The sequence below is a fragment of the Telopea speciosissima genome, chromosome 2 (genome assembly GCF_018873765.1).
Source record: "Telopea speciosissima isolate NSW1024214 ecotype Mountain lineage chromosome 2, Tspe_v1, whole genome shotgun sequence".
In the NCBI taxonomy this organism is placed as follows: Eukaryota; Viridiplantae; Streptophyta; class Magnoliopsida; order Proteales; family Proteaceae; genus Telopea; species Telopea speciosissima.
The window spans coordinates 9,609,261-9,725,616 of NC_057917.1; the positions used below are offsets into that span (position 1 = coordinate 9,609,261).

The window sequence follows — 116,356 nt, forward strand, 5'->3', positions numbered from 1 at the left end:
TAAAAGGGCTTTCTTTTTTCCCACATACCTACACTAGACATCTTTTCCATGATATTTTACCACTTTTTAAACACGATGATTGAGTAGGTTCTCTACTAAATAGGTTTGGGATCCCTTAATGATCAACATTATCAAATTTTGTGACCTAGCTTGAATTACTGTTGGTTTCACTTCTTAGAATTCTTAAAGTTTTTTGAACCTTTCAATGATGACACATGGGAATGTCATTTCGATTTGAGATTTTGACTATACATAAATGATGATGATGTGGATAACATATCAATCAGATTGAAATTTACCATGTCCACATGTAATTCGACTCCTCTACTTCCGCTTGCCCCTACTATCGTGTGCGCCCCACACACAAGCAAGGCAGAATGTACCGCCTTACCCCTGTCTAAGTGTCTTTTCCGAACGGGGGGTAAGGCAGTACTTTCTACCGCGGTTGTGTGTGGGGGTGCACGATAGTACCAAGCAGGCGAAAGTAAAGGAGTTAGATCCTGTCCACAAGTGGATGCAGGGACGTCGATGGAATGACATGTCATTGCATGGAATGATAATTTATTATAATTTTTTAAATAATAAAGCATATATAATATGAGAACAACTTATTTGAACACCCCACAGCCCTTCCTCACTGTATCACATGGAATGATGATCTAGCTATTTTAACCATTGGTAGATGGTAGATGATATGGATTAGCCACATGCCAATTTTTTTTGGGTCCGAGACTTAGTAGATTCTGAGTGGTACTTCTGTGGATTCTGAAATGGGTCTCAATGGATTCCAAGTCTGAATCGGGTGGATTCCTAGTTGACTATCTTCCTTCTATCCCCTTCTCTTTCTCCATCACAAATCAGATCAGTTACTGGTTCTTTCTAAACTCTGCGCCTTATCTTTCACCACCCCTTCTACTTCTATTTTGCTTCTTTTCTTTTCTTTTTTCTTTTTTTGGGGGGGTGTTGGTCTAAACTTACTTTAGTTTATCAATTTGAGTTTTTGTTGATAGATCTAATTCCAGTTCTGGTTTCAAAACTTAATATTCCTAATCAAATCTGAAATCCCACAACAACTAAAATTCTTCAGATCTGTGATTTTTGAATCTGTTTTTTTTTTTTATCTGATTTCAGGTTGTAGGTACTTGACTGAATAGTTGCTTAACACCTTAATCGAATTCTGTTATGAAAGCCTAGAACTTGCCTATCAATTCTGCAGTCTCAAGCTTTTCTACTTCCACTAGCTTTTCTCCATATCTTGAAATCTGGCCAGTGGAAGTACATCAAACTCTGTAAGGCTATGTTCATCCCTCTAACCAGAGTACTCAGCCAGACTTTCAAGCCTTTCTGAATCCTTTTAGCTGAGTTCTTGAAAATTCTCTAAAATTTGATTCTCCTAGCAAGGAAGGCGTGGTAGTGGACAGGGAATCTTCTACCAAAAAAAATAAATAAATAAAAGGGAAAAATATAGGGACCCCCCTCAACTATGGCTTGTTTTAATGTACACCCCCTCATCTTTAAAACCTTTCAAACACACCCTCTCATCTATTGAAAGTAAGTAAATTAGTCCATCAAATTAAAATACTCACCCAACCATTTTTTTAGGACCAAATTGCCCTGCTTGCTCAGAGAATCTCTTCCTTTATATTATCACCCCTCTTTATAAGGGGTCACATTTTTTTCATGTTGCCTTAATTTCTACCCAAGTGAGCTCACATTTATAAGCTCTTTTTTGTTTCTTTTTCTGATCATCATTGCTTTTGTGGTTTTATGTTTCAATAACGAGAGAATGTAATGAAAAAAATAAGCACTTTTTGTTGTTGACTTGATGAAGGTATCAGTTTCTTTCTCCTTTGTTAAAAGGTGGGAGATGGAAGCGGTACAAGGGAGTGATGGGAGGGGGTGATGAAGAAAATTAATGTACATGGGGTGGGGCGGTACAGAGGAGTGATGGGGTGAGGAAGATAGTAGCAATGGGGGGTGGGACGGTATAGGCGAGATGTGCCCAACCCTATGGCAGACTAGGGAAAAACAAAGGCATGATTTGTATTTAGTATTTACCCCTAAAGGGTATTTTCATCTTCAAACTTTTAATTTGGGTAATTTAATCCTAAAAAAAAAGTTGGGTGAGTATTAACATTTAAAACAAACGGCAATTAGTTTAATGGACTAATTTACTTACCTTCAAGGCTTCAATAGATGAGGGGGTGTTTTTGAAAGGTTTTAAAGATGAGGGGTGTCCCTATATTCCCCCCCCAAAAAAAAAAGGAGAAAAAAGACAGAATCTGATTTGGTGAGAGGGAAGTGAAATCAAACGTTTTTTACCAAAGGAGCTATTACTTGAATTAGTGTTTGAATTTGAAACTTCCGCCGGATTGAAGAGAATACTCCTCGTAAATCATCGGAGATGACAGGTTAATATATGCAAGTCATCAACCAAGAAAAAGGTGAGATAGACGATTTGCTTGAAACGATGGAAGGTTGAAGAGATGAATTTGGGTTTGGAATGTAAGGGTAATAGATAAAACTACATTAATGAAGGTTAATATGACCATTTATGAATTTGGTTATTTGTAAGCCCCACTATTGATTAGGGAGGTTCATGTAATTATTTAAATAATGGAGGATTTCTTGCAATTGGACCAAATTACAGGGAAGATACATGTAAATTATCCAAAAAAAAGTGTTAACAGGAAAAAGTCTTATTTCTTCACTAATACTCCACCACTACTACTTTTAGTTTATCAACCTAAAAGTTTCTATTGATAGATCTAATTCCAGTTTTGATTTCAAAACTTAATATTTCTAATCAAATCTGAAATCCTACAACAACCAAATTTCTCCAGATCTGTGATTTTTGTATTTAATTTTAGGTTCTAGTTGTTTAATACCTTAATCGAATTCTGTTCTGAAAGCCTAGAACTTCTTGCCTATCAATTCTATAGTCTCAAGCTTTTCTACTTCTGCTAAGTTTGTAAGGCTATTTATTCTTTTTTTTTTTTTTTTTTTCTGCTAACGAGGGTATCCAAGCCTTTGGCTTGACCATTCCCCAAGTCCATGCGAGCCCCACAGTTACAGGATGTGATCATTCAAGGATTTAAGTGAAAAGTCAATTAAATCCAAGGTGAGTGGTCCCAAGCAGGTAAGGCTATTCATCCCTCTAACTAGAGTACTCAACCAGACTTTCAAGCCTTTCTGAATCCATTTAGCTGAGTTCTTGAAATCTCTCTAAAATTTGATTCTCCTAGCAAGAAAGGTGTGGTAGAAGGGTTGGACTTGAGAATCTGATTTGGTGGGACGGAGGTGAAATCAAAGGTCTTTGACCGAAGGAGTTATTACTTGAATTAGTGTTTGAATTTGAAACTCCTAGCATTTGGAGTTCAGATGGCGTTTGGATTTTAGAATGACAGTTGGGTGGATCTTTAGGTTATAAGACACGGATTGGAGAGATTAGTGCATCTATAGCATCGTCAGAGTTGGTTGTCGGTTTCGCAACTCGAAGATCACTGGATTGGAGAGATTACTCCTCGCAAATCATCGACAATGACAGGTTAATATATGCAAGTCGACGAAATAGAAAAATGTGAGATAGAAGATTAGGTTGAAACGATGAAAGGTTAAAGAGATGAGTTTGGTGTTTTGTAATGTAACGGTGATAGATAAAATTACACTAATGAAGGTTAATATGACCATTGGTTATTTGTAAGTCCCACTATAGGTTAAGGGAGGTTCATATAATTATTCAAACAATGAAGGATTTCTTATAATTAAGAGGGAGGTATATGTAAATTACCCAAAAAAAGTGTTAACAGGAAAAAGTCGTCTTCTTCACTAATACTCCACCTCTACTACTTTTTAACTCAAACAATTATTAACTAAACATCTCATCGACAAGTGGAGTTGTTGTGGATTATGAAGTAACTGCGCGGATCCCATATAGTACGCCGTCTGATACTCACAAGTGAACAACGCAACTGTGGGGAGCATTTGGTGGGAGTGCCGGAGGTAAAGAGGAAGACCAAGAAAATTTATTTAAAAAAAAAAAAACTTTGCTTCCATTCCATGCCCCGCTTCCATTAAAATTAAGTTTCAGATCAGTAATTGATATCGACTTTACTTCCTTATAGAAATCTAAAATCAATATCCAATTGAAATATGAATACTCCTCCTCCCTCCTCAAGTCCAGATGCAGAACGTCTCTGTTCTCTCACTCTTACTCTTACTTCTCCTCTCATGGATCTCTCCCACGACCCAAGGTACTTCCTTCCTTTCTTCAACCTCACAACCCACATTTGCCAAATTGACGATTCTGTAAGATTTTGATCTTTAATTTAATTTCTAATTAATTAATATATTTCTATTTCCATTTTCAGTAGATCATGAGAAAATGCCGGCACTGAAATCCGGCGATGATGGTGAGTTCTCTCCGCAGGCGACAACATCATCGGCCGTTATGCCGGTGCCGTTTCTTGTATTAGGGGTGAGAAGAGACGAAACTCCATCTGAAGAAATAGAAGAAAGCAAACCAACACCGACGCCGGCGGGAGAAGGAGAAGAAGAGGAGCAAGATGATGAGCAAGAGAAAAAAGAATCAGACGAAGTTCCGCCGGAGGAAACGGGTTCTTCTGGAAGGGTGAAAGACAAAGTTCTGCCGGAGGAAACGAGTTCTTCTGGAAGGGTGAAAGACAAAGTTTCGTCGGAGGAAACGGGTTCTTCTGGTAGGGTGAAAGACAAAGTTTCGTCGGAGGAAACGGGTTCTTCTGGAACGGTGAAAGACAAATTTTCGCCGGAGGTAACGGGTTCTTCTGGAAGGGTGAAAGACAAAGATCCGCCGGAGGAAACGGGTTCTTCGAAAGACACAGCTCCGCCGGATGAAGCGAAAGACAAAGTTCCATCGGAGGAAGCGGGTTCTTCTGGAAGGCTGAAAGACAAAGTTCCGCCGGGGGAAACGGGTTCTTCTGGAACGGTGAAAGACAAAGTTCCGCCGGAGAAAACGAGTTCTTCTGGAACGGTGAAAGACGAAGTTCCGCCGGAGGAAACGGGTTCTTCTGGAACGGTGAGATGGTGTGCAGTAAGGGATGAATTCGATGATTGCAAGAACTATCTCACACTCCTGAATCAGATCGATGGTTACACATGGAAATGGTACGGCTCGAAACGATAATTCTACATTCCTTCTCCGAGTCTCACTCGTGGTTTTGAATTATTGTGGAACTCAGTATTTAATACAAGGAATCGGCATCTGAATCAGGTCCAGCCGATTCCAATCTATCCGATTGAATTCCGAATTGGTTAGAATAGGTTGGATCCCGCCTGAACCCTAGAAATGCAATGTGAAAAATCGGCCACTCTAGGACAGCAGGAATCGGGATCAAGCACGGCCTATTCGCCCAATCCGATTTCGATTTTTAAACATTGGTAGAAATTGAAGTGAGCTTTTCAAGTGACAATGATATAGCCTTAACTTTAATGGTTAGGCCCTTCCATACTTTCAATAGGTGGCTATCAAATGAACAGTCTTGATTGATCAGTTGGTGAGCCATGCATTAACAATCAACATATCTAACTGAGTCATTTTTTAGTGTCAGGAAAAGTGGGAAAAGTACTTTTCCTATAAAAGATACATGTCATCACCTAATCATACGCGAAGCATAGGCAGGACAACATGCATGTAAATTTTAAGAAAATGTTTTAGAACTAACATCAGTATAGTTAAACATAGATTACAATGTCGTAGAAGAGAAGTAAATTGAGTAACAAAGTTAACAACAATACAATGTCAGGAGAATCATATTTTCCCTAGCCTTAAAATTTTCTTGTCCATTAATTTCTTTGCTTGTATACTTCCTCTGATAAACATGATAAAAAAATATGCTGGCTCAAGGGCCTCAGTTAGCAGATAATACAAATGATAACTTATCTGAGAATGATATCATTGACCGGCAGTTAGAGCTTTAAAACATAGGGTTAGGACCATTTTGTAAGATTTCGAGGAAGGCTCCAGACTGGTGAAGTTGGACTTGGCCATCAAACCAATTCACAGTGGAAGTTGGGTTCCTGTTAGCTTTCACAGAGATTCATTTAAAAGTTAGAACTAGTATTTTAGCAATTTCAATTATCTTCATGATGATTGTGAAGGGGCTACCTGATGTGTCACCTTCTTCTCTTCCATTATTGGAATTTTTTTTTTTAAGCTAGCTGCCTCAAAAGAGTTGATCTTTGTATGTCGGGGTAATGCCAATTGATTTTGCTCTTGCATTTCTTGATCTTACTATCCCTTTATCCTTGATGTCTCTGTAGTGTAAAAAGAGAAACAACTCAAGAATGTTTGGATTCAGTAAAGAAAGGGGAAGCAGATTTGATAAACTTGGATGCAGGAATGGCTTACATTGCATTCTTGAAGTATTCTATGAAAGCCATTGCCAACGAGGTTTACTGCAATCATGCTGAAAGTTTTGATGCCGTTGCTGTCATAAACAGAAAGGCCTGTTCTGAAAGAGAGGTGACTAGCATAATGGATTTCAAGGGTGGGAGATCTTGCCATGGAAGTTACTCAACTGCTTCAGGGTGGAACTATCCTGTTAATCATCTCAAGGAACTGGTTGGTTCAAAAGAAAAGGATGTTGATGAGTTAGTCAGCGATTTCTTCTCTAGCGTTTGTGCACCATCAGAATTTCCAGGGACAGGAATCTGTAGCGGGTGTGGAAGTGAGAATGGCTCATGTCACACCAACAGTTTGTACTCAGGTGATTCTGGAGCTTTTCGGTGTCTGGTTGAGGAATTGGGGGATATTGCATTTGTCCGAGGAGATACTGCATTGCTCTACTCTATGGAGGGCCCCCAAAACCAAACATGGTCAACAAAGTCCATTAGAGATTTCATGTCAGTGCATTTCTGAGTATCTTATAATCTCAAGTTCTCCATGAGCTTTTTCTTCATGTATGTCACTTGATTTGCCTAATTTTCTCTTGTCCACTGTAGGTATCTTTGTCCACAAGATGGTTGCCAGGAAATCAATGGTTATCCTGGATCATGCTCGTAAGTTTTGATTCATTGTCACAAATGAAAATCAAACCTTTCCAAATGATTTATTGTTTTCATGGGATCTTGTGGATCTAATTTAAAATATGCTTCTACCATGCGGTTTAAGTTTCTTGAACTGGATTTATTTGACAGAGAACTGGATCTGTAGTGGCATTGTGGAACAGAGATCCTCAACCTAATAATAGTGCTAGAAAACTAGGATGATGACACTGATAGTGATGGTCAACAATAACTATGTAGCACCTCAGCATCAGTCTTAAGTGTTGGTGATAAATATTTATAACTCAAGTTTATCTGTTCACAGTTGAAAGAGTTGGGGGAGAGGGAATTGCGAACAATAAAATATTGATGGAGAGGTCAGAGAACCACTAATGCTGTTGAACCAACCAAACCCTTTTCTTAATTCTGCTTGATTCTTGCAACTTGAAAGACAGAAAGCAACTAAAAATACAAGATCCAAGCCATTGTCCTTGTTCTATTGTTATTGCTCTCATTCTTGCTTTATCTGCGTCTCAAGAAAATTTCTTTTTATTTTATTGTTTTGATGATGACTGACTGGATTTGCTTCTTTCAATCAGATTTGGAACTGTTCCAGCAAATGTCATAATGGCAAGTAACTCCATTTCCAGAAAGAAAAGGTCAGTAGTGTTGAAGACACTGCTTAACGTTACCCGGGGTGACACTCTTTACACTTGGAAGAATGGCGGTGGTCATCTACTTAGTTCCAGGTAACAGGATTATTTGAAGCCAGAAGCACCTCTCCACTAACCAACTCAGGAAGAAAAGAGAAGTAAATCCTTCCAATTTCTAAGTTAGGATGCAAGATAATCAAACGGAACTGCAAATACTTTACTAATCCCATCTATTGGATCTCTCAATAATTTTAATCAGGCACTATGACATTGCTAGCAATCAATTACAATTTTTTGATAGACTGGATGGCAGGATACCTCATATCAATTGATTGTTTTTTTTTTTTGATAGTTCATATCAATTGATTGTCCCTATTGGCAATCTCTTAGTTGGATTACATAAATCTGGATCTCAACTCCCTCAGTCCCTCGACACCCTTATGTCAGGAGACTCGAACTCTGATCTCTTGGGACCCTTCAACAACCTGCAGGTGTACCTACCAACTGCGCTAGCATCTGCCTTCATACTCTTTATCTTTTTTAGTATGCCAAAAAAAAAAAAAGAAAAGAAAAGAAAAAGATTTCACATCCTCCATAGATTTCCCTTGCAACCAGACGGAGCCTTAAGGGCTATGTTTCGAATAAAAAAAAGAAAAGAAAGGAAAATTTTGAAAAAGAAGAGAGAGACACATAAACTCGTCCTTACTTTTGTCTTATTATGTTTTTCTTTTCTTTAATCAATTTCTTACATTCCAAACATAGCCTAAAATTTTGTTTAGCTCCAAATAAGAGATTGGAAATCTGTGGTACAAACAGTCTTCACTTTTGCAATAAAAAAAGAGTAGTAAATGATATCATCTTTTGTATTTCATATAATAAGTGAATGGGAATAGTTCTTTCATATATTACAGAGGTAGTTCATTTTTTTGCCCTGAACTTTTTAATCTTCCTTCCCTGGAATATTATCATTGTAGAGGAATGACTAAAATAATTTTACCTGCAGTGCTCAAGGAATATATATGGTTAATAAGGTCACCAGGTCATATCTTGGGGTGTCAGCTTCCATTTCACAGAGCATACAAGAATTAAACAAAATGGTCCAAAACAGCTCATCAACAATAAATTCAACTTCAGGTATGTAAACATCTGTTCCATCTCAGAAACAAAGATGTTCAATATAAGCTTAAATAGACCTACAAATCCTATAGTTAGAGAATACATGCATATTTGATCAAAGGTTGTAGTTCAATTGCCATCATCTATACAACCACCTTAGGGATAAGCATCTGGTCTAAGTCTGAGATAGGAGGAGGAAGTGTGAGTTTAAAATTAGGTGACTTAACTCCATACTAGTGTGATTCCAGTACATACTTATTTTTAAATAGAAATCAGGTGCAACTGACTGATTACATGTATTGATGTTTTTACAGATGTTTCTTCTTCCTTAACGAGAAATGCTCAACATCTAAGGATTGTTGCTGCCTGCTCAATCATAGTTGGACTCATGTTTCAGGTATTCTCTACATGGTAGAAAGAGGAACATAAACATTTTGAAAGTCAACAACAATGTATCAATGTATTTTTCCACAAAGTTCTTGTATTGAGATGAGAAAAGAAGGTAGAAAATTTAGTACTACAATTACAAAGATCAACAGATGCAATTCTGTTTCATTATAGATGAGTACATGGAGTTTTACAGTGGGTTACAGATGAGATTTCATCATCATGGCAAAAGCCCTCTGGGGATCACGACATCCCCAATGTTCTTGTGCCATGGATCAGCCAAGTGGGTGGCAAGATTCTCTAGGGGCCCTGTTCCAGGGTAAGCTGATTGCTGGACGCAGAATCCGACGAAGGCCAACAGAGCAAGACGACCTGAGGAAACACAATTAAGAGTTTGTTATGAAGGAACAATTATGCAGGAGTACAGTAGTATGCAGAATTGGCAAGATAAAACTTTAAAAAGGGTGCAAGAATCGAACCGTTTTTGATCTCCTTAATCTTGTACTCCTCGAATTTGACAGGGTCCTTGGAGTAGCCCAAGGGATCGAAAGCTCCACCAGGGTACTTCTTCTTCTCAGGGTCTTTCTCCATGCTACGTTGGTGCTCCACGAAGGCAATGGAGAGGAACTCAATAACCAAGATGGTTGGGAGAGTGCCCCATGGGACTGGGTTTCCCAGGTAAGTTGCCTGCCCGCCTGGCACCGCAGCCCACTCTTGTGCCTGCACCCAGTTTCCCAATCCTAATGCCTCTGGCAGCAAGATCCCTGGCTGTAATGCAAGAAAGAACAACGAGAAGTTGGAATTTGGAAATACCCACAACCTAGGACTTGAAGTCTAAATTACAAAAGAACAGAAGAGCCTATAAATATAACTTTACCAAAACTAGGTGATCAAAACACAATTAGAGGCAAGTAAGGCTCGTTTGGGTTTAGAAGATGGAACTGAAACTTTTCCTCTATCGATTGGAAAGCTGGGACAGGTTGCAGTACTAAATTTTCCAGTTAAAATGATGATGTAGGTCAGAAGATGGAAATAAGAGTTGAAACTTACAACTGCAAGCATTGCCCATCTGCAGTGAATGAGTTCAGATTCCTTGAATCTTTCAAGGTTTTCAGGGACTTCACCAAGTCCAAGAGGGTCGAAACCAAAATCCCTGAAACAAAATGGAGTAACGTTAATAAATTTCCTCATAAACAGAAATCTGATGCCAAAACAAAATTGAAGTTTCAAAATAAGAAGTAGGCGTTACCCAGGTGCAGAACCATCGAGGTAAGGAGGGCGAGGTTGGCCGGGCATCCACTCGGCCGACATGGTGAAGCGTGAGGAGGAAGAGGAGGCATTAGAGCAGGAACCAGGGAATGGTATGGATGTGGCGAATTTAGATTTTGAGGAAGAAAGAAGAGATGGGTAGACTGCCGCAACGCCGCAGCTCCTCAACGCGGTCGACGCCATTGTAAAGTTTCCGTGGAGGATTTGGATCAGCCGATCAGCTATGAGCTTCAGAAGAGGAGGAGTGAGTTGTTAGCAGTGGAAGAACAAGTATAGGACAGAGAGGATATAGGCGAATCCAAAATTTTATCTTCATTGGCCAATAGAATTTGGTTTCTCCTTTGTCATTGGGCCAACTGTCACCCCCAATCTAATAAGGATGTCCACGTGGATTTTTCCTTAAGATTTCTCTGATTTGTGTGGTGCAGGTTTGTTCCCGGTTTTGCCTATTCCAATTTAAATCAGCTGATTTTTTTTTTTTGGGGGTAAACATTCAAATCAGCTGATTGAGATTTATGTGATCCCCATTTTTAAAACCATGCAATGTAAGGTTGCAATTTTTTGAACTGAAGAACTGGTTAGCTTTTCTTTGGCATGGGATATTTAGGATTTTAGGTGGTCAAGGGCAGGGTTTCAACTTTTAAGAATCAGGATCGTTCCATTTGGCTCGGTTGAATTGGTCGATTTGGATCAGAATTGGCCAAGGCCAATCACGAATTTTTGGCCGATCTGAGTGGCGCTCTATAAGCCGTAGGATCTAGTAGATTCTAACCATTCCGGATTAGGATCAGGTGGACCCGATCTAGATCCCGATTTTGTATTCTGCATCATTGTGTAATGATCTCAAACCCTAGCCCAAATTGACTATCTTGATGGGACTGGTCAAGGATTTAAGTATCGATATCGGGCATCATATCAAAGGGTTGATTTTAAGAGATGTATCTTATTGTATCGGAGTGACATAAGATAGCCAAAGATACATATGGAAATGGTCAAGTAATAAACGGATGTGCTTATGATATATATAAAATACAGTTTTAAAGAATAAAATACTTTAGGGAAAAACAACGCGTAAGGTTCTTGCACCTAGACATAGGACTATGTGTTTTTTTTATCATTCAGCCCCCAGTGAACTCAAAAATCCTATTACAATTGATCCCCCTACGTGTGCTCTCATTGACTCCCATGGTGGTGCAAACACCACACGCCCAGACAACGACTTCTTGCCCAATACCTTATTATGCAATATGTAAATATATATTAGATTGATGCAAAGATTTGAATCCTTTTCACATAATCTAGTGATGCATAACAACAACAAAAAAGGGAAAAAAAAAAGAAAAAAGAGAACTGCAACTTTAGCAATTTCGTCAAAGTCTATTTTGATTTGTGATTTGAACACTGTTAAGTCCCCAAAACTTGTTGAAATAGTGAAGATTAGAGTTGTTTTTATATTGCATGATTTCCTCCAACTCACGTCGAAGAGAATAACAAGTTTTCAAGCCCTTCAGTTGCCCTCAGCTTCATATCTATATTGACTGACTACCTCCATTATGTTGTTGCTAGCAAATATTGGACCTTCCAAATCATTCCTGCGGGAGATTCGGGCCGATTTTTTTCTAGATCCTTCAATAAAAAGATTCATTCTCTTCATACTCAAATACCCATATATAATAATGATTCAAAGGAGATTATTGATTTGATCATCATTGGTAAAGGTGGAGGAGTTGGAGGTGGTGTTGGAGGTGGGGCTTCACGGTGGTGATGGTGTTAATGATGGGTGGTGGTGGTGGTGGTAGTGGTAGTATTGGGTATCTACATTGTAAAAGAAGATGATGATTTGGGGAAGATGAGGGCATTTTTGTTTTTTCAAATTTTAGCAAATAGGTCAGGAGAAAAGATAGAAGAAAGGGTAGTTTGGTCATTTTTTAGCATTTAACACCTGGTGTGGACTTAAATGGCTTTAGGGGGGGTAAAGTAGGGGTGGTACGTGGAATTTTCAGGGGGTGCGTGTGGACTTGTCAGAACCTTAGGGGCGCATGAGGAATATTGGGTGCATTTTAGGGGAGTATGTATATTTATCCTTTTTTTTTAATTGGCACATTTAGTGTAACACACTTCTTTATTCTATAATGGTAAAAATGGATAATGACAATTATTAAAAATAACATAATGATAAGTCGCTTTCAATTTATTTTGAAAATACTTTTTTACTCTTAACTTAAATAATTTCTAAGAATAAGACATGGGGCATATGTGTCGAGTAACTACTCTCAAATTCGACAAGGCATGATGGTTTGTTCAATGGGGAACCTTGTAATCACCAATTCATATAGCCCACTAAGGGTAGACTTCAATGAGAGACCTCAAACCCAATATAGGAGTGATCTGATAGTGAGTAAATCCAGACTCCACGAATAGCTTCTCCCATTCCTTCTCGGTCCTTTCTCTTCCAGTGCACAAAATCATCTGATGAACCCAAATTCACACCAACTAATCGAAGATCGCCACGTGGCATGACCCAGAAGAGTGGGCAGCACATAGTCAGGGAAGCACCATCCACCGCCATCCTTGGGCGCCAACCCCTGGGGAGCGCGGACCTCCTTGGGCGCCAACCCCTTGGACGAAGACCTCAGACATGGCTCCTTCGAACACGCATCTCCAAGCACAAGCTCCCTCAGATCGCCATCAACAAGACAACAGCGCCAAGGACTCTAGGCCACCGCCTATTTAGTCACGTAGTCTAAACGGACTCATGCACAGGAAATCCCCTCTAACAGGTAGATGAGGTCTATCCACCAAGGACACCAAGTCCAGCAGGACACTACGTCTCTAAGGAAGGCAACTACCTAGTCTATCAATGACACCACACTCCTCAGGAAACAACTCCCAAGTCTATCAGGATACTACGTCTCTTAGCAAGACGACTATCAGGTCTACCGTGACACCACCTCTCACAGAAGACAACCTATCAGGGATAAGCCCTACTACTCCGGGACTTTATCCACTACGGAGATCACTCCACACCTACTAGGACTCTCCACCCCGCCACACACTACTATAAAAGGGAAGGTACTCTACTCCTCTAGCCATCTTGAGTTTTATACACTCATCTATTTGCGCAGTGAGATCTGACTTTGGCATCGGAGAGTCCTAGGCCGGAACCACATCGGTTCTCCTTTGTCACTCTTGGTCCTTTTTGCAAGTGACGGCACTCGTGGGACCACCGAACGATTTACTGACGCAACATCATCATTAATATATCAAAGAAGAGCTGTGTTTCTATTGACTTGTGCTCTAAATTCCTGTGGTACACATGGTACACAACCATGTCTATGATGATCACCTTCCCTGAGCTTCTTCCCTTGTCCCCGCTAGAGATCGCTTCTTTGCATTCCTTCAATATCTTTATGCATTCCTCATCATTCCAGTTATGTAGAATCGACTGTCATGTTAAAGCTTGTATAAAGCTATGATTGATTTATTAAGGCTTTGTCTAGTTGTAAGGAAAATAAGAGATAGAGAGATATGCACACCACCTGTGTGTGGTAAACTAGCAAGCGGCACTAATGTGGGGGTGTAGGATGGGGTATCATACATGAGGGGCAAGGGGGTCATTTCAAAAGGGGGGAAGAGAGAGATAGACTCAATGGATGCTAGCTTGCAGTATGCCAACAGTGTGCCCAACCTTTTCCCTTAAATCAAATCTAAACTGAAAAATTTTCTATTCATTATCTAACATGATTGGAGTAATTAACTTCAAATCATTCCAAATATAAATCTAAAATTTTGTTTTACTTTTCAACCAAATCCCTTAAATTTTTTTAAAAAAAATAAGGGCAAGAGATCGTTGTTTGGTCGTGTACATGCACCAGTGCGCATGGGGCCAATGACAGCTCGTAAGGCATCAACATAGATGTGATTTTTGATTTCATAGGGGAGGGGGGAGGGTGGTATTTTTGCACGCTCCTGTGTTTGAGTGCAAGAGCCACACAACCAGGTAACATTCTTTTTCTTAAAAAATAAATATTACATATGAAAAATATAATTACCAATATAGTGAGTTTACATAGTTACACAATGAATGGTACAAAAGTTTTCAATGCCTAAAGGAAGTTAAATCAATTTTGAAATAAAAAAAAAGTTTTGTAATCTACCTAAATTTCTCTCCATATTTAGTAAATATATTTTTTAATGTAAATTATTTTATTTTCAAATCAAAGGAATTTAAATGCAAAGTAAAATAAAATTTAATAACTAAATTTGGTATATTTTAGAGTTGATTAAGCCATCACATGAGGTAATAATAAGATTACAAAAATTTTCAAACTTTAGTATTGAATTGATTTCACACTCCCCTTCCAATTATTTTCTCTTGCAACCAAACAGAGCTTAAGGGATAGTTTTAAAACAAAAAAAAAAAAAAGGGATTTTAACTTGCCTTGAGCAGAACTGCATCTGTATGAGGAATTGAGTCAAACATGTCACCTGCAATATATGTAAGGTTCTCATTCCCTTTCAATCTAGAAACCACATGTGGGAGATCAAACACCATGCATTTCAAGGATGGGAAGGTTTCAACAATGGTCTTAGCCGCAGTTCCAGTGCCACCCCCTACATCAACCAATGATCCTAACCCTTCAAACACACCCTTGCACTTTGTAATAACCACACTCATCACCAATCGAGCATCGCTTGCCATGGCCTCGTTGAAGATGTTGTAGAGTTCAATATCTTGGCTTGCATAGTCCCAGAAGGTCCTGCCATGTGCAGTCTCAAATGGTGTGAGACCATCTCCCTGGAACCATTCACTAAGGAAATTCCAAGGTGTCATTGAGATTGGATCAAGCACTGCTTGCAACAAGGGTGTCACACTCATGACATTATCTTTAAGAAGGAGCCTTGAAGAAGGTGTGAGCACATATCCTTCTTCTTCTTCTTCTTGTTGAATTTTGCAGACTTTTCGAACTGCGAAGAAGCCAGAGTGTACTAATAAACGCATGAGCCGGAACATAGAAGCCGTCTTCGCCGTTGGGATGGCAAGCTTTGTGACCATCTCAGAGAGGGTAATGGGTTGGTGATGATATCAGGTATGCCCAACTGAACTGCACATCTAAGTGACATGGAGTTTATGAAACAGTGTATATGATTCCATATATGGGCTTGAGCATGGAACAACTCCTCCCTACTCTCTTTCTCATTGAGATCATCCTTTTTTTTTTGTGCTAAAATTTGAGATCATCCATTGATTTGCTCACTATTTCAAGAAATCCCAGCTCTAACTCGGATAAATCTAGGCTCTGGTGAGAGTTGAGCCTGATACGCTCACTATATATATATATGAGTTCGAAGGGATTCGGCTCCTGTCCTGCCGTGGCGGGAGCTGGATCGTCCAGCACCCCCCACAGATCTTGCCACGTGGACAGGAGACAATCGAACGGTTTTTGCTTCTCTTTGCCTTACTTTAACCCATTTGTAATATTCGTCCTCTCTCACCCTGTTTAACCCGACCCGTTTAGTTTTGGAATTTTAGAAACCTAAACGAAGTAAAACCCCTTTCGTCTCCCACTTTTCGTTCTTCCCTCCATATTTTCTCCGTCCAACCTCGCGACGAACCCTAGCCAGCGGCGACACCTCATCTCTCAGCTCTTAGAATATCATCTTTGGTTGTTCTTCTGATGGGTATGGTTCCTTCAGGGCATCTTCCACTCAAGTGCCACAACTGAGTAATGGAGTTTGAACTTTGTTCGGACTTGGTAGTGGTTTTGTTTTTGTCGAAAAGCCCTTCTGGATGAAAACTAGGTCTCATCTGAAAAACCCAAGAAAAAAAAAATAAATAAATATCAAGTATAGCAACCAAGACCAGAAGTTGAGGAGAGCAGAACAGAAAAGAACCTGAATTGTATGGTTTTTGAGAGAAGGATGGTCGAATGTAGGTTGATTAGAAGCATGGACGCAATCAATGATATCTCCATCTGGGCTCTGTCACCACCGAATTGAAACACAGAATTGAAATGCACAAGAAAAATCTAATAATCCTCAGCACTCATAAGCCGAAAAGATTGGATTTTCCACTCATTAATGAACATAAAATGAAAAAGCGCGAGAGAACCTTAATGCTTTCAAGTGGTTCTGAATTTCGAGCTTTTGACGGGAATTGGGCATCCCAGCAGCAGAACATGAGAAGGGGATCAGAGCCGTCAAGTAAAAGGATATGAGGAATAGCAGCACACTAACTCGCTTACTCCTGCTCTCTCCGCCAACCCAAGCTGCCATGGTGAACACCAAGGAATGAAACACTACTACACCAGGGTGAAGGAACTTCCTCCTGTTCTCTCGCTCACTCTATCTCACCCTGCCATTGAAACGAGAGGATTTATAGAACTCAGTTTCCCTTCACCCACGGTGAAGGACTTCCTTGACCGTGGGACTGACGGTGATTGGATGTGAACCCTTCTCCACGGCTGGAGGAAAACTCCCCCCCTCCCCAGCACCACCACCACCACCACCACCACCACCACCACCTCCACCTCCACCTCTCTCTCTCTCGGGACTGAAGGTGATTGGATGAACCCTTCTCCACGTCGCGAGGTCAGTCGTTGCCGTTCGTAGGTCGCCGCCGTTTGTGGCTCGCCGCAGTTCGTCGCAGAGAGATGAGGTGTCGTCGCTGGCTAGGGTTCGTCGCGAGGTTGGACGGAGAAAATAGAGAGGGAAGAACGAAAAGTGGGAGACGAAAGGGATTCTACTTCGTTTAGGTTTCTAAAATTCCAAAACTAAACTGGTCGGGTTAAACAAGGTGAGAGAGGACGCATATTACAAATGGGTTAAAGTAAGGCAAAGAGAAGCAAAAACCGTTCGATTGTCTCCTGTCCACGTGGCAAGATCTGTGGGGAGTGCTGGACGATCCAGCTCCCGCCACGGCAGGACAGGAGCCGAATCCAGTTTAGTGGGTGAGCTTCCTAACCCATGCCAAACCTTGTGTTTGAGACTTGGAGCTTACCTTACCTAACCTATGCGAAACTTGAGTTTGGATCAGGTCCCTTTCTGGGACCTTATTACCAGCACCCCATCTCTTGATTTGGTACTTGTTCCCTTGTATTGTGAAGTGATTTTCATTAATTGAGATCTCTCTAAGGAAGAGTGAATATATATATTACAGTAAGTAAGAATCCTTGAGAATCCTAGTCTATCTTAATAATTAGGACGGAGCTCTCTATTTATATGAGTTTGAATTGGGTGAGCTTTGAGCTTACCTAACCTATGCCAAACTCAACTCATCCCAATTATGGATGTAAACAGATTGAATTTGGCTTGGATACAGATTGGATGTGATCAGATCCGAATATTCCCTAATCCCATCCTGCAAGGGAACCATGAAATCTTATATTTTTCGATTACAACTCGTGTGAGAAAAAGCGATGAGAAAGGGAGGAGGGAACCTTAGTGAGAGAAGCAAAGTCAAACAGTGCATAGGAGCTTACTCCTTGTGGGAGATAATCATTCAAGGAGATAGGGTTAGGCACCTTTGGGACCAAAGAGATTGTAGTAGAGTTCACTTCAGAGAGCAGCTTGTTAGACCTGAAAAAATGTTGAATCGTCTTTGTACCATCATCATCATTCACCAACAACACTCCAAGCCTACTTGTAGAAGTGAGCTGTATACCCATCCATGCCCGGAGCCTTGTTGTCCTTCAAAGAGAACATAGCTTGTCTCACCTCTTCAGGGGTCACCTCTTGGATCAGATCAAGAGCTTGCTGATCATCTAACTTCCTTTCAAAGTAAATAAAATTTGCCACATCTGCACTCAAAGGAGGTAAATCACAGATACCTCTAAACGGATTTGGATAGATTCAGATGCAGATCGAATTCAGATTTTTGACCATCCGTTTACAACTCTGCCTTATGTAACCTGGACCTTCATCTCCGTAGCGGATACAATTCACTCTCAATCCATATCTCTTAGATCATGATTCTTTTTTCCTCATATTCTAGAACCTGTTGAATCTTAAAAAACCCTTAAGATCATTATTTACTTAATTATTTTATTATTAAGTATTTACATTTTTTTTCGAACAGAATTTTATCAGAGTATTCGGATTTTTTTCCGGATATCTCTAAAAGAATACTGATGTCCCTAAATGGATACGAATGTGAATCGAATTCGGATTTTCGATTATCCATGTACATCTCTAATCCCAACCTTGTTTAAGACTTTGAGCTTATCTCACATCCCCCCACCCCCACCAAAAAAATAAAAATTCAGTACACCTTGAGGACAACTAGTGAATCCAAATTTTGAATCTCATTAGACAATAGAATTTGGCATCTCCTTGTCATTGGGCCAACTGTCACCCCAATCTAATAAGGCCATCCACCTGGACTTTTCCTTCAGGTATCTATGATTTGTCATTTCCTAATTTGTGTGGTGGGGTTGATCCCTGTTTGGCCGGATCTTTATTGTCTCCATTTATCTGCCCCTTCGTTCCCTCCATTACATCTCATAGGGGGCGGAAATGACCACCTTACTACCTGCCCAAACACACTGTCCGGGTGAGGTCCACTCCCCCCCTATTAGATGTAATGGAGAGAATGGAGGGGCAGATAAATGGAGACGATAATGTTTCTGTTTGGCCCATTCCAAATCAGATAAGCTGATTGAGACACTTGATTCTGAATTTTAAAGCCACGCAAAAACATGTTTGGTTGTAAATTTTTGAAAGGAAGAACAGCTAACCTTTTCTTTAGCAAGGGATATTAATTAGAAATTTAGGTGGTTAAGGGCAGGGTTTCAAGAATCAGGATTGGATCGTTTTGGCTGAATTAATCAATTCAGATCAGAATCGACCAAGGCCGATCTCAATTCCAGCCAACCCGGAGTGGTCGATCCATAAACTATTTCTAGGGTTAGGGTTGAATCTGTCGATCCAAATCAGAATTGACTAGACCCTGTGTATGTGTGTCAAACCCTAGCCCAAAATTAACTACCTTAAATGGTATTGATCAGTTAAATTAAAATCAACCTACCATTTGATAAGTAGATCAATCTTGGTTTGAGGATTGAAGACTAATTAACTGATTGGTTTGGATTTATCAATACATTAAGAAAACTGGCCGGGAAGCAAGGAAGTGTTAACTATGTTGGATTGTCAAGACTTGATCATAGAAGTGAAGTTATGTGGTTTTTTTTTTTTTGAGGGGGGTTGGGGGGTGGGGGCACTAATATAAGTGCACCATTAGTATTCATTTTCGAAGAACTCTATTCAACTGAGTCTTCATCCATCTTATTTTAATTCTTTGTGTAACATTATTCCTATTTTTTTATCTTTATTTATGATCGAGTCCAAATACCTAAATTAATCAGTATGCGATATCTCTCTCTCTCATCAATTTACATCACCTCATTATCTGTCCTATTGTCATTGAAGTAGCACATCATGTACTCAAATTTTTTTTTTTTGGTTCTATTTATTTTAAAACCTTGTAATTCGAAGAATGATCTACATAATTCCAACTTGACGTACTTCAATGCTTTAGTTTCATCCATCAAAACAATATCATCAATGAAAAGCATACACTAGAGTTTTTGTATGTTCCAAAATACCCTTCCGATACCCTCTCTTGCTCCTCGGTGAATGGGTTCGAATGGAGGAAAACTCAGTCCATAAAATTATAATTTAATTAACAAACAAGGAAAAAAAAAAGGTAGAATTAATTTTATTTTTCCTAAAAAAAAAAAGAAAAAGAAAGAAAAAACACAACAAGAAGAAGAATAGACTGGTTATTGAAATTACTCAAGGAATAGTCCAATACATAGCAACTCTTGCAATGACAATCATTAAAAATGTCATAAGGATAAATCACTTTAAATTTATTTTGAGAAATATTATTTTTATCCTGACAAAAATAACTTTTACAAATAAGACATGGGTCAATCAAGAGAAGGTTAATGGTTTGTCAGATGAACCTTATTATATCATATCACCAATTCATGTAGGCCACTAAGGGTAGACTTCAATGAGAGACCTTAAACCCAAGATAGGAGTGATCTTATAGTGACTAAATCCAGACTCCAAGAAAACCTTCTCCCATTCCTTCGCAGTTCTTTCTTTTCCAGTATACAAAGTCATCATTTGCATATCAAGGAAAAGCTGTGTTTCTGTTGACTTGTGGTCTTCCTTCTTATCACCCACCACCATGTCTATGATGATCACCTTCCCTGAGTTTCTTCCTTCATCCCCACTAGAGATTGCCTCTTTGCATCCCTTCAATATCTTTATGCATTCCTCATCGTTCCAGTTATGCAGAATCCACTGTCATGTCAAAGCCCATAAAAAGAAATTAGGGTTGGTTTATTAATTAAGGCTCAAACAATAAAAAGAGAGCTAGGGAACTAATTCACTTACCTTGAGAAGAACTGCATCAGCATGAGGAATAGATTCAAACATGTCTCCTGCAATATATGTAAGATTCTCATTCCCTTTCAAGGTAGCAACCACATGTGGTAGGTCAAGCACTGCACATTTCAAGCTTGGGAAGGTTTCAGAAATGTTCTTAGCCAAAGTTCCAGTGCCACCTGCTACATCAACCAATGCCCCTAACCCTTCAAACACACCCTTGCACTTTGTAACAACCACACTCATAACCAATCGAGTGTCACTTTCCATGGCCTCATTGAAGAAGTTGTTGAGCTCAATGTCTTGGCTTGCATAGTCCCAGAAGGTCCTCTTATGTGCTGTCTCAAATGCTGTAAGACCATCTCCCTTGAACCATGCACTAAGGAAATGCCAAGGTGTCATTAAGATTGGATCAAGCACTGCTTGCAACAAGGGTGACACAGTCATTACATTATCCTTAAGGAGGAGCCTTGAAGAGGGTGTGAGCACATATCCTTCTTCTTCTTGATCTTCAGAGGCTTTTCGAACTGCGAAGAAGCCGGAGTGTACCAATAAGCGCATGAGGCGGAACATAGAATCCGTCTTCGCGGTTGGGATGGCAAGTTTTGTGATCATCTCAGAGAGGGTAATGGGTTGGTGATGATTGTGGATGATATCTGGTATGCCTAGCTGAACTGCACATCTAAGTGACATGGAGTTTATGAAGCTATATATATGATTCCATATATGAGCTTGAGCATGGAACAACTCTTCCCCACTCTCTTTCTCATTGAGATCTTCCATTGATTTGCTCACTATTTCAAGAATTCTCAGCTTTACTCACATCTAGGCTCTATTGAGAGTTGAGACTGATGCTCTCTATGTATAGAGTTCAAAGTGGGTGAGGATTCTCAAGGGAAACAGGGCACAACCATCATGGGCATATGGTTCACCTAATTGGGTTGGTTCGGCAAGTCTATTAATGCAAATCCAACCCATCCGAACCTTATTCCAATAAGTGTACACATTAAGGACACATGCAAATTGATAGGTTTGGCAAACCAATTAATGTAAACCCAATCCATGACAAACAAGGTTAGGATGAGTTGAGTTTGGCATGGGTTAGGTAAGCCGTGAGCACAATTTGGATCTTCTACTGCCGAGCTGTCTGGCAGGATCGTGCTGCCTAGATGCGGCGAGGCATGCAATGACCGTTTTACCTCTGTCTGAGCACTTTGTCTGAGTGAGGGTAAGGTGGTCATTGCACACTTCATCATATCTGAGCAGCACGATCCTACCAAGCAGCTTAGAGGATCTGAATTCGAGCACTCACGCACTTCAAACTCATATAAATATATATAGAGCATCAGTCTCAACAGAGCAATGAAAATGAAACGTTTTCCAAGAAAAATGAGTGGATAACTCAAAGGAGCAATGAATGCTCTGATACCATGATATGATGTAAATGTCTTTCTCATTAACTCAATTACGTTGTACACGCGCATGTGTGTGTGTGTGTGTATATATATATATAAGAGCCAGATAGCAAGCGAGGGAACAATAAAAACAAGAACCTAACCAACTATACACGTGGTTACATGAACAGTTTCAATATGGTCCCTAAGGTGGTTTATTACTATCACCTAGATCTGAGTGGGGAGGAGTTGTTCCATGCTCAAGTCCATATGATTCCATATATGGCTGAGGTGCTGGCGTGAAAATGAGGATTTCAAAATTAAAAAAATCTTTCTCTTCATTTTATGTGCACCATGCTCAGATGTGTTTCATACGTACTCGCTATTCGAATAGCACCTTGACCATGTGTCGACATCTGCTACCACACCGGACGTGGTGCACTTGTGTTGTAGAGGAGCCGAATCCATCTGCCTAACTGGATAGGTTTAGTAGAACAATAATATAAACCCAACCTATTCCTACCTTTTGTTTTAAGAATTTGAGTTTATATTGTTCTTAATTGTGGGAAATTGTTATTCTCCTCTCAAGAGAAAAAGATTTCGTGGATAGAATCGGCATCTAGATTAGAGTCTAGAATCTATGAATATAACTCCAATGGAGGCATAGGTCTATCTAAAGAATGGGAACGTATCAAGTTGTGGATCAAGCGTTAGGCATTTCGGTCCACTTGATCAAATCAGTTGTTATACCCACACCCAAGTGATTCAAGCCACTGCATTCGAGATCCTCATGATGTTGAAGGATGACATGCGTCGTCCTAATCATACCTCGAATTTATTATTATTTTATCTTTTATTGGGATGGGATGTGACCTCATTAATTCGCGTTTAAAATGTGAATAAAACACCGCACCCTTTTTTTGGCGTTTAAAATGCTAACAACTGATTTGTGCTCAAAGTGACGGGAAAAAACGTGAACAGCTGAAAGAAAAGTTTGAAATACGATTAAAACGCGACATCCGTTTTTTAAACTAAAAAAAAATGATTTTATAATAAATTTTAAACTTTAATTAATGGGACCCAATTGCTTCTCAACGTCAATAGATTAAGCACTAATGAGGCCAAAACCCATAAAACGTTGAAGGATACTTTTCATTGAGTCTCGGACTTTATTTTATAGTTGGGTTCATGTTCTCTGTACCGCAGCGCAGGCTGCACCCAGACACATGGGCCTGCCACTCAAGGGGGCAAGGTGGTCATTGCACCCACCTCCATGTGTCTGGGTGCAGCCTGCACCCCAGGCACAGAGAACATTCCCCCCTTTATAGTTTTAACAATTTTTATTTTTATTTTTTTGGTAGAAAAGAAGGTTATTAATTCATGTGCGTCCAATGTCAAACAAAGAAAAACAAAATACATAAGATAGATAGATAACATGATAAACACAAGGTATGGATATACGGTATCCAAAACCAAGGAGTGAAAATTGACCCAGTCTCATATGCCATTGATTGGATCATCCAGAGTAGAGGATGGATTACAACCATATCCCTAGAGAAAAAACTGTAGACATAGCCAAAGATAAGCGCATGCACATACATGCCAATAGAGGGGGATCATACGTGCCGAACAGATCAAAAACACCAAACTTCCCATGCGTGACAGTTTTCATTCAACAAAGTCTGTATAACAAATGTTCTTTTTTATCATCAACCGCGTGTAGAGACCGATACCATATCCGATACCAATTACTGAATCCATGTTCTAAACACGGCGCTAATGATGATTTTTATATCATCTGCAACTACTGGAAGTGGTAATAAATCCATCCAACACATCATCAGGAAGAACTGAAGGAGTCACTTCAATAAGCAATTGAGGTTTGAGTTTCTAGGCTTTACATACCATACCCCATAGGCCCATATGAAGACTGAAACCTGAGCTGAGAGCCTGAGAATAGTGAAGTAAACGGAGGGGAAGGCAAGCGAAAGTCGTTTGACTCATTGTAATAATACATGAGGAACGATACCAGAGGCTCAGTTGCTGACGGGAAGGGAGAGAAGAAGAACAAGAGCAAGAACAAGAAAAATCAAAATGCCATGAAAAGAGAGGCGGAGATGGTGGTGGTGGTTGTCTCATCTTGTTTGGGTTCTGATGAAGAACCGGAAGAAGAAGAAGAAGAAGAAGCAAAGAGCAGCAACAATTCCAATCAAAACAGCAACCTAGCACCCAGGGAGGAGGAGGAAGAAGAAGCAGAGGTGGAGGAGGAGGACGGAAACAATGTCAAGAGAACTGAAAAATTGTCGAATGGAGTGGCGGTGTCAGGTTGCTTCCCTACCCACCGAATCAAACAGATAATAAGGAGCGAGGGTGACTTCCGCACCAATGCAGAGGCCATTTTCCTTATCAACCAAGCTACGGTATCTGCGCTTTTAGGGCATTCCATCTCTCTCTCTCTCTCTCTCTCTCAATGAATCGATCTTTAATGAACACTGCTCATTAGTCTGATACTCCTTCAGGATGTTCTTCAGCTTTTGTACTAGGGTTTCGTATCTGCTTTCCTCACTGCTGAAATCGCATTCTAATTCAGTAGCGATAATTTTTTTTACTTAACTGCGAGCTTCCATATTCTCATCTAATTTCAACTTTTCCCTCTACTCGTCTCTCTTTACTTTTTCTTTTACATTCTTCATAACTATCAAGAAAAGGTGTTCGATGTTTCATATGTTTGAATATAGTTTTGTGTATTGGTTGCAGGAGAAGTTCGTCGAATCTTTAGCCGAAGATGCATATGCTTGTTCTGGACAGCATCACGAGAAATATATTAACTACAAGCACCTCTGTGAGTCATCTCTCTGCTCATCTTCATATGCTTGTTTATTACCATTCCTCAACCAATATAAATATAACGAAATTATTTGACCTTCATCCAATCCATGATACCTTGCCAAGTCAACCATTGAGACAACTCTTTTAGCTTTGATGAAACTAAATGCTTGAAATGAACTAATGAAGCTTCAAGTTCTTCAATGATTTCTGACCTGTTGAATTAATTAAGCTTCTGAAATTTGAGTGGAAATTCTCCTTTCTTTGTTTGCTACAATATTTGGGCTGTTTTAAGCAATTATATCATGGCCAACCATGTTACATAGTTTTCTTAAGCATAAATATTTAGTAACCTCATGATGCTGCTTTCTGTTGTTCCCTTGTTTTGTTTCTTTAGGGTGCAATGTCTTCCAGTTGAACTTGAAATTTCTTGGAAAGGATATTTCTGTCTAAAAGTTGCCAATTTTAATACCCGGGCAATTAATCCTTGTTATTATGGAAGCAGTGATTTGAGATTGTATTAAGATAAGAGGAAGTGGATCAGAGGTTGCTTTTTTAATTTCTGTCTGACAACTGCTAATCCAGTGCATGAGCAATTTTTGGCACTTCTACTGTATATGCAATTATGTGCAGACAAGAACTAATGGTCCTTACAACAGTCCTGTCTCAGTATTGACAAATTGCTTTGTAATGATTTCATGATTAACCCGTATTCAGTGTACGCCACACCTCGTCTGTTAAACATTCTTAACCTTATGCGGTCTGACAAAGCTATCAACATTCCTGTGCTGTTGGGGAATGTCGCTTGGCAAAGTTCCTGCTGTTATCAATGTTACCGGTATTGGGACCTTTCATTACTGGTAAATATTAGGAGTTGTTTCCAGGGACATTCCAAAACAGCCTTTGTTCTTAAGTTGTTTTGAACTATTTGTGAAGTTGGTAATTTCAAATATTCACGTAATATGCAAAAGGTTGACTTTGTTTTCTTTGAAATAAAAAGAATATCATGGTTCGGCTCAGCTCAATCAGGTTGATATAGAATTGATGTATATGAGGTCTAATTGTTATATTTATTTCACTAAAGCACTGAGAAGTTCTTGTTCTGTTGTTTCAGCATCGGTTGTTAGTAAAAGGAAGAGTTATGTCTTCCTTTCAGGTTACCTCTTTGCACTTTTCCCTGTTTACTTTCTTTATGTCATATACATCTTTTAAAGAGCACATGAGCAATACAAGGCATTTGCATCTAAGAGCACAGCAATGGAAGATTGTCATGATAAAATGGAAAGAGCTTTAGAGAGTACAACTACTATTTCCTTTCTTGTTTGATAACAGTATGACAAAATGAAAAGGGCTTTACAGTGTGGAGAGAAAGCCTCTGTATCCTTTCTTGTCTGAAATGCTGTACCACCATGCATCTTCCATTCTGCCTCTTGCAATAACATAGGCAGGATGAGTATCCAATGAATGAATTCTTAACTGCAGATGCCTTGGCATGCGCCCATGCTTTTCCCAGATAATGTAATTCTTATGTGTTCTGATCATTCCTGTGGCAATCACACATTTTTGGGTCATTCTTTTTATGTTCTAGATGTTGTGCCTAAAAAAATGAGAGCAGAGGATGCTTTGGAGGAGAAGAGATTGGCCGGAACATGACAACGAGAAAGTTCATTCAAGCAGCTATTAACATTTCAGCTTTAGTTGAATTAGGTATATCGTTGTAGTATATAAAAAAAATCATTGAATGCGTCATCCATACATCCTCTTAGGAGCAGAGAGTATGCAATGCCACAGATGCTGAAAAGGAAAGAGAGATGCATCATTTTGTGTCTTTCGATACAACTAGGGTTTATTACAGCACTGAGCCTACTACATGGTGTTTCACCTTTGTATTACATACAGTTTACCCCTTTTGGTATAGGATCTTTTGAGCATGGGTGATGGAAGATTACATTTTAAGCTCCTATATACATATAGATGGACGCAGGTATACTCAATAGGATCATGGTGGCAGTATTGTGATGCTGGTGGCTGTAAGAACTACAGTGATGTGAGTTTATGCTCGGAGTTTTGATTAACCATAACTATTTCATTTGAATAATTCAATTGTGAGTACCAAAAACATGGCCTAACACCTCAGCCAAACACATGTCCAGTGAGTGAAGTGTTGGAAGTGGACATCAGTTACAAACTTTGAATGAACTCTCTTGAGTCTTTGAACCAAGGTATATGTGTTTAATAGAGGGAAAAAATGGAATCTGTTTGAAGACACTTCCAAATTTAGTTTCCAGTGCCACCAAGAGTAGTATTAGTTCTCTTTTGAGTGGATAAAAATTTGCTGCATCATCACTGCCTTTACCAGATTCACACCATTGCTCCAATCTGCAAGAGTCTACATCATCTCTGTTTCTTCAGCTAGAGCTGCAAGAGTCTACATCATCTCACACTCTGAGCATGGTCTCACTTCAGTTTGGACATTTGAAGTAGACAGAAGAGTTCTCTGCTTCAGGAATTCCAAGAACTTTATACCCATGTGCTTAACACTTGCATATCCTATACCAGTTTCATTTCCTTTTAACCTTCATCCAAACACTTGGAACCCCATACATCTTTCTCAGATTCTGTCCAATCTTATTTATGAATGATGCATTCTGATCAAAATCATTCAGAAGCAGAGTTTCTTTCACTTTCCCAACCTGAATCCAAGTCCACTGCCATGCTTACCGCAGGGCTTCCTTTCTGGTCATCTGGTGTGATGAGCAGAATCAGCAGATTGAGTTCTGCATATCTTCTGCTAAAACCTATTTTTCACGATATTCAAAGGAGCAGTCTGGCTCTCCAGACACCATAAAGTACAAACAGACTAGCATCTTGAATAGCTTCCATATGCCATGGACGCCTTCAGTGGCTCCCATCTGCGTGTGCCTCACCTTTGTGTGACGGTCTAAGTTGTGGATTTCCTCACTAAGAATACGGTTAAATTTATCATTTTCACTGGTATGGAAGTATATAAAATTCTCAAAATAAACCTTTTCTGAAACAAGTTTTCTTTCCCATCATATGATAGATATAGGAACAGACAAACATCTCATTGGTACTTTAGTACTTCTGAAACAGGTTATGCAATGACCCTTACAAAACAATTCGGATGGCAAGCCCACATCAATCCTTTTGATTCAGACACGCATTTTCTATAATACGTGGGTCATTCTAAGAAGATTATTTTGCATTCTGTAAAAAGAGAAAATCCCAAACCCAAATCCTCTAAATATTCACTATAATAATTGGTAAAACATTTAGGCAGTCAACAAATCTTGCCAGAAGAAATCGAACAAGATGAACATCCATTATTTCTTTCAGTCGTTAGCAATATATAGTTGGTTGTTTTGTATAACTTGTGCCCTTTTGCTTACAACACCCCTCTCCCCACCCTTTCTTTTTCTCTCAGCCATCACTGGCATTCTATCCCTACTAATATACAATGGAAACGCGGCTGTTAAATCTCATTGTAAGCGCATTGGGTAATGGACCCAATGACCTTATAAGTTTACAAAGTGCTCAATCTGAGAGCACCCATTGGATGGAAATGCACTAAATAGTCATATTAGCAAATGGCGATGCAATCCTGCAAAAAAACCCTCAACTTAGTATGACAATGGTGTATACTGCTTTGTTATTACTTGTAACTGGCACTGACAACTTTGCCTGACAATGGTGACTTCTCTTTTGAACTGGAAGTTGGCAAATTCTCTGAATTGCTTGATTGGTTTTCAGCATAACCAGGTCTCATCCAGATTTTAACATTTCCTTCCCGGCAGACAGTGACAACAGACTCTTGGGTAAATATCAAGCCAGAGAGGGGTTCCACATGCACACGATGAGTCACCACAGGGGAGATCTTGGGCACATTTCGGATGCTTGGAGCAGGTTGGAGAGTACCCACTGGGCAAATGCTGTCCCAATGGGATGACTGGCTTCCAGTACTAAATGTGGGGGAACCACCAGGCGGTACTCGACGCAAAGGCACCACAATCTCATCCATTGCAAGGTCCCACAAAAGCAATTGCGTGTCCTGTTTAAAAATGTGCAGAAAGTGATGAATAATGCTATTACCGAACATAATCCATGCCAACAATCAGAAACAAAATAAGGCAAGTAAGACATACAATTATAGGCTTCACCAAATGAACTTTCAGCTAGACATGATCCAGAGGTGTGAGATCCTCAATATACAATAGTAGGATTATAACATGAGAAAAAGCACAGTAATCAAAATCGAACACTTATTCGCCTTTTAATTTGGAGCAAAGTCCATTGGACAACAGCCAATAACCAGGATAACCTAGTTCAAAACAACCTTGAATTTGGAATACATGCCAATACGGGAAGTAACACAACTGCAAATCATATGCAACAACAAGCAGAAACGCATACCTCTGAGAGAGAGAGAGAGAGAAAAAGAGAACAGATGGGCCTAGTCATACAGAAAACAGTGTTTGAGAAAGCGTCGATATTCCTATAAACTTTTTTTTAACAGACTGACCCAACTCCCCATCAAGCCTATCCAGGCTCGAATAAACAATCCATCATTTATATTTGGACTACAAATTCATGACCATATACAAAACTACAAAAGCAACGAAAGCACATAGTGCAGGAAAATAATGAACTAGAAAAAAAAAAGAAAAAAGAAGAGTCTAAAGCCTTTTTAGGTTCAATCTGTGGATCAGAAATCTACGACCATAGGCAAAGTAACAATAAAACCAAGAAAAGAAGGAAAACAAAAAGAATGTGTCTGAAGCCCGCCCAATTTCAGATAAACTAATCCAACAGAAATCTTCAGACTGGAAATCTATGGTAACAAGCAAAGTAACAGAACCAGAAAACATACTGCTGTCAAAAGAAAGAGAAGAAGAAGACAGAGCTAATGTCAAAAATAACCCGGGCCATACAGCAAAACAGTGCTTGAAAGCCTGAGAGCAAAATTCAAGGCTGTTCAAAACAGATATTGCTCTTAATGGCCCCATTAACCTCCTACTTTTTAAACACTTTTCAACTTCTACTAAGCACCCTTTAAGACTCTGGAGGCTCACCTCCAAGAAACTGGCTCCAGATAGACATTTGAAAACTCAGAAGTCAACAAACAGATGATTGCCTGGTTCTCTATCTGATTCACATGGTTGAAAGCTTAGACTCTTCCATGGTTGTTGATTTTTTTTTTTTTTTTTTTTTTGTGGGGGGGGGTGGGGGGGAGGAGGGGTGATAGTTGGAGTTAAGGTTGGTAATTGGTCAACTCATTCAAAAACTTCAACATTTGGAGAGAGAACAACTTCCTGGGGAAACAAACTGAGGTGGATCCAGGGTTCAAAAACCCAACTCAGATTGCGTATGAGCCCATCCAATCAATTAGAAAACCCAAATACAAGATATAGGGGCAGTGCTGTAATTTTCTATACGGTTGGGACACTTAAGAATGAAGTAAGCAGGTTCAGGGACATAACAGTAATTAAGACTCTAAAGAAGAAGACAAATCTGGTATTAAGACCCAGACTGGGGATAACTTAAAAGAAAAGTTCAAAGAAAGGGGGTTTTCTAATTTGAATCTGGCGGTAGGTACATGTCTAGCTCCAGATGCAGAACTAATACCATCAGTAAAGGATGATTTGGGAAGTGAGAATCTAGGGCTTGGGTGACATATGAAAGGGCAATCTGTGCCCAGAATATCTGGCCAAACCAATCTGTAACAGAGGAGATCAAGTAACTCCTTTGTAGTTTGGTAGAAAGCAGCAACAGAAAAGGAGGAATAAAATAGGAAAGAGAGGAGAGAGACTGTACCTGAAATGAGAAATGAGTTCAGAGGAGGAAGAGAGACCTGTGCATACAGCTCTTGGCAGCAACAAGGTAAACTCTTCTCTATTAAAGTGAATCTCGGAGAATGTTTCAGACATCCCACTGTTAATTCTTATGGGCATATGTCATTCTATCCTTTGAGGTCATTGTGAGGAGTGCTTCATTGCTTAGCCAGTACAGTTACCATACTCTAGAAGCCCTAGTTTTTGTTGATTTCAACTGTAGACCTGCAAAGGTCTACCACATATCTTTCCCTTTAATCCTAGACCAATGTACTTTCAACTAAAAGCTTAGCCAACTAATACTAATTTTCACCAAGAAAGTACTCTATATAAACCCAATACTTTTAACCTAAATTTTGGGACCATTCTATACTTTTCTCAGGGCATAAATTTTGGTAGCATAGATGCCATTCCAAATCAATTTCTCTTAACAGCTCCACTATGCATCAAGTCATTTCCTCAACATGCTTCACACTGTACATGGGTCATTCCTTCTCTCATGGCCATGCACCACCAAACACATCATGCATGCAGCCGGATGTGCAGGGTCTTGAACAAGAAAGGCAATTGTTTTACCTTAGATATGAAGAGTTTCAGTTTTCGGTTGTGCATGAAGTGACATAAACACCTTCTCATCAATACAGAATTTAAGAAGGGAGACATGATAATTGGAAACTAGGCAAATACAATCACTCATGCAGCAGTAAATACAGAAGAAAATAGTACCACTGTCATAGCATATATAGATTTAATGATCAATTAATTTACAATCTTTGCACTTGAAAACAAAAACCAATATTCCACAAATGCTGTGTCTGGTTGCAAGGGAAATGAAGGTAAGGGAAGTTAAATCAAGTCAATAATAAAGTGGAAACTTTTGTTATCATTACCTCAAATGATTGTGTAACTAACATTTCAAATCTAGTAATTAAGTTTTAGTTTATTTTGATCAAATCCCTTTGATTTGAAAGTAAAATGAAGATTACATCTAAAAAGTATAATTACCAAATATGGTAAGAGTTTTAGGTAGGTTACACAATCATGATTACGAAACTTACCCTTTTCTTTTCAAAACTGACTTCACTTCCCTTCCCTACCCTTGCAACCAGATAGTGCCAAAAGGAAAATTGCCATACCTGACCAACAGAACCAAAACGATACACGACATTTTCCCCTGTGCCATCTGAAGTAGGTGATGACCAATATGAGTCAAAAGCGACTCCACTAACCTGCCGGACATCAAGACTAAAATGAGATGGTCATAAATGAAAGAACAAGAAGTACAAGACTGGCAACTTACCCATGAGCTGTGCCCCTCACCCCATGCCACGACTTTCCGGTCTTCCATGCTCCAAACTTGTACTAGATCATCTTCACCTCCAGTCAGAATGTACTTTCCATCCATGCTGAGAAACAGCGTTAATATCAATTATAATGCTCTCTTGGTCGTGAAATAAGAAGGAAAGGATTTTAACTATTACTGGGGAGGGGGGGTGTTAACTAGAAACAGCAGATGTTGAACAGGAAACAAAACTCTCTCTGACATCAGAAAACAATGTAAGTTCAGAACCTCCAAGCACAGCACAGTAGAGAGCCGTAGTAGCTTTTCCCACCACATATTAGCTGTTCTTTTGAATAGTCAAATACCCGTAAGTAACCTGCATGTGGCTCTTGATCTTAGCGTGCTATAAAATAAACCTTTATCTAAATTAAACACACAGTAAAACAACAGGAAATCAATCAGATTTATCTGCTAACCATCCCTTCCAACTGTTGCCAAATATGTTCCATCTCTCGAGAAAGCAATGCTATTGATTGTACCCTGGTAAATATGCCATCTGGCCACTGGGTTGCTCTGCAAGTAAATCATAGAAATGACAAACATTACAGTAAGGTAAGTGGAAGCTCTCTGAAATAAATATGCATTTCCCAAATACGTAAAACCAGGGGGCCCATGGACATACTCAAGGCGTGGATCACCAAAAGAGGAAGGATGCTTTTAGCAAAATGTGAATTGGTCTGTTTTCTACAAAAATTCCTTGCCTAATATTCCACAAAAATCCCTCAAGATAATACTTATCAAAATCAAAACTGCCTTGAATTGGTCTGTTTTTCCATTGGAATTGGTAGTTATAAGTACTCCAACTGGCAACTGATACCCACGTCTGAATAGATATCAACCTGCAAACCATTAGGCGGAAACCTCGATACTTCTTGAAGTACAACGATAGAGGATGCAATTCTCATGATTCCCAAGCAACATATTATCTAACATAAATCGGGTCAGTTCCTGGTTTTTTGGACTCTTGCTATCTAAACTAGCCTAAGTGGAATCTGTTCCTTAGGATCTTTAGCCATCTCTACCCCCAGGGAGCATAATGAGCTAGATTCTTTTTTTTTTCCCCTGATGAATACCAGCTTGGGTCTAATCCCCCAACTACATTGTTATTCAAGTAATAGTTGCAATGTTTCAGCTGTTTATAGTACCATAATAGTACATAATGCATATCCATAGATCTTATGCCCATATGTAGCTTTTGGAACTGTCTTCTTATTTATTGAAGGGAAGATAAAAGGTAGAGAAGAATAGAGTGGCTGAAAATTTGTACATAGCTCAGCAGAAAAAGGAACCATGTATCCTCTTAAGAGAAGTAAATCCTTTGTCCAACTATCATGCCAAAAACATTAGAATTGGCAGTCAAATTTAGTGAGACAAGTTACAGTCAGATCACAGTGAAATACAAGAATCAGCAACCAACATAAAAAGGGGAAAAAATAAATACATTATTCTTGATGCTAAGCTGGGAGCATTTCTTTGCACCATCTAGCATGATGGAGAAACAAGGTTAATCACTTAAACTGAAGACTCATGAATCGAATTCACAAGCCTATTACTTGGATTTTTTCCCCCAAGAAAAAGATCACTTATATGCTAAGTAGCAGCAATGGTTACACGTTTGTTCTCCAGATCAACCAGTAAAAATAAATATCAAACTCACAGAACACATATTCTGACAGATCACATATTCTGTAAATAAATTTAGAAAGAAAAAATTTATTAGATCAACGTGATAGTTGGCACAATTTTGTAGGCACAGCATAATTAATATGGCATTGCTTTAAATTTTACAATCAACAGTCATCATTCCCTTGCTCCATCATTCTAATCCTTGATTATGTAACATCAAATTACATAATATGCAATTTGAAAAGTACTAATCATCAACATAATTCATCATAACAAGGAGCACAATTACATAATAGTTTCAAAACTTCAGAAGCCCTACGGCTTCTCATGAGTGAAGGCATGAGGACATACATTAGAGTTTTCAGGACATGGCCAAAAGAAAGAAAGTAAAATATAACATATTGGAGAAAGTAGAGTAGAAAAATATTTATAGTTAACATTTAGGGTATCCTAAAAATATGTAAGTAGACTAATTGACTCATTATATAGGACAGAACAGAGTTACTAAGAAAATACTATGCCCATTGACTTTTAGGGATTCGCAATGTAGGACATGGTGGAACAAGGCTGGGCCCATGTGATAGAGGACCCTAACCTGGATCTTAGTAAGATTTTATCCCACAACGAGCATAGGAAGTAACTAAAAATTATGATGATGCTATTTCCTATTTATCTTTTTATATCTTCATTTAACACTTTTGGCAATTTGTAATTTTATAAAACTTTGGTAACCCTGGTTCCTAAATGCCTGTGGTAGGAACCTTTCCCACATGCCCACTTTAAATTCCAACACATGCCACATGGCAGATCAAATGGGGCCCAAAATTTCTGGATAGGTCGAACCTTAGGTCGCCCACTCACATGTCAAGTTTCAGCCCTATCAGAGTTTGCCACATTGCAAAACAGGAAATTTGAATATTTGGGGCTATGGGAGAGTGCACAGTAGTGGTCGGATTACCATAGGCATGCATGGACATACATGGGGATGCATGCCAGTAAACGGGAGAGTATTTGATTGACTAGGCTCTGAAATTTGACATGTGGCTAATCCAGATCATGACCTCTATCCAATGGTTGGAATAGCCACATTAGCTATCCATGTGGCAAAAGAATATTGGACATATGGAATGGGTTCCTCCCATGGGCATGTAGGAACTATTTCCCTAAACGTTGAACCACTTTCCTTGCTCATTTTGGGCTGAAAATGAACTGAATGAAAGATTGCCTTAGGGTTGTTAATAAGGCTTTAAACAGAATTGAATGGCAAAACAGGATCCCTGTAGCTAACCCCATTTAGTTAGGAACAAAAGATCAGCGAACTTTCAGATTTTTTTAAGGGTTAAATCAGTACTAAAAACAGAATTGAAACAGAGAAACAGAGAAACAAATAACCAGAATTGGGAGAAAACATATATAACAGAATCAGCAGGTCAGATCAGGCTGAAAGCCTGGTCGAGTTCCCCTTTTAGACAGTACAACCTTTGCTGAAAACTTCAGCATGATCCAATAGCTGGATCTGAAGATATGAAGGATTCCTAGTGACACTAGGAAAGGGATATCTGTCAAACTAGAACTCAGATTAATGATCAGAATACAAAATTATAAAACCTAGTTAAAACATTATGCAAGATTTTAACACCAGATGAAACAGATCAGTGTATGATAGATTTCGACTTCAGCATCCAACCAACAAAACCCAATCCTACTCGAAGTAGGACTATAACAAATAGCCAACAGAATCAGGGTCTGAAAACAGATTATGAAAGAGGGCAATATCGATTGGAGATTTCTGAAATCAGAATTTAATTCAGAGATGTAAATCACCTTCAAAATAAGCAGTCCTAGTGAGGAACTGAGGATAGGACTGGATACCGCAAGAGCTAGACCTGAACAGAATAGCACAGAAATATATGGACAGAACAATACCTTAATGAAAATAATAATAAGAAATATGATAGCTGGGCTTCCCGCCGCAAGGTGTTGACTGGATTCACACAAGGAAGAAGCACTCCACGCTAAGACTAAGAGGCAGCAGCAACAGCTTTTTAAAGTCTTCAAGGCCTTTAAGAAGAGGTGGACCTAACTTAAAACACTTAAAGACAATGAAAAATAAACCACCGGTTCAACTGGGACTGACACAAAAACTACTTAAAACAAAGTCGATTCAAGCCTTAAAATAGGCTGGACCATACTAAGCCTGACCTTTCTTGGATCCCCTGTGCTGGTATGTCTTCAGTACTGCATCAGGTGTTCTTTTTCACATGGACCTACCTATGTCCCACCACATGGCAGGTTGAGAGGTGCTGACCATCACTAGACATAGTGGAGATATTTAGAAGCTCCCAATTAAATATCCTATCAAGGCCACAACACATGTGCCCAAACTTTGATACCTAAGGAACTAGTCCATTACTTTATAAAAATTAACAATAAACAGTGGAAGAGCCAAGAAATGAATCAATTACAACTCATTTGATTCAAACTTTTCACCAAAGTTGAAAAAAATTGGAACCAAAAGAGATGTGATGTTAGGACAGTGATAGATAAGGCATTCGATATAGGATTAATAAATATTATATATCATAATAGATTAGCAGGCTCTTAGAAGAGTAAGGGAAGTTATTAGTCAAAAGGAATCACATAACAACCAAGGGCTGTCAACAATGATGAGTAGTGAGGAGAGAGATTGCTGCAAAGGAATTGATATGCGTCGATAGAGAGGAATAATTGGGTATAGATTGAAACATTTAGGTGGTTTAGAGGCTTGATGGAGGCGGGTGATGGATGTTGATACAAATAAAACAAGATAAACAAGAACAAAGCAAGAGCAAAGCAAGAGCACCTTCAACACAATTGAGGAATTGATATCAAAAACCAAAACCAGAGCCAACAGCAAAAAACTTATTCATCAAAAGTGTTTACTTTTCCAGAGAAACCTCTTTCACTAATTCTAGACAAATGTGTATATTATATTAGGCAAAAGGTTTTATGCACAGCCCTGTACATACATGATTGTGCATTCAACCGTTGGATGGTGGAGGGAGATGAGGATGTGTTATTATACTTCTGCCCCCCCCCCCCCCAACCCCCATCCAATGGTTAAAGGCAAAACCGTGTACATACATATTATATTATATCCATTACATTTGCCCCTCCCAGACCCTGCAGTAGTGGGAGCCACGTACACTGGGACACTCTTCTATATTGCATTACATTATATTATATTATAGGGAAAAAAAATGCTGGCTGGTAGGGTGGCCCCTGCGCCCACACACAGGAACGCACAAAATTACCGCCCCTGGTGAAATCAAACATCCCATCCATGTTGATGCCCCTGCGCACTCTCATTGGCCCCCGCAATGGTGCAGGGGCACGTGACCAGGCAGCGAATTTCTTGCCATATATATATATATATATATTGGTTCCCCTTCTATTGAGATCTTTTCTTAATAGCCAAGCCCATTCAGTTGGGACAAGGCTTAGTTGAGTTGAATTGAAGTGTATCAAGATCTCTTCAAATCTTACATGCCTTGTGTTGACCTGAAAGTTAGACCTGAAGACATCTATTGTTGTAATTTGGGTGTTGCTGCAGAAAACGATCAATCAATACTAAACCTACACACCATATACAACTACAAAATGTCAATACCTAGAATCCACACACACAACTAAGTTATATCGCACATTCTCCAATTTAAAATCATCAACAGCTTCTCCACCCTTGTTCAATGTCCAAACTTCTAGTCCATCACGCACATTTATTATCTGAAAATATCAAACACCATACTGCAACCTACGATATAACAAGAACATACCAAAATATTTTAAATGCAGTAGGACATTCAAGAAAAAATTACCTTACTGGACCGCGCATGGGCAACAGAAAATTGAGTTTGATCCTTGATAACAGGGAATGATGAATCTCCAGCACCATCCTTGCTCTAAAACAATTAAAAAGTCACATTCATTTTACAATTGGCCTAAAGTACACTTTGTTCAGTACATGAAGCATCATAAAATGCCTGAAGGCAGACACAGGGACGATTGATTCAAGGAAATATAAGGCAGTACCTTTTCATAAACGTACAAGTTTCCATCAGCATGAGCAACAACAAAAGCACCATCACCTTCGGGTACCCATGCAATACTAGTACATCGACTGTTGGAAAAAAGCTGGCAGGTTGCATATTCAGACTAGTAACTAAAATCAAGCTAAAACTACATGAAATCAAGATAAATTAAAATTCCATACACTAAATAACAACAATGTGATAATAGATGCTTCTAACATAGCTTACCTTTACAGTAAGGTAATGCTTGGAGCATAAGATTTAGGAGGTGTTTGTCAAGTAGGATAGAGACCTAAATAAAGATAAAATTTGGAAAGATAACTTAAAATAATATTTTATACTGTTTCTTTGTGAGGGAAAGGAAAAATCATATGATAAGTCAACGGTTCAACTAAGAGGACTGATTGCAATACTCCTCATATGCTTCTTCACATCCCACTAGTATTACCTTTCTTTCAATGAACTTTCGACTAACTTAACTCATCAGTACACTGCATTAACTATTTTTTTATGTTTCTTTGTGATGTAGGGGGAAAAATATACTCTGAAGCTTTTATCTTTCAAAAATAATCTCTTTGTCAGTAGTTTAATTGGTTTAAGGTTGGACTTCAATTTTTTATGGGTTCACTGCAAATAGACCAAATTTTGGTAGGTCGACATTTAGCAAGACACTGCATGTACTTGCAGAGTAGCCATGCTGGCACAAGACAATATGACATGGAATGGGTATGGGTACTGGATACGTGTCTGACACACAGCCAGCAATTGGACACAATGACAGAAATGGCTCTGAAGAAGGGGGGGAATAAAAGAAAAAAGATTAACCCCTCACTCCCCCTGCTCTGACACAATTTAGTGTGTATTGACAACCATTTTGATGTAGATCAAGAGAGGTTCCAGATTTCCAGTACAAGTATTCATGTCAGAACAAGCCAAAATCTAAGTCTAATGGATTAAATAAGTAGCCTAATAATCTAATGGCAGGGAATTTTTATGTTTTCTATTGTAATGGGCCTATTTGAAAGCCCCTATATGAAGGATAAGTGGCTCATACAAAGTTGTGAAGTTTTATGGATATCAATAGGTTAGTTACATTGTTAGTTGTGAAAGACTTTGAAATTTTAAGTTTCATTTACTATCTTGAAAAGAGTAAATGTACAAGCCATCAAGCTTAGGAGGAAGTACCAATGAGGGTCTAGAACCCTCCAATCCTCTATAAAAGGAGCTGTTTGTAAGCATTTGAAACCAGAATTTGAATGAAATTGAGTTTGTACAATTCTTCTGTGAGAAACAGAGCTGCAGCGAGATCCTGTTCCTGGTGAGATACTAGCCTAGGCTTGGGGTGAGACCCTTCAAGTCATATCTTTCTTCTTCTATCTTATTTTCTCTATTATGTCCATGCAAATATCAAGTTTTGAAGTTGTTCAGTTGTTCTACCATATATTTAAAGTTTACTTGAAGATATTCCCTATTGTGCATCATTTCTAATCCAAATCTGAAGTTTCTCTTAAATCTGATCACTTTTGGGTGTTGAGATCCTGTTATCTTGGACTGGTTCTGAAGCTTATTATAAGGTTAGACCCATAGTTCAAAATCTAGTTTTGGGTAACCCATTTCGGTTAGACCAAAATTTTGCCAAAATTCTGTATTCTTTCTTTATGTTTCACTTGGCCATTTCAGGGAGGGGGGGGGGAACGGCCAAAATGACCAAAATTTCGACGAAACAGTGCATTTTTGTGACTGAAATGAGCGAAATTTCGGCAAAACAGTGTTGTTCTGGGTTTTGCCTCCTGTTTCGTTACGGGCATGTCGAAATTCACGAAATTTCGGCGAGTTTTTTGACCTACAGTTACACCAATCTCCATTACATTTGCAGGCAATTGTTTCCATATCTTAGGTTTTGGATATCAGATGGCAACAACAACAACAACAAACTCAGCCTTATCCCAACTTAATGGGGTCGGCTACATGGATCCCCCCCCCCTTCCAAAAAAAAGAGGACACTGACAAATGAAAGGTGGCAAATACCAGTCTCCATTACATTTGCAGGCAATTGTAACCATATCTTAGGTTTTGGGTATCAGATGGCACCAACAACAACAAACTCAGCCTTATCCCAACTTAATAGGGTCGGCTACATGGATCCTGCCCCCCCCCCCCACCCCCCAAAAAAAAGAGGACACTAACAAATGAAAGGTGGCAAATGCAAAGAAAAAGAAAGATAGAAGTAAGAGGAACTATGCACAGCCCAATAAGTAAGGAGAATCTTAGCTAAATGGCATCTGCTACATGGATTCTTGCCCTCCAATAGGCTCTATCCAAAGTCATATTTGGCACAAGACCTAGACTATGCATGTCCTTCCTCACAACTTCTACTATGGTCATTTTACGCCTGCCCCTACCTCTTTTAGCTCCTTCAATCATGATCATATCACTCCTCCTTACTGGTGCGTCCCTTGGCCTCCAACATGAACCCATTTAACATAGGGTAGGTCCAAGAGACCACATTACATTAGTATTATGCTGCTCTGCTATTACTGCTGCAATATTGCTCCCTATGTTTGGAGTTCAATCACAGTTCACAGATTCAAATTATACGCTTTATTTCTATCCTATCCAAGCATTCAATTCTTTCAACCAGAAACAGTTTCTGGTTAGTTATCATGGTCAATATAACTTTTTAAATATGTTAGTTTATGGATTCCCCCGACTGCACAAAACCAGATAGATTATCAGTTATTGTGTTCTAGTTAGAGAATATTAGCATACTAAAGTTCTTTTTCTATTTTAAGTTGTTTGAGCCCATTAACATCTTCCTTATTGTTTTCACTCATTCACATCGAGTTTACAGCAGAACAAATTGGACCCTTCACTGAGAATTTGAGGTTCTTCCGGAATCTTCAGCCTAGTTTTTTTCATTGTTGTCATTGCCATACTGTTTCACCTAGTACTGGGCTTGTAGGTATGAAGGACCAAACAGAAATTTTCTCAATATTCTCAATCCTCTAACACTCTTAGCGAGGAAGTACTGGATAAATTTGCAGTAAATATTGCACTTCCCCATGTTATCCAACATTACATCCTAATATCCATTCCAAAATATTTCCTCTATAAGGGCTCAAGTCATCAATGATCAGCAAAGTGATATTAGAATCAAAATTCTATGATACTGTCTCAGGTTTTGCACCCTTACAGAGATTACCACGCAAAAGCATACACCAAAAATTAGTCATGGCAAAAGACACTAATGACATGGATAAAGTATTGATTTCTTGCATAAATATTGGACATTTGGATATGACACCCCCCCCAACCAAAACGTTCTGTAGTTTATCAGTTTGGTTGTACCTGGCCCACTTCCAACCTGGACCGGAACTTAAGAATTGGTAATTGGTACACCTGGCCCACTCCGAACCTGCTGACTTCACTAGAATGGATGTCTTACAAATTGAGTTCAAGCCACTCGCAATGGACCTTTTGGTGGAAGGTGAATCCTTCGTCATCCACAACCGTGACTACGGATGGAACAGGGGCATTGGCAGAAACCTTGACGCAAATCCTTCTGAAGGCAAAAGTGGTCCATCCTTTTGTTTCTTTCATCAGAGTAGAGAGAGTGCAGGTCTACCTTGCTCAGTTGCAAGTATTGATCCCACTGACGGAGGAAGATTGGCTTTTTCCCTACTTGCCAGGGGCCTCCCACAAGTTCTCGTTTTGTCCTCATCATCAGAAAATCTGAAGATAAAAATTCCATTGTCCAAAAGGCAAGCATCGAACGAACCCTGAGGTCTCCATTGTTTGCTTAGGGATAGTTTGACTATGTTGAAAGGAGGTCAACTCCCAATGATGTGACCTACCAAAGTACCAAGCAATTCTTCCATTTGGAAATTTCAGTGTTCAGAAGACCAGTAGGGCAGAGGCCGACCTTCTTGTCTCCAACGGTGGAGGGAGAGATGAAATGGAGGCAGTAACCATCTCTAGAAGGAAAAGGAGCAGGGCTGAATAGGGAGTTCCAGGTTTTGGTGCCAAGGGAAGGGGGTGGGGAAGGGAGAAAGCAGGGGGTGTTGGAGGGGCTGGGAGGAGATGAGAGAGGGAAGGAGCGGGAGGAGCCAGCAGCAGGGGCCACCGGAGGGTAGTCAGAAATGGGGGGTCAGTCATGGGGAGGGTGGTACTTGAGCTTGTCCTTCTATTTTGTTTTAACTTCTTAGTTGAGTAGATTTCTTTACCAAGTTACTTTCTTTTTTATATATACCATGTAATCCAACAATGGAAGGAATTGAATGAAGAAACAGTTGGATTTCCTTACCTGTGTGGTGTGATTGTGTTCCCTTTCTCTGTTTCCTCTTTCTCCTTCCAAATCAGGTACGTCTTCCTTAGTTTCCTTCCATTGTTATTCCTCTTCTCTTCCTTGGTTTTCTTACTTTTCCTTTTCCCTGCTCCCTGTCCCTTCTACACCCAGCCACTGTTTCTCTCATCTGTAATGACACTACTTGTCTGAGAAGAGTTCACTGGAACTCTTCTTTCATAACTCGGATCGACCCTAAATTCTAGGGGATAGATCTCCCTCCTAGGGTGACACAACCAGGGCTCAAGCGTGAGACACAAAACAGCTCCCTGTCATGAGACACAACCAGGGCTCAAGCATGGCTCCCCTCCTTACCGCCAGGTATGGTTTCAGACCTGTCAAATTGCCCTGTTTGCTTCTTCTTGCAACTTGATATTGGTCTTTTTTGGGAGGACACGTAGTAAGGATCTTGCCCTGTAATCTCAGGTCCAATGGCTGCCTAATGAAGGAGTTCTTCCCTTCAAATCTTGGCTGTGTTTCCACCGCTAGCACAAGTCGGGGGGTTGAAAACAACCCCTCTTACCCTGGACATTACCTCCCTTTGTGAATATTTCCCTGATTTCCTTTATTACCCCTCCTTTCTTTGGTTATTCTTCTTTATCCTTTTATTTTGGTTTATTCCAAGTGTACCCTCAATAAATAAATACTAATCCCCTTTATATCCTTGTCTAATGCCTACCAAGTAGCACCTCAAAGCTTCTGGTTATTGACAAGATTGCCACTCCCCCTTCGCAACTTCAATTTATTTACAGTTTTGCCATTATCCTTCAAACTTTTGTTAGTGTACACTTGGGTGGGCATACAATGACCCAAATTTTGGGTTTTTGAACCCTGGGATCGCATCATCTATAAAAATCAAATCAGAGTTTCCAAACTAATCTTCTCTAACATAAAATCTCAGCCTAGGAAAGCCTTAATAAGCCTTCACTTTACTGGCCTTGTACAACCAAAGAAATCAATCTGTCATCTTAGTTATAGCCACAGCCACGCTGACCTTGTACAACCAAAGAGATCTTCATCTTTTATCTCAATTACTGCCATGGTCACTAGGTAACTTTCCTTCTTTATTAGAATGGTACCCTCATCACTGAACCTCCCATAACTTTATCCCTTCAACCTGATTCCTTAAGTATCAATTTTGTGTCATTGGCATTCACCAAAGGAGTAGAAAGTTATGGTGTTCAATACTGCCGGCCACTCTATGGATTACTTGTTAGCTCAAAATTACAGGGCCTTTTAGAACTGCATACTTCCAGCACATAGAGCTGGAACTAAGGCAAAGTAATTAGTGAAATTCTGGACTTCTTACAGTAATGAGTGTTGAGTCTTGGACAGCAGCAGATAAACAGCCAAGCTGATTAAACTTTTTTTCGTATAGATATATGATGTCTCTTGTACACTTTTTGAAATCTGAACTACTAATATTACCTCGCTGACAAACCTTTGTCCCTATTGTAAATGTATCTTTCCATTGGAAGTCTCAACTCTCAAGTTGCTGTTTGTTAATTCCTGGTGACAAGCTTACTGAGCAAGTGGTGGTGAGACCATGTATACAGTGAGGAACTATCTTCCATTGACATGTGTTTCTTTTGGTTTTGGCCTTTTAGCTCCCTTGGAGATTTGTCTTTGTTTTGTTTTACTTCTTCAAACAAAATATTCTTCCAAAAACAATAATACTTTTCCACATAACATGGCAACCCTATAGCTGAGAACTCTTCCAATTGTTAAAACATACAGATATTCCACTAGTACATCAATAGCCTACTTTGTTGATATGCTGGCCCAATTTTTCAGCAGACATAACCACAATAGTAACTTGTCATGAAGCATAGATTAAAAATTTATTCGTCCGAGCATCAAGAAAGTAAATGATTTGGAAAGAGTTATTGAGAAAAGATATGAATGGTTTTGGGTTCACAACAAGTATGATCTTAAAAAGAGTTGAATGGAGAAAACCCCCAGATAGGGATCACCATTGACAAGCATAATTGGGAGACAACACCAGTTAATTTACAAAATTTGGCACTACCTATATCATAGAAGGGACAATAGAAACAAAAGGGGGAGGTGGAAAGTAAAAGAGGATAACAAGTTAAAGTCTTGCCTGCTATTAATGGAACCGTCTTTGTTGTAATGTTGAGGCCCAACAACCTTCTTTCCAACATCTTGCAATTGTTGCCTCAGTGACACCGAATAGACTACAGAACACACAATAAAAAAGAGGGGATCATAAAGTTAAAAAGTGCCACAACAAATTCTGATTGCCAAAGGCTTTTTCAAGCATAAAATAAATAATTTTCAATTTTTTTCCTCTTAAAATTTTCTTTTCATTTATCTCCCATTTTTCTTCTTTGGGTGAATAGGGTAGAAACTATTTACCATCTCCAGAATTCAATCCAATAAGCAAGTCATGCCCATCCTTAGCTTCGGGATCAAATGCGTGGCACACCGGATTTGAATTGCTGAAATGGATAGATTTAATAGGATCCTACACTCCAAATGCTTAGTTTTTAAAACTGGTTTCGGCAGAAGGAAGTAGAACGAAAGTGTTAAATCAAGTGGAAGAGCCAAAGAAATTACCTTATCTTGAGAATTGAAGTCGCTAATAAAAAGGGTATCGCCCACATTGAATATCAAGTAAGTCCCTTTGCCATCATAATTCGAAGTAGCTGGAGTGCTATAACTCGAACTGGAAGTCCCCAATGAACCATTCCTACCAGCCCCTGAGAGGGATTTACTCGAACCATTCCCTCCTACAAAGCTAAGTGCACGGCTGCCGTTCCCACTACCCAATAACCTTGCAGCCGCTGATCTGACTCCGCTGCCGGCGCTGAAGCTCGAAGTTGGGGAAGGTGATACTTGTGAGGGTTTGTCCTTTAGATGAGCAACTGTTGCCTGGATAATCAATCAAACAATACAAGTTCTAGAAGCGACATCTATGTAGATTCCCTAATTCAAATTGAGAAAGGAAAGAGAAGAGACAAAGAGAAAAGCATAAAACCCTTGTAATTACTTATTAATAGAGTGAGAGAAAAAGAGAGAGACCTGAGTAGCGGATTTTCCATGGGCGTAGTGAAGTAGACCGGGAGGGTGAGTCTTCTCGTATTGGAGCTTGTGACGACCTTCAGGAGTCTTGAAATAGGTCTTAAGACCTGGAGATTGCGCGTTCGCCGATGATGAAGACATCATCCCGTTGCTGTTGGTGCTGCTGCTGTTGTGGATCATACCGGCGACGATAGGTCCCTGTACATGAGATCATGACAAATGGAATCCTCTCCCTTTCTCTCTCTCGCTCGCTCGCTTGCTCTCTCGCTAGAAATTGCTGGTTCTCTCTTCTTCTCCGTCGTTGTCTATGTTTTGGTGTTCTTCCTCTCTATCGTTCTTGTGAATTGGAATCAAACGGCATTTGCAGGTACCAAATCAAGGGCTCTGATTCTGTAATGTGTGATTCATCGAAAAAAGCGGTAGGTGGGCCACTCGGATAATGATTTGGAATTCCAGTTCAGCGTTGTTACAATCTGCTGCTTGCTTCGTGATTTTCTGATCGATTACTGATTTCTTCCTCTTCTTCCGCACAGCCTCACTCGCGCAATAACAAAAACTAACAACGACACTCTCTCTGTCCGTGACCGTGAGTTCGGCTCCAGCATCTTCGATGTATGTGGTCAACTAAATCAACGGTTCTCATCGTCTTTATTGTTGGACAGTGGATCTAATATTAACGTGGCATGGAACTTGGTGAGCGGAGTTATGTTGCGTTATATGCAGCGGGAGGGAATTTAATATTTGACTTCACAACGAGAGACACATCCCTCCTGCTGCAAGAATCACTTGGTGTATGAGTCTATTTCGATACATGATACATGTAATAAATATGGTTGCCATTATCGGCAATCAACCTCTTTTGGTGTATTCTAAATACAGGTTTTGATCTTTGGTTTTTATTTTGACAACAACGAGGGGTTACCAGAGGGTTTTTCTGTTTTGTTTTTGTGTGTGTTTGCAGGTGTGGCCGATTCTGGTGCTAATGGCATTGTGGTTTCCATCGGCTCAAATGATTCAACGACCGTTTAATCTTCACCAACCACCTTCTGTCGTCAGACGTTGCTCCACTCACCGATCCAGCAGGTCCTTGCAAATCTATTCGAAAGTAGGTTGTGGAAGCAACTTTGGTGGTCTTTTTGCCATCAATCGAAGTTCCACTCGCCGATCCATTAAACCTTTGCTTATCCAACATGTCTGTTTGAAAGTAGGCTATGGCAGTATATCAGTGCATGCATGGGCAGTGTGGATTTGTTCTTCTTGACACGTATGAAGACCCTTTTCTTGGCACGTTAGTGTATGCGTCTAATCTTAGCTGTGTTTACAGTTTGTTCTCTAGGAAAGTGTTTGTGAAACAATCCCTAGCTTGGATGACCCAGTCAATGGCATGTGAGATCGGATCAATTTCCACTCCTTGATTTTAGATACTATGTATCCATTCCTTGTGTTTATTAAGTCCTCTATCTCTGTTATGTATTTCGTTTTTCTTTGTTTGGCATTGGATACGCATGAATGAATAGATCTCTATCAAAAACATAAATAAATAAAAATGGTTGCTCATGAACTAAGAAGAGGCAAAGATACAATTTATTTTGGAAACGTTACCTAAAGTATTAATAAATCCAAAGTTTCAAAAAACGTATTTGTACATCCGCTTTATTTTTCAAAAAATACAAAATTAACAATCCGTTAGTAAGTAACCATTAAGTGATTACGTGGACTTTAAATTGGACATGACATGATTGTTTTACATTTCCTCCTTCTCCCCTGGTATTTTAGAAACCCTACATTGCCCCCTAGTAGCCGCCCCTCTTCTACCGTATTCCACTCTCAACAGTCCACCGCCTCACCCTCTTCTGCAACCCACCCTCTTCCGCAACGATCAGTACCCCAAAACCCACCTCTGCAACATCCTCCCTGCGACCTGCACCACACAAAACCCACCCTCTCGCAAGTCTCCGCTTTCTCATACCCACTCCCGCAAGAACCTCTCCACCATGCCTCCCTACTCGTACTTCCGGTAATACGGAGAAATTGGGGAAATTTTTTTGCCCAAAGATGGGGACAACCACTGAAGAACACCACTTTCTCAAAAACCAAAACCAGGTTCCACTCCACCGCTCTCTAGGAAAATCAATTGCGAAAAATAAGAGCGTGCAAATCGGAGTAGAGCAAAGCCTACCCCATTCAACCGTTCAAATCAAAGTGAGATGAGAGCGAAAAAGTCTTCTTTTGATCTATATGTCGGCAAATCGGAATAGAGCAGAGAAGGGCCGTAAATGGGATACATGCAAAACCCTAACCATATGATTCTCTTGGGTTTTTATTTTAAGGGTTAAATACACATTCCTCCCTAAAATTGTCCCAATATTTTGCATGCTTTCCTAAGATTTTAATAATTTTACATGCAACCTTTGAAAATTCCACTTGCACCCCTTATTTTTTAAATTAATTTCATTTAAGTCCATGTCATTAATATCAGGCGTTAGATGTTAAAAAACAAAATATTGGTCAAACTACATACCCTTTCTTCTACCACCCTTGTAATTTGAAAAGACTTTTTTGCCCAGCCCTCATCTTCCCCAAATCATGTTCTTCTTTTACAAATGTAGATACCTAATACCACCACCACAACCCACCATTAACACCATCACGGTCGTGCAGCCCCATCTCACACCATCTTCTTCCCCGTGCGATCCCTTAACTTCCCAAAACCTGCAACTCATCTCTCACAGGATACCCTCTGCCGTAGGGCTTTGAGAAAGAAAGGGTTATTGGAGACTACTCTGTGCAAGTCTCCCAAATCGGGTGAAAAGATGGAGAAAGAAAGAGTTACAATGGAACAGGGTGTCTTAAGAATTTGCTAATGGGGACCAGATTGCCACAATCGTGCTTGCTTTCTGTAGTTTCATTCAAATTGGTTGAAAATACCCAAACTAATATGATTTGAAGAACCATAAATACCCTTAGATAGAGACTTACCGGTGGCCGCTGCAATCGATTACGAACGGAGAAGAAGAAGAGGGCAGGCCGCAGGGGCAATTCAATCTCACATAGGAATCTCTGTGTAAATTGATTTGGTGTAAATTCAACTGAACCCACAGAGGAGCAATTTACACAGAACGATAGGTCCAGTTCTGACTCTAACCCTGACCCTGGTTATAACAGAAGAAGGGAAGGAGGGGTGTTACCGTTTCTGGAACAGAGGAAAAGCGTGAAAAAATTTGGGGGAAGAAGATGAAGACGATGGCTGAAAGTCAACTTTGTCGTCGAAACAGAGGGCCAACGAAGACTTCGACTTCGATTAGGAGTGTGGACTTCAAACCAAGCTGCAATTTGGGCGCTACTCACGGTAGAGGCACTGTGGACATAATCCAGGAGACCGACTTCAGACCAGGTAAGTGTTCTTCTTCTTTTTACCTCGATATTCACTGTCTCTCTTCTTTCTTCCTTTTGGTTTCTGTTTCTCTGTCTCTCGATCTCTCTGTTCTTCTTCGCTTCTTTATCTTTTTTGGTTGCTGGCAGAACAATCAATTTGAGTTGTGGGGAGAAAAAGAAAAGGAAGCGGTGGTGTAACAGAAGGGGGTTCTGGGTTTCTGGTTGATGTTGAGGGATGGGTGGGAATCGAAGAAATGGACTGGGGTATACCTTAAGTCTGGTTCTGATGCTATCCAAGAAATCTCTCCGATTTCAGAAATTACCGCCGAGGGGAATGATGTCTATTCGGAATACTACAGGATTTCCCAGCTTTTTGAGTCTGCTTTCGCCAAGAAACTGCAACAGTACTCCGATTTGATGGTTGTGGATCCGAATTCACTTGCGATTGTCCCTCAGCCGGAGCAAACCAGCGTCTCTATGGTTGTCGTAAAGTACAAGAAGCATTGGTCGGGGGGATGATTAGGGTTACTACTCTTGGGGTTGAGGATGCCAGGTACTTTCGGGATTTGGTTCGGCGGACGAGGATGCTCTATGACTCCCTGCCCTCTTCTTCTTCTCCGTTCTTAATCGATTGCTGCGGCCGCCGGTGAGTCTCTATTGAGTATTGGGTCGATGTTTCAGAAATGGAAGATGATTTTGGGGAAACGATTTGGGGAAGATGAGGGCATTTTGATAATTATGTCCTAGCAATGGTATAATTGTACATTACTTTCTTCAATTTCAGATCCATTAGCATTTAATTCCTAATATTTACGGTGTGGACTTAATTGGAATTAATTATCGTCGAATTTTCAAGGGCTGCGTGTGGTCAAAATCTTAGGAAGCATGAGGAATATTGGGACGATTTAGGAAGCGCATGTGTATTTAACCCTTATTTTAATGGAAATCCTAACCTTCCCAAACACAAGTGGATTTACGAGAAATGATGATTCTCCAATTCCCTGCCAACATCGCGATTTCGCTCTCTCCTTTGTTGGAGGTTGGGCAAGTCTGTGATTAGAGCCTCTAAGTTGTCTCCATCATCATCTCCTTCGTTTCCATTGAAGGGTTCTATTTTTTTTTCTCAGAAATTTTCTATTATTTTTCCATTTTTTTTGGGGTTGGGCGAAGATAGGTAGAGAGTGGCATCTTCTGTGCGTGATGTAGAGAGAGAGAGAGAGATGGGGATTTCAAACGGTTTGGAGGGATCAGAAGGGATTGATTACAGCGTTGGAAGTATTGTTTGGGTTCGCTGGAGGAATGGGTCTTGGTGGCCAGGACGGATACTCGGCCCAAACAAGCTCTCTGCTTCTCATCTCATGTCACCCAGATTGGGAACTCTGGTCAAGCTTCTTGGAAGAGAAGATACCAGTGTGCAAGTTCGTTTGACATGTGTGTTTTTTGGTTACACATGGGCAATGTAGGGTTTTTAAAATACCAGGGGAGAAGGAAAGGAAGAAGGGTAAAAGAGGATTTCATGTCCAATTTAAAGCTCACGTCATCACTTAACCTTTACTTGCTAACGGACTGTTAATTTTGTATTTAAAAAAAAATAGAGAAGATATACTAGTACGCTTTTTAAAACTTCGGATTTATTATTACTTTAAGTAAAGTGTAGGGGATGAACACATAATTTTCCTATTTATTTTTGTAAACCTTTTTATACCCTTAACTTTAAAACCTTTTGAGAATATGATAAGAGACGGTTAAAAGAAGATGTAAATTTTAATGTACATTCAGATCCAACTCTCTTGTGCAGTACTTGAAGACTGAATTAGCAATCTAGAATGAACAATACTTTCAGTCCCAATGTGTGGTTAGATTTTCATTTAACCTTTACTAGGACATGGGTATTTATGATCATTTGTAAAGAGTAGCAAAACACATTATGATTATTGTAATTAAAATAAAGGTAAGAGATCTCTACTTGGTGTTGTTTCCTACGCCCTCTCACAAGGCACCATGAGATGACGCTTCTGCCCTCTGGGTAGATACCCAGATGTGCTCACTCATTGGAGAGCGTAAGAAACACTATCAAGTAGATATCTTTTCCTTTAATCTATATCTATGGGAGAATGTTCTCTGTGCCAAGGGCACAGGTTGTGCCCAGACACATGGAGGTGGGTGCAATGACCACTTTGCCCCCCTGAGTGGCAGGCCCATGTGTCTGGACGCAGTGTGCACTGCAGCAAAGAGAACATGAATATATATATATATATATTTTATAGGGAAAAAGATCTTTGTCCGGGAGTGTGGCCTATGCCAGCACTCCCATGAGTCTATCTCTCTCCTCCCCATTTGAAAAGACACCTTTGTCCCCTTGTTTTAAGGAGGAGAGAGATAGACACATGGGTGTGCTGGTGTAGGCCACACTCTCGTACAAAAAATTGCTTCCCATATTTATATGTACGTTTGAGCTTGACATATCAAGACCTTGATGAGATCACACATCAAATTTGAAATGACTAAAATCCTTCCTAATTTATGACAAGTACTCTACTCCTTAAAAACAAAGAAAACAAAAAAGTTCAGATAGTCCTTGACTATGTTATCAGTGCATAAGTCTATAGGAGTATAAGTTTTTTGTTTTTTTTAATTTCCTTTTTAAATATATTCTAATATATACATGACATGTTAAGATAAGTTAATGTGAACCATTTTGGATAACAACTTTCACCCTTTTGTGTACAAATGATAGTTATTAGATTTAAAAGTGTCTCATTTTGTCATTACTTAAATATAGTTTAACATTACTTTCATACATTAAAATGTTTTACTATTGAGTCTGTTGACACATCTAAACCATGATTATTGTAACAAACATCTCTCACCCATGAACATAGGTAAAATCAATAAAGGAGGAGAGGGTTCTCTAAGTGGCCCACTTGGAAAAGAATCTCCAAGTTACATATAAATATCTGTCACATGACAGCTTTGATAGATTTTAAGCATTCAAATAATAACATGGAAATCATATGAACATGTAAAACGATATACAAAAGAGTGTTTCAGACATACTTGAATTCATAGTAGGAGAAGACTGTTGTACGAATGCTCTTCTGTCTATCATGGCTATTGGTTTTGTCTATCCATTTTTATTATTATTTTTTTTAGGTTCTTTCTAAAATCTAGGATTTCTTCGACATGTATTTAATGGGCCAATGCAACAATATATAAAGTGAAGATAGGGACCAGGACCATGCTAGCCTATCAGACTTATCCCAACAATAGTCGACAGTTCACTAACCCAACTTTATTAGAACAAAACAACGACCATGCTAGCCTATCAGAAAAGGAACCTTCCAAGTTCAAGTGAGGTTTAAAATTTGTGGGCATGTAGACCTCAAGAGAGATTCACATGTAAAGTTTCTGGCCAACCAGGATTTTCTAGGGTATCACATACAAGTTTAGAAAAATCTAGGTCTACATGAGACTGCACAGTAGATGCCAAAGTAAACGTGAAGAGGCATGGAAAAAAACGTGGATGTGTTATTGTTTTGATTGGGCAGAAAACATTATTGTTGAAAAATGTACAACAACTCAGCCTTATCCCAACTAAATGGGGTCGGCTACATGGATCCTTACAAAACAAAGTAGGAAAAGCAGAGGTCCTCATAAAGTGTAAGAAAAATAAGAAGCATGAAGAATAAAAATGAAGAAATGAGATAATAAAAGTGAAACATGGAAAAATGAAAAATGAGAGTAAGAGGAAAGAAGCAAACCAAAAAAATTAGGAAGTAATTTTGATAATGACTCCTTTTTTAATCTTCTCCGAAAGGCATATCGATTAGTGTAATTAAGGGTGTCAAAATCAAAATGAAACCATTTATCAAAACCGAACCGAGTCGTTTAAACTGAAATTGACAGACCGTTTATAAATGGTCCGATTATGGTTTTAGAAATGACACCATTTATTTAATCGGTTCGATTTTAACCATTTAATCCAACGGTTTCAAATCGTGTAATCCAATAAAAACCGATTATAACTAGATGGTCTAACCGTTTAAAAACCTAACAACTTAATTTTTTAATAAACAAAACGTCAAAACCTAACAAGTAGCAACTACTAACTACTAAGTAGTCACGTTCCTTCAATAAATTTTCTTTTTTTAAAAAAAAACTAATAACTTAATAACTAATAACTAATAAGTAGTATTAGTAAATAGAGAAGTAAATGCAAATCGGTAAACAATTTTCTACAAAAAAAAGAAAGAAGGATAAACAATACACCCTAACGACCTAACTTCTTATGGAGAACAAGAGAGGAGAGGAAAACCATGTAAATTAGTAAACCCTAAAGACTTAACTTCTTAGGGCATCTTTGGTATAGTTTTTATTTTTTATTTTTACCTTAAAATCCGTTTGTGGTTGCGTTAGGTATCGTTTATGGAGCCTGTTTCTATAAAAAATATTGAAAAACACCAAAAACCCAAAAATAGATCGAAAGTCGTTTATGGTTTTTCGGAGAAAATTGTTTCCACTTGTTTTTGCGGACACTTTAATGAACAGATGCTCATAAACCTCAAAACTGAAGGGTAAAATAGTAACTTTGTTTTATTTTTAAGAAGGCAAGCCACTGGGACAGAGACTTCCTTTTCCATCAAAGTTTGCTCTGCTATCCCGGGCGGTGGTTTCGTACATTCTGGCGAGGTTCGCAACTGCAATAATTCTTGTTGGTGTGGCTGCTGCTGTACTTCTCTTGAGGTCCGCGAAGATCCGATTGATTTCTCCAATTGGGACGCAGAATCAACTACCTGAATCATTCAACAAAGACTGTTAAAAAATCACATTTTCTGCCATTCCGCAGAGAATCTAACATCATTAATGGGGAAAGAAACAGTTAAGAAAATAAAGGAAATCCAACCGGATATGGAGGGAGGCGTTTGGTAGAATAGAGGCGTATAAGAGCTAGCTAGCATCACGTCTCTCAAGTGCAATCATGCGACACGGATGATGACGTCGGTATTACAGTGTTCGGTCGGAACTGGTAGTTAGTGCAAAGTCAGCCCGTGCGGACGTCGGGCCTGCGGAGCGTGGTGGAATGTTACGATCACATTTATCTTACATTGATTGTATGAAAAACTTGATGTGAGTTGATAAGTTCTTGGGTTCCCTAACCTTGTAAACCGGTTTATGGGGTTGAGTTCTTCTAAGCTCGTATCGATAGAGAGAATCTAGTGATGATCGAATAGATGGAGGAATCCAACCATGCATCCCATCTGCTTCTCTATCTGCTTTTCCAGATTTTGATCATGGACTAAACCTGTCATCATTTTCGCCAATATCCTTCAATTACAGGTTCTCTCTCTCTAGAACAAGTTTGAAACCTCCATTAATGGAACAGATTTCTCTGTTGTGGTTTTTGAAAGAATGGAGATGGAAGATAGTTGAAGGGGAATCCCTTCACCCATTATAAAAATTATTTACACTTAGGTAGTAATCAAACAGTTTTTTCACTCCATACTCTATTATGACTAATGGTTACCAAACGATTTTTATATTTTGATAAACAATGGTTTTGATTTTGGTAAATAGGTAAAAATAAAAAATAAAAATGATACCAAAGAGAGCCTTAGTAACCGTCTAATCGGAACCGTCGTATAGAACCATTTAATTGAAACTGTTTAAAAACCGTCTAACCGAAACCGTTTATCAAACGGTCCAGGTTTTTGATTATGAGACCGGTCTGATTATAGTTTCTACCCTCAAGCAATCAAAACCGAACCGAATCAAACCGTTTAACCGAAACCAGACCGTTTTAACACCCTTAAGTGTAATTAAACTAAAAATATCAAGTCTCATATATATTTGAGCTTGGCATATCATTAAGATCATGCTGACCAATCACAAATGGAATTTGAAATGACTATAAACCTTACTAATTTATGACAAGATCCCCTCCCCCCCCCCCCCCTCCCTCCTTTAAAAAAAATAAAACAAAAAAAAACCCTCAAATATACCTTTACTATGTTATCAGTGCATAAGCCTATATGGAGTCCCCCCCCCCCCCCCCTACCCCTAAATGTCTTCTAATATATACCTGACATGTGCCTATATGGAGTCCCCCTCCCCTGCCCCTAAATGTCTTCTAATATATGCCTGACATGTTAAGATAAGCTAATGTTACCCATCTTGGATAACAACTTTCATCAATATTAGTGTAAAAATGATAGCTATTAGATTTAAAAGTGCCTCCTTTTGCCATTTCTTAACCATAGTTTAAATCTACTTTCATACATCTCATTGTTTTGCTTTTGAGTTTGTTGACACATCCAAACCATGGTTATTATAAGAAAGATCCATCACCCAAGGACATAAGTAAAATCAACAAAGGAGGGGGTCTCTAAGTGGCCCACTTGGAAAAGAATCACTAAGTTACACAATAATATCTGCGACGTGACAATTTTGATAGATTTTAAGCATTCAAACAATAACATGGGGATCATATGATTATGTAAAACGATACAGAAACAAGTGTTTCAGACATACCTAAATCCATAGTAGGAGAAAATTGTTTGCACAAACACTCTCATGTATGTGACGGCTGTTGGTCTTTTTCTACCTTCTTCTTCTTTCTGAATGTTAGGGTTTCTTCATTGTACATTTAATGGGCTAATGTCGGGACCAACCCTACAAGGAAACAAAGATTTTCTTTTGCATTAAAGGAAAGTAGATTTAGGCCCATGTACACATACATAATATCCATGTTAATTAAGGTGTGTCAAATAAAGCCCAATAATCCAATATATGATCACTTTTCACTATTGGACTTAATAGGCTTATCCCAACAATAATCAACACTATACTAACTCGGTCTTATTAGAACAAAACAAGAAATGCTAGCCCACCAGAAAAGGAACCTTACAAGTTCAGGTGAGGATTAAAATTTGTAGGCATGTAAACCCCAAGAGAGATTCACATGTGAAGTTTCAGGCCAATCAGGATTTTCTAGGAGACCACATATAGATTTAGAAAAATCTAGGTTTAAAATTTGATAGGTGATCAATCCACACTACTCTCTAGATTAAAACATCATTTCAATCCAGTTCTCCAGCCATGAAAGCTTCTTTCTCAAGTTTATGCCAACTGGCAATCAAATTTATATAGTTCCCATGTTTCCCTTTTCTTCCCTTACAAAAGGTAAAACATCACAAAGAAAGCAACTAAAAAGGTTTCTATCAATTAGTGGGGACTCCTCCATTGTTTAATCTGCTGTGTGATATTATTTTTTATATCTTGTAACTCCAGTTTCCGGCCTATCCAATCAATCCCTTCTCTCTCTCTCTCTCTCTCTCTCTCTCTCTCAATTTGATTATGTAAATGCTACCAAGCAAACCAGCTGAAATGAAATGAGATGAGATGGATGGGAGAGGGTTAGCTCCTGAGCCAACTCAACTTGGATTTCACCTATCACCTAACTTCATATCCTCATGGATCCCTACCCCTCCCATTTCACCTCTATAAAACCCTCTCCTCCCTCTCAAACCCAACATTAACCCTTTTCCTCTTTATCTTCTTCTTCTGATTGCTCTCATTCACTTCCTCCAAAGAAAACCACAATCACCAAACAGCATCAAAGCATAGCCTAAGAAAATGATCAAGAACATGAAACAGCTTATTCACCTCCAACATTCCTCATCACTTCTCTTACTGATCATGATGACCCCCCTCTTCACCACAACCTTAGCTCAGTCACCCACAAGCAGCCCAGCTCCAACTACAAGCAGCCCAGTCCCACCTACAAGCAGCCCAGTTCCACCTATAAGCAGCCCAATCCCACCCACAAGCAGCCCAGTCCCACCTGCAAGCAGCCCATCCTCACCTCTAATCAGCACAGTCCCTTCTGGCCCTACCAACATCACAGCAATACTAGAGAAGGCTGGGCGGTTCAGCATCATGATCAGGTTACTGAAGAGCACCGGAGTTGGAGACCAGCTCAACTCAATACTCAATACCTCAAACCAAGGCCTCACCTTCTTTGCCCCACCAGACAATGCCTTCTCAAGTCTCCCCACAGGGACACTTAACTCCTTCACAGATCAGCAGAAGATACAGTTGGTACAGTTTCATGTGCTCCCTACTTATGTTCCAGTCTTACAGTTCCAGACACTGACCAACCCTGTTCAGACACAGGCAGGGAACAGCCGTAATAGCCAGTTTCCATTAAATATCTTAACTAATGGAAGTAGTGTGAACATGACTACTGGAATTGTTAATGCCAGTGTGGCCGGCACTATTTACACAGATGGGCAATTGGCTGTGTATCAGGTGGATCAAGTGCTCCTCCCCTTACAATTTTATGTTTCACCTCCACCGGCTCTGCCTCCAGCCCCCACTCCGGCTCCATCGAAGAAGAAGTCCCATTCGTCCGATGCCCTTCCAAGTTCTACCAGTGATGCTTCTGTGAGGATCACAAGGTACAATGGGGTGTCCTTCGCAGTTGCAGCCATTGCAGCCATTGCAGCCATTGCTCTGTGACCCATATAAGGCCAATGCCTTGGTATGATCTCTCTATTGAATCTGATTTTATGATCATCTACTGTGATCATGAGTGGGTTTTGAATAATCTGTGGATCTTTGTTTCTTCTTGAATCCTTTGGCAGCTGCATTTGAATGTTTTTGCAGTCATGAAAAGGGTCTGTTGTCATCAAATATTGTTGGGTTGATCCCTTTTTTTTTTATTTGAGATTTATTTTGTTCTTTCTGTGTGTTTTTTTCCCCCTTTAAATCAATGGTTTGGTTGCATTTGTGTGCATAGGATGAACCTTTTGTATCATATTTTTATGAAAGATCAGAAATCAGAATAAAAGAACAGCTTATCTAAGATCTGTTTGAGCCATGGCCGATCCAAGTAAGATATGAAGCGTAATTGGACTTGAGAGACTGAGACATTGGGTCATACCTGCTATATTCTACCCCTTCTCAAATTCCACGCTTGATTACCTACAAAAGTTTTAGGGACGCTATTCTTTGCCCGGAAATGCACGGACACACAGGCTACGCCCAGACACATGGGGCAAGGCCTGATGGTCATTTCAGGGGAGACAGGGTGATTATTTTACCCAACCCATGTGTCCGGGCACATCCTGCCCCAGTGCAGAGAACATTTCCCCAAAGTTGTTTTATATGGAAAAGCAATTTTCTCTCAGGTTGCGTTGACTTGGAAAAGTAAATCACTGTACATTGTACATGTGTTTCTATTTAGATATGGTGACTTGGAAAAGTAAATCACTGTACTTGTGTTTCTATTTAGATATAGTGAGGCTAAAAGTCCTCCCGTGGAAGATTTTCCTTCAAACTCCATTTGTTTCAATGGAAAATATTTAATAGGTCTCAAGAAAGATATCCTATAGGAACAAGACAAACCGATGCAGTCTTGGTTAATATTTTCTTTTCGGGAAATTATTAGGGCCACCCCCTGACGTTTGCCTATATTTTGAAGCACATCCACTAATTATCATAATATCAACCGTTACCCATTTTTTAACAGTGATAACCTCTAAGTTTTTAATTTACTAAATCACCATTTACACTTAAAACATAAAAAACCCAACCCACTCGTTGTACCCTATTCAGGGGACACGTGGAAACTCATAAACTTCTCTTCCCTGTCTTTCAATTTTTTTTTAAATTTTTTATCAATAGAGGTGGGACCCATTTACTGTTCTTCTTCATCTCCCTTCTTCTTCGTTGATAATTGGATTGAACAGTTGGTTTGGCAACTGTAATCTGGAGACTGTTTGTCAGGTGTTTCTTGTTCTCTATAAAACCATGATCGATGATTGTATGTCCTTGACTTCCTGTAGTTCTACTTGCGATTAGGAAGCTGAGGTTGAAGAGGGCGGTCAGTTTGTGCGCCAGAGGAGACATTCTGATCTCGAAGGGGATGACCTGGCTGAGTGATCTTCTGCTACTCGAAGGCGCCATTAAGCAGTTGGGGCTGCTCGGCAGGCCCAGGAGATGATCACCACGATTCTCGATGGGGGCGAGGTGGGGATGCAGATGGAGACGAAGACGAAAGCAAATTGGAAACCATGATCGATGATTTCCAAATTCCAATACAGATTCTCAGATGCTTGAAGCCCTTCTTTTGTGCGTAAGAAATTGACACATCGAGATGATCATCTGCCTCAGGCCCCCAATGAGAGGAGGGAATTATGGGATTGCGACTTTGGGTTCTCTATCCTGAGCCATACGATAGACTTGATGAATCTTCCTTGCAGGTTCAAGCCATAGACGTCATAAGATATTCAATTAAATATCAATTTTAGTGACATTTTCTACCACAGGATTGGTCTTACAATGAAAGTTTTTGATGCGTTGAAGTCCATAACTCAAGGAAAGGGATCTCCCATTGGTTCGTGTACATTGCTTCCAGCCATTGGCGTTGTTTACCTTTCTACAATTCTATATGGCAGGGAAAAGAAGAAGAAGAAGAAGAAGAGATAAACAGTAACAAAGAAAAAACTAATATCCGCTCAGAAAGTTCCACGTCAAATGGAAGAAGAGATACACATCAAAGTAGAATCTTTTTCCTGCATTACTATCATCAAATGGAAGAAGTGGTTTCATCATTTGAAGTGATAGCAGGTAAAGGGAGGGCAGCCAGGACTTACACTTCTCTCGCACTCCAAGTCATGTCCAGAGGCACTTCAGCAGCTTAAGAGACGCCATTATTGTTCAAATACATGTGGCAAAAAGAGAACTTGGCCATAATGTACCTAAAATCCATAGGCTTCCACAACCGAATTCGGGCATTTATAAACCAATTTGAAAACTGAAACCACCATGAATGAAGAACACCATATTTCCATACCATTAAAAGAAGAAGAACCGGAGTGAGGAAGCTGGTGGTCGGTTGACGCCAGGCTGTTTTATCGCCGGAGTAGGTCTCTTCTTCAGCAGACCGGTAGGTTGTAGTGGATTCTCCAAGGGTGTTGATGAGTGTGAAGAAGAAGGGCTTGTGGGTGTTTTAATTGAAAGGGTAGATTAGGTAGTTCGCCCACTAAGAAGGGTAGAATTGTCATTAAAAATTTATTTAACTGCTGACATAACCACTTAACAGCTCTTAACTAGCGGTAGGGGGTCTCTATGGAATTAGTTTGGTAAAGTAGAAGGGACGGTTGATATTATGATAGTTAGTGAGTGTGCTTTAAAATATAGGCAAATGTCAAGGGGTGGCGTTGATAATTTCCCTTTCTTTTTCTCAACCTCTCCCATCCCCATAGTTAGAACAAGCTTCTTTTTCTAGACAAATTTGGGATAAATGATAGGCAGTTGTGGGAAATTCTCTCTTAGAAGCAACTTTTGAATTAGAACAAGCTTCTTCTTCTAGATGGCCTGCATAGCCCCACAATTTGACAACTATTTGTTAGCATCAACCAGTTGCTTTTTGTCCCTCTTGAGGACAAGTGCTCATTTTCCCTGATTTAATTCTCTGTTAATGAAGGCAATTGATTCTCTCATCACAATCAAAAATGAAATTCACCAAAATCCCCAGGGAAACCGCCATCAAAATGGAAACTGAATTGTTGTCCCCCACCACCAAAAGGGTTGAAACCACCGCCACCCATTCCAATACCCATGTCCTCTATGTCTTCACCTCTGTCATATGTTACACGTTTCTCATCATCTCCAAGTACCTGGAAATTAGGAGATTGAAGGGGTCAGATATTGCAAATGGGTACAGGTATCTATGAGCAAAACTCAAAACAGGATGAGGCAAGATGTTTTGAAAGCAAATTAATACTAAAATGCACTAGCAAGTGTTGAAAAAACTAGATGACAGTTCTTGCGTATTCTTCTTCCTCTTCCCCTCTCTTATCTTATTTCCTATCAGAACTGGCTTGAGAGTCATCCAAGCAACTTGTACCCTAGAGAGTAAAGGGCTTCAACAGAGCCTGGGCACCATGTAAGAAGAGTTGTTCAAGCTCTTCACCCATTAAATAGAAGACATATTGATGAAGATCTGAAGCTGTGAAGACAGATTTACGAGCAAGGAAGGAAAAACAGGGCTACCGTCAGCCTTGTAGCTCCTGCTCCCTTTCTCTCTCCTCAGGGATCAGGCTCAATGGAGTCACCCAAAGGTCCTCTTTCAAGACTCCATAACCTCGATTGCAAAAGAGGTGAGCTTTTGAGTTGTTATAAGATGAACCCACAACTTGAAATGTACATTAGATTGAAGTTTCTTCAAGTTTTGTGATCTATTTGCTTGTTGGAATTGTTGTGTGAGTGTTGGGAAGGGGTGTCTAGGTAGAGTGTGTATTACACTCCCCATCTGGTCTGGGTATCCAACCAGCTTCCTGAGTGTTCTCTCACATAGCGTTGGAGGTCAGTGGACCAATGGAAGCCTCGGCTGGTGGTTCGAGTTGTGCTAACCCCAATCTAATTGCCCTTGAAAAGCAAAACATCCAGATATCCATTGTTAAGTTTGACAATACCAACTATCTTGACTGGGCTCACTCCATGAAGCTATCCTTGCAGAGTCATAGGAAGTTGGGTTAAATTACTGGTAACATCAAGGCCCCTCATTCAATTGATTTGACATACTAGAAATGACAGACGGGAACTGCACTGTTATGACCTTGTTGATTTTTTCTATGAAATCTAAGATTGGCAAGAGGTTTATGCAGAAGAAGACAACCAAGGATATTTGGGATAGTGTCGCAAATACTTTTTTCCATATGGGTGACATGGCTAAGGTCTACAAACTTCTCTAGAAGATTATCACAACGAAATAGAGGGTTAGAACTATCTATGAGTACTATAACATAGTTGTTTGTCTTTGGAAGGAGTATAACCACTATAGGGACCTCCAGCTGTCCAATTCCAAGGATGAGGCAAAGGTCTATAGAACATTTGATATTGAGTGTGTTTAGATTCTCCTTAGTGGGATAAACCCACAATATGAACCAATCAGGATGCAAATCTTAGGCGAATCACCCCTTCTATCTTTGGATGAGGTGTGTGGCTATTTACAAAGTGAATAAACCAAAAGAGTGGCTATGGAAACTTGCCATCCCTTGAAAGGCCAGCTCTTGCCTTTAGTTCACAGAGGAGTTGGCATTGTAGAGGAAGAGACCAAGATTCAAGCCATGGGGATGACAAAGATAGACTCAGATGTGACCATTGTGGCAAACCCAGGCAAACTAGGGAAATTTGCTGGGACCTTCATGGACGTCCCTCTAGACCTACACCTATTGGTATGCGAAGTGGCATGAGAGGGGGGGGGCTAGAGAAAACACCATGATGACTGAAACCAAGCCCATGGGCCATCCCTCTTGGACTATAAGCGGACAGTTGTTCCCTCACAAGGGAATATCTGGCAGTTTTTCAACGAATTATATCATTGTTGGGTGGCTCCTCTCTTACAACAACCGTGTCAGATTCTTCGGCCCGAGCCTTGCAGGCTTCTACCTTGGCTACTTCCTCCTCTTGGGTCATTGATTCTGGAGTTACTAATCACATGACTAGTATGTCTCAATGTTATGACCCATATTCTGTTTGCTCAAGTAGGGATAAGGTTAGAATTGTTGATGGTTCACTTTCCTTTATTTCTGGTAAGGGTAGTGTGCAGGTTCTCTCTTTTATATCTCTTGACTCTATTCTCCATGTTCCAAACTTTGCTATTAACCTCCTCTTCGTGAATCACTTAAAAAAATCCTTAATTGTTGTATATATCCATTTTTCCTTCTCAATGTCTGTGTCAGGATTTGGTGATAAAGAGAATTATTGGCAGTAGACGTGAGGAGAAAGGGCTCTATCCAAGTGCAACTATAATAGAACCAAAAGGGGGGGGGTGCATGTGGCAATGTTATGACATAAAGCAAAGATTTGTGGTGGACAACCAAATTGATCCACAAAATGAAGTTTTTGCCTGGAAGGGGCTAAAAATTGAACTATCCCCCTTCTCTTAGGGAGCCTATGAAGCATGGTATATGCATAAAAGATAAATGATGATTGAATCTCCTCATATGCAACAGCTATTTCTCGGAACTTAGCTTCGGCCTCCTCTCTATTATCAACATTCTTATCTGGGTGCCATTGTAAAGCAAGCTTCTTGTATGCACGTTTAATTTCTGATATAGATGCACTTCTCGATATTCCAAGAATCTTGTACCAGTCCTTGTGTTTGCTCAATTTCAAAGATCTCTCAGTCCTCATTAATGCTTCTCAGGTATTCATATCCTGCATAAATGGACTCTTGTAAGGACTCCAGCATGGAGATTCAGTGAACAGTTTAGGTCCTCAAGTATAAAAAGAAAAGAAAATGACAAGTACTGGCAATCAAATTTATATAGTTCCCATGTTTCCCTTTTCTTCCCTTACAAAAGGTAAAACATCACAAAGAAAGCAACTAAAAAGGTTTCTATCAATTAGTGGTGTAACAGTACTTCAGTGATGCACAAACTCACCCTAAACAAGAGGGGACCCCTCCATTGTTTAATCTGCTGTGTGATATTTTTATTATATCTTGTAACTCCAGTTTCCGGCCTATCCAATCAATCCCTTAACTCTCTCTCTCTCTCTCAATTTGATTATGTAAATGCTACCAAGCAAACCAGCTGAAATGAAATGAGATGAGATGGATGGGAGAGGGTTAGCTCCTGAGCCAACTCAACTTGGATTTCACCTATCACCTAACTTCATATCCTCATGGATCCCTACCCCTCCCATTTCACCTCTATAAAACCCCCTCCTCCCTCTCAAACCCAACATTAACCCTTTTCCTTTTTCATCTTCTTCTTCTGATTGCTCTCATTCACTTCCTCCAAGGAAGACCACAATCACCAAACAGCATCAAAACAGAGCCCAAGAAAATGATCAAGAACAAGAAACAGCTTGTTCACCTCCAACATTCCTCATCACTTCTCTTACTGATGATCATGATGACCCCCCTCTTCACCACAACCTTAGCTCAGTCACCTACAAGCAGCCCAATCCCACCTACAAGCAGCCCAGTCCCACCTACAAGCAGCACAGCCCCAACTACAAGCAGCACAGCCCCTTCTGGCCCTACCAACATCACAGCAATACTAGAGAAGGCTGGGCGGTTCAGCATCATGATCAGGCTACTGAAGAGCACCAAACTTGGAGACCAGCTCAACTCACAACTCAATAAATCCTTCCAACTCACCTTCTTTGCCCCACCAGACAAAGCCTTCTCAAGTCTCCCCTCAGGGACCCTTAACTCCTTCACAGATCAGCAGAAGCTAGCGTTGGTACAGTTTCATGTGCTCCCTACTTATGTTTCAATCTTACAGTTCCAGACACTGACCAACCCTGTTCAGACACAGGCAGGGGACAGCTATAATAGCCAGTTTCCATTAAATGTCACAACTAATGGAATTAGTGTGAACATGACTACTGGAGTTGTTAAAGCCAGTGTGGTCAGCACGATTTACACAGATGGGCAATTGGCTGTGTATCAGGTGGATCATGTGCTCCTCCCCTTACAATTTTATTTTTCGCTTTCGCCGGCTCTGGCTCCAGCTCCATCTGAGTTGAAGAAGTCCCATTCGTCTGATGCCCTTTCAAGTTCTTCCACTGATGCTCCTGTGAGGATCACAAGGTTCATTGGTGTGTCCTTTGCAGTTGCAGTCATTGCAGTCATTCCAGCCATTGCTCTGTGACCCATATAAGGCCAATGCCTTGGTATGATCTCTCTATTGAATTGGATTTTATAATCATCTACTGTGATCATGAGTGGGTTTTGAATAATTTGTGGATCTTTGTTTCTTCTTGAATCCTTTGGCAGTTGCATTTGAATGTTTATGCAATCATGAAAAGGGTCTGTTGTCATCAAATATTGTTGGGTTGATCCCTTTTTTATTTGAGATTTATTTTGTTTTTCTTCTTTTTTTTCCCCTTTAAATCAATGGTTTTATTGCATTTGTGTGCATAAGATGAGCCTTTTGTATCATATTTTTATGAAAGGTCAGAAATCAGAATAAAAGAACAGCTTATTTAAGATCTGTTTGAGCCATGGCCGATCCAAGTAAGATATGAAGCATAATTGGACTAGAAAGACTGAGACATTGGATGGTGGTCATTTCGGCTATTCAAGGGGCGGGGTGGTCATTTCACCCACCCCCATGTGTCTGGGCACATCCTGCACCCCTGTGCAAGGAACATTTCCCCAAAGTTTTATATGGAAAAGTAATTTTCTCTGAAGTTGCGTTTGACATGGCAAAGTAAATCACTGTACATGTATTTCTATTTAAATATATGGAGATGTCCTTTGGGCTGCAGCGCAGGCTGCGCCCAGACACATGGGCCTGCCACTTAGGAGGGCAGGGTGGTCATTGCGCCCACTCCAGTGTGCCTGGGTGCAGCCTGTGCTGCGGCACAGAGAACAGCGCCCCTTAAATATAAGAAGGCAAAAAGTTCTGCAATGGAAGATTTTCCTTGAAACTCCATTTGTTTCAATGGAAAATATTTAAGAGGTCTCAAAAATGATATCATATAGGAACAAAAAGAACTGACACAGTCTTGGTCAATATATATTTTTTTCTCAACCTCCCATGCCCACAGTGTTTTTTTTGGTTATGTATAATAGGTTAAAAAAAGAGAGACAAAATTATATAGGAATTTAAATAGGAAATATTTTTCCATTAAAACAAAAGAGGCTTTAGTGAAGAAATGAAGGTAATATAGATCACACCTGCTAGGGAATGTTTCCAACATGCTCTGCTCTTTTCTCGCTGTATGGACCAATGATTGGTAGTTTTTGGTCCACCTTTTTAATTTGTGACCTATTTCAACCATATCAAATCCATAATGTATGAGATTTTTCTCCTTATTTTCTAAACAATTGTTATTAAGCTTATTTTCTTAATTAGGTTTTTTAATTATTTTTCAGACATCAAAGATGAAATATGGAATATGTCAAAATGTGATACTTTAGCAATATTCAACGCGTGGATGATATGTTCACTTATTGTTCACCAAATTTGGGTCATAACTAAACTCCAATGTGGGAACATGAAACACAGGCGGCTAGGCAGGTAGGTGTGGAGCGCAACTCTCAACTTGCAAGATTCACTTCAATTATGATGCTACTGAGAAACTATGCTTTGTTAAAATATACTGTTAATAATGCACCTCGTTTAGTATACACCACCAGTTTCAGTTCTGGTCCATTCTGTACTCTTCGATTCGCATTCTTCATCACAGTAGTAAATCCTTATTATCAATCGGAATTATCAGTACATTAGTCTGTTGTTTCCAGACAAGAATATAATTATTAATTGGAATTATCAGTACATTAGTCTGTTGTTTCCAGACAAGAATATAATTACTTTGTGTTTTCGGATATTATCTGAGACAACATTTCCCCAAAAAATGTTGAAGGAATAAGGGAAAGCATAAAAACTTATTTGAAAGTATAAAGATTATAGATAACATACAGCCTAATAAAAAAAAAGATAAGGAAGGAGAATTTTTCTATGTTACATCTCTGTATAATTAAAAGCGGAAGTAACATCAAAACTGGGGCGCCACTGCCATTAGCCACAGAAGATGAGTAACAAACCCAAACAAATTTGGGATAAATGATACGCCGCTGTGGAAAATTCTCTTAGAAGCAACTTTTGAATAAGAACAAGCTTCTTCTAAATGGCTTGCATAGACTCACAATCTAACAACTATTTGTTAGCATCAGTCAGTTGCTTTTTGTCCCTCTTGAGGACAAGTGCTCCTTTTCCTTGATTTAATTCTCTGTTAATGAAGGCAATTGATTCTCTCATCACAATCAAAAATGAAATTCACCAAAATCGCCAGGGAAACCGCCATCAAAGTGGAAACTGAATTGCTGTCCCCCACCACCAAAAGGGTTGAAACCACCGCCACCCGTTCCCACACCCATGTCCTCTAAATCTTCACCTCTGTCATATCTTACACGTTTCTCTTCATCTCCAAGTACCTAGAAATGAGGAGATTGAAGGGGTCAGATATTACAAATGGGTGTAGGTATCCATGAGCAAAATTTTTTTTTATACATATATCTATGAGCAAAACTCAAAACTGGATGAGGCAAGATCTCTTTAAAGCAAATTAAAACTAAAATGGACTGGCAAGTGATGAAAAAACTAGATGACGGTTGATGATAAGTTGTCATGTGAAAAGCATGAGCAGTTTTAACCAAAAGGACTTTGTTAGAGTTCATGGAGTAAGGATATTATGGTTACTTTGTTAAATAAGTTTGTATTGTACCTCCCTAGGTAATCTTATGTTAATGTGGGAGTATAGATGTAATCTTATATGGCATTCACAAGTTAGTACATCTAGGGTAGAGAAATCGATTCTCTCACCACGCATTCTTGCGTATTCTTCTTTTTCTTCTTCCTCTTCCCCTCTCTCATCTTATTTCCTATCAGAACTGGCTTGAGAATCGACCAAAAACTTGTACCCTAGAGAGTAAAGGGCTTCAACAGAGGTTGTGCATCATGTAAGAAGAGTTGTTCAAGCTATTCACCCATCAACTAGAAGACATATTGATGAAGATCTGAAGCTGTGAAGACAGATTTACAAGCAAGGAAAAACAGGGCTACCGTCAGCCTTGTAGCTCCTGCTCCCTTTCTCTCTCCTCAGGGATCAGGCTCATTGGAGTTGCCCAAAGGTCCTCTTTCAAGACTCCATAACCTCGATTGTGAAGGAGGTGAGCTTCTAAGTTGTTATAAGATGAACCCACAACTTGAAATGTACATTAGATTGAAGTTTCTTTAAGATTTGTGATCTATTTGCTTGTTGGAATTGTTGTGTGAGTGTTGGGAAGGGGTGTCTAGGTAGAGTGTGTACTCTCCCCATCTGGTCTGGGTATCCAACCAGCTTCCCGAGTGTGCCATCACATAGTGTTGGAGGTCAGTAGACCAATGGAAGCTTCGGCTGGTGGTTCGAGTTGTGCTAACCCCAATTTGATTGCCCTTGAAAAGCAAAACATCCAGATATCCATTGTTAAGTTTGACAATACCAACTATCTTGACTGGGCTCACTCCATGAAGCTATCCTTGCAAAGTCATAGGAAGTTGGGTTAAATTACTGGTAACATCATGGCCCCTCAATCAAGTGATTGACATACTAGAAATGGCAGACGGGAACTGCACTGTTATGACCTTGTTGATTTTTTCTATGAACTCTGTTGGTAGGAGGTTTATGCAGAAGAAGACAGCCAAGGATATTTGGGATAGTGTTGCAAAGACTTTTGGCCGAATGGGTTACATGACTAAGGTCTACAAACTTCTCTAGAAGATTATCACAATGAAATAGAGTGACAGAACTATCTATGAGTACTATAACACAGTTGTTTGTCTTTGGAAGGAGTATGACCACTATAGGGACCTCCAGCTGTCCAATCCCAAGGATGAGGCAAAGGTCTATAGAACATTTGATAAGGAGCATGTTTTGATTCTCCTTAGTGGGCTAAACCCACAATATGAACCAATCAGGATGCAAATCTTGAGCAAATCAGCCCTTCCATCTTTGGATGAGGTGTGTGGCTATTTACAAAGTGAAGAAACCAAAAGAGCGGCCATGGAAACTCGCCATCCCTTGAGAGGTCTGCTCGTGCCTCTAGTTCACAGAGGAGTTGGCATTGTAGAGGAAGAAACCAAGATTCAAGCCGTGGGGATGACAAAGATAGACTCAGATGTGAACATTGTGGCAAACCCAAGCAAACTAGCGAAATCTGTTGGGACCTTCATGGACGTCCCTCTAGAGCTACACCTATTGGTATGCGAAGTGGCATGAGAGGGGGGTTAGAGAAAACACTGTGATGACTGAAACCAAGCCCATGGGGCATCCCTCTTGGACTATAAGAGGACAGTTGTTCCCTCGCAAGGAAATATCTTGCAGTTTTTCAACGGATTATATCACAGTTGGGTGGTCCTCTCCTACAACAACCGTGTCAGATTCTTTGGCCCGAGCCTTGCAGGCTTCTACCTTTGCTACTTTCTCCTCTTGGGTCATTGGTTCTGGAGCTACTGATCACATGACTAGTACGTCTCAATGTTATGACTCATATTCTGTCTGTTCAGGTAAGGATAAGGTTAGAATTGTTGATGGTTCACTTTCCTCTATCTCTGGTAAGGGTGGTGTGCAGGCTATCTCTTTCATATCTCTTGACTCTATTCTCCATGTTCCAAACTTTGCTATTAACCCCCTCTTTGTGAATCACTTAACCAAATCCTTTATTGTTGTATATATCCTTTTCTCCTTCTCATTGTCTCTGTCAAGATTTGGTGATAAAGAAGATTATTGGCAGTAGACATGAGAAGAAAGGACTCTATCCGCAAGGGGCTAAAAATTGAACTATCCCCCTTCTCTCAAGGAGCCTATGAAGCATGGTATATGCATAAAAGATAGATGATGATTGAATTTCACCTCATATGCAGCAGCTATTTCTCGGAACTTAGCTTCGGCCTCCTCTCTATTATCAACATTCTTATCTGGGTGCCATTGTAAAGCAAGCTTCTTGTATGCACGTTTAATTTCTGATATAGATGCACTTCTCGATATTCCAAGAATCTTGTACCAGTCCTTGCGTTTGCTCAATTTCAAAGATCTCTCAGCCCTCATTAATGCTTCTCGGATATTCATATCCTGCACAAATGGAGTCTTGTAAGGACTCCAGCATGGAGATTCAGTGAACAGTTTAGATCCTCAAGTATAAAAAGAAAAAGAAAATGACAAGGTTGATGTTAGAGAAAACTATGATTCAATCACTAGATCTGAAATAGAAAGTTATAACTTAAAATGTTAAACAAACAAGTATACAATATGTAAAATAAAGATGATTCAAAATGTGCAAATAAATTAAGGCCCACCACAACCATTAAAAAAACAGGCACACAAAGAAGGCAAATGACAAGTAAAAGGATGCCATCCGAATTATGGGCATTTACCCAAGAAAAGTGGTGAAGAAACATAAACTTTTCTGGCCAGTTTCCCAAATATCAATATAAAATATTCATTAATTATTGTCCATCAACAAAAAAAATGTTGGTGTCCAGTTTCCAGATCATCCACTTTTATATGTAAACTAAGTCAAAAGTCAAAACCAGCGTGTTCTGTGTGTGTGTGAATAATTGCATATCCACGCACACAACAGGGTTGATGTATGAGTTAGCTCATATTTATAGCATGTTGACAGTTCAACAGGTTTAACTGTTACATCTGATAACTACAATCTACCCCATGCTCCACCCTCCATCAAAGTGTCTGTTAAATTATCCACATCCATTCTTATGTTCCTAAATCACACTTATCCAGTCAGAGATGTCACAGAATGAATTAATGTAGTAATGGCTTGAAGACTCAAATCAGTAGCCAATAACAAGATCTTTTAATCAAAGAAAAGTTCAGATTAGGGAGATGAGAGACATCACAAAATCAGATGGGAGGCTAGGGCTGAAACTAATGGCGAGTTTAGATAAGAAGGGGAATGTTTGCTGAAAACCTGAGCTTAATCGGATGGCCAGATAAGCAAATAGGGCTAAGTCCTAGTAGCAAATTAGCAATAGGACTAGGGGTAAAACAGTAATTTAACTATTGAAATTAGGGTTCAAAGGTTGATGAATTCAGACATGAAAATAAGCATATAATCAATAGCTAAACAAGTTCAGCAAATCAGAATTTGAGTCAGGTATGAAATAGGGTATTAATGGAGAAAAGAGCAAAACAGAGATTTCACAATAGCAGCCAATCGGCTGGTCAGAATTGCCTCAACTTTGAATCGAGTTTCCCAATTGGGATTCTTGAGATTCGATCAAAATTTCACCCAGATCTGATGGCTGGTTTGCTTAATCTCAAAAAAAGTGTTGTGTGTGTAATCTTCTAGAAAGATAGGTTCTAGTTGCAGAGATTTCTGATTAAAGATTACCAGTTAAAGGCTGTGATTAAAGAATAAGAATGGTAAATCAGTAAAACAGTAGCAGCAAGAGAACACGAGCATAAGATGATCCACCTGGGCTTCTCACCCCAAGGTGTCGCTTGGATCAAACACCTTGTATTGATGAATAAAATTCAGAGTTAGAATCTGATTAGGAAAGTCTCAACCGACTCTAACTTAGACTAAGCTTAAAACATAGTTTTAATTGGAATGGGAAACCCCATAACCGACTCACCTAAGTAGCTAGACTAATTAGCTAAAAAAGAAATTAAATAACAAAGTTACTTAAATTGAACCGACATTGGATCAACATGGACCATGGTTTCAATTGAAATTAAAATATAACAAAGACATCAAAAAAATAAACTAAGAAAGCGGCAACTAGGCTTCTTCCTACGAGAGTAGGTCTTCAGCTCTGCATCATGAATTCTCCTCACTGTTAACATTCTCGGTTTCCTCCTCACAGTGATGCATGTCAATCCCCACCTTATGTGTTGTTAGAGGATTCTATGGAAAGGAATATGTATGTCAGACTAAGTAACCAGAACCAGCTGCATAAGAAAATCGCTTTAAGAGCGGAAACAGTTCCAAATCATGGTTTTTAAGTATGGCATGAAGGTACTTTAAGTGCTGCTAACATCCACTAGCTCACAAAAATTTCCCACAGAATGGAAACTCATTGGGTGGTATTTAATATGGAGTGCTGTGGGTGAGAACTAGCCTCCCCCTTCAATGTGGGACTGATCCATGTCTACAAGACCACAGCATCTCTATCCTTCCAAGTTCCAACTGTACAATAAACGTGTCCTCTCTTTCAGGAATTGCAACATTAATACACATTCTCATCTCTCACTAAAATATATCTCTCAAACCCTCTGTTCCAGTTTAGCAAATAATTACACAATTTCTGAGATAAATAGATACACCTCAGTGCAACACCCCCCAAAAAAAAAAAAAAGAAGCACAGGTACACACTTAATGGTCTCAACTTTTACAAAATCAGTTGGACATTAAATTGAAAAGGGAGTTGCTACCCGTTTCTGGTTTGACAAATGGATTCCACCCAAAAAAACCGGGAACTGATTAAAAGTCAGTTCAGTGCCAATTCAACTGGATGGGCAGATCCAGTCACATTTTTCAAACTAAGCACACTAAAAACACATGCCCAATAAGAAGCTTCAAGCCATAAGCCAGAAGGCTCTTTCCACTTGTTTCTTTAACCTCTGAGACTGAGAGAAGCCATGTCCTTGAAGTTATGCCTCCTTTTTGTGCAGTTTGGTCCGCCTGGAAGTTTTATTGCTTGGTTCATCTGGTGGCCATCTGCCCTTTAGTTTCAAGTACCAACTCATGTAATGCATGGGGATTACAGTTATGTTGGAAATCAAAAGCAGCATCTCCCTATGAGCCACTTCAGGGGCAACATTATCAACATGGGAAATTACACGTACAAAGGGTATCAGTGTTTCTCATTTGACACAAGGGAGCACACTGGCAAACCACCTCATTCACATGCCTGATAAGAAGCTACAGACCTCTGGAGCTTTTCAGATTAGTCGCTCCAATTTCTGATCCTGCTCCAAAACCCATGTCGTGGTATAACCTAGATGTAGGGTCATCTTTACCATGATGGTATGGTCATTCTTCTGTTTCAACTTTTGGACTTTTGATGCACCTCCTGCTGTACTTCCCTCTTTTTTTTCCCGTTAATATACTTTTTAATCATCCGTAATTGACAGAAAGGGCAAAGTTTGATTTCAGATTTCCTCTGCAATTCAAGAACAATAAACTCTGCAAATTTTTATTTTGAAAATTATAGCAATTCCAAAATTTTCACGCAGACTAATAAAAGTGAAAATGACCTCAATACTCAATATGACATTTCCAATGACCAAAATGCATAATTCCATAGATTTTGGATAAGTAGCAACCGATGCCAGAATATGGAAAAAGTCTTGCAATACAAGGCATATTTGTTTACAAACAGACCTCCCATCTTGCATTTTTTTGTCTGTATTTCCCATATTGCATATTTCCATCCTTTTTTTTTTGGGTGGAGTGTGCATTTCATTCATTGAAAATATCATATTGAATATCGAGTCATTTTCCCAAAAGAATAATTGGAACGCTGTATTTGGATTTTCATTTATTTTACCCTGTTCCTTCTTCTCTTTCCATCTCCTTATTGTTTCTCTTAGAATTCAAATGACTTTATTCAACAGCAAAGCTTCCAAGCATTCACTTAAGTTGAAAGAACTTGGCTTTGGAAAATGGATTTTTCAACTTGACGTTAAAGTTATTTATTAATATGTTCATGACCAGGTTATATATGGTGACTTACTGCAAGTCGCTGATTAGTACATCAGCATCCTGACAGGTTAAAGTAGTGTGGAAGATGTTCTCCAGCTAGTTATTTCTTTTGGAGTTCCTCAGTAGTAGCAAATATTCTAGAATCTTGACTCACCAGATGGGTAGATGACTTTTAAAAATACCCAACAAATGGGATGTGAAGATTTAAAATCCAGGACATAGCTGTCAAGGCATCGCCTAGGTGTCCAGGCGCCTTCTTGGGTCCAAGACAACATCACGCCTTGTTTGATACAAGAAAGGCGACCACTGCCTTGGATGCCTAGAAGTCGCAGTGTGGTCTTATGAGAGCACGCCTTATATTACATCAGTTTTTAGGCACTTCACTAGTTTACTTTGATTTATGTTTATTGCTTTGTTTTTAATGAATATGTTTATATTATATCCTATGGTTTTGTTTATATTATATTTTGGTTTTTTCACATTAGGTCATTACTAACATAATTATATCATATTGCATTGATATGACTTCTATGTTCCATAAAAGCATAATTATATAACGTTATCATTGCTATATTACATATACTGCATGCCTAGGAAGGGGGTGCCTTGTTGCTTAATGCCTAGGCACCCCTCCAACACCTTAAATTTCCTAGTCGCCTTGACAATTATGGTCCAGGACTACCATTGGGCACTGGGCAGGGCTTCCTAGTTAACCTAATATTCAATAATTAAGGCAGTAACTTAGAGAAATTCAATTTTTAATTATCAAAAGAATGAAATTAACTTTAAAAAAAATAGCAATCCTAATGTATTGGAGAACATTCACCAAATTCGGCTTGATTGGTCGCCAAGTTTTTCTTCCATGGTCACATTGTTCTTACAACTAGAATGAAAGGTCAGACACTAAAAAAAATAAAAAACTTGCAACTGGATTCACTTCATCCTGAAGTTAAAAAAATTCAATCACCAATAATGCACCAAAAAAATGTATCCCATGCAGAGGAGGGAGCGGACTGGGCTTGGTTCAAATCAGATTAGCATGCTAGTCAGCAGAGTGGGTTTCAACTTGAACTTACTGAATTGAACCAGTTTGAATACCCAATCCAGTTTAAAATGCTCAACTCAAAGACAATGTTCCTTGCAAGTTTTATTTCTTAAAATATTTGATCTACAATTCTATATGTTAAAATTTATAAATTAGTTCCCTTTACTAAAAAAATACCATACAAACTTTTAGCTTTATATTCCATATTTCCTGTTATTTATGAGTTTTCATACCCAATATTATATTATAAATATTAATAAATATCTGTCCTCCTGACCTTCACCAAATTTGAATAAAAACCCAGAACCAAACCAGACGAAAAAAGAGAGTGGGTCGACAAGCCACAACAAGACAATACAGAAATTTTAAAAAGTTACAAGTTCATGACAAACCTGAGGTGATTTTTGAGCTGCTGTTTTCAAATCTTCCACAGCACCCTCCCAATCTTCTGCCAAAAATTTGGCTTCACCCCTCTGGAAACAAAAAAAAAACCAGTCAAGATAGCTTAAATTACATAGAGTATTGTAACTTCAATTAAAGGTTAATCCACCCCACTCAAGAAGCAGGTTTTTTTCCACAACAACATCAAAGTTGAAATGTTTAAAATAGAAGGGAAGAAAAAGGAAAAAATCATTCAGAAACTGTAGCTATCATAGGAGGCACAAAATCCTAGTAAAATGCACAGGAATATTTGGATGTTCCACCAACAGAAACTTACAATAAACCATGAATCCACTCTAAAGGCAAAAGGTTCTTCGCATGGCCCACATCAGGTCTTCCTATGTGGTCCACTTAATTGTGCCATGTGGAAGGTGATCAGGCAATACTTACTGTTGGATTGATAGCTCATGATGTAGATTAAAAACGTGTCAAATTTCATATTCAAATTCAATCACATACCCCTCTTGTGTATCATAGTTGTCACAGCGTCTAGCCATTAGAGAGGGTCCAAAATCAAGGCGACACCAACAAGGTTCCCACCTAGGCGACGCTTGGACGCCTATGTTGTGTATTGCCATTTTTCCTAATTGATGCAGGAGCACTTCCATGGGTCGGCTTGAACCCGTTTGAGAACCCAGATTGAGAACCGGGTCCAATTGGTTTTTGGGATCAGTAGGATATTATAGTCATTTATTTAGATTTATTATTCGGATTTTATCTTTTACTTTGAAGGGGCTACTTAGTGGTAGAGTCGGTTTAGGATTTTATTTCAGTTTTAGATTACACTTAAGAGTCTTTTATTTTTTAATTTAAATACAAGTTGTAACCATTGTTCATAGCAGATTGAAAGAATGAATAGTTGAGCTGTGGTTTGAGAGCCGTGTAGCTTGTGCAAGCTTCTCTCCCCCCCCCCTCTTCTATGTGAATCCTCTCCTCTCTCCATTCTTGTTCGTACTCTCTCTCATATTCTGTTTACTTGCAGCCCTATTAGCTTGGGTCGATCTCTTTTGATTCTGCCGCTTTGTTCTGTTATTGGGTGGATTATTCACAACTTTTAAGGCGACCCTTCCTGCATAATCTCTGCTTGAAACCTTGCTGGACAATAGATCTCCAAGTTGAACCCATCTCTATCTTTGTTCTTCTGCTGGGCATAGTTGTCAAGGCGTCGACTAGGCGCCGCCTAGGCGTCCAGGCGGATTTTTGGGGGGCCTAGGTGACTGCCACCTTAGTGGAATTTAACGCGCCCGTAGATCCTTATTTATGCCAAATATTATTTAAGTAAATGTTCATATAATTGTTATTTCATTTACTTAAGATATTATTTATAAATAAGTAAATACCCCCTATTTGAATCTAATAAATTAGTTAAAAAATCAAAATTCCAAAAGGATAAAAAGGCAACCCCCCAGGCAAGAACAAAAACTGGATTTTTGTCGGTAGGTGAAAATTTCAACTTTCTAATGCTGGAGTTTTTCTCAAATCTAAAAATTTTATAAATCTTAATATAGTAAAACATTGCTAAAAAACAAAAGTGTGGTAAAATATTCATTTGCTTTGATATATAAAAAACATTTTCATTCAGAGCGATTTTGACAGCATTCGCGCACATCAAATAAAGTTTAACCGGAACATAACTCCTTCAATATAAATCAGATTTAAGCAATCTTGGATTTTTTGAAAAGCTGGTTTTGTGTTCTATCTAATACAAAAAATCTCGTGCAAAAATAAAATCATCTGACCAGTAAAACTTCTTAGAGAACAAAAACATTTCTCTTAATCGAGAGCAGTTTAATTACTTATAGATAAGATCATATTTTCTAAGAACAGTATAAACAAAATGTGAGACTAGGTATACCAAGGCAATAACCAATTCCAAGAGCAGTATAAACCAAATGTATGTTTTGATTGTTTTAAACTTCCAATAGCTTGCTTCTTCAGTTCTGCTGTCTTCTAGTTCTATGTTGATTTTTGATGACTTGATGTGGCTTAATATTGATTTTTTATGACTTGATGTGGCTTAATATTGATTTTTGATGATATAAGGTATATATTGTAGCATACTAAATAATGTTAGAAAAGAGGGAAAATAAAAAATAACACTTGGGCGCCTTGTCGCCTAAGCGCTTCGACACCCCTCCACCGCCTTGGATGTTAGAAAAGATAAAAAAAAATAACACTTGGGCACCTTGTCGCCTAAGTGCTTAGACACCCCTCCACCGCCTTGGGTCACCTTGCCACCTTGATAACTATGCCGCTGGGTTTGATTACAGATCTTAAAAGCCCATGTGTTCTTTGCCATTTTGGGTATTTGATTGTTGGAATCAACAATCCTATGGGAGATTAGCCTTCACCTAAAGTTTGAGTTAGGTAGAATACATATTGGTTGAGTTTCATTGACTGAAACTAAGAGGTACTGCCACTGGTTTTCTGCCTCTTGCCTTGGCTGGAGGTTGAAGACAACCCCCACGATTTGTGATCGCTTACTGTATTATTTTATTTTTCTTCAATACTCTCTTCTCTCCTTAACTCTATCTTGTCCTTTAGCTATAATTAGTTTTGTCTTATCCCCTTTTCCCTTGTAGAAGATAAGATACCTCCCTTCTCCCCCACGATTCCTTGTTGCTTTATGTTTATTTCCACTTTCCATAATAACCTTTACTATGTTCCTGTAGAAAACCTAGGACCTGTAACCAGTAACTTTAGAGAGATGAAAAGAGAGAATAATAACTTGTTGTATTCATTCATAGGTAAGCCCCTCTATTTATAATAGAGGGGAAATTACAAAGAGACTAAACTAGGCGATGTGGGACTAAAACCCACATAGCTCACTTACACTTAATAACATAAGAAGAATAAAACTACCCCAAAAAGACCAGAATACCCCACGGTATTCTGGATTACATATTCCAACACTCCCCCTCAAGCTGGATTATACAAATAAGTAAAGAAAGAAGATCCAGCTTGAACTAAAGAAAAAAAAATAACTCATAATAATGCTAACACTCCCCCTCAAATTGGCGCATACAAGGTACTAATGTCCGACTTGAACAAAATGGGAAAAAACTAAGCTGCAGCAGAATCCAATTTGACATATGAATGCAGCTCCTAAATAAACCTTCAAAAACTTGAAAAAATAGATCTTCAAAACTTGGACAGGCATAATCAGCAAACCGGGACTGGAATGTCTTCCAAAAAAGGCAGCTTTCAACAATCTTTAATAGCTATCCAGTGATGAATCTTAAATTGTCATAGTGACTTAGAATCTTGAAGTGAAATAACTAGAGCAGCAAGCAACGAAAAACAAACTGAATCAGGCAGCGGAAAAAAAACTGTATCAACCCAACTGAAAGTCCTCAAATAGGCAACAACCAAATATCTTCAATACTCTTCAATACTTCAATCTCCCCCTTACGGCAAACTCAACCCAATAACAAAGTAGATACCCATTGGCAATGGTGAAAACTTTGATCGGCAATGGTGAAAACTCTGATCTTCTATGTTTTGCACCAAGTGTTCCTGCAAGTTCTGCTTCTACAATGTCTGCAGGTGTACTGTACATAATCCCCCCCCTCACGTGTAGTACACGTGGACATAACAGAGATGATGCAAAAACATAATATTCCAGAATTTTCCAAGAGGTGCTAAGGGTAATGAAAAAAGAAGAAATGGCAAATTAGAGAATACCATTAACTTCCAAAGGGGTTATGGGTATATGCCAAATGTATGGGATATGAAGGGAATTAGAAATATTGAAAGGGAACGGTGTTGGAAAAAAGGATGGCATGGCTGTAATTTGGTGGAAATCCACTTTTAAATACAATCCAAGCCAAAGGGCAAACTGGTAATAAACCAGAATTTTCAATGGTCAATTGGGTAGTCAAATAGGGGAATGGTAGAACTGTAAATAACACAAAGTTGAAAAAGGGATGGCATTCTGGTAAATATGGTGAACAGAATAGGATTCCTTTGAAAGAAACAAAGAAGGCCATAAGGTCAAGGAGTAAACTACCCCAAAAAGACCAGAATACCCCACGGTATTCTGGATTACATATTCCAACAGTTCCTTTATTCTAGTTTGACCTTAACTTACAAACCTGTCCAAGTCAGCCCTCATTCAATAATTCTAATTCCTCTTTGTCCTTTCCTCTATTTAACTACCAAGTTACCCCTTAAATATTCTGGTTTATTACAAAATTCCCATTAGTTGTGGGCATGATTGAGTTCTATTATTCAGGTAGGCCCATACGCGATCTGAATCAGGTTTTCGAACCCCGGATCCACATCACTTGTATATTCAGCCACCCATTTGGTTTCAACCATTTTTTAAAAGTTGCATTTTATTAGTAGATTTTCAAAGATTTACTTTGCCACATGACCAATTCCAATTATGCTGAAATTTCACATGTGACTATGTGAGCAGGGTACCCTGGGCCCTACTCATCCAAAAAATTTGGGCCCAGTTCTGAACTGGCCAGGTGGTAGATATTAGGTTCCATACAGGAAGGACTATTGTCCTGACGCCAAGCGGCCAAGGGAATGCCTTAGCAAGCACCTTATGTTATATCTCAGCCATATTTTTCAGACACTTTTACTCTTTAGAGGTAAAGATATATTTAATGCAGCATTATAAAGGTGAAAAAATGGAACATAAAAGTGAGATTGTAGAAACATATAATCGGAGAAATGAGAAAATGATTGAAATTATTACATTTAAAGGGCAATTTTAGCAGACTTTGGGTTTGGGCACCTTGGCACATAAGGCGATAAAGTCACTAGGACCTCAAGGAATGCATTGCTGCCTAGGCATTGCCTTGACAAGTATGAGGCTTTCCTTTGTGGGCTGTCCAGGAAACTAGAGCTATTCCTAAAATGATGAGGTGAGCAAAAAGGCCCTTCAATAAGACTGTAATGGTAGTACAGTGGATATGTGAAAATTAAGAGAAGAAAAGGTCTGTGACCAAGTGCAATTGCCGTTTTCATATGATCCTAACCTTTGACAATTTTTGAACAAAGGTGCTGCTCTCAAGACTCATCTTTTTACCACCGGACCAAGCAATAGCCCCTAATAACGATTTTTGAAAATGTGATACAGTATTCACACAATTTGTAACTTTTTGCTACTTTGTGTCAAAGGTCACTCCGTGTTATTAATCTTGTCTAGTCATTTTATCAAGTTGAATTTCAATATATCCATCTATAACCTTCAAATTGTCTGACGAAGGTTCCAGACATTGCTAAGTGAAGTTGTGACCTAGCTAAATGCTAACTAGGTGATTCCATGCGTCATTGCATTAAACCATTTTAACATGGCATACAAGGCATATTCAAATTGAAAACCTATATATAAAGAGTGTGTCCTTCCAAAAAGATTTATTGGTTCAAAGTCCTACAGCTTAACTAGCAAAGAAACTTCTTATAGAGAAACCTGGGGCCATTTACAACATTTTGGATGGATACAGACATAAACGGAAAACTAGAGAGAAGATGAACAAAAGCTCAATAAGCTCCCAAGCATTTTCTGCGGTCATTTATATTGTTTCTGGAGATAAAGATGTACAATGGAAATCAAAGCATACCTGAACTAGAGCTTCAATAAGCTTAAGCTCTTCATCAATATTTAGTGCTTCTGTGCAACTACTGAGTGCATCCTTTCCCTTGCCAAGCTTGACCAAGACCTTACACAAACCAAGATGAAGATGGACGTTATGCGCAGCATGGTTAGGATCCACCGCAAGGGCTGCTTTGAACTCCTCCACTGCCAACCGCAGCTTACCCTTATCCACATTATCTTCTGCCTGTAAATATCATAGTAAGTGTATGCTCAATATTCTATACTGTAGTGTAAACATCACAATGGCCTTATATCCAAGACCCTGTAAAAGCCTGTGGGTCTTACGCTTTTAGTCTTCTTCAGTAGATTCTTCAAACCAAAGTATGCTTTTTTCAGTTCACTGTGTTCTGGATCTAGGCGGAGACCTTTCTGGAAATGTCTGGGATATACAAACAAACAAAGTCTGAGTAAATAAGATAATACTTAAAAAAAAGTCTGCAGCTCATGATGAAAATGCTTTTGTAATTTTGTATACCACAACAAACCTTAAAGCAACATCATGATCAGCCAGATAATAATAAGCACGCCCACGCAACAGTAGTGCCTCCAGATTATTCTCATCTTCTTTGAGCATATATCCAGTCTCTGCTATTGCACCATAGTCATCTTTCACTGCTAACAATAACTTCACTTTGAGGAGTTTTGCCTGCAAAAAACAAAGCTTACCTAGTTAAGACTTAAGATGACACCATTTACAGAATTGCTTCAATAGATAAATGAAATTATATCAACAAATAACATTACCTTTGAGCATGCAGGTGAGAAAACAAGGACAACTTTATCAATATAATCCAAAGATTTTCCAAAATCACCTGCCTCAAAAAGATCAATAGCTGTTTCGAGAGCACTCCGAGCCTGCCACAGTTGAGAAAGTTCCTTTTCCGCGGCAGAAGTTCCAGATTTTAGCTCCAAAAACTTTCTGTAGTTCTTCTCAGATTCCTCATATCTACATCCAACTCCAATCAGAAATTAAAATTGATAGTAGACCAACAGGATAAAGCCAAAAATTTCTAAGATGCTATCTTCCGTATATATTATCACAAAATGGTCATCTCCAAATTGTAACAAGTTAAAGATCTTGTTGTCATTTTCTATCTCAGTATTGGTCAATTTCTAAACTCTGAATATCCTTCATTCTCTTCTCTGAACTAACACAATAGACAATAAAATGTAATCATAACAAATGTCTAACAGAAAAACAAATCAACAATAGAAGATAAATACTTGAGGCATGAATGAGATTCTCAAATCACAGGCACCGAAGGTAACAGTAATAATAAGTAAGAAATGGTTTTTTTTAAAAAGGGTAGAATGTCATTACCCATGATCAGATTACAACTAGAAAGAACTATATCTATGTCCAAATAACAGTCAAAATCCATATTTATATGTGACATCTTATTACAGAGTTGTTGCAGTATTATGTATGATTGTATACATCATAATGTGCTTATCGAATATGGTTTTTTTCTACTAATCAAATATATAAGATACTGTTTTTGCCCAATCATTTGAAAGTAGTACAAAATAATTTGTGTAAACTTCACTTCGATAGTCAGAAATTTCACTTGACACAAGGATGCATATTTATATCATGATAGCTGGATATAAGGATCAATTTCTTCATGCATCAAATGTATGGGCCATTTCTAATTTCTAACATGCACATCTTTAACTACCCAACCCTAATTGGCATCACTTTGCTAATCACCTGTTTACTTAGGGCGTAACAAGAAGATGTAATAAAGATGTCAGCTACAATTTTTAAAATCTAAAACTAGAAGTTCCTATACTGCATTGGAATAAAATATTTTATATCAGAGCTTAGTGCCTTTAGAAAAGACAATTTGTAGCAAGCAGAAATGTTTTTATAGAAAAGAACCTGCATAATTGACGAAATACAGATGCACGACGCCAATACGCTTCTGAAAGTGTTGGGTCAGCCTCTATAGCAGCATTAAGATCATTGAGAGCCTCACTATAGCGTTTCACCTTTACATTTTCTGAAACTCTATTGAACAGGTCAGCAGCATTACCAGGTGTTCCATCTGCAAACCATCAAATGGCCATTCAATGAAAGAAATTCATAGATATACCTAATAATTCTAATAAAAATAAATAAAAGTAGATACAGATAAACTGGCTTCACCAAAAACTCAGGCAACTCATTATTGCCAACTTGGAGAAATAAATAAAGCCACAATTTTTATTTTTTTTTTGCAAACTGATGTTATTATAGGGTCCCAGTTGTTTGGCTTCTCAGTGCATGTCCAAATTATTGAATGTGTATTCATGTATTCTTTTTTAATCAGTTAGTCTCTCTCTATTTGAGTTTTCCTTTTCCCAAAGAGGCAGTTCTGACTCGTAATGGTAAGATTTGTTTTGTACAGCTACAAGAATGACAATGAGGACTTCACATAAAAGGTTTTAGACATACTTACAAGTTAAAATTTTTTGGAAAGACTCAATTTCAGTACTCTACTCCTTTGTGAACAGCACAATTCTCCTTAGTTAGGTTGAAAACTTTCATCATTACAAAGTCCCACTAAGGAAACTATGCAACAATAGCATTAGAGTAAACTGCCAGCTGGACTGGCCTTCCACATTAATTGTTGGGGTTGGGTGTGTCTTGTATTCTATAATGGCCCAAATAATTGTTGGGCTTGTATTTGTAATTGGGTCGGGATTAGGGTTTTCTATATATTGTCCCTGTGTGGAAAATCCTAGACACAAGCAAAGGGGAGATCACTTTGTGAGGTGGAGAGTGGCGTAAAGAGTTTTTTAGGTTTAGTGGAAAATCTCTGGTTCTCTCTGGTGGATGTAGGCATTTTTGCCGAACCACGTTAAATTCCTCATCTTGTGTGTGATTGCTTGCTTGGTTTCTTCCTTGTGGCTGCACATTCGTCCCCAACAAGTGGTATCAAAGCTAGGTTCAATAGATTGTTGCATGGTGTGCACGAAGATCTGAGAAAAGGGCGGTGCGCAAGGACAGGGGAGGGTATTTGATGCAGAATTATCACCAAACTGGGCTTCTTTTATTAGGAATAAGTCTAAGGTTGGGATATATATATGTTGGGCCTTTGATCCCAAGGGTTTTCTATGTAGTAGACCACTTTAATGAGCCTAAACTAGGGGTATATAGGTTGCATACGGGATTAGCCCAATACTTAGTTTATTTTTTATGTTTTTAATTGAACCGGTTCAAATTGGTTGCATCCAATTGGTTCAATTTAAGTGATCATGTGACTTGGTTAAGTGGTCATGTGACAACTTAAGTGGTCATGTGATGTAAGTTGGGCTGGATTAGGACTCTATATGTCCAGCCATGTTTTGAGTCTATTTCCTTTAGTATTTCAATTTCCTAGTCAGTTTAAGTTACCTAATAGGTTAGGGATAGGGTTAGGCCTTTCCTTCTTAGTGTCTAAGTTTATTTTTGAATCTTCTATATAAGTTTGTAAGGGAGGCCAGCATTGAATATGAATTTGATTTTGGCTGCCATTGTTGCTGCTCCTGTGCTCCTTGTGAATGTGCATCCTTGTGGTTCTATCAAGATGGAAAGGGATTGGTGGAATCCAATCGACTCCTTGCGCCGTGACGGCCGGGAGGTTCCCAATTCGAAGGTGGTTCTATCCTTCACTTCTATCCAAGCTGCTGCTAGTGGATTTCTGCTGCAACTTGTTCATTAATTTCTTCTTCTAATCCTCTACTCCCTTCCCCAATTGATCCCCCCTTTATTTTTGCTTGAATTCCATTAAACTCTAGATCTTGCTGCTCAGCCATATTTGTCCATCAAAACCCTAATCCCCTCATCCTTCATTAATTTCCCCAAAACCTATAGTCGATCCTGACTTACTGCCCAATTTTACAGAATATTCAAAACACTTAAAACTCTATAATACCTACATTATTAGAGTCCTATTAACCTGCCTAGCCATACCCCCTAAGCCCCCCTTCCATTATCCTAACCTAAGCCCTAGATTTGACCTAAAACTGCAATTCTGTCCTACTGAAACTGTAGAACCAACAGCCCCTTTTCCTTGTTATTGGTCCTGGTTTAATTGGCTTCTAATAGGGCTTTACCCTATCTAGAACATTATTTGGTATCAGAGCCCATGGCTGACCCCATGGCTGCAATGCTCTAGATGTTCCAGAAGGTTGCTGCTGAATACAGGGCTGCAATTGAAGCCCAGAGAGCTGCAGCTGATGCCATCATGGTTAGGTTGCAACGTTTGGAAGAACAGAGAATCACCCCTGACAGATATGGGAATCCTAGATATGGTTACAGAGATCTCAAGGATTACAGAGAAGATAGAGAAAGGTATAGAGAACACAAGGGACATCAGGTCATTCTAAATCTCTTTAATCTACCCTCCGAGATGCGCAAACAACAAACCATGCGCACCAATCAGACGGGGACAGATTATGAGAATCAAGTCTTAGCTGTACCACAGAAGGAATTTGAGCAGACCAGCCATGATTCAGGTCTGATCCTAGCCGTGGTTACACAGGAAGTTGCTGCCCAGCCTGAGGTCAAGTTGGCACAGCCCATCAAGGAGTTATTGCATGATTTTTCTAATGTAGTGCTAGAGGAGCTGCCTAACGAGTTACCCCCATTGAGGGATATTCAGCATGTAATTGATTCAGAGGTGATTCTATAGGAGAACAATGACCTTTAAGATGCTGTTCTTGAAGAGGTGGAGCTTGTGTCTCAAGTATTAGATGAGAAGGTTGCTAACACTGAAGACTCTTTGGATAGGACATTCACAATTGGTGCTGATTCAGAAGTAAAGTATATAGAGTTTGTTATGCCACCATGGTTCTTCGAAGAGAAAGCTCCACTCCTAGAAGACTATATTCCCAATATTCTTGCCCCACCAGAGTTTTGTTTGGGAATGGTCAAATCTGCTACTCACATGTTGCTTCCCCCTGACAACTACAAAATTCGAGGACGAATTTTTTCAAACTGAGGAGAGTTGATGCAGAATTATCACCAAACTGGGCTTCTTTTATTAGGAATAAGTCTAAGGTTGGGATATATATATATGTTGGGCCTTTGATCCCAAGGGTTTTCTATGTAATAGGCCACTTTAATGAGCCTAAACTAGGGGTATATACGTTGCATACGGGATTAGCCCAATACTTAGTTTATTTTTATGTTTTTAATTGAACCGGTTCAAATTGGTTGCATCCAATTGGTTCAATTTAAGTGATCATGTGACATGGTTAAGTGGTCATGTGATGTAAGTTGGGCTGGATTAGGACTCTATAAGTCTAGCCATGTTTTGAGTCTATTTCCCTTAGTATTTCAGTTTCCTAGTCAGTTTAAGTTACCTAATAGGTTAGGGATAGGGTTAAGCATTTCCTTTTTAGTGTCTAAGTCTATTTTTGAGTCTTCTATATAAGTTTGTAAGGGAGGCCAGCATTGAATACGAATTTGATTAATGCAAAAAAGCTTTTGCTTGTTGGCTGCCATTGTTACTGCTCCTGTGCTCTTTGTGAGTGTGCATCCTTGTGGTTCTATCAAGGTGGAAAGGGATTGGTGGAATCCGATCGACTCCTTGTGTCGTGACGGCCGGGAGGATCCCAATTCGAAGGTGGTTCTATCCTTCACTTCTATCCAAGTTGCTGCTAGTGGATTTCTGCTGCAACTTATTCATTAATTTCTTCTTCTTATACTCTACTCCCTTCCCCAATTGATCCCACTTTATTTTGCTTAAATTCCATTAAACCCTAATTCCATTAAACTCTAGATCTTGCTGCTCAGCCATATTTGTCCATCAAAACCCTAATCCCCTCATCCTTCATTAATTTCCCCAAAACCCATAGTCGATCCTGACTTATTGCCCAGTTTTACAGAATATTCAAAACACTTAAAACTCTATAATACCTACATTATTAGAGTCCTATAAACCTACCTAGCCATACCCCCTAAGCCCCCTTCCATTATCCTAACCTAAGCCCTAGATTTGACCTAAAACTGCAATTCTGTTCTACTGAAACTGTAGAACCAACAGCCCCTTAGTTCCTTGTTATTGGTCCTGGTTTAATTGGCTTCTAGTAGGGCTTTACCCTCTCTAGAACTACATTAGTATTTTTTTCACTGTAATGCGTGGATCTAATTTTTTCTCTCTGCATACACAGAGTTGTTGGAGGAAAGAGGTGCGCAGGGAGAAGCATTGTATGATTCCGAAGTTTAATTCCAATTCCGTATGTGAACAGAGGAAGGGGAAGAAAAAAATTCCAAAGTCCATTCCGTAGGTGAGGTAGGAAGGATAAAAGAGGGGGGAAAAAAGGTGAAAGAAGAAAAGGGGTTTTGTACTGTGGGTGGGAAGAAAGAAGTGAACCAAAAAAAAAAAAAAGTAAAGGGTACGGAACCCACAAGGAAAGAGTTTTATTGATAAAGGAAAGGTGTATGTCACTTTAGGAAGAGGGTAGGTAAGGATTAAGAAAATAAATATTTTCCAGAGCCGATTGCATACGAGTTTGGTTCTATACGAAAATTTTGATTTTGTATGGAGAATGCGGTACGGAGGTTAGATGTCCCTAAGGTTCTTCGGCATTCCAAACTTAGTAGAAGGGACGGATCAAGTAGATTCCGCTCAATTTGTCTAGACCATGTAGATTTGTGCAAGACCAACGATAATCAAGCACTTTAAGGTTGATGGCGGACACGGAAGGCACAGATCAAGTAAATCGGATGGTGGTGAAGGGTTCAACCTTCTCCATAGAATGCTTCAACAGCTATAATGACTTCGCTCTGTGACAACAACATGTGAAGAATATTCTTACGTGGGAGGGGATAGTCAAGGCTCTCAGGCAGAAATAAAAAAAACTGGAGAAAATGAAGGAAGATGAGTGGCAAGAGTTGAGGGATCTAGCAAAAAACACAATCCAGTTGTATCTTGAGGATAACACTCTTAGTGAGGTCATCGGGTTGGCAGATCCAGAGGAAGTTCGTATAAAGCTGCATAGCAGGTACAAGTCTAGGTCGTTGACAAATCAACTGTCTTTAAAGAAACAGTTATATGGCCTTTGGTTGTCAGAGGGAGCAAAATTTGAGGTGCACTTGGCTGAATTCAACAGGATATTGATTGAATTGTCGGGTCTAGATGTTAGGACCAAAGAGGAGAACAAAGCCCTGGCTTCACTACCTCCTTCATTTGATCACATTGTCACTTACACACTACTGTTTGATAATGATACTCTCCAACTTGACAAGGTTATTGTTGCTTTGTTGATGAATGAGACACGACGGAAAACAGCGAAGAGGGTAGTGCATTGGTTATAGGTGGTGGTCAGTGAAGAGGCAAATCAAATGAGAGACTAGAGGAGTTTCACAAGTACAAGGGTCGCTCCAAGTTGAAAGGTCGCAAATAACTTGCTATTATTGTGAGGAAGGTTATAAAAGGAGTTTTCTTAGGAGTAAGGAGGATAAAAAAGAGAAGGAGAAGGAAAATGGAGGTAAATCATCAAATGTTGCTATCGTGGAAGGGTCCTTGAGTGATGATGAAGATATCTTTCTCACAACTTCATCAGATATGGAAACTTTAGATTGGATTTTAGATTTTGGTTATTCATTTCATACGTGTTCAGTCAAGGATCAGTTTACTACATATCATGCATATGATAATGGTATTATCAAAATGGAAACAAATGCAAAAAGCAAGGTTGTCGGGATTGGGACCATACGGATTTGTATTGTTTATGGGATTGTGCAAACTTTGACTGAGGTGAGGCATGTGTTGGATGCAAGGTGCTCATCTAAAGGTGTTCTTAGGGTTTATCAAGGGGCCATAGTTGTGATGCAAGGACGGATGATTGGGAATCTGTACAAACTTGCAAGGAGTGTTGAAACAGGTGGAGCTACTATTGGAACTCAGGCAAGAAGTATAGGTGGATGACAAAGACTACAGATGGTTCAGGCGATGAAGAACTGCAAGTCTAGAAAGAAGTGAGTGTCTTTCACTTCGGATTTAGTAAGTGACAATGATCTCTCGAAGCAGGCTGCAACGATAGGAGAGGTAGAGCCACGTCACGTTCTGCGGCAATAGTGAGTTGTACGGGACACCCCAAGTGGGGGTGGGGGCCATGCCGGTTTGGGTATGGCAAACATGCAAAGACACCCTGGGTGGGAGGTGTAGGCTATGTCGGTTGGGTATGGCAGATAGGTAGAGACAATGACAAAATTTGCAGAATAGACATCAACACCGGTCTTCTTCAGGGTGGTTTGCAAAATCCAAGCCAAGGTGGAGATTGTTGGGGTTGTGTGTATCTTGTATTCTACATTTCTACAATGGTCCACATAATTATAGGGCATCAATTTGTAATTGAGTCGGGTATTGGGTCCATTACATGTACGAGGTAAATTTGTAATTGTGTGGATTTAAGGCTTTTTGTTTTTTTTTTTTTGGTGAGTTAGATTTAAGGTTTTAGGGTTTCCTATATATTGTTTCTATGTGGAGAACCCTAAACACAAGCAAAGGGGAGATCCCTTTGTGAGGTGAGGTGGAGAGTGGCATGGAGAATTTTTCATGTTTAGTGGAAAATCTCTAGTTCTTTTGGCAGTTTCGGGTGGATGTAGGCATTCGTGCCAAACCACGTTAAATTCTTCGTGTTGTGTGTGATTGTTTGCTTCATTTCTTACTCATGGTTGCAGATTCATCCCCAACATTAATATCATAAATAGCATCAAATCCCAAATAACCACACATAAATCTAACAATGTCGGTATAATTGAGTTCTCTAACACGATCATAGTTTAGTACAGAGTTAGCAGAGTTCACTGAATATCAACTAAAATAAATAAAGATTTTTTTCTTAAAAAAAAAAATTTGAAACCTCACGAACGCAGCAACTCAAAGAGAATTGTATCAGCATCATTATTGGAGAAACAGAATGGAACGATTGAAACAATAAAGTAGAAACAAATCTACGAATCAGATATCGAAGAGATGCAGATGACTCTCAAGCAATCGATCGGAGCATAAGATTGCAAACAGTCAGAGAACGAGTGGGGATTACCTTGAGCAGAAACCAACGGTGGGAGAAGAAGAAGTTGGCAGGCGAGGACGAAGTGGAGGATGAAGAGAAGGAGAAAGAAACCCCTCCAAGCCTCGAAATCTACGAACTTCCTCATCAACGGCATCATTACCGTATGCTTCATGATATCGTGTCTCTGATTTCAGATATTCTTTCTCTTTCTTAACAGACGCGGGGACGAGATCACGAGATTACGAGTACGAGAGAGGGGGGAAATCAACCTAGAATGCATTCCTAGAATGCATTCCAAACGCACCCTCGACTCCAACGGATTAGTATACGAAGAAGTTCATCTCTTTTTAAAAATGCTAACCGGTCGCGTGATTCCTACCCTAGACACAGGATTGCACAAAATTACCGTTCAACCTCAGTGAATTAAAAAATCCCATTCAATTAAATGTTCATGCACGAACTCTTATTTGGCCCTGTGCTGGTGCAGGCACTATACAACCAGTTAGCGTTCTCTTGTCCAAAAATTTCTTTTTACGTCTTTGCCATTTGTACGAGTTACATCAAGACACGTAACAAACACCTATTGCCATTCTCCACGTGGTGTTAATGGGATCTTTGTCCCCTCAAGTTCGGGTTAATTCCAAATGCCCCCCTAAAAATGGCCAAACGTACGGTTGCCCCCCTGAACTTTCACTAATGCAACGTGTCCCCTTGCTTTCCAAACTAAGTACCAATATAGTCCCTCCCGTTAGATAGAGACGTTATAACCTAACGGATCCCAATTTTTGAACATCGATGGACCATTTCACCCCTTGATTGGACAAATGACCAAAATGACCTTTCCTGAAAAGAAAAAAAAAAACCAACCAACAACCATCTTCCCCAAATCGTTTACAGTTTGAGGAAGATGAGTTCTTGAGCAATTGATATTAAAATCTTCAATTGGATATGAAAACTAGTAAAATTTTACCAATGATGGAAAATTACCTTATTAGAGAAGGGAATCCTATTTCTTGGATTGAACCCAGGAGTCGCAGACGAAATGAACAGGACCACAAGCAAACCCTTCGATGGTGATGGTCTCCAAGAAGAACTCGTTCTGGTGCTTGTTGCTCACTGTTATGGCACCCGGATCCCCAAACAGAGTCCACCGTGATGGTGCTTGTTGCTCACTGCCATGGCGACTGGTCGGTTCCGCAGAGGACTTTCAAGGGTATTAGCTCCAGCCTCAAAGCTACTATGGGCTCGAGCTCACGCCTCTTAAGCTGAAGCCTAGCAGGTCAAAGCCAAGGCACAAGACACCTCTTTGCTCAAGACCTTCTCCATCTACCGATGAAATCCTGACAACCCTTCCAAACCCCAACTCCAAGATTTCCAAATTGATCTCAAGGACTGCGGTCCCATGGTCCTCGACGCTCTCATCAAAACCCCAACCGATTCACATTTCACTCACCCTTTCACGATTCTCGTTCCCTTCTCGAACAAGAGAACCCTAAAGGCCCAAACCCCATCTCTTTCCCTTGCCGTTTGCTGCAAATCTTCCCAAATAGATGCAGTTGATTAAATCTCCATTGGTTTGATCAGAATAATACAGAGTCGCCTTTTTTCGTTGAATATGAAATTAGTGTAAAGAGGACTCCAAAATCTATCCATTTTTTATCCGGTTTCGCTTTATTTTGTAGTTTCGACGCAGAGTGGGTCCTCCTGTCGAGAGTCCAGACTACCTCCCCAGATCGACAACGATCTTTATCCTGACGTTCTTTACTTGCGACTCTCAGACGAATTCAATTTCTAGAACTCATCACTGATTTTTGATTTACAAGTTTGTATCTGTTCGTCCTTTAAATTTTGGATTAAATTTTTATTTTGGGTAACTTGTTGTTTGCAGATCGTCGGATAAGCTTATGCAATTCAGTTGTAGCTAGGGTTAGGGCTTTGATTGAAAGTTCTTTTCTTTTATTTGTTTGCTGCAATTCAAATGTAGTTCCATTTCAGATTAAAAAATTCATCTTCCCCAAACCCTAAACGATTTGGGGAAGATGAATTGTAGGGATTTTTTTTTATTTTTTTATTTTTCAAACAAGGGTATTTTTGTCATTCTACCCCTATCAAGGGGCAGAATGGTCCATAAGTTTTCAAAAACTAGGTTCTGTTATCACTTAACGTCTCAGACTAACGGGAGGGACTATATTGATACTTAGTTTGGAAAGCAGGGGGGCACGTTGCACTAGTGAAAGTTCAAGGGGTAAACCGTACGTTTGGCCATTTTCAGGGGGGCATTTGGAATTAAACCCCTCAAGTGCCCTGCCCATCTCAATTCCCCCAGTGCCTGTAATAAGAGGGGGAGGGGCGCAATGATCACCCTACCCCTGCCCGAATGGGGTCCACCTCCCCTTATTACAGGCACAGGGGGGAACTGGAGGAGATAATTTTCTGTGTTAATTTGAGGAAATTCTTCAGTATTAGAAGTTTTTTTTTGCAAAAATAAAAATTAGAAGTTATGCAAAAGGAGAAAGGCAAATTACAATGTGGACTGTGGTCCAACATTTCAGCCCACAATGGTGATTCTTCGGGCCCTACGCACCTAGTACCCACATCTCAGCCCACTACCCAACATTTTAGCCCACAACAACGATTTCAAATTCTTTGAGAAATCAGGAAGGAAGGGAGTGAAGGGGATTGCAGCAGGAATGACAAAGTGCCAATTTGACCTTTGCCAACATGAATCAACCTATTCGAATCGGAATCAGCCGGTTCTGATACAGATTAATTTCAATTTTCACAACCTATTTTGAAATCTACCTTGAATGCTCTTTGATCTTTATCCTTTTTTTTTCCTACCATTTTCATTCTTTTCATCCGTAAAATAACAGAATATCAATGAAACTCATCTCATATGGATTGACAAAATTTTTGAATAAAAAACCTAAAAAAATCTATAACAATCTTTGCTTCTTTTACCCCGGTTCCATTTTCTAGGGTTTCCGTTGATTCCGGCTGTGGCAAATCTTATGTCTAGTTCTAGGTTTTAAAACCTTGCTTGCCAATGATGGCGGTGGAACATATTTGATTTCCCTTTAATAAAATGAACATATTTGGTTTTGGGGATCTCAAATGCTGGTCCATACCAGTAGGCCCGATCGCAAACCAACATGTTAGTAAGGCTACGCTTGGTAAATGTCTGAACAAAGAACGTCCGTTCTTGATTAGAAACGTTCTTTGGCGTTCTTCGTCTAGAACAGCGTTTTGAGACAAAAAATAACTGTTTGATAACGGTCTCAAGAACGCCGTTCAGAACGAAAATGGTGTTTGATAAAACCTGTTCTTCCCTATTTGATGTTAATTACTGACATTTCTTTCTAAATTACACCAAAAAATACTTGTAGCTTTTTTCTCTCTTACCATCCTTAGCATAAAATTAAAATATCTCATTAACATAATCAAAGTAATTATAGAATATGCCAAATTTAGAAAATGCCATTAAAATTGGGTTCTTGTGTGGATTAGTGTCATAACTGACAATACTATGAACAGTTGAATAAAAATTAGACCTTGGTGGATTCGAAGCATCATCCCCTTGGAACATGCTCATGTTCCAAGTGCTCTACCAATTTGAGCTAAAGACCCATCAAGTACTCATTGATTAGGGGACACAGGATAAAAATTAGACCTTGGTGGATTCGAAGCATCATCCCCTTGGAACATGCTCATGTTCCAAGTGCTCTACCAATTTGAGCTAAAGACCCATCAAGTACTCATTGATTAGGGGACAAAGGATAAAGTATTGTTAATTAATTTACTGTGTTCTTCCCAGTGGTACTTCCCAGCTAGGACCACCAGTCTATACATGCAAAAAACATACAATCTGGTCAGCTTGTAAACAGAATGGATCCATCACAACTCTATAATTCAGAAATCACTGATGATGGTGGCACTATTGTCTTTACAGAATGGATCCATCACAGCCCTATAATTCAAAAATCATCAATTAGGCTTAGTAGGAGAAGAAAAGAAGTACATGTATAAAAGAAACAGTAAAAGAAAGACAAAGGTTATGCCCTTCGCTTAAATAAATGAAAGTAGTTTCAATTTTGATACTTCAGGTCAAATAGCCATTGTATTCGCAGTAAAAAGAAAGACAGAGGTTATGCCCTTCGCTTAAATAATTTGCAAAGAAATCATATGACATGCTTTGAATGCCCAGCAAGTAAATCTTTACGGTCATGTAGCTGTTTTACAAACGACTTTTCTATGGAATTGAGGAATAGGCTATGCTTCTCATCTGTCCATTCTGTGAACATAGATCCCGCCATCTGAAAGCCCAACATAAGATTAACAATGGGAGACCAAGATGAAATTTTAAGGAAGCTGATAGGAAAATACATGGGAAAATATTTACTATTTTCTGCTACACAAGGAGGTAAAATTTGGTAGAACAGTTCCAATAATTATTTTCAGTTCAAAGAACCAAAGGATTTCTGACAATCTTTTGACGAATCTACACTCACTAGATCCACTTGATTGAACTTCCTTATCTACTCTAAAAGCTATCTAAAAGAAATAAAAGGAAAAAAAAAATTGGGGGTAGTTTAGTATACATAGAAATTAGGAAAATTCAATATAACTGCATTTCCAATTTCTTCTCTTAAAGCAAATAACAGAGATTATTCGTATTACATTGATTTCTCAAAGAAAGTGTAACTTCACAGTTTCACGTTCACAACCCTAACATGGAAAAGTAAGAAACACACAAATGAAAGAAGAAAAAAAAAATGATCAAACGACCAAAACCCATCCGATCCATACCCTAAGAAATCTCAAATGGGAAAGAGGAGAATAGAGTCAAGAAGGGTTACCAAGCTGTCCATTTCTTCTTCTTCTTCTTCTTCTTCTTCAACAAGAGTTCTGAAATTGTCTCCGGTGAGCCCAGATGTCTCGGAGACCATTGTTCTTCTGCAACTACCCTCCATGGCTGGATCCGATGAAGACGGTGGCATCTCTTGACTGAGATTCCGATTCCCTTCCATTATTAACTAAATAAAGCAAAGCTTCTTACGAAGAGAAAGAGAGAGAGAGAAGCAAGAATAGGGCGCAAGGGCTACGCTACTATTTAAGCGAGAGTGAGAGATGGCGAGAGAGCGAGACAGAGAGACAGAGAGTCAGGGAGGAAGCGAGAGAGAGAGAGGGAGGAAGCGAGAGAGAGAGAGGTATAGAGAGCGAGAGAGAGAGAGAGGAGATCGACCTGCAAGTTTGCCTCCTCCTCCTCTTCCTTTCCCCCCAGACCTGCCTTTGGGTTTTCTGCGTTTTTGGGTATTTTTCGTTGTCTTCGAGGGTTGCTCATAACTTTTGATCGTGAATCGCGATGACTTGCGTTCTTTGTCCTTGGGAGACGGTCCGTAAAGAACGTTCTTTTGGCAAAGATTTCTTTCGGTTCGTTCTTAAAAAACAAAAAAATGAACCGGCAAACCAAACAGAAAATGGCGTTTTTTTGTTCTTAAAGAACGAAAAAACAATTCTGAACACTGTTCAGACATTTACCAAACGTAGCCTAAATGGTCCGATATCAATAATCGGTCAGAATTGGACTCTGGAAGTAGCACGAAGGGTGCTCGATCGGGACCCGTAACTGACTGCTTATAGCTCAACCAACCTGTTTAGCCCATTTGTAACCCGATTAGCCCATTCAGTCAATTTATAGCCCAATTATGAATCGGAAACCAATCGACCGATTGCTTATATTTGTGGTTTAGTTGGAAGTCGGAGTAAAGGGGTTCATATGTAGGCTATGAGGCCCAAATTAATAAATGGAAGGGGCTTTAAATTGGTAGGGATGGTGGTTCTTGATCCAATAAGACCTACTAATTGGGCCAGCTCAGCTTTCGAATTACAGCCCATTTGGATATTGGGTTTTAACATAAGTGATTCCAAGCCTGTTCAACTCAGATTCCCATTGATCCAACCCTGCCCATATAGGCATTAAGAGTTTTTTTATCAATGGTTAGTTTCATTCGGTCAATTTTATTTTTTTTTATTGTTCTTATTGGTAAGATCGGAATCCCAAAATCCAGGAACTTTTTCAATGGTAGGTTAAAGAAATGGAAGGATATAGCTGGTCGATTTCGGCGAGTCCCATCGGTGCTCACCAATTTAACGCCCCACACCGTTTTTGCCCATTAAAGTAATCGGGGCCTCGTAGGCTACGACATGGACATGGTTACTGGTCCATAATGGGCAAGGTGGTTGGGGTTATAATCGGTCTTTGAATAGGTTATTTGATTAATAGGGTAAGAATTGGTTCTTAAGCGGTCTATAATCAGGTTAAATGGGCTTAAACGGCCAAATCGATCTATAAATCGTCGATTATCCATTGATCATAGGATTTGGTCGCTCCTGGTTGGGCGACCGTTAGGCCATGCATCATTAATGCACGATTATTAATTGATCGGTGTTTGAGCCCGACATGTTTAGTAATCAATCAGACTAGTCTTATGCTTCAACCGATCTAGCCTACCAATGCGGGCCAACTTTGACACCCTTATTCCCATCCAATCTTTTTTAAGTTTCCTCTCCTTTACCTCGATCCAACCTATAATTCCAAAAGATTATTTCTTTACTTGCTAGATTCAATACCTTTTATTTAACTTTTACACATGCATATAATGCTTTGGATTTTCAATCTTTTATGGGTAAAATTTTTCACATCCTTTAAACATACTTAAGTTTATAACATTCATCGTAACAAAATTTTTGGAGAAAATTTTATTTTTCTTCCCACGGTGAAAAGAACCAAGGGATGTTGTAGTTTTTCTTCTCCCTTACTATGTGAAGACCAAAACTGTCCTTCGAGTCCCATGCATCCAACTGTAATAATAGAAGTGGATGAAGAAATTCTCTCTTTACCATAGATGAAGGCCAACTCGATCCTTAATTTTTATATTTTGATTTTTCCTAGGCCAAGTACCAACTTGCACGTTCATGCTTATCCAATATTGGAAAAAGATTACCTTATAAGACAATTTGCATGCCTTACAAAATATTTTCCTAACTAAATAAGGTCAACTACATATTTTTAAGGTTAGGTTATTTGTCAAGCTTTATTCATTCATATCTTATCACTGCTTCCTCCCAAGTCACTTTCAGCCTACCCATCAATTTTTTTTTTTGACAACTATAATAGATATTATATCATACATTTAACTGCTGCACTCAATAATGGTAACACTACAAATGCTTATTCCACATTAAGTATATCTTTTATAACTTTTTTTTCTTTGAGGCCCACTCATAAATTACCTCCAAATTATTTGTTTCTTATCACTTCTTTTAATGTCTTTTTGCATTCATTGACTCTTAACATTCTCATCCGTCAATGATTACTGGAAATTAATATGGGCTTAAAGTTAATTCTTGATATAATCAAATTGTAATTGAGAATTCACTATCAAACTCTTCCTTCAGAGTTCTTACACTAATCTCTACACCATTATGCATTTTCTTTATTATATGTGGATATAATTAAAGATATGTATAATGGTGTAGTGACTAGCTAGTGTAAAAATTGTGGGAGCAGGATAGTGAATTTTCAATTACAATTAGATTACATCAAGGACCAGCTTTAGGTCCATATTTGTTTGTACTAATAATGAACGAGCTAACTAGAGACATTTAATATTAGATCCCTTGGTGTATGTTTTTTAGATGATATTGTTTTGGTAGATAAAACAAAAAAACGATAAATGCAAAGTTGAAATTATGGAGCTCAACCTTGGAATTGAATCAAAAGGTTTTAAGATAAGCAGAACAAAAACAAAGGATATGGTGAAGTGGTAAAAAGTGATAATAGCTAGGGAGACACATCAAACTGAAATTTTAGGTACGTAAGGTCAATCATAAATAAAAAAAAAAAAAGAAATAAAAGCTGAAGTGAAGGCATGCATACGGAGAGTTGTGTGATTGATGTATTTCTTGAAAACTGAAAGAACAATATTATCAGACAATTATATGACCAGAAATGTTGTATGAAAGTGAATGTTGGCAATGAAGAAATAACATATAAACAAACTTAGTGTAGCTAAAATAAAGATATTGAGATTAATGATTGGTAAAACTAGAAAAATATAAATTAACGAATGAATAAATTAGAACTAATTTAGGAGCATATAATAATTTGTGAGAAAGTCATTTGAGGTGGTATGGACATGATAATTGAGGCTTCTAATGATTCAAAATGAAGTGCTGACTTGATACAGATTGAAGGAGCTAAAAGAGCTAAGTTTGGCTTTGGATAGAGGTGACTGGAGAAAAAGGTCCATGTAACCAAACCCATTTAATTGGGGTAAGGTTGAGTTGACTTGAGTTGAACTCGAACATCCTTATGCTACTTTTGCTTTTTTTTGGGGGGTGGATAATATATTAAAGAAAGAAAAACAAAAACAAGAATAACAAAAAAAAAATAGCCTCAAAGACCCTAACAAAAGAGGGGGGAAAACCGAACCGAAACGTTTAAAAAATGGTTTTATATGTTGAAACCGAAACCATTCATAAACATTTTTGTAAAGTTTTTTAATTCTATTTTATTCAAGCAACTACTATTTTTTTATTGGAATGGATGTATGATTTGAAACGAGTGGAAGATCCCAAGTAAAGTCAAGATGCCTATTTTGAATAGTATCTGCATACCAGAGGCTTTTATTTCTAATCTTAAAAGTAATGGTGTCCCAGATTTGCTCAATAGAATGCAAGGAGGAAGTTCATCTTCTTTTACTTCTTCCCCACTAGATATAATGAACCAATGCATTAAAATCCAACTTACTAAGATTGTAACAGGAATTTTTTGTCGTTAAAATTTTTCAAGATCCACCTCTATTCTCTGTCAAAAGGAAGGATAACTCTATGAACAGACCAATATTTTGTATATACCATCCCAGACCATCTTGGAGAAAGAATATGAAAAGAAAAGAATATACACACTTTCAAGGGAGTTCCAACAAAGACAACAATTTGGAATGGACAGATTTTTTTGAGGAAGAAACTCCTAAGTGGGGAGGGAGTTGGTTAGAGCTCACCAAACAGTAAAGCAATGCCTTAAGATGGAAGAGTTAAACTAAATCGTCCTAAACCAAGAAACGCTAGGAGCTCTAAATCTCACTAGATTCCAAGCAGGAGAAGGTTTTTTTTTTTTTTTTTTTTGAAGAATTAGAAACCTACTAAAACCAAATTCCAACTGCTTCGAAGCCTGAAATGAATACTAGGAAGCTTACTCCAAACCTCAAAGAGAGAGGGAATTTCTAGGGCTAGGAATCCAAATACCATCCCTCAAAATGAAAGAAACCTTTGCAAGCCTATCTAAACCAACATCATCCGAATTATGTCAACATATTAGAAATTAGCACACTATCAGGATGTCAATTAACAAGCCAAAGAAAGGTGTTAGAACCATCGTCAATAGAATACTGAATATACTCAGACACATGATGCCTATACTTAAGAATTTTTCTCCAAGCCCAAGAAGCATCCAAAGGCAGTCTAGATGGAATCATATATTTGAGGTACCTAGAATACACCCAGTCTACTCAAATGCTCTTCTTTCCAGATGCAATATTCCAGATAAGCTTGACTATACCAACAATATTGGACTCTACGAAGACCTAAAACCCTCCCCCTCTTTTTTGGAAGACAAACCTTTGCCCAACTCATGGGATGAAGGAATTTGAGACTATTATGCCTTTTCCAAAGGAAAGAGGACATAAGAGACTCAATCTTTGAAAAGATTGAAGTTGGAAAACCAAAAACCCCAAACCAGTAATATTGGAATTTTGCATGACTGGTTTAATAAGTTGTAATCGATCTGCAGAGGAAAGTAGTTTACTATTTCCAAAGCTGAAGTCTCTTGTGAAGCCTATCCAAGATCGGAGAACAATGATGGTTTGAAAGCATCGAAGAAATCAACGACAGATATTCAAAATTTCAGCAAATGCAGACGTTAGCGAAGGACTTTCCGGTATCAGAGCAAGAGCAATAAGCAGTTATGACCGTTTGGAAGTGGTTACGATTGTTGGGATGCAGGACCCGATCAATTTGATCAATCTTGGAGGATATTACCTTCTTGTTTTCATATTTTATATGTTGTATTTTCAACTTTGTTCCATGGGAGACTAATAGCTTGGCTGACTCCTTTGGTGACGCTTACTCCTTCCATGTGTGTTTCACATTGATTGTAATCAAAATAATAAAATAAAAACATGTTAAAGAGTGTTTTTAAGGGAAATTACTTGGGTTCCCATGTTTGGAGCTATTGTAAAACATGTGCTCTTTAAAGTCTCGCGTGAAATAGATTAGGAAAATTTTCAAATTCAAAGTTGAAACAACTCTTCACATATTTCACAATTTCACATTAACTTGATTTCAACTTCTCATAAATAAGGTAAAAAGAATCATATATACCAAACACCCAATTTTCAATTTATAACCCCATGAAATTAAAACAGAAATCATACCAAACTAGTCCTTACTTTATTCATTCAATTTGCTTGAACGATGCTTAGCATGGAATTAATTTAAGATCAACTTAATGGAATGTAGTACTATTTAGCCATTCTCCATGGACTGTGACACAACACAACACAACTAGGGTGGAAGCAAATCATTAAAAGTTTGGCAGTCGATCTGGTAGAGTGGGTAAGGACCACCTTCCTTCAACCTCAAGTACCCCAATTTCGATTTCCGACTTCCTTGTTTCTCTTGTTGAGACTTGAGAAGTAGCTTTCAGCAGAGCCGTTCCGTAGCCGAAACGACTTATAAAAATGCTGAAAACCGGATAAAAATAAATCAAAAGAGAGAGTGAGAGAAAGTATTTTATTGTTAGAGTGAGAGAAGCGCATGGAAGAAACGCCATGACTCCCAAACTACTACTACGTTGACGTTACCGCCGGCTAACTTTGACCGACGGTCAACTAATTTCTTTCTGTAATTTTCTACGATGGTTTCAATTTCAAAGCTAAACATGATTGGAATGCGAGAAAATAACTGGTAACATGCATGAGTGATTCCTATTTTCTCTCTCTTACTTTTCTGATTGGTTTCCCAAGTTGCTTCTCACATCATCACATGCACTGCCTTCTGGTTCTGTCTCTTTCTTTCCAACTTTTTTTTTTTTTTTTTTTTTCTCTACTAAGTGGTAACAGTTCTTCTCTATCTCTCTCTCTCTCTCTCATTTCGTTAAACCCTTTTCACTGACAGATCCCTCGGCAACTCTCTCTGATTCTCTGCCTAAAAGCTTCCAGGCTTTTCCTGTCACATGATGTATCAGATCAGATGAAGAACATGGATTTCAGTAATCAATGGTTGCCATTGCTGCTGTAGTGGTGGCTAAGGTCACCCATGGAAGAAGCAAACCTCACCAATTCCTGTTGTAGAAATGGTCGTCCAATGTCTCCTCCTCCTCCTCCTACCCCCAAAAAATCTCTAGTCAAGCTATGCTCTACTTGATTTGCATTTGCTCCTGAAATCCCATGGATCTTCAATTTAGTCCCACCTTGTTGTGCTATCATCAGATGATCTAATTGGTTATTGGGTGCTTCTGCTAATGAGCTTAAGTTCCCTCCGCTGGTTGCGACATTCGATATCGAATGAGAATGCATCAGATCACTCATTGAAGAGCTGAGGACTCCAAACCCACCAAGGAATGAAGGGTTATTGGGATTGTTACCGTTGCCGTCGCCATTACTGTTGATATTGCTCCTTGTGGATCCCATTTGGGCTGCCTTCTGTAAAAGGGCGGTGGCTGACATTGGAGCTGATGAACTGGATTGATTTGTAGAGGTGGTAGATGAATACAAAGAAGCTAAGCTTTCAACTAAAGGTCCTTTGTGGTTGTTGACATTGTTGTGACCTTCTTCCTTTAATCCTCTTGGAGATGTGGATAAAGAAAGACTGGCCGCCGGTGCCGCCATGGCACCGGTCGAAGGCCGGCCTAGCCACTGCTGCATCTGAGGCTGAGGCTGTATGCATCCACCATAATCCATCATTGAAGATGATGGGCTGAAGAGATTAGTGGATGCCATTTGAACCAATTCAGGCAAGCTAGTGGAGCTTGGTGTCAAGAAAGCATTCGAATTCGCAGCCGCAGCCACATCTATGGGGTTCATGGCCTGATGATGTTGATGATCCAACCAAAGTGACAACCTGGGCTTTTGATGATGATGGTTTGATGGATCAAGAGTGTTATTAGTGAATAAAGTCTGGTTCAATTGAGGGATTCCATTACCATCTGCTTCTCCTCCTCTTCCTCTGCTGCCAAACCCATGAGGCAGACTCATGCTCTGAGTAGTATTGTTGATTGACATCGAGCTAATCACATCCGATGTGGGATAATTGCTTTCGCGTGGAACCTCTGCAACTGAAGTAAACCTCACACTCTCTTCTGCTAGAGCATCACAGAAGGCTCTGTGGGTTATGAAACTATCCTTCCTGTTTCATACAAAACAAAACAAAACAAAACAAAAAAACAGATACTTATAGTAATAAATATAACACATTAAATTGGGTAGCATTTAATTCGAACTAAAATTCCATGATCCATGATCATGAGCATTTATTTTATGATTCTTCCATAAATTAAACTAAGATTTGACCTAGAAATGGAAACTTGAAAGAAGAAATTTAATACCTAGAGAAGAGTGTTCCGCAGTCACATTTATACTCTCGAGTTCCACAAGTTTTAGTATGAGCTTTCCAATCAGATTGAACAGCGTATTTCTTGGAACATTTCTCACATTTCCATTTCTTCTCGCCATGTTTTCTGCTGAAATGTTTCTTGATACCAGTGAGATCTCCAAGTGCTCTTGATGGATCGTGATGCACGCAGCTTTTCTCGGGGCATATGTAAACCCTTTTCCGAATTTCTTTGCTTGTTCTCTGCCGGAGCTTCCATGGTAGGTTATGACCTCTCCGGTGAAGCTGTAAATTCTGGTCTCTCTGGAATCCTTTATTGCAGATTTCACACACAAATCTGTTTGTGGCCATAAGAGTTTTGGGTGATATAGCTATCACTTCTGCATCTGGATCTGTTATTGACATATCAAGAAAAGAAAGAAAACCCATTAACTGACCGATCAATAGAAAGCTGCAAACAAACAAACAAACAAAAAAAAAATTAATTCACCTGGCGTTCCTGGGAGATTCCTCTTTTTCTTCACAACTGGAGTGGGATTAGGGGGAAGGTTATTATTAGGGTTTGGATTAATGGTTTCTTGATGAGAAAAACCTCTGATGGAAGTGGGAATTGAAAGCCCATCTCCAGACATCATCTGCATATCTAATTATGAGAATTTAGTTGCAGCAGAAGGAGACGAACTAAGAGTCTTGGACAGTTCAAACTTCAAAGCCAAAACAAGAGCTATAGATTTTTCTACTCCAAAATCCAAAGAAGAAGAACACAAAAACACCCAGAAAATGCTAAATCCTCAGGGTATATTCAAACTCCTGAAATCTCAAATTCTACCAAAAAAACAAAAATAATTAAGAAACCCAAATTAACTCACTCTAATCCAACAAAGCAAGACCCAACAGCTAGCCCAGCAAGGCAGCAAAGAGACTCTACAGTATGAGACACTCTTCTAATTAGTTCTTACAGAAGTTCCTCCTTAACCTTATTTGAATGCAAGAAAAAACCAAAAACCCATGAAAACTATAGAGAATATTTCATCTCTATCTATCCTTCTCTCTGTCTCTCTCTCTCCTTCCTTATCCTACACGCCTTCTCAACAAAGTCGGTCAGCCTTAGACTTAACTGGACCACCGCCTCTCTCTCTCTCTCTCTCTCTCTCTCTCTAGCGCACGCACATTTTTGTAATTTTGTGTTGGTGTGTCCTTTTTTAGGGTTACGACTTATGAGGCCAAAGTGAACTGCTTCTTCCTCTTATCCAAGTGCGCGAAAGATCGAAGGATTGGATGAGAGAGAGAGAGAGAGGGGCGGAATATTTTTAAATAAAAAGGTTAAATAAAAGGTAATAATTTAGGAAGGAAAAGGTGAGAAGGTATGTCTTCTCAAATCTCAAGTACGATTTGAAGGGAAAAAAGGTTAAAACTTAAAAAGGCTCTTACCTTTACAGCCCTTCATCAGGGAAACATGATTATACTATTATTGCGTTAATATTTTTATTTTATTATTTTCTGCAGGAAACCCTATTTCTACATGCACAGAGGGTGCCGTCACCCTCACCGGTAGGGTCCACAGAACGGTCAGTCTCGTGATGTTGTCTGCTTGAGACGAGTGGTGTTGGGTCCTACTACGGTCCTACCTGACCTGACTCTGCAACTCTGCACCATCCATCCATGCAGTATCACAGTATGACGTGGCAGGGCTGCAGGGGAGGATATGGTGAATTACAGCAAGGGGTCAAACTGAAAGGTTGGGCCTACGAGTGTCAATCCGTCGGTTCGGATCGATCAAGGCTGAATTGATTTTGATGTGATAATGGTGAATCTGAAACCAAACTAATAAAGAAAACTATGGTTTCAGTCATTTTGGGTTTGGTTTGGTTTCGGTTTCTTATCAGTTTCTTTAATAGATTTGTTATCTGATTGGTTTCGATCGATTTTGGTCCAATTTAAGTTCGGTTTAACATATACATACATCTAAAATTATGGGGGGAAAATATATATGATTTTTAATGAGTTTTGGGTTGGTATCGGATTGTATTGGTTTGGTTTCGTTTTGTGTCAAGTTACTTTGCTTTTGGTTTGGTTTCAGGTGTGGAATACCCCAAGCCGAAGCCTATCTAATACGGATTAGTTCGTATGGTTTGAACCAATTTCACATGTTCCGGCTAGGTTTTGAGATCCTTAGTTCTGCTTTAGGACAATACAGTTGGGTGGATCATTGGTTAGGTGAGTCATGTCTCATGAGTGGATTAGGTTGGAGCACATGGTTCAAAAACTTGGAACTAGGATTTGGATTGGAATCAACCTAGATCGATCTCGATAAGGATTGGACAAGCCGTAATCAGGTTTGACATAAAAAATGGTGTATCCAATGTATGAACTTACCCCATGTAGATAAGTTGTTTGAGAGACTCAAACTCGTGACCACATGGTCATAATGGAGCAACCTAACCCTAACACCAAGGTCCACTTCTAAATACGGAACTTTTTTGAATAAAATCCTAAATTCTTAATGCATGTATCAACAAAAAGTACTGGGCGGTTTTCCTTTACAGTAATCATGATTGCCAAAGGATAGGGTAAAAGAGGTAATATGGGAATTCTTCCCACAGGGGACTACAATTCACCCACCATTCTAGGCTTGTAGGGTTCACAAACCTTACTATATTCCCAAAATACCCTCCTGATATCCCCTTCGGCCTTCTTTCACTATCCCATTCACTGTGGATGAAGGAAAACTCAATCTGAATAATACTAACCCTAGATTTATGAACCTTTTTCACAATTAATGAAGGAAAACTTTCTCCAAAAGAACCTCTAAGGAAATTGAATAATAATAAACCTTGACCTATGAACATTTTCCACAGTTAATGAAAGAAAACTTTATCCAAAAGAACCTATAATGAAATTGTTTTCTCTTTCAACATTGTTAGGGATTGTGGATTATTGTGGCTATTGTGGGGTCGCTTAATTCGGACTTTTAATCATGATTCTGTGATAAGATGGGCGGCAAAATTCATTACCCACATAATTGATTTGCAAAATAAATCTAGAGTTCTAACAAAGTCCATCGATTAGATGTTAATGGCCCGACAAAGCTGATTTATGTCCTAGGTTCTAATTGGTTCGCCGGCCAACTGGGCCCTCTCCTGTTTTAGAGTGGATCTCTCTCTCTCTATTTGGAAAGGAGGATTTGGCGGTTTGATCTCCAAATGAAGAATTCTAATATTTTAGAACTAAACCAACTCAATTAGGTGAAGGGATCTAGATCTTCTATGGCGAGCTGTCCGTAGCTGTTTGAGCGGTGCAGATTGAGACATGTGTGCAAAGATTGCCTTACCCCTGCCCAAACGTCTTGTCCGAACGAGGTAAGGCAATCATTACACGCACGATCCAGTCTATGCCGCACAAGCCGCTACGGGCAGCTGGGCCGTAGAGGATCTGTGTTGTTAGGTGAAGTGCTTTGCAAAATTTAGAAGTCCCTCCAGTAGTCTATCTGTCTAATTAACTTTTTACTGTTCACTAATCCATCAACCTATGAATACATCTTTGGTTATTAAAGATTCTCTCTCTCTCTCTCTCCTTATGATATGTTTCATGTATCACCTTACATTTAGTAATAAAATTTGTGGACCAAAAAATAAGATAAAACTTAAATATGTAAAGATGTATTAATTTATAAAAATGAATAATACTTATATATGTACGTTGCATATTTTTTAATCCATACTAATCTGAATATTATATGTATTTTTCTAAATCACATATGTTAACAATACTTTTCAACTGCACATGCAAAAGTTGCAAATAATATCAGAATTTTCTAGTTTAAACATGTGCTTAAGCATGCTGCTTTCATAAATATTATCTCATACTTGAATATCCAATAAATAATTATGTGCAAGAATTGATCTAAAAATTTTGATTGATTCAGCTACATAGATCCCAATACTGGTTTTGTGGATTAAACCTAACAAATCCTTAGTATCCAATGCCAAACTCTTTGTTAGTGTTTTTTTAGAGGTTTTTTATTGATATTTCTTAAGATGTCAAATAATCTATAATTTTATTTTTTTGTCCTTTTAGTAGAATCACATATTTTTTCTTTTTTTGATAAAATAGAATGACATTTTTCTTTTACATAATAAGTCATTTTCAAATTATTTTGAAAATCATTTTTTAATCTTGACTTTAATAACGTTTGTAACTAAAACAAGAGACAATCAAAAGAATGTGTCAAGTTCTAAATAACTTCAATTTTATCTTAACTTAGAAACCAAATTCATCATTAATACCATCACTATCATCTCCAGGAGACCCCTTTGTGTATGAACTAGTAAGATCCCCCCCCCCCTCCCCCAAAAGAAAAATTATGAATTTCATGATTTAATTGCAAAATTATATGGGAAAAAAAACGATGTCTGATCACATGTAACTTGCACCAAGACACAGCTCCCACTAAATGACCTCCCTATCTCCTATAAAATAAAAAAATTCCCCTTAGTCGATGTCCATGTGCGCTCCCATTGGTCCCCACTCTGGTGCAAGTGTCATGCAGCTTGACAACGACCTCTTTCTCAAATTATATATAGTAAAGCAAAAGTTTTTATGCACAACCATGCAAGTGCATGACCATGTTCATGGGCATCGAATGGGGACAAACAGGGGTCAAAATGACCAAAACCCTCCTCATGCACAAAAATTGTTCCCTATAATAAATTAAACAAAAAAATACCAATCCAAGGGCAATCCCCTAGGGTCCAAAACCCTACCTATAGAGACGATTACTCCTATACCTAAAACTAATAGGCCATGCAAAATTAAAGAATGGAGAGGTTGAGATTTGAGAAAGAGAGGGCTTTTTGTGCATGGATTCATTTGGAGCTGACTTTGATTAGAATTGAACCGCCGTTTCCAATTTGCCTTCTTTTACAAGGCAGATTAATTTTCAGTTTTTAACCCTAATATCAACAACTGAAGAAGGAATCGACACCATTAATTAATCTCTAATCTAAATTTTAGTTTTAATAAATGGAGAAGAGTAAGTGTACGAAACATAGTTTTTTTCAACTACTTTTGGCTTCTTGTATTCGGAGCTTCCTCTACAACGACCGATGCTTTCTTCCTCCCCTTTCTTCTCGCTTCCCGACACTTACACACGAACATATCACGTAACCCTAGAATAAAAAAAAACCCTAATTCCCAGGAGAGGAAACGAAGGGAGCAGCCGACCAGATACGACATCTCTCCACACCATTCCACCTCATAGATTCCTCTTCTCTCTCTCTCTCTCTCTTACAATTATTTGTTTATACTTCTTGGGTCTTGTTTGGTCAAGTTACGGCAAAAGAATACGGTTAAATTGAAAGTTAGAACACAAAAAGGAATAAAAAGATTATTTCTAACACATTCAAAGGAGGGTTGGTATTTCCAAGGACTCTTATCTTGTTATAGATTAAATGGAAGGTTATTAGTGTGGATGACTGAGCCCTACAATTCTGGATTCAGATCCGTAGCGGTTTGAGCTGCTTAGACTGAGCCGCGCGCATGAAGACCGCCTTATTTCTGTTCAAACGCCTTGCTTGAGTGGGGGTAAAGCAACCATTGCATGCGCAATCTAGTCTGTACCGCACAGGTTGTTACGGGCAGCTGCGCCATAGATGATCTGAATTGTACAATTCTTTTTTATTTATTTGGTTTTTGTTGGACTCAGTCTAAGGTGGACAATGATAATGATGATGATGATGATGATGGACATATAAGCATTAGAGTTTGGACTTTGGTGTTTTTTCGTAGCCATGAACATATTTGATAAGATATGAGGGCCCACCTTTGAATCAAAATTAAAAAGATCATTTTATTGGGTATTTGGTTGCATGGGTGGTGGACCTTCTACCCATATCTTTCATGGGTGGAAGCATTAGGCAGCTCTAATGGTTTCATGGATATATATATATATATATATATATATATATATATATATATATATATATGTAGGTTCTATACTTCAATTGAACATTCTAAAGTCAAAATAGATAGATGATAATTAAGGAAAATTTTCTTGTAAAATAAGATATATATATATATATATATATATATATATATTTTTTTTTTTTTTAATTAGGAAAAATGCTCACTACAGTGTGCAGGATGTGCCCAGACACATATATGGGGGTGGGCAAAATGATTGTTTCGCCCCCTGAACGATCGAAATGACTGTCGTGTCCTACCCCATGTGTCTGGGTGCAGCATGAGCTCCTGGGTAGAGAACATTGCCCCTATTTATTTTATTGGTTGGGGTTTTTCTAGGCGCTACTATGCCTAGTGAAGTGTAACGCTTCACTATTTTCCACTTGGTAGTACATGAGAGTCCATGTGACAGAAGACGTCACATACTTCTTAATGGTCAAATTTTAGTCCAAAGTAAGGAGAGAAAATTGTTCAAACTATGATTCAGAGTTTTAAGTAAAATTATCAAAATGCCATCAAATGGAGATGGATATAAAATACAAAATGATATCTTTTATAATTTTAACTATGTCTTCTACTCATTTTAAACAGAAATTGTACCAATAAGATGTTTGTCTGGTCTTCTATTACATGGACTGTATCGATCCATATACTGATTTGTGACAAATAGTGAAACGTTATAATTCACAAGGCATATAAAGGAGATTAACAAAATAGTAAACTAGTGTTGTGAAGGGACACCACCGAGTGGTCAGATCGAATAAGATTGTCCAAAGACCATATGCTCTGGATACATCAAAGGACACCCACCCCACCACCTTTATAGGCCAGTGGTGTCTCTCTTGAGTAAAATTTGGCTTAATTGTGGAATACCTAAAAGATTAATTTAACTGACCATCGAAATCTCAATCAAAAGACGGGGGGAGTGGATTGATGTGGTTTGACTAGATTTCGGCTCCTAACCAATTAATAACTAATAGAGGGTCCAATAGGAGAAACATAATGGACAGAGGCAGAGTGAGGAAGCAAAGGGAGGGTCTCTCTCTCTCTCTTTCTCTCATTGGACTTCTCCAGTGATTGGAGAGGAGCCGAACTCAATGAGCTAGCTAGGTAGGTAGGTCAACTTGGCCAAATTAGGTTGAACCAAGTTTAATGGTTCAAATTAATGCTACACATGGCCGGAATTTATATAATTATGATAGGTTATTAATTCATCTTGGTTATGGACCGGCTTGTTCCTGCAAAGCCCTAGGATCAAATCTCATCCCCTTCACCTTGGGGAATTGGTTTATTTATTTATTTATTGGTGGGAGGGGAATTGTTGTATGTAAGGGTGTCAAATTGGAACTAGGCCGAATAAATCGAACAAAATTAGAATTGAATAAAACTCTATTCCAATTTGGTTATAGAATGTAGGAACTGAATTCTATTCAATTCTAGTTCTTGTATAGGAATTGTCGGTTCAAATTAAAATCGAATCAAACTGAGATATTAATATATTATAGCATTTTTTTTTAATGGAATATATTTTATATTATATTATAATATATTAATGAATTATAATAATAGTTACTAATATGAGTATTAGATTTTATACTACTTCTATATATACATATTAATATTTTATAATTCGATTATATTATATAAATGAACCGAGTGTTGGACAAGTGTGTGTCCATCAAACCCGGTTCGGTCCGGTTCAACTTTGTATTGAACATTTATACATTTTAGTTTAATATTGTCACATGCGATATAAACTTTTTGAGCATTATGTGTCCGTAAGTTATACTTAAAATGGTAGTCACGACTAGGGTTTGGGCTTGGCACCCTTATCATATGGTCGTCGCATTGGGTATACCTAGATATGTGATGTCAAGATACGAATGCGAGTGCTCACATGTTTGATGTGTGCATTGGCGAAGAATCTACTTTGTCGATTCCCTCATGTATTACTGCTTGATGTAGGAAGGGATAGACATGTGTCACCGACACCCTGTACCTGAGGGAACCCTGTCACTGTAAAGTGTGATCGCATTCTTTGGTTCATCAATGACTGAGACTCAAGCGAGTCAAAGCTGGTGTTCTGGGAATGCGTGAACACTTTGTGAGTGAAGGAGTTATCCAACACGGTCACCACTGTCCGATTGGAAAACACCAAGATAGAGACTGTCTGTGCATGGTCGGATCAGAATCTGGATCCAGTACCGTTTTGGAAATGGTTTTGTAAAATTTATTTTACATAAAATGATACATTATTTATAGTTATTTCAAATATAGTGTTTTATCGAGTTTTGCGGGACCCGATCAGATGCTCTTATATGGACATGTACTATGGATTGGGGTTTGGCAGTACATGTGTACATGCCCTAGATTCCATAATGATGGTGTTGATTAGTGGGGGGGTTGTATATGATAAATTGTTATCATATAGGGAGTTATTTGGAATTTGCTAATTTAATTGACTCTTTATTTAATTAATGGATTTGGTACTAATTGTAATTATCCATTAATAATTAAATAAATAATCTAATTAATACTTTCTCTATTAGATTCTGCTTCTTCACCTGTGTAGCACTTTGAGTTTAAACAGAACTGCCAGACTGAGAGAGAGAAAGAGTCAGACTCTCACAAGGGCTCGATTAAATATATCTAGGATTTAATTAAACCCTATTATTATAAATAGGGGACCAACACGCAGGAGGGAGGAAGCTCTCCACGTTTTTGGAGCAGACACTCTCTCTCCTGCATTTTTGGTTTCTCTCTCTCCCTCTTGTGATCTCTCTTCTTCTTTTTGCTTCTCTCACCTATATTTGAGAGTTAGGGTTTGTGAAACTCCAGATCTGTGCTGAGGAGTTTGAGGGCATCTGGGATTGGCGTGTAGAACCTTGGTAGCACCATTGGAGGTTCAGATCTGTTTGCTTGGAGCGCTCACTGGAGGAAGAACCACTGTCTATTGGAGAAGCAACACTTGAGGCTCACCAGGTTAGCAGTTCTTTATTAATTCCTTCTGTTCATTGATTATTAATATTTATGAGATGCGAAAGAAACTCGAATCGATTAATTTCTGCTGCGCATTCGAGTATGAGATGGATCCCTCTTGCCATGTGATGGACTAGAGACGAATTTCTCCATCCCTATTATGATAATTAATTTTATGGGACGCAATAGGGAAGGAGAAACCCTAATAGGGATGCACCAGGGTTCCCATGGGCGACCATGGGAAACCCTAAAATTTAATGGGACACCCATGGGACACCATGGGATAACCCAGGGTGTGCAAAACCCTAATTTTTCTGTATATTGGTTTTCCTAGGGAACCATGGTTTGATCCCTGGACCGTTGTTTGACCAACAGTGTGGTATCAGAGCCACCTTTCCCACCCATGAATATTAGATAATTGATGGTTAATATGATTATCATGAGTGGGATGCAAGTTGGAACATGGGTGGTTAAAATTATGGTTGTTGTAACAACCTTCCCATGTGCACATGGGTAGTTGCAAGGGTGTTAGTGTAACAACCTACCCATGTGATGATGGATTTGATTTGTTTTATTTTATTCCAATTGTTGAAGCATGTATCCAATTAAGGAGTGATTATTAATTTTATTAATTTAAATTTTTTAATCATGATTTATATGTGGGGGGAGAGCGCACGCTGCCAAGCCTCTGCGCAAGCCCTCCCCCTATTGCATGCCTATGTACGCATCCCCTTGCGGGCTGCTACTTGCGGGTTGCGGGCCTGCAGGCTACTGTCCGTGGGCTTTAGCCTACGGGCAGCAGGCCCGCGGCCTGTAGGCCAAGGCTGCTGTCCGTGGGCCTTGTGCCTATCGGCTGCACAGGGAGTGCCTGTAGCCTGCGCATGTGGGCTGCATGCACCCCCCTTGTTTTCCCTCCAGTTTAACAATTAAAAAAATAAAAAAATAAAAAAATAAAAAAATAAAAAGGATTTTTCAAAACAGAATTTTATTCATTTGTTTTGTTTTTGGGGGATGATGATGGGTGAAGAGATTCTCTCTTTACCCACTTGCAATTAAAATACGATTTTAATTTTATGGGCTTGGATACATGTTATCACATGCGATGTGGTGGTTCAATAATTGAAGGAATCCATGTTTTAATTTTTGGCTCACTTGCTTTAATGTCCATGCATGAAATTATATTATGATATGATTATGGGAATGACATTCTAATAAATGGATGGATTGCTTATGTATGTGATACATGGGGTTTTGAGTGGATGTGATGCTTCTCTCTCTTTCTCTCTCTTCCCCTTTTCTTTTTTTTAAACAAATGTACTCCACCCCACGGGCAGCCCAAATGGTGGGTTGGTTTCTCCATGCGGGGTTTCCTTATTATTATGGAAAGGAAAGTGTATAGAATTTTTCCTAGGTTTCCATTGTAATTTTAGAGGAGTTAGGACTCCCAGGGCATGTAGATGGTGATCCACATGTGGAGCTCAAAGTTTATGGAGATGCAAGTCACCTACTTTGAAGACGTGATCGGACGAAGGAGATGATCGAGGCGTGGCATCCATGGCATGATAAATACATCCAAAGTTATTAGTTTTATTTTTATTGGGAGGGTTCTTTAATTGCTTCTGATAAAAATGCCGTCATCCCATAATCACTTTTAATTAATGTTGATTAATTATGTTATTTTATTCCATCCATGATATGTAAGTGAGAGTTGCTTAATCCCTCTTTAATCATAATACATGTATGATATGGACTAGTCTTAATCGATAGACATGTCCATGGCCTCCTATTGAAGATAAATGTAGAGATTGTGTGATATGTCCCACATATGCCGACAGGACATTGCGAGGACCACTGTCACATTTATCTATATTTACCTCTATCGAGATACGTTAGGGTATGGATAGTGAGAGGGCATTGCGACAGTGGGCTGTCTTTCATGATTCCATGATTTTAACTAATGCGATAGGTAAGTACATGACTTGGGTGTGTGTCAGCCGACAGGATCTGGACATGGCACCCAGGCGGCCAAAAATATTGTAAGCCCATGAGGGGGATAGCTTAGTCCACACTACCACAGTGTGTATAATAACTCCCGACAGGGTAAGTTATGCATGCAAGGGTTGTAGGTATCCAATTCATCTTTTGGGTTATGAGGGAAACCCAAATCATGAAAGACCATTGGTGTGTGTGCTCAATTTATTATTTTCAATGGTTATTAATTAGCATGTGGTTATTTACTTGTGCATGTGTAGATTAATATACGATGGTTGCCATTAATTCCAACCTATTAACACTCATTAGTGAATACAAACTTAATGGTACAAACTATGTCGATTGGTACCGGAGCATTAAGTTGCTCCTGACTGCTGAAGGACTATACAAAGTTCTAGATGAACAAGTTCCTCCTCAACCCGACCCGAACGATTTTGAGGCAAATGAAGAGATGCAGGAGTTCTTCATGAGGGATTCCAAGGCATCACTCTATATCCTGGGATCGTTGGAAAAGTCAGTTGTAGAATCAGTCAAGGATATACGCACTGCTGGGGGTAAAATGAATAAGCTTGCTGAATTGTTCAATAGACAATTGATACACGCACATTCTGATGCAGTGAGTCAAATCCATAACTCCAAGATGTCCCAGGGGACTCCAGTGATGGATCATGTAATGAAAATGATCAATCTGTTTGAAAAACTGGAATCCATGGGGACTGATTTCAGCCTACAATACAAGAGTGATGTGATCTTAGCGTCACTCACTTCTGCCTACGCACCTTTTAGGATGTCCTACAAGATGTCCGAGAAGGAGATGGAGCTCACCGAGCTTGCTAATGCACTAGTAGAGGCTGAAGCGTCTTTGAAAAAGGACAAGGCTAAGGTCAATGCAACTGAGGCAAAGCCTTCTTCAAACGGGAAGAAGAAGAAAAAGGGAAGTAAGGGTAAGACCCTGAAAGCCAATGGTGGAAAGTCTGGCAATAAAGGCAAAGGCAAGTGCTTCTATTGCAAGAAGGAGGGTCACTGGAAAAGAAACTGTCATGCTTACCTGGTACCTTTGAAAGACAAGAAGCCGGATGAAACAGAGGCTGCTAAAGAAGGTACATGTGATGTTCACTTTCTTTATGAGTCGAATCTGTCTTTTGAATCGACCAATTCTTGGTTGGTGGATAGTGGATCCACTGTTCACATTTGTAATGATTTGCAGGGGTTCAAAGAGACAAGGAACCTGGAAAGAAATGAAGTGCGTCTTCGGATGGGCACTGGAGCTGAGGCCATGACGTTGGCTGTGGGAACTTTTATTTTAAATTTTAGTTATGCTAGTTTAGTTTTAAAGGATTGCTATTATATACCCTCTTTCAAGAGGAAGATAATTTTAGTTTCAAAATTTGTTTTGGATGGATATAGTTTTTCCTTTAATTCTAAATTGATTATTCATTTTAATAATTCCTTTGTGGCATCCGGATATATGCAAAGTGGTTTGTATTTTCTAGATTGTCCTATTAGAATAAATGTTGTTTCAAATGTTGATTTGAAATGAAAAGCAGCTCCAGTGAACTCAACATATCTGTGGCTTCTAAGATTGGGTCACATTAATGTGGACCGAATCAGTAGATTGGTGAGGGATGGGCCCTTAGAGAGTTTGAGGGTGGAACCATTCCCCACCTGTGAGTCATGCCTTCAGGGCAAAATGACTAAGAAACCCTTTAGCAATAAAGGTGCTAGAGCCACAGATCTATTGGAATTGATACACACTGACGTGTGTGGACCCATAAATATACAAGCAAGATATGGGTATGAGTACTTTATCACGTTCACCAATGATTACTCTAGATATGGTTACATATACTTGATGAGTAGAAAATTGAATGCCTTTGATAAATTCAAAGAATTCCAAGCCGAGGTCGAAAGATAGCTCAATAAACGTGTCAAGTCCTTACGATTAGATCGTGGAGGGGAGTATCTATCGGATGAGCTTAAAGAACATCTCATATCCCAAGGGATAGTTAGTCAGCTAACTAATCCAGGCACACCACAACAAAATGGTGTATCCGAACGACGCAATCGGATCCTATTAGATATGGTCAGGACAATGCTCACTTATAGTGAGCTGCCTCTTTCTTTCTGGGGGTACGCTTTAGAGACGACGATATATATCTTGAATAGGGTTCCTTCTAAGTCTGTAGCCAAGACACCCTTTGAGTTGTGGAAAGGGCGAAAGCCCAGTATTCAACACCTTAGGGTATGGGGTTGCATAGCACATGTGCGAAAGCAACAGATAGACAAGTTGGAATCCAGGACTTCGAGATGCAATTTCTTAGGCTACCCCAAAGGCACGATAGGCTATTATTTCTATGACCCAGTTGACCAAAAGATCATTGTAAGTAAACATGTCACATTTTTTAAGGAAGAAATGATGACCCAGAGGTCCGAACCAGTAGTCATTAAAGAGCTATCAGATAGCTCAGAAACGTCACTTCCAGAAGTGAGACCAACTGACATACCCGCTAAAATGCCAACACATGAAGAACCTTGATGCAGTGGGAGGACTATTAGACCACCCACTAGGCTTACTCTTCTAACCGAAGAGGAAACAATGGAAGAGTTCCACATGGTATCGGTTGAATCGGATGATGATCCGATGACATACTCTAAGGCTCTAAAGGATGTTGATGCCACTAGGTGGCTGGAAGCAATGCGCTCTGAAATTGATTCGATGCATTCCAACAAGGTCTGGACTCTAGTCAATCCACCACTTGGCGTCAAGCCGATTGGATGTAAATGAATCTTCAAGAGAAAGAAGGACGCAGATGAAAAGGTCGAGAGATTCAAAGCGAGACTGGTGGCAAAGGGTTATACCCAGAAAGAGGGTATAGACTATGAGGAAACCTTTTCACCAGTAGCGATGATGAAATCCATAAGGATTTTATTGGCTATCGCAACACACTTTAATTATGAGATCTGGCCGATGGATGTGCAGACTGCATTTCTAAATGGGTTCCTTCAACAGGAAATCTACATGGAACAGCCAGAGGGGTTCTCTTCCTTGGAGAAAGAAAGAAAGGTGTGCAAATTGCAGAGGTCCATTTATGGGCTGAAGCAGGCTTCCAGGAGCTGGAACATCAGGTTTGATCAATCAATCAAATCATTTGGTTTTGATCAAAACATGGATGAACCATGCATTTATAAGAAGATCAGTGGGAGGGTAGTATGTTTTATGTTTTATACGTAGATAACATATTGCTGATTGATAACGATGTAGGATTCCTTTCATCAGTAAAATAGTGGTTATCCACAACGTTTTCGATGAAAGACCTTGGTGAAGCTAGCTATATCCTTGGGATCAAACTTGTAAGAGATCACCAGAAAAGGATGCTAGGCTTGTCACAGGCTACCTATATAAATAAAGTCCTGGCCAGATTTAGTATGGAGAACTCCAAGAGGGGAAGTGTTCCCTTCAGGCATGGAGTCAGTCTTTCCAGATCTCAATGTCCTCAGTCTCAGATGTAGGAAGTCTAATGTACGATATGTTGCTTACGAGGCCGGACGTTTGCTATGCAGTAGGTATTGTGAGTCGTTACGAGTCTAATGAGTGGAGGTGCCATTGTATAGAGGAGTACAAAATAGAAATCTACAGCCGATCCCTATTTTTATGAACACATTGCATCATGTGATGCGGCTAATAAGGTGTTTAGGTTAGGAAGTTCCTAACATTTCTGGAGT

At 39.1% G+C, this 116,356-nt stretch overlaps 11 protein-coding genes and 1 long non-coding RNA gene across 13 annotated transcripts; 5 read left to right on the forward strand and 7 right to left on the reverse strand.

Moving 5' to 3' along the window:
• The first annotated feature begins 4,416 nt into the window (after positions 1-4,416).
• On the forward strand, positions 4,417-9,334 carry LOC122650252 (serotransferrin-like). The gene is made up of 7 exons (XM_043843611.1): positions 4,417-4,600; positions 5,027-5,142; positions 6,298-6,879; positions 6,979-7,035; positions 7,620-7,769; positions 8,677-8,807; positions 9,104-9,334. The coding sequence occupies exons 1-7, from the start codon at positions 4,451-4,453 to the stop codon at positions 9,202-9,204; spliced, it is 1,287 nt and encodes a 428-aa protein (XP_043699546.1). The 5' UTR covers positions 4,417-4,450; the 3' UTR covers positions 9,205-9,334.
• LOC122650256 (chlorophyll a-b binding protein 6, chloroplastic) lies at positions 9,282-10,693 on the reverse strand. Its single transcript, XM_043843617.1, has 4 exons — positions 10,426-10,693; positions 10,227-10,329; positions 9,656-9,944; positions 9,282-9,548 (listed from the first exon to the last, which is right to left on the reverse strand). The coding sequence occupies exons 1-4, from the start codon at positions 10,626-10,628 to the stop codon at positions 9,397-9,399; spliced, it is 747 nt and encodes a 248-aa protein (XP_043699552.1). The 5' UTR covers positions 10,629-10,693; the 3' UTR covers positions 9,282-9,396.
• A 4,184-nt stretch (positions 10,694-14,877) lies between these two features.
• Positions 14,878-15,501, reverse strand: LOC122650422 (probable O-methyltransferase 3). The gene has a single exon (XM_043843838.1). It carries the CDS (start codon positions 15,499-15,501, stop codon positions 14,878-14,880), a length of 624 nt encoding a protein of 207 aa, XP_043699773.1.
• Positions 15,502-20,410: 4,909 nt separating this feature from the next.
• On the reverse strand, positions 20,411-21,669 carry LOC122650255 (trans-resveratrol di-O-methyltransferase-like). Its single transcript, XM_043843616.1, has 2 exons — positions 20,850-21,669; positions 20,411-20,756 (listed from the first exon to the last, which is right to left on the reverse strand). Exons 1-2 carry the CDS (start codon positions 21,621-21,623, stop codon positions 20,445-20,447), a joined length of 1,086 nt encoding a protein of 361 aa, XP_043699551.1. The 5' UTR covers positions 21,624-21,669; the 3' UTR covers positions 20,411-20,444.
• A 2,652-nt stretch (positions 21,670-24,321) lies between these two features.
• Positions 24,322-26,713, forward strand: LOC122650423. Its single transcript, XM_043843839.1, has 4 exons — positions 24,322-24,654; positions 24,992-25,076; positions 25,778-25,920; positions 26,543-26,713. Exons 1-4 carry the CDS (start codon positions 24,334-24,336, stop codon positions 26,711-26,713), a joined length of 720 nt encoding a protein of 239 aa, XP_043699774.1. The 5' UTR covers positions 24,322-24,333.
• Positions 26,714-28,375: 1,662 nt separating this feature from the next.
• On the reverse strand, positions 28,376-45,753 carry LOC122652839 (WD repeat-containing protein 20 homolog). The gene is made up of 11 exons (XM_043846715.1): positions 45,335-45,753; positions 44,870-45,184; positions 44,669-44,777; positions 44,394-44,487; positions 37,949-38,036; positions 37,735-37,818; positions 32,668-32,764; positions 32,480-32,567; positions 32,210-32,315; positions 32,046-32,138; positions 28,376-29,129 (listed from the first exon to the last, which is right to left on the reverse strand). The coding sequence occupies exons 1-11, from the start codon at positions 45,512-45,514 to the stop codon at positions 28,734-28,736; spliced, it is 1,650 nt and encodes a 549-aa protein (XP_043702650.1). The 5' UTR covers positions 45,515-45,753; the 3' UTR covers positions 28,376-28,733.
• A 10,321-nt stretch (positions 45,754-56,074) lies between these two features.
• LOC122650424 (fasciclin-like arabinogalactan protein 12) lies at positions 56,075-57,124 on the forward strand (the record flags this gene model as incomplete). The annotated part of the gene is made up of 2 exons (XM_043843840.1): positions 56,075-56,460; positions 56,587-57,124. Coding segments are annotated over exons 1-2 (657 nt in total), but the record flags the coding sequence as incomplete, so codon positions are not given.
• Positions 57,125-60,219: 3,095 nt separating this feature from the next.
• On the reverse strand, positions 60,220-62,937 carry LOC122650425 (dnaJ protein P58IPK homolog B-like). The gene is made up of 2 exons (XM_043843841.1): positions 62,717-62,937; positions 60,220-60,390 (listed from the first exon to the last, which is right to left on the reverse strand). The coding sequence occupies exons 1-2, from the start codon at positions 62,909-62,911 to the stop codon at positions 60,220-60,222; spliced, it is 366 nt and encodes a 121-aa protein (XP_043699776.1). The 5' UTR covers positions 62,912-62,937.
• A 362-nt stretch (positions 62,938-63,299) lies between these two features.
• On the forward strand, positions 63,300-64,600 carry LOC122652842 (fasciclin-like arabinogalactan protein 11). 2 transcript variants are annotated; one of them, XM_043846718.1, is made up of 2 exons: positions 63,300-63,679; positions 63,770-64,600. In XM_043846718.1, exons 1-2 carry the CDS (start codon positions 63,568-63,570, stop codon positions 64,378-64,380), a joined length of 723 nt encoding a protein of 240 aa, XP_043702653.1. In that variant the 5' UTR covers positions 63,300-63,567; the 3' UTR covers positions 64,381-64,600. The 2 variants fall into 2 exon arrangements, with proteins under 2 accessions (XP_043702653.1, XP_043702654.1); XM_043846719.1 differs by having other exon boundaries at positions 63,300-63,672; positions 63,763-64,600.
• A 1,579-nt stretch (positions 64,601-66,179) lies between these two features.
• On the reverse strand, positions 66,180-89,229 carry LOC122652840 (dnaJ protein P58IPK homolog). The gene is made up of 9 exons (XM_043846716.1): positions 89,060-89,229; positions 81,921-82,086; positions 80,783-80,984; positions 80,524-80,684; positions 80,324-80,417; positions 80,004-80,222; positions 74,379-74,459; positions 69,128-69,346; positions 66,180-66,671 (listed from the first exon to the last, which is right to left on the reverse strand). Exons 1-9 carry the CDS (start codon positions 89,199-89,201, stop codon positions 66,501-66,503), a joined length of 1,455 nt encoding a protein of 484 aa, XP_043702651.1. The 5' UTR covers positions 89,202-89,229; the 3' UTR covers positions 66,180-66,500.
• LOC122652843 lies at positions 87,189-100,473 on the forward strand. The gene is made up of 3 exons (XR_006331655.1): positions 87,189-87,226; positions 98,430-98,432; positions 100,343-100,473. It is a non-coding gene; the product is annotated as an uncharacterized LOC122652843 (long non-coding RNA).
• A 35-nt stretch (positions 100,474-100,508) lies between these two features.
• LOC122650426 (zinc finger protein JACKDAW-like) lies at positions 100,509-102,376 on the reverse strand. The gene is made up of 4 exons (XM_043843842.1): positions 102,192-102,376; positions 101,697-102,093; positions 100,645-101,497; positions 100,509-100,529 (listed from the first exon to the last, which is right to left on the reverse strand). The coding sequence occupies exons 1-4, from the start codon at positions 102,340-102,342 to the stop codon at positions 100,509-100,511; spliced, it is 1,422 nt and encodes a 473-aa protein (XP_043699777.1). The 5' UTR covers positions 102,343-102,376.
• Positions 102,377-116,356: the final 13,980 nt, after the last annotated feature.

Bases quoted from the DNA above. Each gene is read 5' to 3' on its own strand.
- LOC122650252 (XM_043843611.1), top strand. From the start codon at position 4,451: ATGCCGGTGCCGTTTCTTGTATTAGGGGTGAGAAGAGACGAAACTCCA. The intron at 6,880-6,978 runs GTCAGTGCATTT...TGTCCACTGTAG, and splicing joins AAGTCCATTAGAGATTTCAT to GTATCTTTGTCCACAAGATG. The intron at 7,036-7,619 runs GTAAGTTTTGAT...TCTTTCAATCAG, and splicing joins GGTTATCCTGGATCATGCTC to ATTTGGAACTGTTCCAGCAA.
- LOC122650256 (XM_043843617.1), bottom strand. From the start codon at position 10,628: ATGGCGTCGACCGCGTTGAGGAGCTGCGGCGTTGCGGCAGTCTACCCA. The intron at 9,945-10,226 runs GTAAGTTTCAAC...CTTGCATTACAG, and splicing joins GATGGGCAATGCTTGCAGTT to CCAGGGATCTTGCTGCCAGA. The intron at 9,549-9,655 runs GTTCGATTCTTG...GTGTTTCCTCAG, and splicing joins GATTAAGGAGATCAAAAACG to GTCGTCTTGCTCTGTTGGCC.
- LOC122650422 (XM_043843838.1), bottom strand. From the start codon at position 15,501: ATGGTCACAAAGCTTGCCATCCCAACGGCGAAGACGGCTTCTATGTTC.
- LOC122650255 (XM_043843616.1), bottom strand. From the start codon at position 21,623: ATGGAAGATCTCAATGAGAAAGAGAGTGGGGAAGAGTTGTTCCATGCT. The intron at 20,757-20,849 runs GTAAGTGAATTA...TTGACATGACAG, and splicing joins CTGATGCAGTTCTTCTCAAG to TGGATTCTGCATAACTGGAA.
- LOC122650423 (XM_043843839.1), top strand. From the start codon at position 24,334: ATGAAAAGAGAGGCGGAGATGGTGGTGGTGGTTGTCTCATCTTGTTTG. The intron at 24,655-24,991 runs GTATCTGCGCTT...TATTGGTTGCAG, and splicing joins TCCTTATCAACCAAGCTACG to GAGAAGTTCGTCGAATCTTT. The intron at 25,077-25,777 runs GTGAGTCATCTC...ACCCGTATTCAG, and splicing joins TATTAACTACAAGCACCTCT to TGTACGCCACACCTCGTCTG.
- LOC122652839 (XM_043846715.1), bottom strand. From the start codon at position 45,514: ATGATCCACAACAGCAGCAGCACCAACAGCAACGGGATGATGTCTTCA. The intron at 44,488-44,668 runs GTAAATAGTTTC...TGTGTTCTGTAG, and splicing joins TGGATTGAATTCTGGAGATG to TCTATTCGGTGTCACTGAGG. The intron at 32,568-32,667 runs GTTAGCAGATAA...AGCCACATGCAG, and splicing joins GGCAACAGTTGGAAGGGATG to GTTACTTACGGGTATTTGAC.
- LOC122650425 (XM_043843841.1), bottom strand. From the start codon at position 62,911: ATGAGGACTGAGAGATCTTTGAAATTGAGCAAACACAAGGACTGGTAC. The intron at 60,391-62,716 runs GAGATTCAATCA...CCTAATTTCCAG, and splicing joins AAATAGCTGTTGCATATGAG to GTACTTGGAGATGATGAGAA.
- LOC122652842 (XM_043846718.1), top strand. From the start codon at position 63,568: ATGATCAAGAACAAGAAACAGCTTGTTCACCTCCAACATTCCTCATCA. The intron at 63,680-63,769 runs GCAGCCCAATCC...CTGGCCCTACCA, and splicing joins CTTAGCTCAGTCACCTACAA to ACATCACAGCAATACTAGAG.
- LOC122652840 (XM_043846716.1), bottom strand. From the start codon at position 89,201: ATGAAGCATACGGTAATGATGCCGTTGATGAGGAAGTTCGTAGATTTC. The intron at 80,223-80,323 runs GTAAGACCCACA...TGATATTTACAG, and splicing joins TACTGAAGAAGACTAAAAGC to GCAGAAGATAATGTGGATAA. The intron at 74,460-80,003 runs GTATGCTTTGAT...TTTTGTTTCCAG, and splicing joins TTATTGAAGCTCTAGTTCAG to AGGGGTGAAGCCAAATTTTT.
- LOC122650426 (XM_043843842.1), bottom strand. From the start codon at position 102,342: ATGCAGATGATGTCTGGAGATGGGCTTTCAATTCCCACTTCCATCAGA. The intron at 101,498-101,696 runs GTATTAAATTTC...TGTATGAAACAG, and splicing joins TGCGGAACACTCTTCTCTAG to GAAGGATAGTTTCATAACCC. The intron at 100,530-100,644 runs GTCGCAACCAGC...ATGGGATTTCAG, and splicing joins ATTCTCATTCGATATCGAAT to GAGCAAATGCAAATCAAGTA.